This window comes from Salmo salar, chromosome ssa05 (genome assembly GCF_905237065.1).
Source record: "Salmo salar chromosome ssa05, Ssal_v3.1, whole genome shotgun sequence".
NCBI lineage: Eukaryota > Metazoa > Chordata > Actinopteri > Salmoniformes > Salmonidae > Salmo > Salmo salar.
Window position 1 is genome coordinate 23,169,987 of NC_059446.1, and position 144,179 is coordinate 23,314,165.

Genomic DNA, 144,179 nt, shown 5'->3' on the forward strand with positions numbered 1-144,179 from the left:
AATAAAGGCATTTACCACCTCGCTCTTTCTTACCTGATGGTACGGCCACTCATACAGTGGCCACTCACAGGAGTACAGGATACTTCTCCCAGTTTGGTTCAGTGCTATTGACATGTTTGTGTAACCTGGGAAAAAGTCACACACAGCTGTAATTATAGGTTTTCGGGTGTAACCAATCAATCATTCTCTATTCAATTCATGAAACATAATTTCATCTGAAAGAGACTTATGAGCTGTTGAATTAGTAGTTTTGTAGCATGACATTTAATATATAAATCACCTTCCCCCAGTAAAGTCCACTTCATGTAGCACCCATCAAATTTGAGCAGATCCACACCCCAATCAGCAAAGGTCTGAGCGTCGATGTCGTAGTATCCCAGGCTCCCTGGAAAGCCTCCACATGTAAAGGTTCCCAAATCAGCATAGATCCCCAACTTGAGACCCTTGGAATGAACCTGTATAACCAATCACAAATAACAATCTTACAATAGATAGGCTTTTAGAAAAGGTTTGTCCTGTAGGCCAAAATCCATGAACAAAGTGGACCCTTACAGTTGAAACCAGTAGATGGTGATGTTGTATTACTAAACCACATTTTCATGGCTCTTCAGAGGGTTTTGAAACCTTTGGTAGTTTAGCACCATGGTAACAGCAATATTCCCTTTCTGTTTGCTCATAGTTATGTGTCACTCTTAGCAAGGTGGATGATCTAATTAGTAAAACACATAACCTTACAGTCCCATTGGGTAGGTTATCACTCGAGGAAGGACATGTTTCTGTTTGTTGTGTTAAAGTGACAGAGTGTGTGATAGACAAGCACTGGGAACTAGAAAACATTGGAGTTGGAGCTGACATAAGCAGTGCACCAACTGTATGTGGATAATATAAGTTGTCCCTCAACAACTGGTTCATGTTCAGTAGACACAAAACCAAATAAAATGGGCCAAAAATAAATTGTTTTAATTTTCCATTGCAAAACGTTTTTCTAAATGTGTGCCCTAATGAGCACGACCTCTCTGTAGCCTATACACTCACATAGTCGGCCAGTTTCTTGATGCCTCTGGGGAACCGCTTCGGGTCTGCCTGAAGGCGTCCCTTGGCGTCACGTTGGTGGCTGGGCCAACAGTCATCGATGCAGACATACTCGTAGCCAGCCTCCTTCCAGCCTTCCGTCACCATCACATCTGCCATCTGCATGTAGAGATTCTCACTAGCAGCACAGAGATCAGGGACAGAGGAAACTATTAGCCAGTTCATATTGTCATATTAACTATGCTTCAATGTGTCAATGAAGTAACAGTGAACGTGTGAGGCCATTTATACCTGATGAATGTAGAACCATCCCACTAACATTCATGTTACCGCCTACAGTTACTCTACTTCCTGCTATGAGTTTGAACTGAGCCGTCATCAAAATGGTCTAAGCTAGTTTAGTGGTGTCAATTTGGTGGGTATAATTTGTGGAACATTCCAACAGGAATCTGTTGCAGAAACGTCGTAAATAACAAGGCTGCCAACAAACAACGCATACAGAGTTGTATAGCGGCAGAATAAGATACCGGGTAGGGCGTGGGCTATTTAAATTAAGTTTTTCACTCCCAACGTTTATTCCGAAAAATGTCTGTCCTCACTCTGGTAGCCTATGGACAAACATTAAGAAAAAGCTACGTGGTGAGTTGATGCCTATTCGGCAGCTAGTTAGCTAGGTGGATTGATCATGCTACTTTGTATGCATTTGTTTGTTGGCATCCATCGAACGTTACTTTACGAAGTGTTTGGAACAGATTCCTGTTGGAACGTGCCACACAATTATACCCATCCGGTCAGTTGTTTCCCTTGTCTTCAATGTTTGATTGAGTCTGGAACATTTAAATGTACGTGTAGAGTTGAGGGTGAAGCCAGATGTCATACCTGATGCAATTATTGGGGTCCGTGTCACAGTCGACATTGCACATGAATCTCTCCCAATGCAGCCAACCCATTGTAGGCTTGAGCGCGAGACCATTGTCCAGAGATCGAACTGGACTGATAAAAGCACCGATTGTAAATAGCACCAGAACTACAGCAGACATTTTAGTTATTGGTTTCAGTTGACTAACGAATAATCTTCATCAACAATGTGTGAATTGAAAGCACATCTATTTCCTGATAGTGACACAAACCGGGCCCGCCTTACTGGAAGATTGACAGCAACATGGACCAGTAATATCATGGTGCGCTGGAAACTAGCCAATCACGTTGCACCCGTGTCTGGATATAAACAAGGAAGCGCACCTGTGTCAAGTGTTTGCTTGATGACATGGATTGTAATTCTTTTTTTCTTCTTCTGTAACTTGTGATGTGCACCTGGCCATAACTTCATAATCCCTTTTGCTAGGTTTGAAAAATAATGGGCTACAGGTCCGGCTTCTTTTGGGCCCTAAGCGGGCAACACATTTTAGTGGCACCCCTCTTGATGGCAAAGAGAAAAATGCACTTTTCACATTTTAGTCATTTAGCAGAAGCTCTTATCCAGAGCGACTTACAGTTAGTGCATTCATCTTAAATCGCTAGGTGAAACAACCACATAACACAGTTATAGTGAGTACAGTTTTCCTCAATAAAGTAGCTATCAGCAAAGTCAGAGCTAGTAAGGGGGAAAAAAGTCAAGTGCGAGTGTTAATTCACAAAAGGCATATACTGTATACAGTATATTGAACAGTGTTAGTTCAATATTTATTTATTTTATTATTGGGGGACTGCGGTGGGATTATTTAAGATACTCTTTGAAGAGGTGGGGTTTCAGAAGATAGGCCTGGACTCTACTGTCCTAGCATCAGGGGGAAGCTGGTTCCATCATTGGGGTGCCAGGACAGAGAAGAGCTTGGACTGGACTGAGCGGGAGCTGCCCTCCTGTAGTGGTGGGAGGGCCAAGAGAACAGAGGTTAATTTTCCTGCAATTAATTTCCTACAACTCTACACATTTTCCATGGGGTGAGGAGAAAATGTTGCAGTTTTATAACAAATTTCATGCAATTCTACTTATTTTGCCCAGGGGTGGAGTTAATTTTTTTCCATTTTAAAGCTAATTTCCTGCATTTCTACATATGCCCTGCGTGCCTGGTAGTTGTTCTGCCATGGTAACTACAAGTTTAGATAGCTGGCTAGACTAATTTACCAATCTGAAAATTGTTAGCTGACATGGCTAATTGAGTGACTGTCAGAGACTGACATAAAAATACAAAAATTGTTGATGCACAACCAAATTTTAAACTTCCAACTTGTGTATTCTACTATGTTAACTGTCAACAGACAGTTGAGACCCCGACTGAGTCGCCCCCCCCCCCAAAAAAAAGGAGGCTTGGGGCCCTAAGCGACCACTTATACCTGGAGCCGGTGTTGTGCCGAAAATCTCCTCCTGACAGAATTCGTGGCAAGAAAATGGCCTTGCCGAAATCCTCCCCCCCTTCTAATTTCTTAAATTTTGTCACTAGAGTCAAATACTTTCTGTGGCACACATCAGAGTCAAATACTTTCTATAGAACAAACTTCACGTCAGGATAGGCAACCGAAATGAATAATGAATTTATGTGTGTTATATTAAACAGAGGAGGGAGTCAAATGTAGGCAAGCAATAAACATTTCAGAACAACTACTAGTCGAATAAGACATGGGAGAGATGACAAATTTTGGCAAAGAGATTTATTTATAGACTAATACACTGAAACAAATAGCCAAACGAAAACTGCAGACATAAATGCTCTCTGCTACTAAGATCAGGGGGTGGGGGGACAATTCTGGCAGGGGGGAGATTTTCGGCACAATACTTTTAACTGTGTTAAAACTGGTTAAAACAGTCTACAGTAAGTGTGTATTTTGCATTTGTGAATTTATTTTTATGTGGTATGAACTTACATTTCTAGAACCGTACTGCATTTGAGAATCAATTCACATTTAGATGGAGAATTTGACTGTTCTGGCTTCCAGAGCCAATTTGCCTTTAAACAGAACATGTAAGGTCCTTGGACTATAAGGAGTGACGCTAGGTTTCTTTAGTCCATTATTGGGCTAGTGAACATCCAGCCTACACTGTAAACAAGCAAGGTAGAATTATTGAGATGACATAACCCGACTATCATAATAATCCCTGTCGCTGTGCTGTCATGGGTCTAGAAAGCGAGCATCATAAAATGAACACAAAACCTGACCTTTGTGCAAATGTTAAGGGTGTGTATTTCAGCCCTGAACATCAGAGGCCTCACCAAGAGGGACAGGCCTGATACAAACAATCTGTATTTCCTATCAGAGAGCCTGGGCAAAGAAGTGGAGGCTATAAATGACTCGTCCCACCTGAGCGATTGACCATCGACTTACTTGGTTACAAACTTACTTGGTTTCCTCACTATAAAAAGGATCTCGCTCCCAGCCACAGCAGTGATAGATTCTCAAATTTTTCCCAAACTTAACTCGCGGTCATGTGTTTCCAGGCGATGTGTTTCCACTCCTCAATTGTCCAGCGTTGGTGATCGGGCGGCCCACTAGAGCTGCTGCTTCTTGTTTTCAGCTGATAAGAGTGGAACCTGATGTGGTCATCTGCTGCAATATCCCATCCGTAACAAGGATCGACGAGTTGTGCGTTGCACCTCACTGTTGTACTGCACCGCTATTTGTCTGTTTGTGGCCTGCCTGTTAGCTTGCATGATTCTTGCCGTTCTCCTTCGACCTCTCTGAACAACAAGCTATTTTAGCCTGCAGGACTGCCGCTGACTGGTTGTTTTTTTGTTTCTCACCATTCTCTGTAAACCCTAGACACAGATGTGCGTGAAAAGCCCAGGAGGGCAGCTGCTTCTGAGATACTGGATGCAGCGCGCCTGGCACCGACGATCAATACACGCTTAAAGTCGCTTAGGTCACTCCTTTTGCCTATTCTAATGTTTAATCGAACAGTAACATGATATAGCAAGCCGCGTGACTGACTGTCTGTAGGAGCTATCCATTTTCGTGAACAGCCTGGTGTACCTAATAAACTGTCCAGTGAGTGTACTCTGCCCACCTGATAAGCCCCCTGCCTCCAAGACTAAACATACACTGAACATACAAAAGCACGTGGACACCCCTTCAAATTAGTGGATTTTACTATTTTATCCACAAACGTTGCTGACAGGTGTATAAACTCGAGCACACAGCATGCAATCTCCATAGACAAACATTGGCAGTAGAATGGCCTTACTGAAGAGTTCAGTGACTTTCAACGTGGCACCGTCATAGGATACCACCTTTCCAACAAGTCAGTTCGTCACATTTCACAAAAATCGTCTGTCCTCAGTTGCAAAACTCAATACCGAGTTCCAAATTGCTTCTGGAAGCAACATCTTGCCAAGAACTGTTTGCCGGGAGCTTCATGAAATGGGTTTCCATGGCCGAGCAGCCGCACACAAGGCCAAGATCATCACGCGCAAAGCCAAGCGTCGGCTGGAGTGGTGTAAGCTCACCGCCATTGGACTCTGGAGCAGTGGAAACGCGTTCTCTGGAGTGATGAATCATGCTTCACCATCTGACAGTCTGACGGACAAATCTGGGATTGGCGGATGCCAGGAAAATGCTACCTGGTTCAATGCATAGTGCCAACTGTAAAGTTTGGTGGAGGAGGAATGATGGTCTGGGGCTGTTTTTTCATGGTTCGGGCTAGACCCCTTAGTTCCAGTGAAGGGAAATATTTACGCTAAAGCATACAATGACATTTTAGATGATTCTGTGCTTCCAAGTTTGTGACTACAGTTTGGGGACGGCCCTTTCCTGTTTTAGCATGACAAAAAGATGGGTCCATACAGAAATGGTTTATCCAGATCGGTGTGGAAGAACTTGACTGGCTTGCACAGAGCCCTGACCTCAACTCCATCTAACACCTTTGGGATGAATTGGAATGCCAACTGCGAGCCAGGCCTAATCCCCCAACATCAGTGCCCGACCTCACTAATGCTCTTGTGGCTGAATGGAAGCAAGTCCCCGCAGCAGTGTTCCAACATCTAGTGGAAAGCCTTCCCAGAAGAGTGGAGGCTGTTATAGCAGCAAAGTAGAGACCAACTCCATATTAATAGCCATGATTTTGGAATAAGATGTTTGACAAGCAGGTGTACACCTACTTTTGGTAGTGTAGTGTATATCAATGACCTGTCAACATTTTACCTCATGAAGTATGGCAAATGTAGTCAGATTGCATCTTTATAAGCACTTTAAGGGCTTCAGTGTGTCAATTTAGTTAATGTTTTAAAAGGTGTAGTATACCATTCATCCCTTTCACATATAAACTCAACTCAACCCTTTTTCAGGACCCTGTCTTTCAAAGATAATTCGTAAAATCCAAATAACTTCACAGATCTTCATTGTAAAGGGTTTAAACACTGTTTCCCATGCTTGTTCAATGAACCATAAACAATTAATGAACATGCACCTGTGGAACGGTCGTTAAGACACTATCAGCTTACAGACGGTAGGCAATTAAGGTCACAGTTATGAAAACTAAGGACACTAAAGAGGCCTTTCTACTGACTCTGAAAAACACTAAAAGAAAGATGCCCAGGGTCCCTGCTCATCTGCATGAACGTGCTTTAGGCATGCTGCAAGGAGGCATGAGGACTGCAGGTGTGGCCAGGGCAATAAATTACAATGTCCGTACTGTGAGACACCTAAGACAGCGCTACAGGGAGACAGGACGGACAGCTGATCGCCCTCGCAGTGGCAGACCACGTGTAACAACACCTGCACAGGATCGGTACATCCGAACATCACACCTGCGGGACAGGTACAGGATGGCAACAACAACTGCCAGAGTTACACCAGGAATGCACAATCCCTCCATCAGTGCTCAGACTGTCCGCAATAGGCTGAGAGAGGCTGGACTGAGGGCTTGTAGGCCTGTTGTAAGGCAGGTCCTCACCCGACATCACCGGCAACAACGTAGCCTATGGGCACAAACCTACCGTCGCTGGACAGACAGGACTGGCAAAAAGTGCTCTTCACTGACAAGTCGCGGTTTTGTCTCACCAGGGGTGATGTTCGGATTCGCGTTTATCGTCGAAGGAATGAGTGTGACACCGAGGCCTGTACTCTGGAGCGGGATCGATTTGGAGGTGGAGGGTGCATCATGGTCTGGGGCGGTGTGTCACAGCATCATCGGACTGAGCTTGTTATCATTGCAGGCAATCTCAATGCTGTGCGTTACAGGGAAGACATCCTCCTCCCTCATGTGGTACCCACAATGCCACCAGCCATACTGCTTGTTGTGTGCGTGATTTCCTGCAAGACAGGAATGTCAGTGTTCTGCCATGGCAGCGAGGAGCCCGGATCTCATTCCCATTGAGCAATCCCATCTGGGACCTGTTGGATCGGAGGGTGAGGGCTAGGGCCATTCCCCCCAGAAATGTCCAGGAACTTGCAGGTGCCTTGGTGGAAGAGTGGGGCAAGAACTGGACAATCTGGTGCAGTCCATGAGGAGGAGATGCAGCTGGTGGCCACACCAGATACTGACTGTTACTTTTGATTTTGACCCCCCCCTTTGTTCAGGGACGCATTATTCCATTTCTGTTAGTCACATGTCTGTGGAACTTGTTCAGTTTATGTCTCAGTTGTTGAATCTTGTTATGTTCATACAAATATTTACACATGTTAAGTTTGATGAAAATAAACGCAGTTGACAGTGAGAGGACGTATCTTTTTTTTGCTGAGTTTATCTGTATATTGGTAAACAGCCACCAAAATACTTTAAAAACGATTTCTTCACTCTTATTTTCTTGTACATTTCTGGAGAGACCAGATTGTTATTAGTCCCACTTGATAAATGTTACCCAGTATGATGAATTGATGGACACTTTCTAGGCCCAGACACTCTGGTCCTTGTAGGTTGGAACACACACACACACACACATTGGCATTTCAATAGTTCTACTACTGAAAGCTCTGTTGAAACATCTATTTGCAAAACTTAAGCCCAAGCCCAGATAGTGAATCAAACAGTGGGGAGAGTAATACCGTGAAACGTATGCACCTAATTATCATTTTACATTGGTCGCTGTTATGAAAATGATTTTCAATAATGGCTTCCTCATGATTACAATCTATAATATTATTAATAATGATCTAGCAGAGCTACTATACCTCAATGACGACTTACAAGGCCTTGGTGAAGGGCCTTTCAGTATATTTGAAAAATAAAATTCTATTTTTATAGTGTAATCGATACATGATTCAGCTTGTAGTCCTTTAAAGAGTCTGAGAGTACACAAAGCCTGACCTTCGCTCTGACTATGATTACCGTTCGCAGCACTGTACTGCATACAAGGTTGCCATGACTAATCTCAACTTTGAGGAGCCTTGATGGGTCTCATGCCCCCTGTAATAATTAGATAGACCTGCATATTATTGCTTTATTGCTGGAGTAGGAGCTGGTAAATGAATAGCCACAGCAAAATGCCAAACAAAGAGTAGCGGCAGTATGTTTCCCACAGAAACAGGCTGCAGGCAGGCTGGTGGAGAGAGCAGCTCAAGGATCTTTGCAAACAGTCTTCCTGGTGTTTGTCTGAGTGCATTTTCTTCTCCAGCACAGTCACAAATCATCTGTCTGTCTGTGTAGGACTTGACTAGACAAGTAGATTCATGGGTACCAGTAACACTGGATTTTATAGTCCTAGACCTAGGCTTTTTCAGGGAGGTGGTATCTTTTACCTGGTGTGGCACAGAGGACATTGCCTTCAAATAATTCAACACGATTAGCAACTACCTGATACCAATTTATACTGTGTGGCGCTTGTTTTAGTGTTTCACAAATGAAACAAAATGAATTACTTGGCAGTAAATATAACATTTTATCAGATTATACCTTTGTAAAAAAACAGGTAAACCAGTGGTACACACATAATACATGAACTGTCCTTCACTTTTAAAGATAGCATATTTTTTATTCTTTTCACAGATAAAATAATGTGAAAGGGAACAAAAAAAAGTTGATTTGCTCCAGGAGGCTTTGATGAGAGTCTTTGATGGGTCCTCTGTGTCATCCAGCTACTGCCATGCTACTTTACACCACTGGTCCTTCACGCTGAGTAAGCTGCGTCAGCTGTACCTTTTGTGCTCGCTGATGAGGTAAATAATATCCTCAGGTGAATTTTGATTAGAGAATTATTATTGTGTTGCCTGACAGAGAGGAGACGGCGGTCACACTGTGTAATGCTCTGCCTCTCTATCACCTAACCTTGCAATATGGCACAAAGTAAGAGATTTTTACTAGAATAAAATGCCTTTTTTTACGGTTCACAGCACAGGTTGCTGCATCAGTGTGAGAGAGTACAGAAATTACCTTTTCATTCTGAGATAAAAACAGTGGTGTCCCCCAAAGGCTGGATGAGACATTAAGCCTAGTTTACACACCAAGCTCCAAGGCACTTGTAACTCCCGAGGAAAAACCAAACTTTTAGATTTCCTGATTTGTATAAAATCAGAAAGGAAAGTAATTTTACTTGCTCTGTGTTGCCAGGTTTGTTCCAACGATACAGTATTGGATTTGGGATTTTGTATACCACATTTGTGGTTTAAAAGAAGTCCAAAAATAATCTCAAATAATTTGTGCTGTTTCGCATTGAGCCATTGCTGCTGTAAAATGTGCTGAGATTTTCCTGGCATTATGACTGCACTGTTTCACCAACTATCAACCAGCAAATAGATTTCCTAGTATTGTGCAGCATTTCTTATTCTCCTTCCACTGAGATAGAAAATATGTCACGATTCACAAACACGGTTCTTCTAAATCTTATCTACTTCCTAAACTAAACACAATGTGCAATATGGCTCTATTTGACGAGAAAACAAATCTGATAAGACGATCGGGTTATCAAATGATTTCATCTGGCCACTTAGGACGGTAAGATGAGCCAAAGGCAAGGGTTTTGGAAGAGAACACATGGGATCTCAATCCTATCAGTTTGGTTAAAATACCTTTTTAAATTTGGCATTGTCTGTTGCAATAGCCTTTGTAAATCAACACACTGGTTGTAAACTTGATAAGCTAGTGGAGAAGGAGCGAGTACATAAGTTGTTTCCTTGTTACCATAGAATTATTTACAATAGAACACAATAAATGATTATCAACAAATATATCCACAGCCATATACACTGTATGTCTATAGACCTAGCTAAATGGCACTGGATATATCCATATACCGTGGATGTCTATAGGCCTAGCTAAATGGCACTGGGTATATCCATATACAGTGGATGTCTATAGGCCTAGCTATATAACACTGTGTATATCCATATACAATAGGGATCACTATAGAAACTAGACAAGGTAATATCCTTGAATCTATGTTCAGAGGATCCCATGGAAGAAGTGGGAGTGCTCCTCTGCCCAGGCATCGCTGACGCATGCCAGATCCTACAACGCCTGGAAAGGTATTTAACGTATCAGCTAACCACATCATATGCTATAGCAATCTGTCAGTCGATGACGTGGCACTCAACCATTGGTTGATGCATGCAACATCTGAGCAGAGGAACGCAACCAATATGTCCCCATGGCTGACATCAGAAAGATTTGGGGCGTGTTCATAGACTCATATCTCCCTCACTAGCTTTAAGCACCAGCTGTCAGAGCAGCTCACAGATCACTGCACCTGTACTTAGCCAATCTATAAATAGCCCATCTAACTACCTCATCAATTGTTACGTGAATTAAGTTATCAATGTTCTTAAACCGAACTTCAATTAAACTACTCAGTCTGCCCCCCAAAGGGTGTAAGATTCTGGTTGAATGAAGCAGACGGAGACCCAGCTTACAATGGTCAGAATGTTTATTTACGAGAGCTCTGCTTAAAAATGAGGACACAGTCGTTTTATATGTACACACACACACACAGACACAAATTAACTCACATCAGTAGAGAACTCCACCCCGCTTTAGGCAGCTGTATTTTCCCACAGTACACATACATTCTTTATCACACTTCTGCAACCTGTCTCCTAATCTTCTGCCTTCCTAGCCATTTTCGGGCAGTTGTTCCCCTCCCTAACTGAGGGAGGCCCCTTTTCCTGTTACTTTCACAAGGTCGTCTTATCAACTATGCCCTGCTCATTTTGAAATAGTAACAGTGTCCTAGTCTTAAAAAGTCTACTCACACACAGTATTGGATAATAGGCTTTAACAAATTATTATAGCCTTATAATTCTAATACATTTCACAAAGTTATATGGTTTCAGAGTGGAACACTTTAGTCAAAACCTTAAACAGATAAATTATTTTATCATCACCATATTGTTATTTATTTTGCTCCTTTGCACCCCAGTACTGCTACTTGCACACTCATCTTCTGCACATCTATCACCCCAGTGTTTAATTTGCCATACTGTAATCATTTCGCCACTATGGCCTATTTATTGCCTCACCCCCCTATCCTACCTCATTTGCACACACTGTATATAGACTTTTTCTATTGTATTATTGACTGTATGTTTGTTTATTCCATGTGTAACTCTGCGTTGTTGTTTGTGTCGCACTGCTTTGCTTTATCTTGGCCAGGTTGCAGTTGTAAATGAGAACTTGTTCTCAACTGGCCACCTGGTTAAATAAAGGTGAAATAAAAAAATGTAAAAAGTGTTCCTCTGCCCAGGCGTTACTGACACATGCCAGATCCTACAACGCCTGGATAGTTATTTTTATGTATCAGCTAACCACAGATGTTATAGCAATCTAGTGCCCAATGGCACAATCGACGACGTGGCACGCAACCATTGGTTGATTTATGCAATGTCTGAGCAGGGGAATGCAACCCAGATTTTCATTCTTGTGGCATCCAGACATTGTCTGGTCTGAAATTTACATCATGCTAAAACGGGAAGGTTCAACCCATTATCACCTCTTGTTGCACTTGACTGGCAAGCATGGCGACGTGGGAATCATGTGGCAAAGGCAACATTTTATTAAAATTAGTTTTCAACCCAGTCAAAAATAATATATTTCTCATGTGCATGAAGGTGTTATAATAGGAATGCAATTTTTTGGGGGAAATGGTTATTAGAGAAACTGACCCAAGTAGTGCTTAGTCCCTAGTAATCCCTCTGGCCTTTCGTTAAATACCTCCCATTGCCTGTTCAGTCTCTCTGTTACTGTCAGCAAAATGGGGATACTGTATGATGTTGAACACTGCCTCCATAATCCATATTACAACACCTTGTCTTTGAGTGGTAAAATATTATTTCCCAAGGGTTTTGTACAGTATGAAAACCTTTTCCGAAAACAGAACAAGATCTGATGTTGTAATACACTATTTCTTCTCTGTCCTTAGAGGGGAAAATAAAATAAGCTCCTAATCATTTGTACGAAGTGAGAGTGCCTCATCTTTTATGAGTTTTGTGTAAAGCGTCAAAAATGCTCAGGGGATTTTCAGCAGTATGAAACAAACAATACCAGTTTCATATTTGCAACCACCAGTAAACCAGTAAGTAACTCTTTCCCTGCGAGAAAATTAACAGGAAAATATATCAAACAATATGTAGCCCACAGGTTTTTGCTCCATCAATGAGCCTGGTAGCTAAAGCAGATAATCAATTTTCTCCACGTTTCTCATTAATGAAAATTCAAAGGCTGCCGCTTCAAGCCCTATCAACGATTGATTCAATCAAACAATGCTCTCAGGTACCTCTTGTTATTGTTGTCTATGAATACAAATATAAAAACATTCATAAATTATTAAATTACTTTAAGTTCAAGTACTAGAATATGTCCTTGAATGTAGAGAACAGTTTTATGTGTGTAACTCAGTCACACTTGCATTTTGTAGCCCATGCACATCCAAAATGAAAATATAGGTGATGCAGGGAAAAAGTGATAACTTTTCCAACTCAGGAGCAGGGTTGAGTGCTTGACAAATAGCATTCATGGACCCATTTTCTGTATCTGCAACACGTTTATTTGTTTAGATTATGAGCAATGGCAAGGCCCCAGACAAATTTGAGTTTGTACAGCACTTTTTATTTCCAGTAGTTAAGTTGACACATTGCGGTGGTGTGTAGCGGGGGATGACTGGACTGGATGGGCAACCAGCAGCATTCAGTGCTCAACGCAGAGGGCAGACAGTTAATAATGGAGCGTAGGAGCACCTCTAGAGCCTTGCCCTCCTGGGCCTCTTGCTCCACCAATTGGTGGGCCAGTCCGCCCCTACAACACTCCTTCACCTCCACCCAAACACTCCACACACGAGGAGCTGTGAAGCCAGGCTTCTCTCCTTCAACGCAGAGTTAATAAAGAGAGATGGGGATTTTTAGGATGGAGGCCCCAGCGGAGACAAATGGTGATGATGATGATATCGGGAGTTGGGGTCATCTAGGGGTGTGTGCATGTGGAGGGGGGGGGGGGGAATAAATGGTCCATGAGTTCAATTCAGCATGGTTCCAGTCACATCTTCTCCTCACCCCACAGCTCTTATGGGTTAGGTTGCCCTCCTCCTCCCACAGAATGACTTGCTCCCAGCTTCTCAGCAGGCCCTTGTTTCCAAGGCAACAAGATGTTGCTGTGTATCTGGGAGGTTGTTCTGGTCTAGACAAACATCATTATTTTGGTAGCCACACATAGGAGAAGCAAAGGCTTGATAGAGAAAACGTACGTTAAATTGTTAATCATAATAATAATAATAATAATAATAATAATAATAATAATAATTCATTTATAGAGCGCATTTCCCCATAATGTTAAACAATAAGAAGACATTTTACATTTCCAGCTCTTGCATCCGCTCTGACTCAAATCTCTTTTTGGGAGACATACACTATATATTCAAAAGGATGTGGACACCCCTTCAAATTAGTGGATTCAGCTATTTCAGCCACATCCGTTGCTGACCGGTGTATAAAATCGAGCACACAGCCATGCAACCCCCATAGACAAACATTGGCAGTAGAATGGCCTTACTGAAGAGCTCAGTGACTTTCAATGTGGCACTGTCATAGGATGGCATTTTTACAACAATTCAGTTCGTCAAATTTCTGCGCTGCTAGAGCTGGGCCGATCAGCTCACAGAACGGGACCGCTGAAGTGCGTAGCGCGTAAAAATCTGTCTGTCCTTGGTTGCAACACTCACTACCTAGTTCCAAACTGCCTCTGGAAGCAACGTCAGCATAAGAACTGTTATTCGGGAGATTCATAAAATGGGTTTCCATGGCCGACACAAGCTGGCCGTCATTGGACTCTGGAGCAGTGGAAACACGTTTTTTGGAGTGATGAATAATGCTTCACCATTTGGTAGTCCGACGGATGAATCTGGGTTTGGCGGCTGCCAGGAGAACGCTACCTGCACCAATGCATAGTGCCAACTGTAAAGTTTGGTGGAGGAGGAATGATGGTCTGGAGGTGTTTTTCATGGTTAACCCTAACCCTGCACAGAGAACTGACCTAAACCCCATCTAACACCTTTGGGATGAATTGGAATGCCGACTGTGAGCCAGGCCTAATCGCCCAACATCAGTGCCCGACCTCACTAATGCTCTTGTGGCTGAATGGAAGCAAGTCCCCGCAGCAATGTTCCAACATCCAGTGGAAAGCCTTCCCAGAAGAGTGGATGCTGTTATAGCAGCGAAGGGGGGACCAATTCCATATTAATGCCCATGATTTTGTAATGAGATGTTCGACGAGCAGGTGTCAACATACTTTTGGTCATGTAGTGTGTAAATAGCTGCAGTGTATATGAAGGAAAGAGGATCTTATCAATGCTCTTTGTCAATTAGTTTGACACTCAAAAAGAAAACCATCAACTCGTAGTTGGCAGGGAACTTCTCCAAACTTCCTTTAACAGAAAAACAAAGCAGCAGTTCAAATGAAAAAAATTGAAAAATAAATCAAAACAAACCATTAACTCCAAAAGGAGTCCAGGAGCTTTGTTCCTCTCCAACACCTTGACCTTGCAGCAGTATTATTATAGTTTTGTTGCTGACAAGAGCAGACAGTGTAGAAAGTGAGAAATGGTTTGGCTCGCCCAGACAGAAGGTAGTCTTCTAATTCCAGGACAGTGTGTTAAGAAAAATACCCCTCTAAGTTTGACTCTTTTACCTAAAATAACCCAGAATCACCCAAAGTTAGTCCAAGGCACAATTTAAGATCAGCTCTCTAGATGCAGTATTTGGGTGAGGAAACACTAATTTGACTGTATCTTACCTAGATTAATGTGTTTGTCGCCTTCCCAGTTAAACTTATTCAGAATCCTATCTCAAACAAATAAAAATGGTGTTATAAATTAGTTTCCACTGTGTTTGGGTGACATTTGTTAATTGTATTGATTAAATACCCCTGAACAAGACAGTTTACCCACTGTTCCTAGGCCGCCATTGAAAATAAGAATTTGTTCTTAACTGACTTGCCTAGGTAAATAAAGGTAAAATAAAATGAATAAATATAAAATGCGGCAAAGAGTAAAGAAATACCCTGAGACTAAACCCAGTGTGAGAGGATCCTCTTCCCTATTGCCTCGCCTATCACCTGTCCTTGGAAACAAGCATGAGGATGACGAGAACGGACAGGCTAACCTTAAGACGCTCATTATAATGCAGTGTGGCATTCGCAGGGATCCACATGATATTTAGCAGAGGGACTTTACCTCCCCACCCTACCCCCTCGCTAATTAGCATGGAGGAAGTTACCTTTTGATTCATTACAGACCTCTGCCGTTGTAGCCCTGGTGAGGTCCAGGCCACAGGGATGACACCTTGGCTGTGTTCATTATGCACCAAACAGAGGAAAACTGACTGAAACACACAGGGACTTACCAGGACCCGGACCTGTCCAATTACAAATGCTTCTGTTACAAAACATTTTAGAACGTTTTCTGATGCGTGCCTTTATTGAATACGTCCCTGTTCCCACAGAAACGTCTCCTGGCTACACACTCAGAATAGCGGGAGGCCAAGCTCTTTTATTCACAGAGAGCATGTGACGGGCCTCATTCACTGAGTGGGAGGTGTACAGTGGGCATATAAACTCAAGAAGGCTGGCTGGGTGGTTTAGAGTGAAACGTGCCCTTTTTGGTTTCCAAGTGTACAGTAATTCCTTGAGTGGCGTGGTATTGACAGGGGAGCAAGCGGAAGGGGGGTAAGTGGCTTTCCTCCATATTTCCTCTGCGGGGAGGCAAGGAGGCGTTTAGCTGTGTTACCTTAACCCTCCGATGTGTGTCTGAGCTTCAGGAACACTCACTCACTCACTCACTCACTCACTCACTCACTCACTCACTCACTCACTCACTCACTCACTCACTCACTCACTCACTCACTCACTCACTCACTCACTCACTCACTCACTCACTCACGCACGCACACACACACACACACCTCCCAGGGAGGGAAATAATTATTTCCCCTGTTCTCTTGTCTCTCTCCCGGGCCAAACCTACAGCACTGAATCAGTGTCAGAGTGTGGTGGAAACCGGTGCGGGGCTGTCTCACTCGCCCGTTCTCCTGGGCATTTACACCAGTGTGAGTGATTTCAGATGGGCAGAAAAAACAGGGGGGAGGAGAAGAAATCCTCTTGGAGATAGGGGTTAGACCTAAGAGTGGAGGTGGATGAGAGCTGAGTTGGAGACACTGTAGAGAGACAGTCAGGCAGAGGCAGCAGCATATGCACCGTACCTGCCTATCTCTTCCCCTCCCTTCAAAGCTGTCAAAGTCCCCAGGTCTAGCCTCCTACCTGCAGGCTGCTTAAATCAGCTCAGTTAATAATATAGCGCCTAGACAGATGGAGAGACTGAGAGGAGAGAGGGAATTAACCAAAAGGCGATGCGGTTGAGGGAAGGAGGAGGGGAGGGAGGGATTCCAGAGAGACGGTCCGTTTTGTGACTGCACGGGTCAGCGTGGATAGACCTCCAGAGATGTGTTATTACAAAAGAGAGGTTCTTTCTCTCTTTTTTAATATTGTATCAGTTTGTTACACATCTGCTCTTTTCAGATCCATGGGAGGGAAGTTTGGAGAGAGGGGAGATCTGCTGTGAATCTAATTGAGTTTGAGGTGAGATGAAGAAATTAAAGTCCTGATATTGCATGCTGTTGTACTTTGTGACCTGGGCGATTCCACACCAGCGAAGGCGTAAAATGTTTTTGGTATCTCAGATTGTTCACGGATTGTCATGGATCATAAGGTCTTACAGCAGGCAGTTGAAGTCAGAAATGTACATACACTTAGGTTGGAGTCATTAAAACTTGTTTTTCAACCACTCCAAAAATGTCTTGTTAACAAACTATAGTTTTGGCAAGTCGGTTAGGACATCTAAACATAATTGTTTATGTACAGATTATTTCACTTATCATTCACTGTATCACAATTCCAGTGGGTCAGAAGTTTACATACACTAAGTTGACTGTGCCTTTAAACAGCTTGTAAAATTCCAGAAAATGATGTCGTGGCTTTAGAAGCTTCTGATAGGCTAATTGACATAATTTGAGTCAATTGGAGGTGTACCTATGGATGTATTTCAAGGCCTACCTTCAAACTCAGTGCCTCTTTGCTTGACATCATGGGAAAATCAAAAGAAATCAGTCAAGACCTCAGGCAAAATGGCTTAAGGACAACAAAGTCAAAGTTTTGGAGTGGCCATCACAAAGCCCTGACCTCAATCCCATAGAAAATTTGTGGGCAGAACTGAAAAAGTTTGTGCGAGCAAAGAAGCCTACAAACTTGACTCAGTTACACCAGCTCTGTCAGGAGGAATGGGCCAAAATTCACCCAACTTATTGTGGAAGGCTACCCGACACGTTTGACCAAAGTGAAACAATTTAAAGGCAATGCTATCAAATACTAATTGAGTGTATGTAAACTTCTGACCCACTGGGAATGTGATGAAAGAAATAAAAGCTGAAATAAATCTTTCTGTCTATTATTATTCTGACATTTCACATTCTTAAAATAAAGTGGTGATCCTATCTGACCTAAGACAGGGAATTTTTACTAGGATTAAATGTCAGGATTTGTGAAAAACCGAGTTTAAATGTCTTTGGCTAAGGTGTATGTAAACTTCCGACTTCAACTGTATATGTCTAAAAAGGGCATAAAAGGGTCACTTTCATCATGATCTTCTCAAAAATGGTTTGTGATACAAATGTAAAAAGCATGCCAAACATCCTTCCTCCCAATAAAGTTTCTATGTGAGAACTGCCAGAACATTCCAACAATATTTCCCGCCTATGCTGGCATGGAATCACCCACCTATGAAATAAATTGGCCATAGCTGGTCATTCAGGTGTGTTTAACCTGTTATGGCTAGGGGGCAGTATTTTCACGGCTGGATAAAAAACCTACCCGATTTAATTTGGTTACTACTCCTGCCCAGTAACTAGAATATGCATATAATTATTGGTTTTGGATAGAAAACACTCCAAAGTTTCTAAAACTGTTTGAATGGTGTCTGTGAGTATAACAGAACTCATATGGCAGGCAAAAATCTGAGAAGATTTCATGCAGGAAGTGGCCTGTCTGACAAGGTGTCGTTCTTCTTGTCTCTGTTTATTGAAGAGTGAGGATCTTAGCTGTCCCGTGACACTTCCTACGGCTGCCATAGGGTCTCAGAAGGCGGTAAAAAGCTGAATCGTGGCTTTGCAGGCTCTGGCTGAAAAAAAGTAGCGCGTTTGGGTAGTGGCTGGTTACAGTACTGTGAGACTCAGGCTCGTGCCCGCGTCGACCGAAAGCTTTGTTTACTTTCCTCTGTTTAGCTAAATGGACATTCCCGGTCGGAATATTATCGCTTTTTTACGAGAAAAATGGCATAAAAATGGATTTTAAACAGCGGTTGACATGCTTCGAAGTACGGTAATGGAATATTTAGATTTTTTTGGTCACGAATTGCGCCATGCGCACGACCCTTATTTACCCTTTCAGATAGTGTCTGGAACGCACGAACAAAACGCCACAATTTGGATATAACGATGGATTATTTTGGACCAAACCAACATTTGTTATTGAAGTAGCAGTCCTGGGAGTGCATTCTGACGAAGACAACAAAAGGTAATCAAACTTTTATAATAGTAAATCTGATATTGGTGAGTGCTAAACTTGCCGGGTGTCTAAATAGCTAGCCCTGTGATGCCGGGCTATGTACTTAGAATATTGCAAAATGTGCTTTCACCAAAAAGCTATTTTAAAATCGGACATATCGAGTGCATAGAGGAGTTCTGTATCTATAATTCTTAAAATAATTGTTATGCGTTTTGTGAACGTTTATCGTGAGGAATTTAGTAAATTGTTAGCAAATTCCTCCGGAATCTAGTTCTGAACGTCACATGCTAATGTAAAAAGCTGTTTTTTGATATAAATATGAACTTGATTGAACAAAACATGCATGTATTCTATAACATAATGTCCTAGGTGTGTCATCTGATGAAGATCATCAAAGGTTAGTGCTGCATTTAGCTGTCTTCTGGGTTTTTGTGACATTATATGCTAGCTTGAAAAATGGGTGTCTGATTATTTCTGGCTTGGTACTCTGCTGACATAATCTAATGTTTTGCTTTCGCTGTAAAGCCTTTTTGAAATCGGACAGTGTGGTTAGATAAAGGAGAGTCTTGTCTTTAAAATGCTGTGAAATAGTCATATGTTTGAAAAATTGAAGTTTTTGTATTTTTGAGGAATTTGTAATTCGCGCCACGCCTATCATTGGATATTGGAGCAGGTGTTCCGCTAGCGGAACGTCTAGATGTAAGAGGTTAATATTGTAATGTTACGTTTCATATACAGTAGTATGTATTAATTTGTGGATGTCCATCATCCATTTCATATGATATGTTACAAATAACAATATGTTACGAATGTTCAAAATCTTATGTTACGAATTTGCAAAAAGTACAATATGTTACGAATTTGCAAAACATACTATATGTTACGAATTTGCAAAATGTTTGATATGTTACGAATTCTAGCTAGGTGAGCATCTGCTAAATGACTAAAATGTAAATATAAAATGTTTTACATTTAGGAGTTAGGTTAAAGTTATGGTTAGGGGAAAGAATAGCTAGCCTGATAAGTAGTTGCAAAGTAGCTAAAAATAAGTAAGTAGTTGTAAATTGGAAAAAATGCTAAAGTTATCCGTGATGAGATTCGAACTTGCTACCTTTGGGTTCACACTATACGCCCACCCACCCATCCACACCGACCGACCGACCAACCACCCTATTTTTGTTTTTGCCTTAAGTAACCATCAGTCTTATGTAACCATACCAAACGTAACATATCATACTCATTTCAGTGTCACGGATTTAAGCTTACTATGTTACATCTAGTCTATGTGACTAGACTGCTCTCCTTGACTTTAATCATGCAAGTGAAAAGATTTGGTTAGGAGGCTTGGCAGTCATTTCGGTGATTCTTTTCCACAACACTGAAGGATTTGCCAAAGTGCTATTTCTCTTTCTGTCATGTTCTCACATAAAGAGGAGAAGGGTAGTGGGAACACATGCCCGTAAACATTCCATATAAACCATGAAGCATATACAGTGGGGGGAAAAAAGTATTTGATCCCCTGCTGATTTTGTACGTTTGCCCACTTACAAAGAAATGATCAGTCTATAATTTTAATGGTAGGTTTATATGAACAGTGAGAGACAGAATAACAACAAAAAAATCCAGAAAAACGCATGTCAAAAATGTTATAAAATGGTTTCCATTTTAATGAGGGAAATAAGTATTTGACCCCTCTGCAAAACATGACTTAGTACTTGGTGGCAAAACCCTTGTTGGCAATCACAGAGGTCAGACGTTTCTTGTAGTTGGCCACCAGGTTTGCACACATCTCAGGAGGGATTATGTCCCACTCCTCTTTGCAGATCTTCTCCAAGTCATTAAGGTTTCGAGGCTGACGTTTGGCAACTTGAACCTTCAGCTCCCTCCACATATTTTCTATGGGATTAAGGTCTGGAGACTGGCTAGGCCACTCTAGGACCTTAATGTGCTTCTTCTTGAGCCACTCCTTTGTTACCTTGGTCGTGTGTTTTGGGTCATTGTCATGCTGGAATACCCATCCATGACCCATTTTCAATGCCCTGGCTAAGGGAAGGAGGTTCTCATCCAAGATTTGACAGTACATGGCCCCGTCAAATGATGTGGTGAAGTTGTCCTGTCCCCTTAGCAGAAAAACACCCCCAAAGCATAATGTTTCCACCTCCATGTTTGAGGGTGGAGATGGTGTTCTTGGGGTCATAGGTAGCATTCCTTCTCCTCAAACACAGCGAGTTGAGTTGATGCCAAAGAGCTCCATTTTGGTCTCATCTGACCACAACACTTTCATCAGTTGTCCTCTGAATCATTCAGATGTTCATTGGCAAACTTCAGACGGGCATGTATATGTATTCTTGAGCAGGGGGACCTTGTGGGCGCTGCAGGATTTCAGTCCTTCACGGCGTAGTGTGTTACCAATTGTTTTCTTGGTGACAATGGTCCCAGCTGCCTTGAGATCATTGACAAGATCCTCCCGTGTAGTTCTGGGCTGATTCCCCACCATTCTCATGATCATTGCAACCCCACGAGGTGAGATCTTGCATGGAGCCCCAGGCCGAGGGATATTGACAGTTCTTTTGTGTTTCTTCCATTTGCAAATAATCGCACCAAATGTTGTCACCTTCTCACCAAGCTTCTTGGCGATGGTCTTGTAGCCCATTCCAGCCTTGTGTAGGTCTACAATCTTGTCCCTGTTATCCTTGGAGAGCTCTTTGGTCTCGGCCATGGTGGAGAGTTTGGAATCTGATTGATTGATTGCTTCTGTGGACATATGTCTTTTTTACAGGTAACAAGCTGAGGTTAGGAGCACTCCCTTTAAGCGTGTGCTCCTAATCTCAGCTCGTTACTTGTATAAAAGACACCTGGGAGCTAGAAATCTTTCTGATTGAGAGGGGGTCAAATACTTATTTCCTTCATTAAAATGCAAATCAATTTATAAAATTTTTGACATGCGTTTTTCTGAATATTTTTGTTGTTATTCTGTCTCTCACTGTTCAAATAAACCTACCATTAAAATTATAGACTGATCCTTTCTTTATCAGTGGGCAAACATACAAAATCAGCAGGGGATCAAATACTTTTTTCCCCCACTGTAGGCTGAAAATGAATTTCTCTCAGATTACTGAATTAAAGAAATGCAGAAGCAGTGAGGGGGATTAGTGAAAAGGAAATCGTATGGATTTTCTATGTAGGCTGCTATAGCTAAGTGTGCAGAACAGTGAGCACCTAAATGCTTTTTTAAATGGATTTCCTTCCCACTCGGAGGACTCGTCACACTCTGGACTGTATCCTTGTCCTGTCACTCGGAGGACTGATCACACACTCACTGTATCCTTGTCTTCTCACTCGGAGGACTGATCACACACTGACTGTATCCTTGTCTTCTCACTCGGAGGACTGATCACACACTGGACTGTATCCTTGTCTTCTCACTCGGAAAGGTGGGGGAGGGGGGGTGTTCAGAAGGGCTTCAGCCGTAAATCTAGCGGAAGGTTTGAAACCTCTGCCACAGAGACAGGGAGCCTGGTTACAAATATTATCTAGTTACAAATATTATCTCTCTGTGACCTTAAGGCACCATCAATTATGGGGGCTTTTAACCTTGGTTTTGAGATTGACAGATGAGCTGCAGGATACCGGGGAAATGGTTTCCTCTGTATACTGCAGGTTTCCTCCAGATTTTCAGTAAACAGAGTCTCGAAATTGAGTTTCTGTCTCTGTAATGGTTGTGTGTTGTGGCATCTCTGCTGTTGCTCCCAGTGGACTTAACAGGCTTACTTGCACCTCAGACAACAGAAATGAGAAAATAAAAAATGAATCATGTTTGTGTATGGACGTGTCTCCTTTTATGTGATTACAGCTGATGTAGAATCTCTAGCTGGTTAATTGTGGTGCACCTTGGCTTTTCTGGGCCAGTGGTATTGATGGTGCTTTTTTAGTTGTGTTGGTGTGCAGAGGATTGTGTGTTTGCGCCGTGTTTCTCTGCACCGTGCAAGAGAGTCCCGAGTATTTTGTTTAATGTAGATGTGACGTTGTGGGGGAAACAGACATTGACATGAGCCTTTATAAGGTTGTCAGGGGAATTCTAAGGGAGAGGAACGGCTAAATAGGATCACTCCTCTCTCCTGGCCCCTACGTAAAGGGAGCTATTGAAGCGACCACATATGAAAGGTATATTCACCATGCACGGATATCTATATTTGAAGTGCCTGGTGACATTTTCAAGGTCTGCATTAAAAACCCTGCTTGGAGCAATTCCCTCTGTACAAACACTCTATCATATTTTATAGTGTACGAGTCTGAGGAAGGTAGTAGTTCGATAAGTGCATATTTGCTGTTGATAGCTGTGTTCCTTGGTGTCCTTGTCCCTTGTGGCGTCAGCTGGGTTCCTTGGTGTCCTTGTCCCTTGTAGCGTCAGCTGGGTTCCTTGGTGTCCTTGTCCCTTGTAGCGTCAGCTGGGTTCCTTGGTGTCCTTGTCCCTTGTAGCGTCAGCTGGGTTCCTTGGTGTCCTTGTCCCTTGTAGCGTCAGCTGGGTTCCTTGGTGTCCTTGTCCCTTGTAGCGTCAGCTGGGTTCCTTGGTGTCCTTGTCCCTTGTAGCGTCAGCTGGGTTCCTTGGTGTCAGTTCCCCTGTCTAGTTGTGTCAACAATCATTCTATTTGGTTTTTATTTGTTATTTTATGCACTTTGAGAAAAGTGCTTTACAAATGTAATCAATTATTATTATATTCATGTGTTTCTGTGCTTGTGAGTGAGAAATGGTACTGAAAAACAGAAAAGGCTTTCATCCAAAAGGACAACAGTATTGATTACAACAGTCCTAGGATGCTCTGTGGTGGCTTACACATCAGTTTTTACCTGTGGCTTCCATTGACATGCTATTCCGAGGAAGTGGCAAAAGCATGTTGATTATCCCCAAGGGGGAGGCAAGGACATGCCCTTGACATAGCGGACCAACGCATCCATCAAACCAACACGTCTGTCCTCTGTTCACCTGTGTTGTTGAATGCTCATGGACAACCAGAAAATGATAAAGCCTGCCATAAAGAAATGGAACAAACACACAGACCATATCCTTTTCTCCAGTGCCTGGTTGGGCCAAATTCCCTTTCTTAGACACAAAAACATGCCTCGCTACAGAAGTCATCGAAGTCGACTGATGTCACCTGTTGGGAATGACGCGGCATCGTCAAGTGGCTTTTACGGTCGAGTGAGTGAATAAATATTTCATATTCTCATTTGAAGCCATCATTCCGATGGAAAATGTGTTTATTGATTAGACCGTTAGAGGGCTCTGTGGTTCCGCCTTTACCTATGATGCCCATCAGGAGAAAACCTGGGGGCCACCTCGCCAAGATCAATCATGCTACTCTCACAGAGAGTGCAAGAGAGCGAGCGCGGTGTTTGTAAAAGTCCTCATGTTCCCGGGGATTAAGTGCGTAATGACAGTTAGCTTATGAAACCCGGTTGCTTGTCAAGAGGAAGGTCCGCGGAGTCATCTTACAGGGGCATCCGTGAGATTCCACTTTATTGGAATCCATTAGAGCCCCACCACCCCTCAATCTTCCCCCATTTCCCTGAGTGAAGAGACCCTGAGGATAGATGTTCCCTTCAGGAGGTGGGGATGAAGCAGGTGGGAGCAGGATGGAGCGTAGTGGGAGTGATGCGCCAGAAAGCACAGGGCCTATTTTGTGTGTCAGTCATGGATTGCAGATTTAAAAAAGCCTCTTAAACTGACACAAAAGCACAATTTTTCTCCACAAAATGAGACAATGCCTTCTCATGTTACAGAGCCATAATTCAAATAAATGGATACATTATTGCTGCAATGGTTGTTAAAGTAAATTACAGCAGTCTCCATTTCTGGAACTTTTCCTGTTGTACTCTCTCCCCCTTGGGTTGTGATCGCTGTGAAGAAAACGGGGGACAGACCCTCGCTGTTGACTACAAAATCCAATCTTTTTGACATTTGCCTATTGCCCTCAGATTTCCTTTTCAAAAATCTACTTAAGCTGTCAGAGGCGAGTATGCAGGGTTTAAGCGAATGTGTCAACCCACTATATTCGTTCTCATGTCCAGAATCCCTTCAACTCTCTGAGGCAATGTGCCTCACCTTCCCCCATTTCCGATGTTTCTTTTCATGTATTTATGTCTGGAAAAGGGGGTCATCATCAAACTTGATTTGAGACAACAGGAATCGAGCTCTCCGTAACTTGTCATAGTGAGGACAGTGTTTTATTATGGGCCTTCTAGGCCACCTTGGTTTAACTCTGCAGTGGGCATGTGGAAGAGTATACACGTAATTTCATAATCATAATGACAAGCTCCATCAGAGGGGAAAAATAGCCCCTTCAAAATCTGATTGTATGGAGATTGTATGCAACTATCCCCCAAGTAATGAGATCCCACTCCCTTTCAGTCTGATTGGTTTACGTGCTGGTTTTTGACAATAGGTCTGTCCGTATGCATCAATCAATCAAGTGTCCACAACCTCCTACCTTTAACCTTCCATGAACATAGACATCTAAAAGGCACAGATCACACCCCCACATCCACCCGCACATGGGAGCACAGCAAACAAGAGTTGATTAGGAATGCCTCGCCTCAGACAAGGGACAGTAAGCTGAAGTTGCTGGTCTGAATTCATTATCATTAGCAGTGAACAGCAAGTCCTTTTTAAACTCATTAGTTGATAAAACACCCTCTGATTTCCCATTAAAAAAACCTTAATCCTCCCTTGCTGGCAATGCCCTCTTTCTTTCCACGTCTCCACACGTCCATAGCCACACTGGGGACAGGAAAATGAATGGGAGCTTTCATACGTTTCACTCAAGGATTCTGGCAGTGACGCTTCTAATAGAAAAAAGTATAGGGGTGATGCATGTTTCTGCTAGTGACAATTAATGCCCTGGGGAAAAGCCTTCAAAAACTGTTGATGCTCACTGATGTTCTATTTGCTGGGAGGCAAAGTTGTAAAATTTCATGAAATAGTGGCAACACTTCTTGCACTTGCCTAATGGAATTTGGCCCACAGTTGCTGTACTCTAAGTAATACTGCCTGAGGGGGTGTAGTATATGACGAATTGACCACGGCTAAGGGGCTGGTTTTAGGATTACAGCCCTTAGCCATGGTATATTGCCCATATACCACAAACCCCCAAGGTGCCTTATTGCTATTATAAACTGCTTACCAATGCAATTAGAACAGTAAAAATGTATTTTTTTGTCATACCTGTGGTATTGTCTGATATACTGTACCATGGCTTTCAGCAAAATCAGCATTCAGGACTCCAACCACCCAGTTTATAATGGAAACTAATGGAAGACTATAACAGAAACCAATTGTCTATGATGCTGTAAATCTGTTGGGGAATTTCCTGACTGTTTTAAAAGTCAGTCTTGAATCTTCTGTGTATTACAGCTCTGCACTTCTGTGATGTGAGCAATTTCAATCTTCTGCCAACAATACATTTAGCGACAGAGGAGCAAAAGCAATTGCAATTTCCTGGCAGAATATCCCATTTATTCAAATGTTAGACAAAAGGAAATACACATTTGTGAGGTGTGCAATCGATGAACAACTCTGTTTATCTACAGTTTATACATTTGTGTGTGATACATATATAATCTCGTCATATGTAGTTAAAACAACATATCCCCACCCCATTAAATATCCAGAATATCAAAGACCCCAATCCCTCCCTCATTTGGCAATCTAAAGTTGTAAAAAAAGCCTTTTTATTGTTATTTTTTAAAAACATTCATTCAAAGATGCATTGAGTTAAAATTCAAGTCAGCATTATCCATCCAGCTACAATCAATATTCACTTTGGAATATGGCTAAAGGCAAAGACCACGACTTCAGAGTTCAGGCAGAAGTTCAAAGACTAGCATTGTTATGTCTCTAGTCTAGCGTCTGTAGCATCTGTTGTAATCCAGTCAAAACAAGAGTAAGATAAAAGAGAACGCAAAAAACAAACTGCAATCTAACACCAGTTTGAATCCATATCTTCACTTCGTTCTCTGCTCACATGCTCTCGCTCTGAGATCCTGAAGGCCTACCTGAGCAGAGTTTTAGGATCAATGGTTATGAAGCATATGCCTCAAACACTTCATCCTCCTTTTTTAATGTATATCTTGCAGGCAGTTTTGGTTGAAAGAAGAAAAACTGTAGCATGAAACAATGAGGAAGTTGTGGGGATTAGAGCAGAGAGCGTATTACAAGTTTGCATGGATGTCTTCGTGTCGCAGCACTTTGTAGGTGATCCAGTAGAAAATGTTGAAGAAGAGGAAGCTCAGAGGGAAGACGGCCCTGGATATTGTGTCGATGCGCTTGGCCCGGTCCACGAAGCGCTTGCGGACCGCTTCACCATCATAAACAGTAGACACCGCTGGGGGTGGCGGGGTGAAGACCGTTGCCCCCTCCACAGTTGTTCCATCCTTGGTCTGTAGGCAGTGACCCAGTCCGTAGCCGCGGAAGTAAAACCCACGGCTGTCTCTCGCCAGTTCCTCTTCCTGGGGAATCAAAAGGAAAACACAGATTGGCTTCACACTGTCAACAGCTCATATTTCTTCCCAGTGGATAATTCTCAGACGCAGTCATTTGGGGTGTATCGTAGCAAAAGGTCTATAGGGTGAAGGCACGACATAAAAAGAAACAAAAAAACATCAAGCATGCCTGAAAATATAACTTAAAGGGAGCTGTATTTCCAGCTTAGTGTTGTACTTTTGCCTCGTGTGATGGATTCTTTATGAGAGATGATGTTTATAAAGAGCTTTATAAATACATTTGTTTGATTGATTGATTAATTAATCAAGCCAGCGACCTAAGATCACTTTTGTTCAATCATCTGCCTTTCCGGAGTGTCTCTACACAGAGGGAGGGTAGAAGGAGAGGAACAGCATCATTAAAGCGAAGGGGAAATTTTAATTATCAGTATAACAAAAATTACCTCCATTTCTCTTTGTAGGCTAAGGACACTTTTCCCCCTAAATTTCTGAAATAATGGATCTCTCAAGGTGCCTGAGTGAAAAGTCAGGGTCCGACAAAAAACTCACAATGGGCATTACCATGTGATGGATGGCACCCTTTCCACGCAGAGTGAGACGCCCTGTTCCCTTTCTTTGTGGAGAATATTAATAGACATGTAGCTTAACGCTGACAGTCCTTTGACACCTTGAAAGATGCCATTTGGCAGGGGGAAAGTGGAGATGTAGGATCTAAATTGGGTGATTAATAGTCAGTGTGAAAGCAGTGAGTCAATTGACCCCCCCCTCGAGTGTCTCTCTCCCTGACCCTTGATGCCCTTAGTGAAGGGCAGTTACCAATATGTCCCCATTTATAGCCCAACTTCAGCTCCGCCATGTTCCTTTCTTCAATAATGAGCATTGGCTTCCCTCTCCGACTTGCCTGCCTTGTTCCTTGGCTGTAAGTGAACTTGGTAGAAACTAACCATTTATCTGTTACACAATGACAAATTACACCTTACAACAGAAGGATGAGGAGATCTTCTTGCACTTAATTATCTCTTCTACTTCCACCTAAACTACAGTAGATCATGTGCTGAGGTCTAATGATGCGTTTCACTAAAGATAATAGGTACTCATCATCGTTGGCCCGTGCTCATGGCCCCAGTCAGGTATCTTCGGTACACATTTTGTGATTTGTTGAAGAGGAGTGGCGTTCTCACCACTGGGATCAACAGCATGCAGTGTCCTGACTCTGCAAAGCAGAGGCGGACAAGGACCAGAAATTGGCCAGGGCATTTCTGACACAACCGGCCCTGGGTTGGTACATTTTGGGCCAGCGTCTGGTTAATTGGACAGCAGTCAATTAGCCAAATGGTGATCATTCTGAGCAAAAATCATAACATTTGCATGCCCATGCATGGGCTGCGCCCGCGTTGCGTCCTAAAGATGGACCAGCCCACCGAGCATTTTCCCGAACTGCCCTATTGCCAGTCCGTTTCTGCTACAGAGTGTAAACTGAGTGTATGTGGAAAGGTTTGTGTTAAAAATGGAGTTGCACTTCTGGTGACTTTCCTTTTACCCGACTGCTAGAAATTCACACCAACGTTTTACATTATCGACTTTGGCTTGGGGGTCAGAGCAGCAAGTAGTTGTCGCCACTTTGAAATCAAACAGGTAAGTATATTTCAAGGGGTATGTATACTTTCTGAAGGCAATGTGAAACCCAACCCCCCCCACAAAGTGATGACAGACGAGGGAGAGAACACACCTGGAGCCGCAGACATAGAAAGACATCGGACTTCAAATCAATGTTTATAATTAGGACGGAGTGAAGGTCAGGAGCCAAACCAGGGGAAGGAGAGTGAGAAGGGGCTTGTTTTAGGGCGACACATGGTGGAGCAGAACACATTCAGTTTGGGGATCAGAAGTGGCGGAAGACATTCGGTTTGGGGTCAGACGTGACACGGGTTGGTTTTACCCTGGCACAGGCGCTGCAGTGCTGATTCAGGTTCCCGTGGTAGCTGGTGCTGGTAGTGCTGTTGCTATGCAGGTCGTTCACTTTCCTCAGTGACTCGACACTCCCCGGTTGATTGGCCAAGGCCATGGCCTCCGTAGGGAAAGGAGCAAGTACACAGATTGGAATAATGCCATTTGAAACCATGCTATTCTCTCAATACCAGTCAGAAACCATGCTTTTCTCTCTTTTAAAACCAGTTAGAAACCAGTTGCACATTGGACTGTGTACTTATTTGCTCAGCTTTTATTATATTACAAGGGTCCCGAGAGAAAGATTCGCTTAGTTCCTCAAACTTCATTCCACAGAAATGCTAATCTGCTTTTTGCTGAGTGCAGGAAATGTTCTCTGCTTCATTCCAAATTCAGCTAAAGCACTAGCTTTGAGACAAAACATGTGATAAAAGAAGTGGACATAAAATGTGGAAATAAACAGAAAACAAGCTATGCTATTTAGTCTGTAAGTCAGAAGTGCTCAAGGAAAACGTTGAAAGTACAATTCATCATCCATAGCTGTTACCAAAGGAATTACTGTGGCTCAGGAGGCTGAGGAAAATATCCTGAAGGAACTAGAGTAGGCTCGGCAAACACCCTACAATATAACACATTTTAATTCCTGTATGATGTAAGCTGTAGTGTATACAGTAGAGGTACATGGGTGCTTGGGACTCAGGGTCTAACTGCTCTCTCTGGTTTTTCAAAGCTGAAGACCATGGAGGTACAATAGGTATTGATGAACCCTGGTCAGTCGGTGGCAGTAGCTAGGTGTGCTCCATCAGACCAAGGCTTTGCTTCAATACCACCCTAGATGGATAATTCAGAAGCCAAATTTCACGACAGGAGTAATTGCCCAACTGATGTGGAGAGGAGGAGTCATAGGGAAGTAGGGGTGCTGAAGGACCCCCTGAAAAATAGGAATTAAAAAACAATATTAATATTTCCTCACAAAAGTAATGTACTGGCCCTTTACTAGTCCTGTGTTAGCGGACCGATATAGCCGCTATGGGAGGAGTTACTTCTTGCTCTCATGGACAATCATTTTCTCCCCTGTTATTGATTTGGGTCCAGTAGACGGTTCATTAAATCTGTGGGATTTGTCTGCCCTGGACAGTGGAAGCTTTACTACAAGTCTGGGAAAGCAGCCCAGCCATTTTGGAGCACAGCTTAATGTGATTCTTTCGGACTCTTGTCTCTGCTCTTGAGATTTAATTCTGTTTCGCTAAAGGGTCTTCCATTTGATCATATGCTCTCAGTAGCACTACCGCTCTACACTCTCTACAAGTGGGTACATGGTGGATAGGTTGTTTGCCTGGAAAGTAATACTTCAGATCAGCAATTTAAGTCGTAAGCTCTTGTTCATCCTTTAAAACCCCCTGTATTACTTTCCCAGAGTTCCAGTGATGTGAGGCTGGAAAACAGCCTGTTAACCCAGCAGGGGAATGGTGTGCCGGGGGGAGCAGGGAGCACACAAACCTCTATGCAAGTTAGTGCTCACCATGGAAATGAGCTGAGCCTGAAATGAGCTGATCTTTCTCATGTAATGTGACGGCCAGCTGTAGTTTGTTGCCGTTGTCAGTTTCTGAATAAACATAGGCGCACCATAACATGGGGCAAAAGTCAGTGTGATAGGAGATGACAGGTGTGTGTGTGTGTGGGGTGGTTTACACTCACTATTCTCTGCCGCCGCTGCTTCTTCCTCAGTCTGATGAACTCCTTGTGTTGCCGTGAGACAAAGTTGACTGCTGCGTACTCGAGCAGTGCGGCGAACACGAACAGCAAGCACACGGCCATCCAGATGTCAATGGCCTTCACGTAGGACACCTGGAGACGCAGGGAAGGAACACACAAGGTCACCGGGTCATCAATAGCCAATCAATTGAGGTGTTGGTGTGCATAATGACGGCGGTGTGGTGCAAGGACTTTCAACCCATCCCTCAACCAGGCAGACTAAGGAGCCATGTCCTCAGAATGGCTCAGAATTCCAATGGGAGTCAATAAGATACAGGCAGACATCATCCTTGAGAGGTCAGAGTAAGACCCAGGGAAAGTCAACTCCGCTCTATTCATGAACACGCCAAGGTCAAAACAGGTCCAACTCAAATTGGAAATTCAATAGTCTGCCGGCTACCTGTCTAGACATGGCCTAGTTATTGTGATATGTGCTTATCCAGTCTAACCTAGCTATTGTGATATTTCCTTATCCAGTCTAACCTAGCTATTGTGATATTTTCTTAACCCGTCGAACCTAGAGGCCTAGCGTGAGGCAGCAGTTACTTATCCAGGTACTGCCACATGTGCGTCATGGCAAGCATTGCAGATGCTGGAAGTATTGGTTATGAACTGGACTGTTACATTGCGTTCTGTTGATCTGTCAGGTGATGATAACCAGGTGTAACATCAGATTGATCTTAGCTTCATACCTCGAAAATTGGCATGGTCTACTTTGAACCAGCCTGCTAAAGTGACATCTGAAATAGCCAATCAGCATTGGGAGAGGAGTCATTTGATTGAACTGAAACAATTTGAAAGATTCAGATACATAGCCACCAAATCTAGTGGTTCCTACAAGCTCTGCATTGACAGCGACGCATCTGGTGTATAGTGTTTACGCGCCTTAGCACTGCTAGCACTTACTATACTCGCCATCCATCATCCCACTTACTTGCCTTACTTTTTAACCTGTTTGGGATAGGGGGCAGTATTTTCACAGTCGGATGAAAAAAACGTACCCGATTTAAACTGGTTACTACTCTTTCCCAGAAATGAGAATATGCATATAATTAGTAGATTTGGATAGAAAACACTGAAGTTTCTAAAACTGTTTGAATGGTGTCTGAGTATAACAGAACTCATATGGCAGGCAAAAACCGGAGAAGATTCCAAGCAGGAAGTGGCCTGTGAGAATTTGTAGTTCTTCTTTTGGTTCTCTATCGAAACTACAGTATCTGAGATGTTACGTAGCACTTTCTAAGGCTTCCATTGGCTCTCTAAAGCCTTCAGAAAGCGGATTGAGGCGTCTCCTGTCTCTGGGCAGAGTAAGGTAGCTCAGTTTGTCAGTGGTCTGCCTGGTGACAGAGAGATTGGATATGCGCGGTCCCACGACCATGCTGTTTTTTCTTTTCCTCTTTGAATGAATACACTATTGTCCGGTTGGAATATTATCGGGGGTTTTTTACGAGAAAAATACCATTAAAATTGATTTTAAACAGCGTTTGACATGCTTCCAAGTACGGTAAAGGAACATTTTTAATTTTTTGTCTCGTTTTGTTTGTGCGTTCAGGTCACTATCCAAATAGTGACCTGAACGCACGAACAAAACAGAGGTATTTGGACAGAACTATGGATTATTTGGAACAAAAACAACATTTATTGTGGAAGTAGCAGTCCTGGGAGTGCATTCTGACAAAGATCAGCAGAGGTAATACAATTTTTCTAATAGTAATTCTGAGTTAAGTGAGCCCCGAACTTGGCGGGTGTCAAAATAGCTAGCCGTGATGGCTGAGCTATGTACTCAGATTATTGCAAAATGTGCTTTCGCCAAAAAGCTATTTTAAAATCTGACATAGCGATTGCATAAAGGAGTTCTGTATCTATAATGCTTAAAATAATTGTTATGTATTTTGTCAACGTTTATGATGAGTAATTTAGTAAATTAACCGGAAGTTTTGGGTGGGAATGCATGTTCTGAACATCACATGCTAATGTAAAAAGCGGTGTTTTTTAATATAAATATGAACTTGATTGAACAAAACATGCATGTATTGAATAACATAATGTCCTAGGAGTGTCATCTGATGAAGATCATCAAAGGTTAGTGCTTCATTTAGCTGTGTTTTGGGTTTATGTGACATATATGCTTGCTTGGAAAATGGCTGTGTGATTGTTTTTGGCTATGTACTCTCCTAACATAATCCAGTGTTTTGCTTTCGCTGTAAAGCCTTTTTGAAATCGGACAATGTGGTTAGATTAACGAGAGTCTTGTCTTTAAAATAGTCGTATGTTTGAAAAATTGAAATTATTGCATTTCTGAGGATTTTGTATTTCGCGCCACGCTCTACCATTGGATATTGGCGAGGCGTTCCGCTAGCGGAACGTCTGTCCTCAACGCACTACATCCCTGATGTTGCTAGACCGTTATCTCTGCTGACCTTGGGTAGAGAGGCACGGGACCCGGAGCTCTGGGTGGTCATAGTGAGCACGGTGGTGATGCCTAGGCCCACTCTAGCCGGGGCAGCATCCATGTTGATCCAGAAGGAGACCCAGGACAGGATGACAATGAGCAGGCTGGGGATGTACATCTGGATCAGGTAATAGCCCATCTGTCTCTCCAGGTGGAACTTAACCTCGATGCAGGTGAATTTACCTGCCACCGGAAACAATAGAAATGGCAAGTATGTGTGTCAGTCTTTCTGGCATATTCAGAATAATTTATGTAGTTTAAATGTGTAGGTGGGAAAAGTTGCCACTGGTCCATGTTGAGAAGGAAGTTGTTGCTACTCCATTGAGCACTTAATTATATATATATTTTTCAGTTAAACTAAGTGAGCAGAAGGCACTGTCTTTATGCTCTGAACTTTTCTTAAACTTGGATTCAATCCCCAAACCTCTATACTGTCATTTATATTTCTACCAGAAGAACAATGGAAGTGAAGTAACACCAAAGGTCCCACCTGTGTTGTAGTGCTTGGTGCAGTAGCCTAGATCCTGCTCATCTTTCAGCACAAACTGTGGGAGCGTCAGATCATCAGCCACCTGCACCGGGTTCTTGGCCAACCACTCGAAGATCAGATCATTCATGGTATACCCAACTACAGAGAACGAGAAAGTGGGGGGAGGGGTGGGAGAGATTGAGAAACAGAGGTGCAAAGGGAAAGATATAAGGGTTGGGCGGTTTCCAGATTTTTGTATCGTCATTCTGGGATTTACAATATTACATGCTTAATACACAAGGGGGTGCCAAACAAACGCAAAAAAAACGACCATTGGGAATCTATTTCCAGAATGCAAACAAAAGTAGCGCAAGTAATAGCGAATTTCCATGGAGTCTGCTAGCTAAATATGCTAACAAACACACACGAAAATAACAAATTGCAAAGACAGGCAATCCAGCTCATAAAGTTATAAATATATGTAGGAGCTACCGAATGTCACTTTTGGTGAGTTTGGACATTTACAAGCGAATGTGAATGAGACATTGCGCAAATGAACACTGTTTTGATCCATGCTTGTCTGCTCTGAAGCAGCATGTGTACACAATGTCTGTCCGGAGTCGCTAGGGCAAGGGGCCTGCCTGCTCTGCTCTGAGAAGATGTGGAAAGTGCAGACGAAGAGGAGCAGACAGGCAGAGGAGAAAAATGCAAGGAAATCAAAAAGATAGCATTGGCAGCTGTACAGATAACTCATCCAAAGGGCTTTGACTTCTTTGACACGGCAGAAAGCTAAGACATTATGATGCCCCGTCACCTTATTAATTCAGTATCTTACTTAGATAACTAGCCACCCTTACAAAAAAAGTGCAGTAACTGCAGTCGACTGTGGTATTTTGGACACAGTAATTGCAGAATAACTGCAGTGTACTGCAATATAATTAAGCAATAAGGTACGAGGGTGTGTGGTATATGGCCAATGTGCCACGGCTAAGGGATGTTCTTATGCGCAACGCGGAGTGCCTTGATACAGCCCTTAGCCGTGATATATTGGCCATATACCACAAACCCCCGAGCGTTCCTTATTGCTATTATAAACTGGTTACCAATGTAATTAGAGGAGTAAAAATAAATGTTCTCTCATACCTGTGGTATACGGTCTGATATACCATGGCTGTCAGCCAAATCAGCATTCAGGGCTCGAACCACCCAGTTTATAACTGCAGTTATACTGCACTGTAACTGCAGTTACACTGCAAAATTACTGTAGTAAAAAAAAGTATTTGCAGCATAGTGCACTTTAACTGCAGTTATACTGTATTGTACCTCGGTTATACTGCACTCTGACTGAATTTTTCATGCAGGAAAAAAAAAGATAATATGCGTAAGAAATCTGATTCTGCGTTTTGTAAAGAAGATCTAAAATGCTTATTTTTGTAATTTCTGCTGGGCCTCACACACATTTTGTGCTTCAGTTGCACCTCTCCACTCATGAGAATTCAAGAACGGGCATTCTATCAGCAGACAGCGCTTTGACTGATGTGTAGCTACTTTTCTCTGGTACTTTTCTTGGTATAGCCAACCTACTTTTCTCTGGTAAAATGCAAGATGAACTTCAAGAAAAACATGATAAACGTTAGAAATATGATGGCCATGCATAATTTTTGCAAAAACCTTGTATGGCTGCCAGCCGAATAGCGTTGCACTTCTGTTCATGAAAATTAACCCATTTTCTGCCGAATGTGTTGCACTAACGTATTTCTGACAGAAATCTATAGTTACACGTCCCTGATCACTCGATTGAAACCAAAAACATTCAATATGAAACGCGACCCGTCAATACACAGCTGAATACACAGCTGGACTCACCTGCTCTGGCTTTCTCTCTTTGTGCTATTTACACATGACTGGCTCAACTGTTCTGGTGAACTATAAGCTTCATAATGTAAAATAATATGTAATAACCTGCTTTAACTCCTAACGCATTGCACAAGTTGACTGCAGGTATTTACTTAAAAAGTAGCTACAATGTATTGAAAAACTTAAAAGAAAGTTTCAAATGGTATTGAAAAACCATCCCGTGGTCATTTCCAAATAACCTGGTATACGGTATACCGCCCAAGCTTAAATGATAGACATATGGAGAGAGGGATAGAGTTGAGAATGGGAGAGATGGAGGGTTGGACAGAGATAGACTGGGGTGTAAAGAGAGAGAGGTGTGGGGTATAAAGGGTGATGTCCCTCAGTCCAGCTGCCATTCTGTTCACATCTCCCTCTCCGCCTGTTTGTCATGATAAAGGTCATACACCATAGTGGCAGACCGGTTGCTTGAAGGTTGTATGCGAAGGGTGAACGTGAGATGCATGCCTCCCCGACAGCGGGAGCTAATGGCTTAATGGATGCAGGGTTGCCCTTGCATTCGCTTACACGTGTTTGTGCCGCTGAAGACCCACAAAGCCTGTCAGTTTGGCGAGGTTACAGTGTAAGCAAACATACATCACACTCGACCAAGCACCCATACGTAACCACTCAAGACGAGACTGTAATTGCTTTGCACCCCCCCATTAGAGCACAGCATACAGGAGTTGATTAGAAGTGCCTCGCCTCAGACAAAGGACAGTAAGCTGAGGCTGCCGTGGAATACTTGACACATCTGAATAATACTACTGATGTCCATCTGGGGTCCCTTGGGGCCTGAGTAACAAAGACATCAATTATTCAAGATATTATCCCCCGATCCTTACCAGCAGACTGAAAACAACGGCACCACTAAAACACACGTATTTCTCCCCTGTTGACTTCTGAGTCATTCACACAACCTTCATTAACGAGCAAGGAGAATATCAAGGTTTTCATAATGGTGATGAAATGTTCTCTGGACTGTCTGGATGTGTTTGACAAGGTTACCTAGTAGAGAATATGGTTTTGTATTGATGTGGTCTGGTGTATTTTTGATGTTTATGGGCCTTGTCCCTGTAAAAAACACATTTAGATGGTGCTCTGAATTAGTCCAGTCTAACTCTGTCCTGTGGATTTACACTTTATCCATTTACTTACTAGCTTAATGATACCAAATTGGGTCACAAGAACACATTATGATTAAAAAGATTGTTTGAATTATGAAATAGCTACATGATCTGTCAGAATAAGGCACACATTAAAAATGTAAATGTTTACTAGAGTTCAAGGCATCAAGATTACAGCTAACAAACAGCACTGGAATCCTCAGACCACTCCCTCTTACCCTCCCCCCTCCCTCCCTCTCAATGTGGCAGCGTTGGCAGTTGGCACATCGCGTGGCAGTTAAACCTGCAACTGTGTCCTCGCCCTGTCCTCCCGGGCAGACAAGGTGATCACACCCTTGGGCGGTGTAGTAACACTTGTCAAAACAGAGCTGGCCGGCCCCTTTAGAGCCACGGAGAGGAGGGCTTCCTTTAATCAGAAATGATTAGGACTCCTGTAATGGCCCTGTCAGGTAGTAAACCTGCTGGCTGGCACGTTCTCCGCTGTTGGACAAGATCTCTCCACACTTTAGGAGGGTTTAACTGCAGACAACGGAGGGGGGGGGATGACGACGACAGTGGTATCGGGTTACTCTGTAGGGCAATGCTGAGAATAGTGAACCTCACAGATGTAGGATTTTAATTTGATCATTCTTTTGTTGCTGAGAATTTTCCTGAACCACGCTTCCAAATTTGCATAAATTCACAGAAAACCAACATGGTTACATTAACAGTTTAGCACTTTTCATGTAGCCTAATTGTGGCCAACTTATAGCCTATCCACAATCAAGCAAAGTTATGAACTAAACTTTCAAATCCTATTGCTGCAGGATTATTTTGTTGTGACAATATAGGTCAAATTAAGATCCTACATCTGTACATGCATTGATTCCCACAAATATATTTATTAATCTTTATCATATTTGGCATTGAAATACACTGAGTATACAAAAGACTGGCCAAGCGAATCCAGATGAAAGCTATGATCCCTTATTGTTCTCACTTGTTAAATCCACTTCAAATCAGTATAGATGAAGGGAAAGAGACAGGTTAAAGAAGGATTTTTAAGCCTTGAGACAATTGAGACACGGACTGTGTATGTGTGCCATTCAGAAGGTGAAAGGGCAAGACAAAAGATTTAAGTGGCTTTGAACAGGGTACGGTAGTAGGTGCCAGGCACACCGGTTTGTGTCAAGAACTGCGACGCTACTGGGTTTTTCCATGCTCAGCAGTTTCCCATGTTTATCAAGAATGGTCCACCACCCAAAGGACATCCAGCCAACTTGATACAACCGTGGGAAGCATTGGAGTCAACACGGGCCAGCATCCGGCATGGACACCTAGCAGTGTCCATTCCCCGACATATAGAACCCCACAGTGGAGGTTTCATAATACCCATAAAACCTAGTGGTCAAACAGGTAAATGGTTCCAATGGAAAAACAATTGGAACCATTTCCCTGTTTGACCACTAGGTTTTATGGGTATTATGACTCATACTGTGGGACACTCTAGAGGCTGTTCTAGGGCAAAAAGGGGGGTGGTGCAACTCAATATTAGGAAGGTGTTCCTAATGAAGACTGAATAGGAGAAAAAACAAGCAACAAACAAAGAAGATAGGCTTTTGAAAAATAACTATTTTTCATAAAATTGTAGTTATCTTAGCAAGCTGAATTGTTTACCAGTTGCTAAGCAGTTGCTAGGGACTCTTTTGGAAGAAGCTAGCTAGCTAACGAAGAACAACAAAGAATATCTAGTTAACAGAAGAAAAGAAAGAGAAAATCAGGACAGAAGAAAAAGGATATCAAAGTGAAACAGTTCTCTAAAGACACAGGAGACAATAATACAAGAAACAACACTTCTGTAGCTTGTCAACTATGTGTCTGTCTATCCCTGTTCTCTCCTCTCTGCACAGGCCATACAAACGCTTCACACCGCGTGGCCGCTGCCACTCTAACCTGGTGGTCCCAGCGCGCACGACCCACGTGGAGTTCCAGGTCTCCGGCAGCCTCTGGAACTGCCGGTCTGCAGCCAACAAGGCTGAGTTCATCTCAGCCTATGCTACCCTCCAGTCCCTAGACTTCCTGGCGCTGACGGAAACATGGATTACCACAGATAACACTGCTACTCCTACTGCTCTCTCTTCGTCTGCCCACGTGTTCTCGCATACCCCTAGAGCATCGAGCCAGCGGGGTGGTGGCACTGGAATCCTCATCTCTCCCAAGTGGACATTCTCTCTTTCTCCCCTGACCCATCTGTCTATCTCCTCATTTGAATTCCATGCTGTCACAGTTACCAGCCCTTTCAAGCTTAACATCCTTATCATTTATCGCCCTCCAGGTTCCCTTGGAGAGTTCATCAATGAGCTTGACGCCTTGATAAGTTCCTTTCCTGAGGATGGCTCACCTCTCACAGTTCTGGGTGACTTTAACCTCCCCACGTCTACCTTTGACTCATTCCTCTCTGCCTCCTTCTTTCCACTCCTCTCCTCTTTTGACCTCACCCTCTCACCTTCCCCCCCTACTCACAAGGCAGGCAATACGCTTGACCTCATCTTTACTAGATGCTGTTCTTCCACTAATCTCATTGCAACTCCCCTCCAAATCTCCGACCACTACCTTGTATCCTTTTCCCTCTTGCTCTCATCCAACACTTCTCAATCTGCCCCTACTCGGATGGTATTGCGCCGTCCCAACCTTCGCTCTCTCTCTCCCGCTACTCTCTCCTCTTCCATCCTATCATCTCTTCCCTCTGCTCAAACCTTCTCCAACCTATCTCCTGATTCTGCCTCCTCAACCCTCCTCTCCTCCCTTTCTGCATCCTTTGATTTTCTCTGTCCCCTATCCTCCAGGCCGGCTCGGTCCTCCCCTCCTGCTCCGTGGCTCGACGACTCACTACGAGCTCACAGAACAAGGCTCCGGGCAGCCGAGCGGAAATGGAGGAAAACTCGCCTCCCTGCGGACCTGGCATCCTTTCACTCACTCCTCTCTACATTCTCCTCTTCTGTCTCTGCTGCTAAAGCCACTTTCTACCACTCTAAATTCCAAGCATCTGCCTCTAACCCTAGGAAGCTCTTTGCTATCTTCTCCTCCCTCCTGAATCCTCCTCCCTCTCTGCGGATGACTTCGTCAACCATTTTGAAAAGAAGGTTGACGATATCCGATCCTCGTTTGCTAAGTCAAACGACACCGCTGGTCCTGCTCACACTGCCCTACCCTGTGCTTTGACCTCTTTCTCCCCTCTCTCTCCAGATGAAATCTCGCGTCTTGTGACGGCCGGCCGCCCAACAACCTGCCCACTTGACCCTATCCCCTCCTCTCTTCTCCAGACCATTTCCGGAGACCTTCTCCCCTTCCTCACCTCGCTCATCAACTCATCCTTGACCGCTGGCTACGTCCCTTCCGTCTTCAAGAGAGCGAGAGTTGCACCCCTTCTGAAAAAACCTACACTCGATCCCTCCGATGTCAACAACTACAGACCAGTATCCCTTCTTTCTTTTCTCTCCAAAACTCTTGAACGTGCCGTCCTTGGCCAGCTCTCCTGCTATCTCTCTCAGAATGACCTTCTTGATCCTAATCAGTCAGGTTTCAAGACTGGGCATTCAACTGAGACTGCTCTTCTCTGTGTCACGGAGGCTCTCCGCACTGCTAAAGCTAACTCTCTCTCCTCTGCTCTCATCCTTCTAGACCTATCTGCTGCCTTTGATACTGTGAACCATCAGATCCTCCTCTCCACCCTCTCCGAGTTGGGCATCTCCGGCGCGGCCCACGCTTGGATTGCGTCCTACCTGACAGGTCGCTCCTACCAGGTGGCGTGGCGAGAATCTGTCTCCGCACCATGCGCTCTCACCACTGGTGTCCCCCAGGGCTCTGTTCTAGGCCCTCTCCTATTCTCGCTATACACCAAGTCACTTGGCTCTGTCATATCCTCACATGGTCTCTCCTATCATTGCTATGCAGACGACACACAATTAATGTTCTCCTTTCCCCCTTCTGATAACCAGGCGGCGAATCGCATCTCTGCATGTCTGTCAGACATATCAGTGTGGATGACGGATCACCAGCTCAAGCTGAACCTCGGCAAGACGGGGCTGCTCTTCCTCCCGGGGAAGGACTGCCCGTTCCATGATCTCGCCATCACGGTTGACAACTCCCTTGTGTCCTCCTCCCAGAGTGCTAAGAACCTTGGCGTGATCCTGGACAACACCCTGTCGTTCTCCACTAACATCAAGGCGGTGACTCGATCCTGTAGGTTCATGCTCTACAACATTCGCAGAGTACGACCCTGCCTCACACAGGAAGCGGCGCAGGTCCTAATCCAGGCACTTGTCATCTCCCGTCTGGATTACTGCAACTCGCTGTTGGCTGGGCTCCCTGCCTGTGCCATTAAACCCCTACAACTCATCCAGAACGCCGCAGCCTGTCTGGTGTTCAACCTTCCCAAGTTCTCTCACGTCACCCCGCTCCTCCGCTCTCTCCACTGGCTTCCAGTTGAAGCTCGCATCCGCTACAAGACCATGGTGATTGCCTACGGAGCTGTGAAGGGAACGGCACCTCCATACCTTCAGGCTCTGATCAGGCCCTACACCCAAACAAGGGCACTGCGTTCATCCACCTCTGGCCTGCTGGCCCCCCTACCTCTGAGGAAGCACAGTTCCCGCTCAGCCCAGTCAAAACTGTTCGCTGCTCTGGCACCCCAATGGTGGAACAAGCTCCCTCACGACGCCAGGACAGCGGAGTCAATCACCACCTTCCGGAGACACCTGAAACCCCACCTCTTTAAGGAATACCTAGGATAGGATAAAGTAATCCTTCTAACCCCCCCCTTAAAAGATTTAGATGTACTATTGTAAAGTGGTTGTTCCACTGGATATCATAAGGTGAATGCACCATTTTGTAAGTCGCTCTGGATAAGAGCGTCTGCTAAATGACTTAAATGTAAATGTAATGTTTGGTATACTCTGTGTATATGCTCCAAGCAAGTTCCTACACTAGTAAAGATCTTCCAATTGAAACAGAGGGGCAAAGCAATAGGAATATTAACTAGACTTAAGTTATTTTGTCTGGCCTTGTGGAGGGCACCAGGGGTGGGTCATATAATAAAAGGGAACATAAAATGAAGGTTTCATTATTGATATCCTGGAAATTGGATTTGTGGGGGGGCAGATGCCATCAGTGCTGGGGGCAAGGGGGTAGCGAATTGACTTCTTTTTTTCTTGACCTTTTATCTAGGTAATAAGGAAGGACATGCTATATCCAGGATTTATCCACTGACTTTGTTCTATTTATATTTTTTATGAAGAGATTCCTACATGTTTGATACACCGCACATTAATTTCATTACCCTTAAGGGATATCACTGTCAAAGGGGTGGCAGGTAGCCTAGTGGTTAGAGCGTTGGACTTGTAACCGAAAGGTTGCAAGATCGAATCCTCAAGCTGACAAGGTAAAAATCTGTTGTTCTGCTCCTGAACAAGGCAGTTAACCCACTGTTCCTAGGCCGTCATTGAAAATAATAATTTGTTCTTAACTGACTTGCCTAGTTAAATAAAGGTAAAATAAAAAGCGTGTAATTTGTCACTGACTACACAAGTCGGTGTCAGAAAGTCCATATTTTATTTTATGCACGCGTAACCGTCATCAGAGGATGTTTGATAAAAGCAGCAACTCAAAACCTAGCCGGTCACATTCAGGCTTTGAATATAACCTCAATCAATGTCACCCCTTTGTGATGATAATATCTCTTAAGATTTTCACAACTTAAATTGCTCCATCTATAAGCTAATAGCCAGTGTGAAAAGGGGAGGAGGAGTTGAAAAGGAAAACGAAGAAGAGGAAGGAGATAGAGGGAGACTCACAGCTTTCAAGCTGCATGGTACAGGTCTGAATATCCATGGGGAAATTCTTCAAGTCCATAGGGCAGGACAGGATGAGAGTCAGCCTGAGATAGAAAGAGAGAAGGGCAGCTTTAGGTTAAGGTAAAGGGCAAAGGAGAGCGTGAAAGAAGAGAATTATAACATACAGAGAGAAATGAAGACAGAGGCCAGGAGGACAGCTGCAAAGGTCACTAAAGGTGCTTCACAGGGCAGACATTTGATTAAAACTCACCTAATGCTTTGACGGTGGACAGTTTTACGACCTATCCCAAGATTAACTCTGTACTATACATTACGGCATGAATTGTGAGCTTTTTTCTGCATTATCAAAAAAGGCAAATTGCAAAGGATGCCGTGAGTTACAATGCCATTTGGTTACAATAGCAAACTAATTGGTAGACACATCCTTCCCTTTATTTATTGAGGCACTGATGCATTGAGCCTTCAAGGAGCCGCGGGGAAGAGAAGTAACTATTAAGGAGTTTGAGTTAAGAGAAGCCGTGTAATTACCTGCTGTAATGCATTGCCCAGAGGACAGACGAGAGGCACCAGCGCTACACTGCTCGCAGCAGGAGCCCCATCGCTATTGTGCTGCGATGATGTGAAATTCCAGGCTCAAAAATATCCCCCACAAATGAGCCTTCGAAGTTTCTTTGTGTCCTCGGTTTCAGAGGTAGCTACTAAAATGCCTTTTGGACTACTGTGTAATTGTTAGCGAATAAATCTGCTGTTGTAACCAATATGGTATGGCTAACTGCATGTTTTTGAATTCCTTTCATGGGGTCATGAATGTTGATGAAGGAGATATCGATCAACTCACAGCAGTGTTTGGTTTTGATTGTGGGGCTAATATATTGGTATCAAAGTTAATGTGATGAATAACTCACTAGGTCCCCCTGTGGCCACAGACAGAAGCATCTTGAGTAACTCACTTGCTCCCCCTGTGGCCACAGACTGAACTGTTTCTGCTCACCTGATGCTATATAGTACACTCCCATCTTGGAAGATCCGCAGCAGTTTGTTGTCGGTGGTGACCTCGTGAAAGTTAGCCCCCTTCTCGTTAGCGAAGAAAAGGTCAGGCTTCCAGATGGAGTCCAACATGGAAGGATCCAGGTCCAAGGAGTCGTCTGGGTACTCCTGGTAAGCCAAACGGGGATCGTTCCACTTTTGCCGTAGGAACACATTGAGCCTGTAGTCCTGTGGATTGACCAATAAATTTAGTAATCGTCTCTTTCTCAATGAATCTTTCCTCGATTCCTCGCATTCCCTTTCTTCGCCGCCTCCTCCTCCTCCTCAAAAACACACTGGAAAAAAGGTCAGGGGATGGATTTGGAACTTCTCCTGGAATGCGGTTGAGAAGGAGGCGTGGAGGTAGGACGTCAGGAATCGTGGAAGATGAATCGAGATTGAGACATAGTAGTTCGAGACAGTGCGTCATACCTTGTCACACACAATAGGAGGCAATTAATGAAGTGATACCATTGCCAGGTTTCAAATCTTCAATTAGGTTGTTCGGTTCATGATCGTCTGTCTCTGATGTAAAGTAGGAAGTCTGATTAAATTAATAACCTTTACTGTTGTTAATTATAGCCAAGACAATGCAACATTTTAATTAGTTCTTTCAAAAGTAGTGTGAATCTATGTAGTTTAGGGTTACGCTAAAGGAATTAGGAGTCATGCAGGAGTAATTTACATTTTGTCCATTTGTAAAGGGGGAAATCACAGACAATAACCTAGAATACTACCAGATTCTGGGTTAATCTAAGTTCTGTTCAGTGCCTGTTGAAATGACAAAAATATGCTTTGTGGGAAGCAAAATCAATGAATGACTACTTTGAAATTTGGTTAATTCCACAAAAAGTTCACATCCTCATTTAGTCACAGGAGTTATTCAAGTGAATCTTTAAGTAAATGCTCATGGTATTGAAAGACTCAACTGTGTCGGTCTTCTCTGGCAGTTCATAACGGTCTGTCTCTGTTCCCATGAGGCACCACAAATAAACTAAGGGCAGCACAACACATTAATCACAATAAACACTAGGCCTTTACCACATCGTCCAGTGACATCACTAGTGTCCTCTGTCCACACTGACCTAACCTGGGGTCCAGCCCTCTGTGCCAAAAGAACCTTTAACAACTACAATCTACTGACAAAGCACTTTCCCTCTTGTATTGGACAGGCTTACAGGGAGAGATTCTTTCGCACTTCTCCCATTTCACTCTTTTTTTCCTCCAATTTTTCATTTTAATTGCAGAGCGGACAGTTCATTATCAGAACATCACTGACCCACTGGTCTCTGAAGGTTGCTCTGATAGACTCCAGGAAATAAAGGGAGAGAGGTGAGGGAATTGGTCCAATACTGAGCAGGCCAAAGGGTAGGAATTAACAGGGTATTGTATTAGCTGGAGGAGATCATTTAGATTTCTCTTTCTTCAATTCAGGGATTTAGCTAGAGTATACCTGCTCAAATATGCTCCTTATCACGGTCATTCATGATTACAAAGCAATGAGACTGCCTTAGGTTTATCATGCTACCTGGATAATTATGGTATTTTGTATAAAGCGCATATTCATTTACATTTTTTTTTTCACCTTTATAGAGGTTTGTCTCTCTGAGACCCGTTCAAGATGGCAGCAGTCAGCAACACATTAAATTATTAGCTTAAAACAGTTTCTAATTCCAGGATGTTAATTTACTGTGGAAATTCAAGTTGGTCAGTTGACTCACCATAGTAGTTTCCGTGATGGACCCAAAGCTGTTGATGAAAATATTGCAGGTGACATTCACAGGCGGACCTGAAGAAATTATAAAAAGACAATCCATCACTCCTTATATGGAAGAATCCTTTCAACTGTTTGACCTGCTGGGTAAAAGTTTGTTAAAGATCATTTTGAAATCTTTGAATGACACTGAGGGTTATTGTATGTACAGGAAGTAGTGAGTGTCTTGCTGTCAACTCTGATGTGGAGCAAGTATGAAATAGCCACTCATTGGCCAGTTTATTAGGTACACTGTCCCTAGCCGCATCCTCTGAGCATGCGCAGACCAGCTGGCTGGTGTGTTTATGGAAAATTCAATCGCTCCCTATCCCAGTCTGTTGTCCCCACATCCTGAGGACTTCAGGAAACAGCAGAGGGAGCACCCCTCTATCCACATCGAAGGGACAGCAGTGGAGAAGGTGGAAAGTTTTAAGTTCCTAGGCGTACACGTCACAGACAAACTGAAATGGTCCACCCACACAGAAAGTGTGGTGAAGGCGCAATAGCGCCTCTTCAACCTCAGGAGGCTGAAGAAATCTGGCTTGTCACCCAAAACCCTGACAAACTTTTACAGATGCACAATCGAGAGCATCCTGTCGGGCTGTATCACAGCCTGGTACAGCAACTGCACTGCCCTGAATAACCACCCGAGCCACTGCCTGTTCACACCGCTACCATCCAGAAGACAAGGTCAGTACAGGTGCATCAAAGCTGAGACCAAGAGACTGAAAACAGCTTCTATCTCAAGGCCATCAGACTGCTAATCACTAACTCAGAGAGACTGCTGCCTACATTGAGACACAATCACTGGCCACTTTAATAAATGGATCACTAGTCACTTTATATAATGCCACTTTAAATAATTCCACTTGAATAATGTTTACATATCTTACATTACTCATATCATATGTATATACTGTATTTTCTACCATCTATTGCACCTTGCCTATGCCGCTCGGCCATCGCTCATCCATATATTTATACGTACATATTCTCATTCACCTCTTTAGATTTGTGTGTATTAGGTAGCTGTTGGGGAATTGTTAGATTACTTGTTAGATATTATTGCACTGTCGGAACTAGAAGCACAAGCATTTCGCTACACTCGCATTAACATCTGCTAACCATGTGTATGTGACAATTTTTGGGGGATTTACCCCACCCCATTCATGAAATGGTTTGCTATAGAAAGTAGGCAGACCGGAATTGAGGCATTCAGTTACAGTTTGATTGAACGTTAGCATGGGCAAATGAGTTCACTTTCCTTGCTTTGTCTAACACTATGAATCTGAATCTAGCAAAGAAGTTGTATTTAGTTTCATAGCACAAACGTTTGTTACAATGTTTCTTACACTGGCTTTAGCCACGGAGGGAGCAGGCCTGCCCAGGCAAGTGCAGGGGGTTGCCTAGCAACACGTGCCTCGGAGGGAGACCGTGTCTGCACAGCACAACGGATTCCCATGATTTGTGAATATGTTCAGACTGAACAGCAAGCGTGACAGCTAAAATGGCTTCGAAAAAATATGATTACAGCTATTAGGGAGAAGTATCTAACAAAATAATGACATTATGGCATTCAGTAATCAAAATATTTCATATAATAGAAATCTGGGTACATTTATGGACAAAATTCTAACTTATTCAGTCAAACTAAGTAAGCAGTTCTATGCTTCCTATACACTTCTACAGGCAAGTCCTATCTAGCTTTTTATTAAAAACAGTGGCTGTCCGCTTGCATTCATTCCGTGAAGTTTCAATGTTTTTTTTATGGGAGCTGTGGCCCACTTCTGAACATACTTAAGGTACCTTTGAAGTTGGGTCTGATGCGGGCGTCATAGCCAGACCTTTTCCCCATGAGCTTGTCCAGGAAGTCAGACGGGGACTGCGAGGAGGGGACTGTCCTACTAGAGGACTTTATCTCCTCCTTACAGGAGCCCGGTCTGAAGAAGAACAAAAACAAACACATAAAGAGAGGGAGAGAGAAGCAAGAGTTACAGAAACTTCACATTGGCATCAGTGGAATACATAATGAGAGAAAAACAACTTTTACACGGCCGCCTCCGAAAACCCATCTTTTGTCACGTGATGTTCAGTACATAGTGTTCAATAGACCCTAACTACAGTGAGGCGGTGAAAGGGGAAAGGTACATCCACATCCAACCCCAGCACTCCCTCTTTCAGTGTGTACTCCAGCCTGGCTTAGCAGCAGTGGGGCTTGACAGATTGATGGCTCAATTGAAATGCTGTGAATGTCACACCAGGGGAGGAAGGCTTTGATTCCAGCTCCAGCATGGCTCAGTCTGCCACTGACAGGCCCAACAGGCCAAGGAGAGAAAGAGAGCGATTGAGAGAGAGGGGGAGAGAGCAGTTCCGGAGCCCACGGGCCCTGGCTTGTGTGATGGATCTCTCCTGGCTGGCATGCCGCTGATTCTGCACGATGCTTTTGATGCAATTGTTAGCGGATCAATCACGATCCTGGCTCCCTCCTGTGAACTATGGACGACTATCCCACCCCAGGCCCCTCCCCCAGGCTCCCTGTGTGCTGTCTGCCCTTTGTAACCTGGTGCGCTGTGTAACCTGGGCTGTGAAGAGGCTCCCTGTGCCGTCTGCCCCGTGTAACCTGGTGCCCTGTGTAACCTGGGCTGTGAAGAGGTTCCTTGTGGGCCATCTGCCCTGTGTAACCTGGGCTGTGAAGAGGCTCTCTGTGCCAAATGCCCTGTGTGCCATCTGCCCTGTGTAACCTGGTGCCGTGTGTAACCTGGTGCCCTGTGTAACCTGGTGCCCTGTGTAACCTGGGTTGTGAAGAGGCTCCCTGTGTGCCGTCTGCCCTGTGTAACTTGGTGCCCAGTGTAACCTGGTCTTTGAAGAGGCTCCATGTGTGCAGTCTGCCCTGTGTAGCCTGGTGCCCCAGTGTAGCCTGGTGCCCCAGTGTAGCCTGGTGCCCCAGTGTAGCCTGGTGCCCCAGTGTAGCCTGGTGCCCCAGTGTAGTCTGGTGCCCCTGTGTAGTCTGGGTGGTGAAGGTTCCAGACAGATCACAAGGTTTCTGAACTGTACTCATCTGCTGAGTCCCATAGACTCTTGTTTGAACCCCGGCCTCCTACATGCCAAGACTGTGTTAGGCTAATGAGCTAAAGCCAAGGCATTTTCTTGAGAAACTAGCACACAAGTCTTCAGGTCTCAGGCAAGGTTACTTATCCAAATAACAAGGTTCAACGAACCACCACCTCCATTTCAGAAGCACTGGCGCTTTTGATATGTGTATAGAGTTGGGTATGAGAAAAAGAATGAAACCCAACATGCGTTGGCCAGCTACACAGGCAAACACCTCGACAAGCCACAACACTGACTCCATTCAATCCTGGAAGAGCCCCCAAATCTGATGAAACCGGGTAGCAAACTTAGCTACATAGATACGATTGTCATTTTTTTTTTACATGATTGGGATGCTCTGGTGTTTCTGATGACTAAAATTAAAACAGGATATAAAATGGTTTAAAAGCCTTGAATAGTATCACACATTACTCACTCAAACTTTGCTGTGATGTGTTTAATAAGATGATGCCTGCACCAAAAAAACATGCATTTTTAATGATGAGAGTAAAACCTTAGGATTTGATTTGCGGTCTCCTTGGATGTCTGACTAACGTTCACTTTCTCAACCCTCCATTGAAAATCAGTCATCAACTATAAACCCCTGAGGAATCTACTGAGCTACATCTCAGTCTCTCTTACTGCGGGAAAGTTCCTGAATTCCCCCTAGTCTTTGGTTCATCTGCTGTTGAATGAAGTTTACAGTTGATGCTACTGCATTGATGCACCTTCCATCTCTTTTACTCTCGGTAATGGCCACAGAGGCACACACACACAACGTTGTATGGGTAACCTGAATAGAATTCTATCCAGTAAATATAGGAATGAAACATATCTGCTGTGAGACCAAGCTCCAAATTAAATTTCCAAAGACAAAAGCAATCGGATTTTCTTGACAAGTTTGAAATAGCGATTTCCTCTGAGCTGCAGATTTGTGACTCGATCTCGCCTCGAGCGGTAAAAATCTAAATAGCTGTGACAGTTCTCTTCAGACTTCAAGAAATATTGACACATGAGAAACTGGTCTCCTTAAATACAATTGCGAAGGTGTTGGCATGGATTTCTGGGTGATTGTGACAGGCCGGCGGGAAGGTGACAGAGGACAATTACCTGCGAAAATCGAACAAATCTCCATAGGGTGTCCATTTTATGACGCCCATGTCAGTTAAGCCGCAAAAGGGTTCAGTGGAGTTGGGGAAACTTTTTTATTCACATTCTCGCTCAAGACGGAGTGAGCCGAGAGCATAAGCCAACCTACTTCTCTCCCATATACTGTATCAGCGAGGCAATCCTCTGGAAACAAAGCTATTAGGGAAGACATACTTTTGACAGAATGAGTGAATTTCAGCCTAGAATCGTGGAGCAGTCTTTAGGTGACTCATTATGTGCCTGGTAATACTAATAAACTGAGGACAGTTCAGTTTGAGATGTCTCCTCTGATGGCTCTCAACTACCTCCTACCCCTGCATATCGACTCGGTACTGGCACCCCATGTATAAAGCAAAGTTATCAGTACTCATTGTGAATCTATTATTATGTGATTTACTTTATTATTTCTCTCTCTCTGCATTGTTGGGAGGCTCCCATAAGTAAGCATTTCACTGTTAGTCTACATCTATTGTTTACAAAGCATGTGACAAATACAATTGAAATGTTATTGTTTTTAAAGCTGTTACTTTAATAAGCAGTTAGAATTTTGACTTGGGGACTGAGAATATATTTATTTGGACCATCCAACCCACCCGTTACATACTGACTTCTGCTATAATAAGCTAACTTTCAAAGACATAAAAAAGAGTGGTCCTCGAGTTTGGATCCTTCCCAACATTATATAGGCTTCCTTCAGTCCACAACAGTTCAGCAGTTCTTAGGTCCTGTTTGTAATGGTCTGCAGCCCTCTCTCATGTGAATCTTGAATCTTGACCCATGTGCCCTTGAAAGCTGTGGGATTCCTATGCATCCCCTTAGGGTTGATGGAGAGTTGATGTACTGTAAAGCCTAACGCATTTCTAATCTGAGTCTTGCCTACACTGTCCTGCGTCATCAAGGGTAAAGAATTATTGCCATTAAGCCAGTGAAACCTGCCGACCACAACAATTACGCAGCCCAAAAAACAACACCACATTGAGGTCAGAGGTTTTTTCTTACAATTGACTAAATCCTAATATGGACACCATATTACCCGACGTTGAATGTAAATTGTGCAACTTTATCTGACAGAGGTTGTGGCCTCCATCAAGTCTGTATTGCTTGCATCTTTAGGTCAGCGGTGATGGCTCGACAGAGCAACAGGAACCTGTTAAATAAAACCGAGGGCCTCTTCCTAAATCACTGAGATGCAAGTTGGGGACATTGAATTTACCTTTTCAGGCCTTCTCTACATCTTGTCTGATCTCTACATCCACATCGGAGCATGTCCAAGAATATCTAACAACTCTGTTTTCCTTATCTCTCCCTCTCCCAGCTCACAGAAAGCTTGTATTTTCTGTGTATCAGATTCCTGTAATGTGGTTAGTTTATTATTGACTTCCAGACAAATAACACATTTGGTCAACAATGTGTTTTGAAACAGAGGTTAAATTGTTGCCATATTTCTTGAAATTATAAACAAAGAGAGACACAGGGACTTGTAACTGCTCCGCCGTTGGAGAGGAGAAAAAAAAAGATATATTTCTGCCATAGATCAAATGCAATTGGAAACCTCAAAGCTGTGGGATTGGGCAAACCTTGAACAGTGCTGTTACCAAATACAACAGGAGAATTGCATAATAACTCAACAGCTGTTCAGAATGCATTTTGGAGAGGGAAAAAAAATCCTGGAAAACATCCTCGTCACTGAATTTTACGTGCAGAAATTTAGCATGAATCGTTAGTTTCGCATTTTTACATCCCTCTTTGAGCAACAACCGAGACAGATGAACGCATAGCGAGAACGTCATTTCCTCAAGATGGCTTGTGCCAAGTGTATTCAACTCCCTGTCTTGTATGTCAGTTTTTGTTTAGCATCAAAAGATGGAACTGCATAGTATTAATTCAGAATGAATGCGATATTTAACTTTGGCAGAACACCACAGGACCAATATTTCCCATTTCATTAAGGGAGGTGAGTGTGTACATCTTCATCTTGTGTTGATTGTGTCGACCCAGTGTAATATGCTGACAGTCTGGTTTGAGAAGGAAGTACTGTGTCGATTTCCGTCAGCCCTGTCAGGAGCAGTGAGTCTACGGTCAGCACAGCAACAGCATTTGACAGTCCTGTAACTATTGGAAACATCTTTGGAGGCCTCCCTTTGCTGCTTTTCAAGCTTTCGTCACTTCTTGATTTGACAGATGATACAATATTAGTACATTTCTTATGTCAGTCGTTAAAGGCTTACAATAAAAGATTTTGCTAATGGGCGTAGGGAGTTTATTTTAGGTACCACAGCTTGTTCTGAGTTTGAAGTGACCATGTTCACCGTCTTTGTTGTTCTGTTGACTATGCAAGTCATATGGGGCTGGAGCTTTCTGCTAATTTGGGGAGTTTATCTCCAGTGAGTTTCTGCAGCCAATATCTTACAATGCTTCCAAGACAGTCCAGCCTTCTGCCTGAGCCTCACTTAGCTAAAGGTTTTCTGACATTTGGAGCGCCATTGAACAGCGTTATACAGTAGCATGTCTTCTACCCCCATACATAATGCACTGTTTTCTCTTTCTCCCATCAACTCCAAGCTTGGATTTATGAGGCTATAATCTTCATGAGGAGTTGAGGCAACCAGTAAGGCTGAGGTAAAGCAAGAGAGACAGCTAACAACGCTATATATCATGTGAACATTCACTACAATGCAGGGACAATGAGAAGATGCAACTGAAAGTGAAAGAAAACAGAACTGAGACAAGTCAGGAGTTGTAGAACAACAACAACTGTCTGACTGCATTGAACTGCATTGTATTAAATATATTTAAACTGGAGGAAGGGTGTCCGGGTCAGTGTTTAGGGCACCAACTCTTCTCTCCACAGGCATCATTGGACCCCTAGGAGTCTATTAAGCACACTTCTTTACTTCCTCTTTCACCACATTAAAGCTATAGCCGACACTGTTAGCGTGGACAGTCTTAAATAATACATCCTCGCCTCTTGACCTACCTTAATGCAAGTCTCAAACTATTTTACTCAATGTTACTTTTACTCTGTTATTCAAAAAAGGAACTGGCACATTTGACCTTTGTTGCAGGTGCATGGTAACAATTGAATAACATGAGAAAAAGAAGAAACCCGCTCTTCTTCTTGGAGTCGAGGAAAAATCATACAACGTATAACATTCTGAATTTCATAAATATTAGAATAAAGTGTGTACTAAGTCTATTAAAACACGTCTAAAAACACTATTAGAATATTTACAAAATACATTGTTATATTTGGTAACACGTACATTTTTCCTTGACCCCAACCCCATTCGATGCATTGAATGGAGCAATGTCTACATAAGGGTGCAAAACCCCCCCCCAAAAACTATCAAAAGCTCTGACGAAGGTCTTAAGGCCGATTCATAAAGCTTAATAAAGAACGGTGATACTAGCAAGAGCAGAGTGCGGGCTTCTCTTCTCTCATGTTACTCAAGCACTGTTGAAATACTTTTGCCTGACAACAAGAAGCAAATTGGCAGCGCCTCTATGTAGAATTCACCGAATTAGATTAATTTTAATTAGACCGAGCCCATATTCAGCTCATGAATTGCAAACATATGCTGCCAATTGCTTTTTATTCGTGAGCCCAGTGATCAGAAAGCATATCAATTTGGAATAGTGGCCCCGCCGCTCCTCGGATTTAGCACGCGTCACGGGAAATCAGAGTCATTTAGACAGCCATGCATTTTGTGTTATTAGTATAATGGGAGATGGAACAAAATAGGTATGTGCGAACGGGAAAAATTATTTACGAGCACAGTGTGCGAGTAATTGACAGGTGACAGTTTATTTACTCACTACTTAACAGATAAAGCGGGAAAAAGTGTGAAAATCAATGTATTCGTTGCTCAATAGAACAATTTGAGGATAAGGAGGGAAATGCAGTGGAGAAGTCTTTTATAAAAATGTTTATGGGAGACAGACAAATGGCCAGACATTTCATTGTGTGTTGGTGTGTGTGTCTGTGTGTGAGTCTGTGTGTGAGTGTTATTTATGTTAAAGGAAATTAAACTGAAGGGGAATCTGAAAGGCTTCACAGACCTCACCAATCCCCAGCTGAAGTAGCAGATGGAGTGTCCATCAACATCGGCGTGGTGGATGATCTCAAAGCCAAGTTTGGTGGTTTGCTGAAGGATGAGGGTGTCCAGAACCCAGTGGAGTCATTCAGAGTGCTAAACCCTGACACGTGGCCAGAAGACTAGGCCAGCCTTCTCACCTTTGGCGATGATGGTGTGGCAGAACTGATGAGGCATTTCAAGGAGCCTCTAGAGAGGTAAGAATTTATTTGACACTGCATTGCCATATGAGAAAATGTTATGTTTGCATATTTGCAAACTCACTTGCTCTGTTCAATCCTGCAGATTGGGGTGCAACATGGCTGCAAACCACTACGAGTGGCAGGGGCTGAAAATCCTGGTCAGCCACAATTTGAAGGACAAGTCCTACAGTGGCCTGTGGGAGACCATGTTGACAAAGGACCCCTACAGACACGATTACAAGGTAGACTAACAGTCCTGAGTGGTTATGTAAGGTATCCTTCTATGGTTGGTTTTGATAAGTTAAATGGTAAGAATTAAATTGAAAGATATCTTGGTGCTGCCCATTTCAGCCGCCCAGTGTGAGCGAGGCTTCTCTGCGCAGCACCAGATTAAGAATTCGACAAGAAGCTGCCTTGGGGTCTCTACCGCCGAAGACCTGATGAGGATCAGCCTGGAGGGGCCTTCTGTCGAGGAGTTGGATCCCACTCCTGCCGGGGACCGCTCGCTGACCTCTAAGCCTGCCAACATACAAAAGCATCTGGACAACTGATATCCTTTGCGTCTAGTAGGCATGGGTCAATGTGTGATTGGTGGTATGTGCTGTTGCACAGATGTGTGTCCCTTAGTACACACACACACAGTGTAAATATGTATGGAATACATTGTTTGTTAATAAACTCTGTTACTTGAACATTTTATTCTGTGCTCCTGAATTTCTTTGTGTGCTCCTACATTTTTTCATTTAGGAGCACATGTACTCCTTGGGGAAAAAGTTAGCGTAGAACCCTGATTCATCATCCTCATCAACCAGACCAGATCATGTTAGTACATCTGTCTTTGATCAGCAAAAAAGACACTCTTTGTAACAACTGGGTTACATTGCAAAGTACAACGATGCGGTGCACAATTGACTGCACATCTGATACAAATCACACGCTAAAACATTTAAAGTATGTGAATATATATATTTTTTTACAATAAAACCAAATGAATTGAACCTTGTACACAGAGTGTTGACAAGCCCTATTTCATGTTACATATCCACTGACCTTTATATGGTAATATATCAACATGTCATTTTGTGTCCTGAATGACCCATGTGGACCTTCTCGCTCTATGGCCTGTAACAGAAGCCCTTCGCTATTGATCAATAGCCTCATTGGGGAATGGGATTTGGAGAACATTGCAATTTACCCCTGCACATTCGTCTTCACTGCCACTGCACTATGGTGAACAGTGATGGTGCTCTATACAGTAGCAGGCTTCAGCAACTCCCAGTCGAACACAACAAAAGGGATCGCATCAACAGCTGGACAAAATACTTCAAAATGAACAAGATGGACTAATATGCACTTGAAGCACTAAGCACTTTGACATGCAAATACAGGCCCAGCACGACAGACATTTTAAGACCTTTGCACTATCCTGCCAACCTTTTTGAAAATATTCGGTAAATATCTGTAGCTTTTCTCTGTTGTGTTTCACATATGAATATGTAGCTTGTCTGTATGTACTTTGACTGATGCAAAATGTTTCCTGAATCTGAAAATGCTCTGCCCGAGAAATTGTGAGAAACTGGCATGGGTCAGATGTAAAGGCCAGATCTATCCTTTGTGAGCAGGGGGCGAAACCCCACAAGACAGCAAACTGGAATACAGTGCAAAGGGAAGGGATCATTGCCGCTACCTTACTTTCCAACCAAGGTGCCTGAATTAAGGAGCAAAGAAGAGGTCAGAAATACACCTGGGAGGAGAAACATGTTTTTGTTGGGTCGTGACTGGGTCGTGAAAGAGAAGTTAAGTCATAAATGGTGATAGGGGAGTTCCTGGTTCAATTTACAGTAGAGGCTCTTTGCAAGACACATAACTCCAATATGTTTCACTGCTGGGCTGTTACTGTCATGGGGAGAAAGTTACAAATGTATAACTTTAGAGCTCTACCCGTTATGTAAATCAACATTTTGTAAATCAACATTGCAGTTAGTGTTGAACATCCCAAAATATTCTAATAGGCCTACTATGTTATGTTTTATTCAAGACACCTATCTTAAGAATGAGGAATTGTATTTCCTGTTTACCATTGAAGTCTGAAGGAAGAGAACATAGGATCACATTTGACTCCACTTCGCTGCCTTATCATTTGTCTATGGAGCTCTGAGAATTCATTATCCTTCAACAATTGTTTTTCAGAGTACAGTTGAGAATTGGAGGTATAGAGTGGGTGGGGAAATACTGTACAGGGCTACAAGAGACACAGGAGCAGGCAGTAGAGTAAAAATAGTCCCGGGACATAAATTGACCTTGGGAGTTGTGTGGCTGGGTTGGAATCTATCCAGTCTCATTTCTTCAAAGATAGCATATGATTTTGTTCTTTCTTATTGGTCTCTCTTCCATCTCCACCTCATCACTGAACTATTAATATTCACTACTGTGTTTATGCTAAGTATTTTTTAAATTACAAAATATAATTTGTTTAGTGCGCAACGCAACAAATTGCTAAATTAGCTTTATGGAAACGCTGTACATTTAGCCGTCTGATTGCAAGCCCTGGGGTATAATGATTTAAACTAATCCATGCTGCTAACCCACTAAGAAATCAATCGCCACTTCCGACGCTCATGCACTCTAATTTGTAATGCAATCTTCAATCTTGAGGGAGTGAGTCTTGATATCTCTAGGGGCCCAACCGAAACGATGTCTCCAAGCTTAGCCTTGTCTCCAGACTGACCGGGATACAATAGGCCTCCACTCGAGGGTAGAGCTACGTCCGGTCTGAGGGTAGAGCTACGTCCGGTCTAAGGGTAGAGCTACGTCTGGTCTGATGTCCCATTTAACTCCATTCCAGTTTTAGCTGATCTACTCCTCTAGTTTCAGTCTTGCAACTTCCATATTTCTTCACACTGAAACCTTCAAACTATTCATATTGACTGTTCCCTCTAATGTGATGCTGCTATCAGCTAGGTGTCTGGATGTTACACGATTAGAAGTGAGAGAAGCTTTTTCTATCACGTTGGGTTTCTTCAACTCTTAATTACTACATCTGCTGTCATTTTCAACCGTCTCACTGAGTGCCGACTCGCAAAAACCCAGCAGTTGATTATTCTATTATTAAATTATCATGGCAGCTGTTTTTGTCTCTTTTCAACATTCGTCTAAGTAACTAACTGATTAGGTAGAATCCAGTTTAATATGCGCATACATACTCAAAAGGTCACCCACTAATTATGCCTAATGTAAGGATTTACATACGGAGAAATTCACACATTAATGAGCCCAATATATTTGTTTTTCTCAGGTATGTTGTCAAAGCTTTGGTATAAGGTCTTTAGAACTGCCTTTGAGTACTTCAGTCTAGTAACAGCTATTTTCAAATTGCTAGACTTAATGCTACTGAAGGCCTACTGTACAGTGAATGGCATTGTTCTGCTCAGCACCTGAAGGACTTGATGAATCCTGTTAACACCTGCAATACTTCAACATCCTCCTTGTTGTCTTAAAAACAGCAATTACTCATAAAAATGTTGACAAGCGGATTGAACTCTACGCTGTTGATCCCACTGCTACCCTACAGCAGGGTTTAAGGGCTTCTAGCAGGTGTGCTTCCCAAATGGCACCATACTATTCCATATACAGTGCACTACTTTTGACCAGAGCCCTATGGGATTAGGCTTCTATTTGGGACACACGCCTGGTATACAGTCAGCTCTGCTGAGCCTTCAGTCCAGATATCTCCTGTCTCTCCCATCCTCCCTGTATTCAACACACCTTCCCACACGTCCAAGATCTGATATCAGCACGGATTGCCTCCGGTCAGTCTCACTGCAACACTGCTAGCATGGATCTCTGATAGAGACAGTGACTGTACAGGCTGTGAAAGAGGTCTTTGTGTCTGTTTAGGGCTGGAGATACGGCAGGAGTACAACGGTTGATGTGTCTGTTTAGGGCTGGAGATATGGCAGGAGCAGCTCTATAGACACTAGGCCTGTCCCCGACAAAAAAAATATTGGTCGACCAAGAGCCATCTGTTGTTGCACCAATCGATTGGTCAAAATTGTTTAAACGTGTATTTTTCCATATATTGACACTCCAAGTGTTTTAATCAAATCCACTATATTCACTGAGCTTGTCTGATGCTTTAAGCACACGGTTTGATTAACTAATTAAGACACACAAATTACTAGAGGGAGTCCGACCAGCAATTGATTTGATTGTGCCGGGCCCAGACTTACTGCACTGTGTAAAAATAAAATAAATACAAAAGAATACTGAGTGACTGATACTAGAACCTGTTTTCTCTCTCTCTCTCCTCCCTGCTGCAGCAACCACCACAGAACATAAGCATATATCGCGCTGTCCATGTTGCAACATAATTACAGCCATTTCTGACTGAAAAGTTCTGTAACCGAAATCCCTCATTTGTTTAGGAAAAAACATTCCCTATTCCCTCGACCCTTGCCCTCTTTACCTGGCACATGTATCCATCGCATGCACGTGACCAAATACTTATTGGCATGGGACTAGTATTACTATAGAATGTTGTTTATGTAATTATTACTCCAGAATGTCCGTTATTCCAGAGGACGATTCGGACAGGAAAAGTTTCATTCTTTATTTTCTTCCAATAAATTGACAGTTATGACGGAAACCTGGAGGTTTATAATCACGTTATATCTACCGTAGCTTTGATTGGACTGAGCATGTCAACATCATACTTTCAAAATCTTCTCAAGTAAGCAGTCATTATGAATCAAGTCAACAATCTACTGGCAAATCCTTTTCAAGGATTTTCAAATGAAGAGAAATGATAGATAAAACGTATTGGTGCTGATCGGCCATTTGACATCAACATTACACAACAAGTTGGAAATCACAAAATCAACAATGAGTGGTTTGGAAGGAAATCAGTGGCTAACTGCAAGCATTACAAAGCAATCACGAGCATGCTATTCAGTGGAGTGGGTGTGTGGTTCATGTCTGGGTTTAAGGGTCTCTTTTCCTATCTTAAAAGGATAAACATTCACATGCAATATCATAGGCCAGAAAAGGTAGAATACACTGGCCATGCTGTCAATCCAGCATGACTTCTGCCACATTCAAAACAGCTGGAAAAATGGTTCAGAACATTAACCATGTGTTGCTCTCGTTTTGTACTATTCTGTAGTTTTAACCCGATGATTCGTCTGACAAAGAACTTTGCGTCCTGCAAGCCCAGGCATGGATCCAAGCTGGCGAGTCATTCAATGTCATCTTCACAGACGAATCAACCGTGGCCCTTGAGCAATTTGCTCAAAATTTCTACTAAAAAAAAGGAAGAAGGTCAAGCAAGCAGAGTCCCAAGCATCCCCTCGAACTCCATGTGTGGGGGGCAATTTCTCGCCAGAGACCAGGCCCATATTTGATTTTTGTTGGTAAGTTTGGCTTTTTACAAATCAAAAAAAGGTACATCAAATATTGTAGCCTACACCTCACGGACTGCTATGTGTTCCACAATAATTCACTGTTGCCTCCATTTTCAGGTATCACGGCTCGAGATTTCTTTGAGGAAGAAATCATCAAGAGTTATGCTGGACCCTATGATTAAGTAGACCTTTATGTAGTAAAATAAAAGGTTAAATAAAAATAAATAAAAAAGATCTACAACACCTACGGTAGGCCTACCGTATATCTAAAAAAGTTTTTTTAATCTCTACATGCATCGACTGAAAACATTAATCCGGAACTCTGCCAAACCTACAAGCAAAGGTGAACTGGTCAAGGCCATCAAGATGTTTTGGCTAGAGAAACTGACGATACTACAATGCAACAAATACATTGATCATCTCAGCAAGGTTTTACTTGTGGTCGTGGAAGTAGGTGGCTGTGCAACTAAAATGTAGTTTAAACAACCATCTGCATTTATGTATTTTTTCTAGTTATTTTAACGAAAGCATAAAGATGTTGAAGAAATACTGTACTGCTGTTTTGAGTTAGAAATGTAACACTTCAGAGTACTTATGCATCGAATACATTGCAGGTAGGGGGATGTTCACACCTACAGTAGCCAGGCTATAAAGAGTATTGTCCTGCGAAATCGGGCTACAAGTGTTTGAAAACCTATTTTCAAAATGCCACCAGCTGTCCATCATTACTGTAAATAAAAACACAGCATCTTGTTTACATTCTTTATTGTAACCACAATGTCACAAATAATTTGTATCTACCTTTCCACTTACTTCTAGAGTTTGGGATTAATTTGATAAATATTATGTTTTTATTCCAAGAAAAATTAAAAACCCTCTGGGTTTCCGTTAGGATGGAACGAAAAAAAATGGCGCTGTATAACGTGACGGTCGAGACCGGGGTTCAAATCCCCGATGGGGAGGAAGGAGTAGGCTGTCCTTGTAAATAAGAATTTGTTCTGACTTGCCTAGTTAAATAAAAGGTTACACTAAGAGTATAACATTTCTAAACCATAATTGTAGTCTAACCAACACACAAACGGAGATTGTCAAAATAAAAGTCTCATTGATTTATCAAGATCAATCCCTATGCTCGTCTCAGAGCAGCCCAAAACAGTGCTAGGCTATTGCTTCAAATCCTTTTGCTTCTAACTTCTATATGCTCTTTAAATAAATAAGACCTACACCACTTTTAACAGCACATTACTCAACACTAGTGAGACTCATGTCGCCCATGGTAGGCCTACAGTATATCGAAAAATATGACATGACTCTCTGCCGATAATTACATATGGAGGATATTTCTGTAATTCAGTGACATTTATTCCTATAGTAATTCGTTATGGATCCATAACTAAATAAACATGGCTTTTGAAAGAGTATTTTTATCATTATTTTATTAATGAAATCTGAAAGATGCCACTATTAGTTACATTGTTTTAGTTTAAACGTGCAGACTGGCACTAAGAACAGAACAGCGGGAACGTTTCCCTAGTCTGCGCAATTATTAGTGCAATGACCCTTACAGTGTTGGCAGTGTGGGGGGGGGGGCTGTTCGGGAGTGGCCTACAGTACTACAGTAAGAGCAAAATAATCCTAACAAAATAAAAATAAAAACCTTACTGTAACAACAGTTTTAGTAAGTAATACTGAAGTTGTGCACAATTAATTATCTGTTTCTATTTAGGTTTATGTCCCCCATTCATTGTCAGAGACACAGTAGACCCAAAAGCATAATCAGTGCTCTAACTCCCCCTTGTGCTGGTCTGGAGCAATGAAGTGGTGACGCAGGGTACCGTACTAAACCACAAATTACATCTAAGTCCTGCAGCATCATCGCAAAACTTTTAGTGGAGCAACCACTGTATTTTTCAGCCGTTGAAAATATTTGTTTTTATTATTAGACACCTATGTTTGGACAAAGTCAAGGGCGGTCTGGGCCGCACCAGAAAAAGACATCGAAAGGGCGTCGGTCCATGCTTACTGAGGTGTCCATCTCGTTACATTTTATCTCCTGCCTGTAGCTACATAAAAAGGCCACATACTCTTTCTACCATATCTGCTACATGATACATGTGAGATATTTTTTTGGACTGAACGCTGCAGAGATGCGTCTCTCCAACAGCACCCTGGAGAGGCGTGCTGGGAATCGATAAGCAACATATCTTGCCCCCCTCCGCCTTTGACAAAGTGGGCACTGCTTATCACAGGGCGGCATCAGCGCTCACCCAAAAAGCCCATATGCCATTGGTTGAGAGCAATTGTAATTATATGAGGTTTTATGTGTTGTTGTTGTTGTTGGTGCGTCTTGGTCAGTTTAGAAAATGTCACATTCGTCAATCTGCCGCCACAGGCGGCCGCCTAATCCTGCCTAATGACTGGGCAGGCAGTGCCTATAGCATATCATAATCACATCAATAAATTGGTTATAACAAACTCTGAACACGTAACAGCAAAATGGATGCAGAGGTCATGACAAACTCGAAATGGGGGAACATTTACAGGTTGCGCAGGAGTTAAAGAGAAAAAGTCAGATGTGTGAAATAAATGTCACTAGTTGTGGAAAATATTGGAGATCATGCAAGGTAAGGCGCAAGCATATTGTTTGTGCCAAACAGGTGCTATATAGATTACAATATAATTATTATGACTGTTTGGAAATAAATAAAGTTTATGAATACTAGAATCTGTTGTAAAGTTTTTTTGCTAATCCTTTATTACAGCAAACACTAACAACTGTTTCCCGAGATGGAGCAGTTTCTTTATTGTTTAAGCTAATTATTCAAGGCTTGCTTTATTTTATTTTAAAAATAAAATGCGAAATTGAATTTCAAATCATGAATGACTTGTATGCTGTGTGATGACATGAACAAATCAATGATTGATTGATACAGTAGCCTATAGAAGTATTGAAATATTGGCCTAAGTAAGTTACAGCATTAAGACTAAACAGGACGTGCTCTTAGACCTGCTGTTTCCTGAAGTCCACGATCATCTCTTTTGTTTTGTTGACATTGAGTGCAAGGTTATTTTCCTGACACCACACTCCGAGGGCCCTCACCTCCTCACTGTAGGCCGTCTCGTCGTTGTTGGTAATCAAGCCTACCACTGTAGTGTCGTCTGCAAACTTGATGAGTGAGTTGGATGCGTGCATGGCCACGCAGTCGTGGGTGAACAGGGAGTACAGAAGAGGGCTGAGAACGCACCCTTGTGGGGACCCAGTGTTGAGGATCAGCGGGGTGGAGATGTTGTTACCTACCCTCACCACCTGGGGGCGGCCCGTCAGGAAGTCCAGGGCGGGGGGAGGGACTTATATGCGTCGCGCAAGTTAGAATAACCATGATCCAGGGTTTTACCTGCCCTGGTAGCACAACCGATATGCTGATAGAATTTGGGGAGCCTTGTTTTCAGATTAGCCTTGTTAAAATCCCCGGCTACAATAAATGCAGCCTCAGGATATGTGGTTTCCAGTTTACATAGAGTCCAATGAAGTCCTTTCAGGGCCGTCAAGGCTGCTATACTAAGCCTGCTAATGACACTACTTATTAATAACAATAAGGAACTCAAGAAAAAGGAGCGTTATTGTTATATTATTTAGTGTAAACACTAATTATAAATAATACGAGAGACTTTTCTAACTAAAATAAGTGTAAAGCTTTTATTGCAGCAAAGCAAATATCAAAACGGCCGAATTTGTGAAATTGTTTACTTGACATGTCGTTGCATGAGGCTTGGTGCTCACGGAATCAGTAGGCTATTAAACAAACACTCAAACAGGCAACAGAAGCAGGATCTGTCATATTTCTGTACATATAGAGTTGAAGAAAGAAGTTTACATACACCTCAGCCAAAGACATTTAAACTCAGTTTTTCACAATTCCTGACATTTAATCCTAGTAAAAATCTCCCGTCTTAGGTCAGTTAGGATCACCACTTTATTTTAAGAATGTGAAATGTCAGAATAATAGTAGAGAAGAGAATGATTTATTTCAGCTTTTATTTCTTTCATCACATTCCCAGTGGGTCAGAAGTTTACATACACTCAATTAGTATTTGGTAGCATTGCCTTTGAATTGTTTCACTTGGGTCAAACGTTTTGGGTAGCCTTCCACAAGCTTCCCACAATAAGTTGGGTGGATTTTGGCCCATTCCTCCTGACAGAGCTGGTGTAACTGAGTCAGGTTTGTAGACCTCCTTGCTCACACATGCTTTTTCAGTTCTGCCCACACATTTTATATAGGATTGAGGTCAGGGCTTTGTGATGGCCACTCCAATACCTTGACTTTGTTGTCCTTAAGCCATTTTTCCACAACTTTGGAAGTATGCTTGGGGTCAGTGTCAATTTGGAAGACCCATTTGCGACCAAGCTTTAACTTCCTGACTGATGTCTTGAGATGTTGCTTCAATATATCCACATAATTTTCCTTCCTCAATATGCCATCTATTTTGTGAAGTGCACCAGTCCCTCCTGCAGCACAGCACCCCCACAACATGATGCTGCCACCCCCGTGCTTCACGGTTGGGATGGTGTTCTTTGTCTTGCAAGCATCCCCCTTTTTCATCCAAACATAACGATGGTCATTATGGCCAAACAGTTCTATTTTTGTTTCATCAGACCAGAGGACATTTCTCCAAAAAGTACGATCTTTGTCCCCATGTGCAGTTGCAAACCGTAGTCTGGCTTTTTTATGGCGGTTTTGGAGCGGTGGCTTCTTCCTTGCTGAGCAGCCTTTCAGGTTATGTTGAGATAGGACTCGTTTTACTGTGAATATAGATACTTTTGTGCCTGTTTCCTCTAGCATCTTCACAAGGTCCTTTGTTGTTGTTCTGGGATTGACTTGCACGTTTCGCACCAAAGTACATTCATCTCTTGGAGACAGAACGTGTCTCCTTCCTGAGCGGTATGACGGCTGAGTGGTCCCATGGTGTTTATACTTGCGTACTATTGTTTGTACAGATGAACGTAGTACCTTCAGGTGTTTGGAAATTTCTCCCAAGGATGAACCAGACTTGTGGAGGTCTACAATTTTTTTTCTGAGGTCTTGGCTGATTTCTTTTGATTTTCCCATGATGTCAAACAAAGAGTCACTGAGTTTGAAGGTAGGCCTTGAAATACATCCACAGGTATACCTCCAATTTACTCAAATGATGTCACTTAGCCTATCAGAAGCTTCTAAAGCCATGACATCATTTTCTGGAATTTTCCAAGCTGTTTAAAGGCACAGTCAACTTAGTGTATGTAAACTTCTGACCCACAGGAATTGTGATACAGATTGACTTCATTCACTGTCTGTAAACAATTGTTGGAAAAATTACTTGTGTCATGCACAAAGTAATGTCCTAACCGACTTGCCAAAACTATAGTTTGTTAAACAAGAAATGTGTGAAGTGGTTGAAAAACGAGTTTTAATGACCCCAACCTAAGTGTATGCATGTAAACTTCCGACTTCAACTGTATTGATGATTTAAAAAGCCAGGCACATTTAACAGTTAGGCTATTGATTATAGACCTAATTAAGCTTGGGTTTCCTCTCTCACTTTTCTTAGACAATACGGCAAGGGCTGTTTTCTTATCTCCTCATTCTGCTGCTGCCTCTGGGGCATTGTTCTTAACACCAGTATGCTGGTTAACTTTGCTATTATGCACATAACATGGTCTAGGAAAAAGGTGGCAATTCAACAGTGCACTGATGTGTTTCAGAACCGTGGACCGAAACCACAATCCAAAGAGGGACAAAGTGCATGTTATAAAATCATATTGTATTAGTATTGTTCTTATGTAATATAACAATATACAATTTCATTAGCACGTCTTACACTGTGTCATCCCCACGGCCTCCACAATGGATCAGGCCACTCAGACAGGTGTCTTGTACACCATGATATTTTCTTTTGCTACTGCTCGACTAAGAAATCTCGGTCGGCCAACAGCCTATCGACCAAACAATCGACTAAATGTGGTCGGCCCTAATAGACACACTATAGTCAACTAGTAGTCGGATACAAAGCCTAGACATCACACACACACACACACCTTAGTCCTGGTATATTTATGGTGCTGCTGTATACTCAATACTAACTTAGTGATCTTGTGCTTTGTGTCCGCCCTGAGATTTTAAGGTTGGGGTTTTGATCCCCAGTCCAGTCATACTAAAGACTGTAAAAATGGGCAGAGCAAAAACCAAGCAATGAGGTCGAAGGAATTGTCCGTAGAGAGACAGGATTATGTTGAGGTACAGATCTGGGGAAGGGTACCAAAAAATGTCTGCAGCATTGAAGGTCCCCAAGAAGTGGCTTCCATCATTCTTAAATGGAAGAAGTTTGGAACCACCAAAAGCTGGCCACCCGGCCAAACTGAGCAATCGGGGGAGAAGGGCCTTGGTCAAGGAGGTGACCAAGAACCTGATGGTCACTCTGACAGAGCTCCTCTGTGGAGATGGGAGAACCTTTCAGAAGGATAATCATATCTGCAGCCCTCCACCAATCAGGCCTTTATGGTAGAGTGGCCAGACGGAAGCCACTCCTCAGTAAAAGGCACATGACAGCCCGCTTGGAGTTTGCCAAAAGGCACCTAAAGACTCTCAGACCATGAGAAACAAGATTCTCTGGTCTAATGAAACCAAGATCGCACTCTTTGGCCTGAATGCCAAGCGTCACGTCCGAAGAAAACCTGGCATCATCCCTACTTTGAAACATGGTGGCAGCATCATGCTGTGGGGATGTTTTTCAGCGGCAGGAACTGGGAGACTAGTCAAGATCGAGACAAAGATGAATGGAGCAATTTACAGAGAGATCCTTGATGAAAACCTGCTCGATAGCGCTCAGGACCGCAGACTGGGGCGAAGGTTCACCTTCCAACAGGACCACCCTAAGCACACAGCAAGTGGCCTCAGGACAAGTCTCAATGTCCTTCAAGGGCCCAGCCAGAGCCCGGACTTGAACCCGATTGAACATCTGTTGAGGCATGAAAATAGCTGTGCAGAAACGGTCTCCATACAACCTGACAGAGCTTGAATGGGCGAAACTCCCCAAATACAGGTGTGCCAAGCTTGTAGCGTCATACCCAAGAAGATTCGAGGCTGTAAATCGCTGCCAAAAGTACTTCAACAAAGTACTGAGTAAAGGGTCTGAATACTTATGTAAATTTGATATTTCAGTTTTGTATTTTTGTGAAATTAGCAAACATTTCCAAAGATCAGTTTTTGCTTTGTCATTATGGAGTATTGTATGTAGATTGATGAGATAAAAAAAATACATTTTAGAATAAGGCTGTAACCTATAACATGGAATAAGTCAATGGGTCTGAATACTTTCCGAAGGCACTGTACTTGTACATCAAGCTGCCTCACGCTACAGAAACGGGAGATGGGCTCCTGCCCTATGGCCAGTTCTGGCTGGGACAAAGCTTAGGGTTACCATCAGCGTTCAACACCATAGTGCCCTCAAAGTGCATCAATAAGCTAAGGACCCTGGGACTAAACACCTCCCTCTGCAACTGGATCCTGGACTTCCAGACGGGCCGCCCCCAGGTGGCAAGGGTAGGTAACAACACATCCGCCACGTTGATCCTCAACACAGGGGCCCCTCAGGGGTGTGTGCTCAGCCCCCTCCTGTACTCCCTGTTCACTCATGACTGCACGGCCCGGCACGACTTCAACATCATTACATTTCCCAATGACACAACAGTGTTAGGCCTGATCACTAACAATGAGACAGCCTATAGGGAGGAGGTCAAAGACCTGGCCATGTGGTGCCAGGACAACAACCTCTCCCTCAACATGACCAAGACAAAGGAGATGATTGTGGACTACAGGAAAAGGAGGACCGAGCACGCCCCCATTCTCATCGATGGGGCTGTAGTGGAGCAGGTTGAGAGTTAAGTTCCTTGGTGTCCACATCACCAACAAACTAACATGGTCCAAGCACACCATGACAGTCGTGAAGAGCGCACGACAAAACCTATTTCCCCTCAAGAGACTGAAAAGATTTGGCATGGGTCCTCAGATCCTCAAAAGGTTCTACATCTGCACCAGCGAGAGCATCCTGACTGGTTGCATCACTGTCTGGTATGGCAATTGCTCGGCCTCCGACTGCAAGGCACTACAGAGGGTAGTACGAACTGCCCAGTACATCACTGGGGCCAAGCTTCCTGGCATCCAGGACCTCTATTCCAGGCAGAAGGCCCTAAAAATTGTCAAAGACTCCAGCCACCCTAGTCATAGACTGTTCTCTCTGCTACCGCATGGCTAGCAGTACTGGAGTGCCAAGTCTAGGTCCAAGAGGCTTCTAAACAGCTTCTACCCCCAAGCCATAAGACTCCTGAACATCTAGTCAAATGGCTACCCAGACTATTTGCATTCCCCTCCTCTCCACACCACTGCCACTCTGTTGTCATCTATACATAGTCACTTTAAATTTGCTCTACCTACATGTTCATACTATCTCAACTAACCGGTGCCTCCGCTCATAGACTGTACCGGCATCCCCCTGTATATATTGCTATTTTTTACTGCTCTTTAATTACTTTTTACTTTTCTCTTATTCTTATCTGTATTTTTTTAAACTGCATTGTTGGTTAGGGGCTCGTAATTAAGCATTCCACTGTAAGGTCTACACTTGTTGTATTCGGCACATGTGACTAATAAAATTTGATTTGAATACTACTAGATTATCTCCTGTACTATTCTGTTTTCTCATCCACAGTGCATTAGATTGGACCTGATCATTTAATAATTGATTAAGCAAGTAGGCGAGATGTACGCATCTTGGCTCGTTAGGGTAACATGCTTACGGTTGCTCACTGTGTGTGTGTTGCTCTTTACACACAACATTTACAGCAGATGTTTGCTGACAGTGGGTTGATGTAATTTACACCTGTCAATAACCTTTTCACTAACCTTGCCTTATACAAAGCGGGTGTGTTCAAATGTAGTCAGTATAATCTCCCTGATCAGAGACCCAGGGGGCTTCATGTTCTTGATCTAGTCAAGGCCATGAAATGCAGTGATTTGAGAGGAGTACGATTGGATTTTAGATCCGAGCTAACTGGATTGGTAATTGGGTTAGATAATGAAGTGTGGGTGTGTGTTGGTGTGTGCCTTTCCCCCTTCCCACCACCTCTGTTTCAAATCCCATTGGGATTTCTCACCAGATGGAATCACACAATCCCATGGGAGGAGTCTACACACAGTATCTTACTGTATATTCAGAACCTGCAGTGTGCTTCTTAAATGGAACCCTAGTGCAACACATTGGTAAAAGTATTCCATTGTATAGGGAATAGGATGCCATTTGGGATGCAAATCAGTCTGCTTGAGTGAGATGATAAAATGTCTTCCACTTGCCACTGAGCCAGCATGAATATGAATGGAGGTGTCAGCTCATCAGTCGAAATGGTAATCACTTGAATATGGATGGAGGTGTCAGCTCATCAGTCGAAATGGTAATCACTTGAATATGGATGGAGGTGTCAGCTCATCAGTCGAAATGGTAATCACTTGAATATGGATGGAGGTGTCAGCTCATCAGTCGAAATGGTAATCACTTGAATATGGATGGAGGTGTCAGCTCATCAGTCGAAATGGTAATCACTTGAATATGGATGGAGGTGTCAGCTCATTAATCTCACTCAGTGGCGGTCGGTGCCATTTAAAATGAGGGAGGACAAATGTTTTCATGAGCATGGCCTCATTTCTGTTACAGCATATTTGATGTCTGTCATTCATATTACATTCACCCAGCTCCATGTAACATCGATATGTTTAGGCTACTTACTACATGATACTCAAATTTTCCCTATACCCATCATGAGGTTACTACAACCTAGCCTATGAATGAAAGTTTACAGGTCGAAAGAAATTTGAGTAATCAAGGTGGCAGACAGTGACACATTCAATACCGCCTTCCACAAACTTACCTGAATCTAGCTGATCTATGTTGTACTCATTACTCCAACAGTTGCAAACGAGTTTCTATTGGACAAATCCAGGTATGTTTATCCCCATTTTGTTCCGTTTCTTTGGTTTAAGAAAAGTTTTCAGAATCGGCGGAATGAATACACCCCTGATCACACGCAAACACGGTTCACTTCTATAGCAGCCAGATCATTGAATACCTTCTCGCATCTATGCGCTCTCCTCCTCTCACCTTTTCTCTTCACTTGTGGACTTCAGTGAACAAAATCAGCTGCCTGTGACCAGGCAAAAAAATAAAAAATAAAACAACTTTCCAAGCCAACCCATATCATAACCGCTAACTGCTACACCCAGCCTACGTCGTTGTCACCATATTAGCTAATGTCAAGTTAACATAGTAACTACCGTAGAACTAATGCGTTAGTAAATCCACTACAATCATGCAGTACAGTTAGCAAGCAGTTTAGTAGTTACACCAATGGGCCCCGGTGGCAATAAATTAATAACTTGAGCCCGTCAGAGATTGTGTGTGTGCGCGCATGCGTGCATGCCTGCATGCATCCATGTTTGTTTGTGTATGTCGGCTGGGGTTTTCAATCATGCTCGTGAAAGACGCAAGAGAAAGTAAGGCTCGTCAAATTGGTTGTTTTCCATATCAGCCATGCAGTTAATGATGCATTTGACTGTGTACAAACCCTGGGAGGAGGTTCCTCTTCTGAAACCTGACAGATGCACAGCACCAGATAAGACGGCATGTGAACCCTCTCCACTGTAAGTACGAACAAAAGTCATGTTTTATTCTCTGAGGCTATCAGCAAACATGTTCACACTAAAAATATTGAGCTGCTTTTTCAGCAAAAATCTTTACCAACAACAGCAATTCATTATTCAAAAATCAGTTCTAAATGAGAAACAGCATTTCAGTGTTAGAGGCGTCACTACAGACCCTGGTTTGATTCCAGGCTGTATCACAACCGGCTGTGATTGGGAGTCCCATAGGGCTGCTCACAATTGGCCCAGCGTCGTCCAGGTTAGGGTTTGGCCGGGGTAGGCCGTCATTTTAAATAAGAATGTTTTTACCTGACTTGCCTAATAAATAAAGGTTAAATAAACATTTAAAAATAGACTCATGCACTGAGTGTAGACTGACCAGGTGAAAGCTATGATTCCTTATTGGACATCCAGCCAACTTGACACAACTGTGGGAAGCATTGGAGTCAACATGGGCCATCTCAATATTAGGAAGGTGTTCTTAATTTTTTCGTACACTCAGTTTGTGTCTGATTCACACAAAAAAGGCCCAAATTGAGCTCTACTGGGCTGTCCTGGTTACACATACACCATAACTACTGCAGGAAAGGACTACATTAAAGTTATATATCCGAGCCAGTACGAGTCGGCGCTATAGTGTGAATCGGCCAACTGAGTGGATAGACTTTGGCTCCCCTCCTGAACAGTATAATCCTCACTCACTAGCTGGTCTAACTCCAGCAGAGCTCTTGCCCACTCGTATGGTAGTCCAGAGGATGAGTCCTCTTTTGTGTGGAGTGCCTTCTATTTGCAAACTGGCACCAACTCCACAGTGTGTTGGACACACACAACCACTGCAGCATTGCCATGCCACAGTCCACTTGATTCCTCTGTTGTTCTGGGCATGATGCATGCTGAAAGAGATGTGGACACGCATTTCCATTTTAGCCATTTAAGGACAGACAAGAGCAGTAAAGTATAGGACAGTGACATATAGCTAATCCCATTGGGAGTATGTACGTGGGTTTTCCTCATGACCCATTACAACTTGTGTTTGGCCAGGAGACTTTTAGAAGTCTGTATGTTGAGTGTGACCGAGACAGCTCTCTCCCAGATATCCTCACTAATAGTTATGTGCCCTACACTGCCGGAAGACAAATTCACTTTGTGTAGACAGACATCTCCAGAGATTGTTGCAGTAAAATAAGTACCCACCATATAGTGCCATCAGTTAACGTCTACAACAGGTTTATTCAGCGATCCAATGATATGTCCCCTTATTGAAAGGCAAACGACCCTCCAGCCAATAGGCAGTCAGCGATTTGGCCTTGTCCCCACAGCATAATGATGTGGGTGACTGGGTGTTTTACGGGGGCCAGACAGATTAATGGGAAGAGCCAGTGGTCAAGCATTAAGGTGAGAGCAAAAACAAGAGTTATGTCCGAAAGGGCATCCTATATAGTGCACTACTTTTGACCAGAGCCCTATGGGACAACCTATAGGGCTCTGGTCAAAAGTAGTGCACTATATAGGGAATAGGATGCCATTTGGGATGCACCCAAGGATGAACGTCAGGAGCCTAATCGGTGTATGTTTGCCCGATAAACGAGATACAGCGCCAGTCATGTAATGATGTGGAGGAGGCTGTGGGCCTGGCCATGCCTAATACAGTCAGGTATACCGGTACCACAGCACCTAGCAGGAGAGAAGACTGGGAAGGTTGGGCAGGGTTGTGTTCATTATGCACAAAAACAGAAGAAAACGGACTGAAACAGGGAGGGTCCACCAGGTCTTGTCCAATAATAAAACGCTCAGTTTACAACATTTCTGTTGCGTGGCCTACTGAACTCAACCCTGCTCTGTGCACATACAGTATGGACACACGCTCAATGTTCAAACCCATAAATACTGTGTTCCCATTATGATGGATGGTGTCCCGTGTGTCGGCACTGGGTTAGTTAGTGTACTGAATATATTGCTACACATGTCCTAATCACTTCTTTTAAAAGGACTGAACTCCCACTCTTTTCGAATTTTTGACATTTATTGGACAAGGTTGTGAGATAGAGAAAAACAAAGAAGGACAGAGAGAGAAGTAGGTCAGATTCAAACCCATGCAGTGGAACAAAGATATTACACGTGACCAAGGCAGACCACTGGACCACCCCAGGCCTGAAACCCCAATAGTGTAACAACTTGTACTACAAATCCCGACCGCGCCTCACTTAAGGACAGCTAGTCAATCTCATTAATGGTGTGTAGCTGGGTATCTGGGACTGGACCGGAGGACACAGTATAGGGGGCTTATGACCACAGATAGCCTCAGCTGTTTCACGCTTGAGAAAGCACCTCCATCAGTTTCTCTGTAAAATATCTACTAAAACCTGTACTAATGCAGAACAAGTATCAAAGCGCAATGGAGAACGACACTGAACTAATCAATAAATTACAATTGTTATTGCAACAGATTATTGGAGGAGGTTTCCAAGGGTCTCGGCCAGTACAGTGGCGGATGCAGAACGTCGATAAAGTTAGTTAGTACACACTTCCTGTGTAGTAGCTAGCTTAAGTAGCGAGGTCAGTGCACAAGTCAGCCTTTGCTACTCGGCGGTGGCACGGTTGTGATTAGTGTTGTTGGATTTAATGTGCTCTTGCAGTAGCAGGCTGGATGGAGTCAAAGGGTTACGGAGATCTGCTCTGACACCAGCCCTGCTAATTTAGGCAGTGCTGCGAGGAATTAAACGTCTCACGTGTGCACCGGCAACAGCTTGCTCTCATTTCATGCTCTTGGAGAGGAGCGGGGTCCGCCACGCGCTACCATTGTGTTATCTGACGAGCACAGTTGTAATCCCCCCCTTCTCAGGACTGCGTCGCCAGCCATGTGTGACATGGGCTTAAAAAAAAAAGAAAAAAAAAGAGATGGGGTGAATGGGGTAAGCGAGAGAAGGACAGAGAAAGATGTGTTTTGTTATTTGGGGTCTTATCGAGATGCTTGTTTAAAGTCTGTACTTTGTAAGAGTGACCTCAATACCACCCTATATGCTACCTCTGATAGCATCACCCATACGGACAAGCTACAAAGTGAATCCCTAATGGACACCGCTTTGCCTTTGCAGCTACTTTCTCTGCATTTTAGAATGGATATCACTTGCATTATATGGCCTTAAGAATCTTAGGTAGGCATTGTCATAGACCTACATAAAAGCAGACAGTACTAAGCAGTGCCAATAACCTAGATTTAAGTGTAGTTATGTGCGATCAAACTTTATTCATATAGCCCCGTTTAAAACCACTTGTCACAAAGTGCTTTACAGTAACCTGGCTTGGACCACCTAAGAGGACACAGCAGCACAGTGTCAAGGAAAAACTACCTTGAAGAAAGAGATCTTTATAGGAACCAGACCTTCTTTTCCTCCTCTGACTGTACCGGGTAGAAGTCTGAAGTGCATAATATGCTCATCTAGTCAAGACAGGTGTTCATTTAGGCAGTGCAAAAAGGGCAGTCTCATCAATCATTTCCTGACCAACCTTTAACAGTTCTTCTGAATTCTGAATTCTCTCGTCTATTTTGACAGACCAATGCAAGGTTAAACTGAAATGTTGACCTCATGACTTCTCATTTGGTCCAAATTCCTTTAGCTGTCAACTCCGTTCCACCCATTTGCTCCCACGCTGTTTCATCTTAGCTGAGGATATCTCCTCGGAAGGATTCTACCTGACACAATTCCATGCTATCAGACCTCGGCTAAATTACAGTATCCATCTTTCAAAATCAAATTCTGTAACCACACCATTACAAACCAGGCTCACACTTAGCATATGGAATTTTATTTTGGTTGTTGCTAGAACTCATTACACCGTTGCCTAATAAATTACTACAATGTTATGGCACTCCCTTAAATTGCACTAATTTGTAAGAGTTTGGTCAGTTTAGTTCTATATAAATGGAATCATTGCTTTATCTGCTGTTTCCATAAACAGCGAAGGACATTACATACCAGCTTCGATAGTAATTATGCAGTAATCACATGCATAAGCGTTACATAATGGAGGCCAAATTGGTAATCCATTGACGAGGTCGAGAGGTGTCAGTCAGTCTCAAGCTATATAGTGTGGGCTTAATGATATGATGAAGGGCTTTGTAATGGGCCACTACATGTCCCTAATCGCAGTGAACATGATGACTTGCAGCAATGGTCTCAGGAGCCATTGGCTGGAGTGCTACTCAGCCAATTAAAGGCCATTTTCTTTATTGGGAGCAAGAGAGAACAGATTCCATGGATTCCCTCAGGTAGCCATAGACAATACACCAGTATAGGGTTTGGTATAAAACAGGGCAGCCATACTCAAAAGGCTGACCGGATCCAGAATGGGGTCATTACGGTCCGCGGGTCCCGACAAAAACAAACCCCACACCCGGTCAAAAGTTTGGGGTCACTTAGAAATGTCCTTGTTTTTGAAAGAAAAGTACATTTTTTGTCCATTAAAATAACATCAACTTGATCAGAAATACAGTGTAGACATAGTTAATGTTGTAAATGACTACTGTAGCTGGAAACGGCAGATTTTTTATGGAATATCTACGTAGGCGTACAGAGGCCCATTATCAGCAACCATCACTCCTGTGTTCCAATGGCACGTTGTGTTAGCTAATCCAAGTTTATCATTTTAAATGGCTAATTGATCATTAGAAAACCCTTTTGCAATTATGTTAGCACAGCTGAAAACTGTTGTCCTGATTAAAGAAGGAATAAAAAAAACTGGCCTTTAGACTAGTTAAGTATCTGGAGCATCAGCATTTGTGGGTTTGATTACAGGCTCAAAATGGCCAGAAACAAAGAACTTTCTTCTGAAACTCGTCAGTATATTCTTGTTCTGAGAAATGAAGGTTATTCCATGCGAGAAATTGCCAAGAAACGGAATATCTCGTACAACGCTGTGTACTACTTCCATCACAGAACAGCGCAAACTGGCTCTAACCAGAAGAGAAACAGGAGTGGGAGGCCCCAGTGCACAACTGAGCAAGAGGACAAGTACATTAGAGTGTTTAGTTTGAGAAACAGACACCTCACAAGTCCTTAACTGGCAGCTTCATTAAATAGTACCTGCAAAACACCAGTCTCAACATCAACAGTGAAGAGGCGACTCCGGGATGCTGGCCTTCTAGGCAGAGTTCCTCTGTCCAGTGTGTCTGTTATTTTGCTCATCTTAATCTTTTCTTTTTTTTGGCCAGTCTGAGATATTTCTTTGCAACTCTGACTAGAAGGCCAGCATCCCAGAGTCGCCTCTTCACTGTTGATGATGAGACTGGTTCAGTCTGCTTTCCAAAAATCTACATTTAAAGCTAAGTAAAGGTTACCTTGATTGACCAAGGCATCTTCTCAGCTTTTTACAAAGCACTTTACAAGTAAGACTTGAGAACTGTGCACCATTGGCATTTCTCCCTTTAGTTGTTCACATTACTGTAATACATTTCAATAAAATGTGTAATATGTTGTGTAATTAAAAGTACAACATTCAGTTTGAAAATGAACATCAAAACATCTGAATAAGCTAAATATGAGGAACAATATCATATAAATCAAAACTTCAACTACAGAAAAGGATGCTGGTAATATATGCACATTTTTCTGCACATGCATTTTGAAAGGAGACTTAAAATATATTTTGTACAAATTTAAGTATACTTAAAAAAAATGTATATTTAAGTACATTTTCTTGAGATATGAAATGATTGTTAACTTCTCCATTTTTGCAAATCTTATAATAAAGTTGTTTGAATAAGCTACAGTCCGTCTTCCTTTTGGTTAGAATTTCCACGACAAGTTACAAACTGGGATTAATAGCTTTACACACCTGGATTGTGCAATATTAGCCCTTTATTCTTTTCATAATTCTTCAAGCTCTGTCAAGATGTTGGGGATCATGGCTACACAGCAATTTTCAAAATCTTGCCATAGATTTTCAAGAATATTTAAGTCAAAACTGTAACTTGGGCCCTCAGGAAAATGTTCTTGCTTCTTGGTAAGCAACAGTGTAGATTTGGCCTTGTGTTGTAGGTTATTGTTCTGCTGAAAAGGTGAATTCCTCTCCCAGTGTCTGTTGTAAAGCAGGTTTTGCCTGTTCTTAGCTCCATAATGTTTCTTTTCATCCGGTAAAACTCCACAGTATTTGCCAATGTCAAGCATACCCATACAATGATGCAGCCACCACCATGCTTGAAAACAAGCTAACAGTTACTCAGTGATGTAGTGGGGGAAAAAGTATTTGTACGTTTGCCCACTTACAAAGAAATGATCAGTCTATAATTTTAATGGTAGGTTTATATGAACAGTGAGAGACAGAATAACAACAAAAAAATCCAGAAAAACGCATGTCAAAAATGTTATAAAACTATTTGCATTTTAATGAGGGAAATAAGTATTTGACCCCTCTGCAAAAGATGACTTTGTACTTGGTGGCAAAACCCTTGTTGGCAATCACAGAGGTCAGATGTTTCTTGTAGTTGGCCACCAGGTTTGCACACATCTCAGGAGGGATTTTGTCCCACTCCTCTTTGCAGATCTTCTCCAAGTCATTAAGGTTTCGAGGCTGACGCTTGGCAACTCGAACCTTCAGCTCCCTCCACAGATTTTCTATGGGATTAAGGTCTGGAGACTGGCTAGGCCACTCCAAGACCTTAATGTGCTTCTTCTTGAGCCACTCCTTTGTTGCCTTGGCTGTGTGTTTTGGGTCATTGTCATGCTGGAATACCCATCCACGACCCATTTTCAATGCCCTGGCTGAGGGAAGGAGGTTCTCACCCAAGATTTGACGGTACATGGCCCCGTCCATCGTCCCTTTGATGCGGTGAAGTTGTCCTGTCCCCTTAGCAGAAAAACACCCCCAAAGCATAATGTTTCCACCTCCATGTTTGACGGTGGAGATGGTGTTCTTGGGGTCATAGGCAGCATTCCTCCTCCTCCAAACACAGCGAGTTGAGTTGATGTCAAAGAGCTCCATTTTGGTCTCATCTGACAACAACACTTTCACCCAGTTGTCCTCTGAGTCATTCAGATGTTCATTGGCAAACTTCAGATGGGCATGTATATGTATTCTTGAGCAGGGGGACCTTGCGGGCGCTGCAGGATTTCAGTCCTTCACGGCGTAGTGTGTTACCAATTGTTTTCTTGGTGACTATGGTCCCAGCTGCCTTGAGATCATTGACAAGATCCTCCCGTGTAGTTCTGGGCTGATTCCTCACCGTTCTCATGATCATTGCAACTCCACGAGGTGAGATCTTGCATGGAGCCCCAGGCCGAGGGAGATTGACAGTTCTTTTGTGTTTCTTCCATTTGCGAATAATCACACCAAATGTTGTCACTTTCTCACCAAGCTGCTTGCCGATGGTGTTGTAGCCCATTCCAGCCTTGTGTAGGTCTACAATCTTGTCCCTGACATCCTTGGAGAGCTCTTTGGTCTTGCCCATGGTGGAGCGTTTGGAATCTGATTGATTGCTTCTGTGGACAGGTGTCTTTTTTACAGGTAACAAGCTGCGGTTAGGAGCACTCTCTTTAAGAGTGTGCTCCTAATCTCAGCTTGTTACCTGTATAAAAAGACACATGGGAGCCAGAAATCCTTCTGATTGAGAGGGGGTCAAATACTTATTTCCCTCATTAAAATGCAAATCAATTTATAACATTTCTGACATGCGTTTTTCTGGATATTTTTGTTGTTATTCTGTCTCTCACTGTTCAAATAAACCTACCATTAAAATTATAGAGTGATCCTTTCTTTGTCAGTGGGCAAATGTACAAAAGCAGCAGGGGATCAAATACTTTTTTCCCCCCACTGTATTGTGTTGGATTTGCCCCAAACATAAGGCTTTGCATTTAGGTCAGTTTTTTTGCAGTATTACTTTAGTGCATGTTTTCAAATATTTGTATTCTGTGTATTTGTATTATTATTTTCACTCTGTCATATAAATCATTATTGTGTAGTCACTAAAGTGTTGTTGATTCATCCTCAGTTCTCCCTTCACAACCACAACTCTGTAGCGGTTTTAAAAATCACCAATGGCCTCATGGTAACATCCCTGAGCAGTTTCATTCCTGTCCTGCAGCTCAGTTTAGAAGAACGACTGTATCTTCGATATTTTTTTTTTATTAACTTGACCATGCTTATAGATATTTTCAATGTCTGATTTGATATCGTTACCAATCACTGCCCTGTAATGTTTATGTCAGTAATTTCCGCTTTGACAACAGCTTATCAATTAGACATGGGGATGCGCTACCGAAATCAATGAAAAGCGGGAAACGACGGAATCACGCATAACGCATTCGCAGTATGCCAAAAAATAATGTTTAATAGTGTGCGACACTTCGAAAATCGAGGATGGTTTAAATGCCAGGATACACAAATTTTCATCTCTTCATCTAATTGAATTCGATGCACACTTTTACAGTGCATTGGAAGAGGTAAGCTGCGAGTGATGGGCCGTAGCTCTCGTCAAGTAGCAAACAAAGCTAGGCTGCTTAATTGGGAAGATGCCGAAGCTTCTGCGGTGGTGTTCAAATGTATGCTAAGTAGTTTGTTCTCCTTAATATGATCACGAGTATTGCATTGTAGGTTATCTTTGAAAAACAAAAGTATTTTTTTATTTATTGGATTTATTAGATGAAGTGGATTTCTATTTCCTCATTGAAGTGTTACATGTTTTTCCGCTTGGCCTTCGTCAGAGCTTATTTCTGAATGTGTCAGCACCAGGGACTCAGGAGGTGGCGGTGTTATTGATGTCATGTTAATCAGGACTTTTGATTTTAACATATGGATTGTTTTAGTTTTGTAGGCTCGGCTACCCATTTAAATTATACAATTTATGGATCAAGCCTGTGCAATAGCCTTTTGATTTGCACATTTGAAAGGTTTTGGTGTGTGTACTAGGCTATTTGATATACACTGTGCACAAAACATTAAGAACACCTTCCTAATATTGAGTTGCACCCCTTACTTTCACCCTCGGAACATGGACTCTAAGGTGTCGGAAGTGTTCCACAGGGATGCTGGCCCATGTTGACCACAGTTGTGTCAAGTTGGCTAGATGTCCTTTTGGTGGTGGACCATTCTTCATACACATGGGAAACTGTTGAGCATGAAAAACACAGCAGTGTTGCAGTGCTTGACACAAACCGGTGCGCTTGGCACCTACTACCATACCCCACTCAAATCCTTTGTCGTGCTGATTTACCCTCAATGGCGCACACACAGTCCCGTTCAAAAGTTTGGGGTCACTTAGAAATGCCCATGTTTTCCATGAAAACATACATGAAATTAGTTGCTAAATGAATAGGAAATATAGTCAAGAAGTTGACAAGGTTATAAATGATTTTTTTATTGAAATAATAATTGTGTCCTTCAAACTTTGCTTTCATCAAAGGATCCTCCATTTTCAGAAATTACAGCCTTGCAGACCTTTGGCATTCTAGTTGTCAATTTGTAGAGGTAATCTGAAGAGATTTCACCCCATGCTTCCTGAAGCACCTCCCACAAGTTGGATTGGCACTTCTTACGTACCATACGGTCAAGCTGCTCCCACAACAGCTCAATAGGGTTGAGATCCAGTGACTGTGCTGGCCACTCCATTATAGTCAGAATACCAGCTTCTTCCCGAAACAGTTCAATAGTTTGGAGCTGTGCTTTGGGTCATTGTCCTGATGTAGGAGGAAATTGGCTCCAATTAAGCGGCATCCACAGGGTATGGCATGCATTGCAAAATGGAGTGATAGCCTTCCTTCTTCAAGATCCCTTTGACCCTGTACAAATCTCCCACTTTACCACCACCAAAGCACCCCCAGACCATCACAGATGTCGTCAAGCAATCCTCCTGAATCTTTTAATTTCTTCTGCGTCTCACTAATGTTCTTCTTTGTGATCCGAACACCTCCAACTTAGATTCATCTGTCCATAACACGTTTTCCAATCTTCCTCTGTCCAGTGTGTGTTCTTTTGCCCATCTTAATCTTTTCTTCTTATTGGCCAGTCTGAGATATGTATTTTTCTTTGCAACTGACTAGGCCAGCATCCTGAGTTGCCTCTTCACTGTTGACGTTGAGACTGGTGTTTTGCGGGTACTATTTAATGAAGCTGCCAGTTGAGGACTTGTGAGGTGTCTGTTTCTCAAACTAGACACTAATGTACTTGTCCTCTTTCTCAGTTGTGCACCGGGGCCTCCCACTCCTCTTTCTATTCTGGTTAGAGCCAGTTTGCGCTGTTCTGTGCAAACTCGTACACAGCGTTGTACGAGATCTTCAGTTTCTAGACTGACCAGGTGAATCCAGGTGAAAGCTGTCATGAAAAGAGCAGGTGTTCCTAATGTTTTGTGCACTCAGTGTATGTTGCAGCATTTGGTTTCATCAATAAATATGTTGAAATATAACTAAATTATCTGTTGAAATATAACTAAATTATCTGTTTCGGTCTTAAGCCCTTTTTAAAATAGGATAGATGGGCTATGATATAGGTCAAATGTGATAGTCTGCCTATAACCAGCCTGAGTAGGCCTATAACTCCATTCCTGTTCAGAGTAATTCATTTAAATGGTAAATTAGCTACTATCAGGCTGGTTAATGTGAAGCATGTCTGTTGAATTTGGAAAAATCCAACTGCACTCAGCCCCACCCCACCTACTCAGCCAATCAGGAGTCGCTACTGTGTTGCAGACGTAGCATACTGTATACCTTTTACTAAGTATGCAACAATGAGTACATAGTATGCAGTACGCTAGTATTGGTATTCGGACACGGCCAGTATGGAATGGTATGTGGTTATACGAGACGGTTGTAATGACTCCTATGTTAGTACAAGGAGAGGCTGTGACTGTCTGTTGATATTGGGTTGTACTGATAGAAGTTTGTGTCATATGGCAGGGTTTAGGAAACACTGCGAGCGGAACACCAGTCATCTTACATATGCACTTTAAAGTTTGCGTCTCTCTCCAACCCAGACCAGCGGGCGACTTTGCATACTGATGACTTCTAGCCGACTGCTGTCTGCGTCTGAAATGGCACCCTATTCCCTTTACTGTGCACTATTTTGGACTAGAACCTATAGTAGTGCGCTATAGGGAATAGATTCCATTTGGGATGCAGACTTAATCATTAGGGGGACTTGTAAGGAGGGAGAGATTAAAAGTAGACATGGGGCTCCCATCATCCGCATCAGTTACATTCCATGATGGGCGCTTTATTTAGTGACTCTGGGTTTGGTGGCTGGCAGTGGAGAAATGTCACTGTCAACTTTGCCACACAAGTCTGGGGACATAGTGGGTAAGGGTTACAGAGTAAAAATTAAGTGTCCTTCCTCTCTCCGGGAAAAAAAATTGGGTGAAAAAAATACTAATTTAGGTTACTGTGCATGTGAGGTGATATGCTTGACAAGGAGATATGACATAATTGGCCCCTTTCCCTGTGTTGCAAATTGAAAACGGAATACTCATTTTCACTTCACTGAGTCAGTCTGGGCCTGCTTCAACAGAGGGACACTTAGAATTGGCTAAATTATAGCAGGTCAGATCAGTCTTCACAGTGACTGCAAAACCCACCTCATTCCAGACACAGACTGTGGCCTTGTCTGAATACCCATACTAGTGTACTGCATACTATTTACTCATTGTCGCAGACTGTTTAGCACGTACCGTTTAGTAAAAAGTATGCAGTATGCCATGGTTGCAACGCAGTAGCGGCTCTTGACTGGCTGAGTAGGTGCGGTAGGACCGAGCGCAGATGGATTTTTCCAAATTCAACAGACATGCATCGCATTAACCAGCCTGATGATAGCTCATTTAAAGTTTGATGAATTTCTCAAAACTCTGAATAGAATAGGAGTGGAGTTATAGACGTACTCAGGCTGGTTTTAGGCAAACTAAGCCATTCAACCTTTACCATAGTAGCCCATCTATCCTATTTAAAAAAGACTGAAGACAGAAACAGAGAATTTGGTTGAATTTCAATATGTTTACTAGTGAAACCAAAGTGCTGTAACATATATAAATTAAATCAAATAGCCTAGTACATACACCAAAACTTTTTAAATGTTCAAATCAAAAGGCTATTGCACAGAAAAACGTGGACAGTCGGGTGCATCACGAATTCAGAATTGCTGGTAGGACGATGGATAGGGCTGCCGTGCTTCAAGCTCTTAAGAAACTTCGCAATATTTAGATTTTTTTATGTGTTATTCTTATATTATTAGCCCAGGAAATTTTTGGTGTTATTACATACAGCCGGAAGAACTTTTGGATATCAGCGCGGCGGTAACTCACCAGCATTACGACCAGGAATACGACTTTCCCGAACCAGATCCTTTGTTCGTACCCCCCAGGGCAATTGAACTGATACCAGAGGCTGTTCCAAAACTCCGCCAGCGGAAAAGAGGTAATCGGAGAGGACTTTTAGTCCAACTCAGGAGGCGAGCACACCACCCACCGCTTCCGAGAATATTACTCGCTAATGTTGAGTCTGGATAACAAATTTGACAATGATTCTCTTACAGAGAGACATCAGGGATTGTAACATACTCCGTTTCATGGAAACATGGCTCTCTCGGGATATACTGTCAGAGTCCGTTCAGCCAGTTGGGTTCTCAGTTCATCGCAGGAATAAATATCTCTCCGGGAAGAAGAAGGGCGGGGGTGTACGTTGCATGATTAACTACTCATGGTGTGATTGTGATAACATTCAGAAACTCAAGTTCTTTTGTTCACCAAACCTAGAATACCTCAATCAAATGCCGACAGTATTACCTCCCAAGAGAAATCTCTTCGGTTATAGTCACAGCCGTGTATATTCCCCCTCAAGCCAATACCACAACGGCCCTCAAATAACTACACTGGACTTTATGCAAACTGGAAACCATATATCCTGAAGCTGCATTTATTGTAGCTGGGGATTTTAACAAAGCAAATTTGAAAAGGTGTTCTATAGTACTCGCACTGCTAAAACAAACGACCACTGCTACTCCAACTTCCGGGATGCTTAAAAGGCCCTCCCCCGCCCTCCCGTCGGCAAATCTGATTACAACTCCATTTTGTTCCTCCCTTCCTATAGGCAGAAACTCAAACAGGAAGTACCCATGCTAAGGACTATTCAACGCTGGTCTAACCAATTGGAATCCACGGTTCAGGATTGTTTTGATCATACGGACTGGGATATGTTCTGGGTAGCCTCTGAGAACAACGTATACAAATACACTGACACGGTGACTGAGTTTTATCAGGAAGTGTATAGGAAATATTGTACCAACTGACTATTAAAACGTATCCTAACCAGAAACCATGGATAAATGACAGCATTTGCGCAAAACTGAAAGCGCAAACCATCGCATTTAACCATGGCAAGGTGACTGGGAATATGGACGAATACAAACAGTGTAGTTATACACTCAATAAGGTAATCAAAACAGGCAAAACGGCAGTACAGAGACAAAGTGGAGTCGCAATTCAACGGATCAGACACGAGACAACTACGGACTACAAAAGGAAAGCCAGCCACGTCGCGGACACCGACATGTTGCTTCCGGACAAGCTAAACACCTTATTCGCCCGCTTTGAGGATAACACAGTGCCACCAATGCGGCCCGCTACCAAGGACTGTGGGCTCTCCTCCTCCATGGCTGACGTGAGTAAGACATTTAAGCGTGTTAACCCTCGCAAGGCTGCCGGCCCAGACGGCATCCCTAGCCACTCCTCAGAGCATGCGCAGACCAGCTGGCTGGAATGTTTACGGACATATTCAATCTCTCCCTATCCCAGTCTGTTGTGCCCACATGCTTCAAGATGCCCACCATTGTTCCTGTACCCAAGAAAGCAAAAGTAACTGAACTAAATCACTACTGCCCCATAGAGCTCACCTCTGTCATCATGAAGTGCTTTGAGAGGCTAGTTAAGGATCATTTCACCTTTACCTTACACCCTAGACCCACTTTAATTTGCTTACCGCCCCAATAGAGCCACAGACAATGCAATCGCCATTATACTGCACACAGCCCTATCCCATCTGGACATGAGGAATACTTGTGTAAGAATGCTGTACATTGAATGCTGAGCTATTGTCAACACCATAGTACCCTCCAAGTTCATCATTAAGCTCGAGGCCCTGAGTCTGAACCCCGCACTGTACAACTGGGTCCTGTACTTCCTGACGGGATGCTCCCAGGTGAAGCTAGGAAACACCACCTCTACTTCACTGATCCTCAACACAGGGGCCCCACAAGGATGGGTGCTCAGCCCCCTCCAGTACTCCCTGTTAACCCATGACTGCGTGGTATGCACGCCTCCAACTCAAATCAATCATATTTATTTATAAAGCACTTTTTACATCCGCAGATGTATTTGGGTTTGGCACCTAAAGATTTTACAGATGCACAATTGAGAGCATCCTGTCAGGCTACATCACCGCCTGGTATGGCAACTGCACCGCCCGCAACCGCATGGCTCTTTAGAGGGTGGTGCGGTCTGCCCAATGCAACACAGGGGGCAAACTACCTGCCTTCCAGGACACCTACAGCACCCGATGTCACAGGAAAGCCAAAAAGATCATCAAGGATAACAACCAGCTGAGCAACTGCCTGTTCACCCTGCAACCATCCAGAAGGCGAGGTCAGTACAGGTGCATCAAAGCTGAGACCGAGAGACTGAAAAACAGCTTCCATTTCAAGGCCATCAGACTGTTAAATAGCCATCACTAGCACATTAGAGGCTGCTGCCCTATATACATAGACTTGAAATCACTGGCCACTTTAATAAATTGGAACACTAGTCACTTTAATGTTTACATATTTTGCATTACTCATCATATGTATATACTGTATTCTATCCTACTGTATCTTAGTCTATGCCGCTCTGACATTGCTCATCCAAATATTTATATATTCTTAATTCCATTCCTTTACTTTAGATTGTGTGTATTTTGATATTACTGCACTGTTGGAACTAGAAACACAAGCATTTCGCTACACCCGCAATAACATCTGCTAAACATGTGTACTGTATGTGATAAATAAAATTAGGATAGCAACATAATAAACTAAAGCACTGATCATTGGGAACGAGATCAGAATGACTGCTAAGGCTTGAAACATATATTAAATAATTCAATAGGTAGCCTAGCCGACAAAACTAAAACAAAATCAGATAAAAAGGCCTGATTAACATGACATCATTAATGTCCCCGGTGCAGACACATTCAGAAATCTAAAGAGGGTTTAGTATTTTGTTTAAAAGCTCTGACGAAGGACGAGAACAATAAACACTTTTCAGTGAGAAAATAGAAACCCACTTTGTGTAAAAATAAAATGGAAAAAACAACTTCTCAAAAGATGTAGCCTACGATGCAATACTCGTGATCATTTTATGGATAACAAAAACTACTTAGCATACATTTCAACACCACCGCAGAAGCATCTGCCATTTTCCCAATTAAATAGCTTAGTTTTATGGTTGGTTACTTGAAGAGAACTAGGGCCTATCACTCGCAGCCCACCTCTTGCAATGCAGTGTGGAAAAGTGTGCATCAAATTCTATTAAATGAAGAGTTGAAATGAGTATAACATCCTGGAAATGTCACATACTATTAAACATTCTATTTTTGCTTACTGAGAATGCGCCATTACGTTGTTTCCCGCTAATTGTTGATTGCGGTAGCGCATTCCCATATCGAATTAATCAGCTGTTGTCAAAGACAAAACGAGTATGACATCCGGGCATTTAAAGTGTCCTCGATTTTCCAAATTTTGCATAGTATTAAAACGTAACTATTTTTTTCCTCACATACTTAAAAACGGCCTACTATTTAGGACGCAAGGGTATTTGGACACGGCCAGAGTGATATTCAGTGTGGATCCCAGGCTACTGTACCTCTCAGCCCTACATACTCGGTTTTCGCCAATCCCTTATCTTTCAGTTGTGTACAAAAGGAGGTTGTTCTGCACATTCCATCTCATGGTAGAGACATGTTTCAGGTCAAGCGAGGTGCCGGGTGAAATGGGCTGAGAACCATCTGTTTCTTCTCTCCCGGCCCAAGGTGTCAACCTCTGTCACCAACACACTGGAGAGATCATCAGTAAATTGTAACCTCCACATTTTTTAAAATCAGGTAAGTCCCATTGAGACAGGAATCTGGCAAAGAGAAAGCTGCAATGCATGCTTGAATGTATGCCTTGGGTTTGTGTGCTCATTTCCTGTTTGCTGAAAGCTGCCCAGGCGACAAGACAAATATTGATAGTAGGGGAAAATTTGGTTTGCTCTGTACAAAATGAGTGTGGCTGGACGGAGGGCTATTGAGCTCATATAAGCTGCTGGTAAACAGCCTCAGACAACTATGTGCACAGGGGATGAATGGTAAAACAGTACGTCTATCCAAAGGAAAATTAGCATTTTTGTCTGGCTGAAATCAGAAGTGTATTCTGATGGTGTTGCTATTCCAAAGCTGTCAGGTAGTGCTCTGGCCATGGATGAAATGCATTAAGAATGCGTTATGCATCGGTTTAACTCAATGCATATTTTGATTCAAAAAAAGACAGAACAACGGATGCTGTCCAACGTCCCTGTTGTCCGTCACGTATGATGAGCCCCGTAGACAAACATTGTCTTAATACGGTTGACAGAGGTGACATTTCTATGTGGCTGGGTCCATATTCAAAGCTTTTGGTGGTTCTCTAACAAGAATGATATGATTTGGCTACTTTTTCAGTCACTCATTTGTATCCATTCTCTTTGAGTATTACTTGTCTTGTTTGACTGGATCCTCATAGCGCATTCCTTCAAGGTAGAGATGACAGGCAGAGGAGAACAGTCCCTTTTCGCCACCCACCATCTAACTTGGCCCTCATTTTCTACCATTAACCCACATGTACATCCCATCTGCCCTTCCTATTTCTTCCCCCAAAAACATCTCATTAGTCTACTCTTATGGTAGTTATTCACAGTCATCGGCTGAGACAGAGAAATTTAAGATAATGAAAAGATACTCCAGCACATTGGAGATCTTAATGCTCCTCAGATTCAATGAATATAATACCAATGTCTCAGTCTCAAAAAAACTGACAAATGTAAGAAAAGTGTCCCCACGTACGCTTTATTATTAAGACATTTCTTCATTTGTATGAACCACTGTACCCCAACATTCTTTGAGCAACAGGACTGTGATTCATTCAAAATCAAGGCTCTCTCCTTTGTTGACTAGCCCCGAGTCTTGCTCCGTTGATGCTTTCATACTAGAGAAAACAGCAGTCAGAATTTTATTAAAGCAGTAATAGCAAGTTCATGTCATTTCTGGAGGACTTTTTTTTTTTTTTTTTTCAAAGTCTGTTGTATCAATTAGTAGTTAAAAGCATGCCCCGAATCCAAAGCTTCCCCAAAGGCAAGTTTGTTTTGATGCGTGTTGTGTGAATTTGAAAAGGAATCGTTCCTTCAGTCGACAGTTCCTTGACACAAGTTGTCATGTTCCCTACTATCATTGTGGATGTCACTGCTAAATAGCATCTATTATTCTACGTATCAGATGCTTTTATCCAAAGCTACCAACAGTCATGTGTGCATGCATTTTACATTTGGGCGGTCCTGACAATATGTCCAGAATATTTTACATGGTTGGTCCAAATCCTTACCAATCATCTCTGTCCCATGAGGGTTATTACTTCCCTATTGGTGCAATTCCAATATGATCAAGCTATCTTAAAACCTACCCAGTCCTCCTTGGCCCATTAAGGGAAGACAGGAAGGGCCTAGAATAGGAGCAAATGATCTGAACTGGAACCAGGACTCCCCTCATAAACAAGATCGCTGGGCACTCTCAGATATCCCTTTGTGTGTTGTCTTATGCATTCCACCTAGGGCTGTTACAGTGACCGTATTACCGCCAGTCAAGGGCCATGACCACAGTCAAATTCCATGTGACTCAGTCACGGTAACTAGGCTTGTCCAAAACGGCGCTCTGATGACTACCGACCCGTAGCACTCACGTCTGTAGCCATGAAGTGCTTTGAAAGGCTGGTCATGGCTCATATCAACACCATCATCCCAGAAACCCTAGACCCACTCCAATTTGCATACCACCCTAACAGATGATGCAATCTCTATTGCACTCCACACTGCCCTTTCACACGTGGACAAAAGGAACACCTATGTGAGAATGCTATTCATTGACTACAGCTCAGTGTTCAACACCATAGTGCTCTCAAAGCTCATCAATAAGCAAAGGACCCTGGGACTAAACACCTCTCTCTGCAACTGGATCCTAGACTTCCTGACGGGCCACCCCCAGGTGGTAAGGGTAGGTAACAGCACATGCGCCACGCTGATCCTCAACACAGGAGCCCCTCAGGCATGAGTGCTCAGTCACCTCCTGTACTTCCTGTTCACTCATGATTGCATGGCCAGGCACGACTCCAACACCATCATCAAGTTTGCACGATGACACAACAGTGGTAGGCCTGATCACCGATGAGGCAGCCTATAGGGAGGAGGTCAGAGACATGGCCGTGTGTTACCAGGACAACAACCTCTCCCTCAACGTGATCAAGACAAAGGAAATGATTGTGGACTACAGGAAAAGGAGGACCGAGCACGCCCCCATTCTCATCGATGGGGCTGTAGTGGAGCAGGTAGAGAGCTTCAAGTTCCTTGGTGTCTACATCACAAACAAACGAACATAATCCAAGCACACCAAGACAGTCGTGAGGAGGGCATGACAACGCCTATTCCCCCTCAGGAGACTGAAAAGATTTGGCATGGGTCCTCAGATCCTCAAAAAGGTTCTACAGCTACACCATCGAGAGCATCTTGACTGGTTGCATCACTGCCTGGTATGGCAATTGCTCGGTCTCCGACCGCAAGGTACTACAAAAGGTAGTGCGTACGGCCCAGTACATCAATGGGGCCAAGCTTCTTGCCATCCAGGACCTCTATACCAGGCGGTGTCAGAGGAAGCCACCCTAGTCAAAGACTGTTCTCTCTGCTACCGCACGGCAAGCGGTACCAGAGCGCCAAGTCTAGGTCCAGAGGCTTCTAAACAGCTTCTACCCCCAAGCAATAAGACTCCTGAACATTTAATCAAATGGCTACCCAGACTATTTGCATCCCCCCCTTTTACGCTGCTGCTACTCTGTTTATTATCTATGCATAGTCACTTTAATAACTCTACCTAAATGTACATATTACCTTGACTAACCGGTGCCCCCCACATTGACTCTAAACGGTACCCCCTGTATATAGCCTCACTATTGTTATTTTACTGCTGCTCTTTAATTAGTTTGTTACTTCATTTTTGGTATTTTTCTTAAAACTGCATTGTTGGTTAAGGGCTTGTAAGTAAGCACTTCACTCTAAGGTCCTGTTGTATTCGGTGCATTTGACAAATAAAATTAGATTTTATCATTAGTAGCCTACCAAACTTGCTAACGACCAGTCGCTAATGGCTGGTACTTAGCGCTCTATTGTCCCTCTAATCACTCTGACATCAATGCAAAGGAAATCAAAAATAAAATCAAACACTTCATGAGAGTGGATTATTGCACAGCGAGATCCAGCTCCTCATAGCTGGTTGATGCATAGAATGAAATAAGAGTTCCTATAAGCCCATGTTGCACAACAATTCTATAGGCTATGCTATCGTGTGGGAAAACAGAGTTTTGATGACTATTAAAAAGAGGATCCCATTAGCTTTCTATAGCTTAGGCCTACTATATTTATTTCTCAACTTTCCTAATATTAAGCACATCGCTTCGCTTTACAACAGGAGCAGCCTACCTGGCTGTCGGTAAAGTGTCCTTCATTAGCTGTTCAAGCGATTAATAACATGACACTGATCCGTTCTAAGTCTATATTAAATTCACACATCTATTGTTTAGTATATGTAAAGGCTAAATTAAATTGACAATATCCTGATGGGTGAGAATAGTATCACTTGTGAATGATGCCCAGGGTGTGCAGTCTACTAAAGAAATGTTTTGCCTACTTTTTCAAATCAGTCGCATGCATCATGTATTCTAGCCCATAGGCCTATATATGTTTTGATAAAGTGTGTGTCACAATTTAAGTGGCCAAATAACTGAAAGTACAGGATCCTATAGGCCTAGGATCCTGGAACATGGGTGGAGAGCCCATAGTCTACAGAGCTTAGTGAAACGTGTTCTTATAAGCCCAGTCATACTGCAATCACGTTTGAAAACAGTTTTGACTGGCCACTTTAAAAAGACGATCCCAGTTCTCTCGTGCTGCTATATTTATTGCTCAAATCTTTAAATTAAGCACATTCACTTGCTTTACAAAACGGTGTAGCCTACCTGGCATATTAAATAGAGGTCGACCGATTATGATTTTTCAACGCCGATACCGATTATTGGAGGACCCTAAAAGGCCGATACCGATTAAATTGACCGATTTTACATTTTTATTTGTAATAATGACAATTACAACAATACTGAATGAACACTTATTTTAACTTAATAAAATACATCAATAAAATCTATTTAGCCTCAAATAAATAATGAAACATGTTCAGTTTGGTTTAAATAATGCAAAAACAAAGTGTTGGAGAAGAAAAGTCCAAGCGCAATATGTGCCATGTAAAAAAGCGAACATTTAAGTTCGTTGCTCAGAACATGAGAACATATGAAAGCTGGTGGTTCCTTTTAACATGAGTCGGCAGTATTCCCAGGTAAGAAGTTTTAGGTTGTAGTTATTATAGGACTCTCTCTCTCTATACGATTTGTATATCATATACCTTTGACTATTGGATGTTCTTATAGGCACTTTAGTATTGCCAGTGTAACAGTATAGCTTCCGTCTCTCTCCTCGCTCCTACCTGGGCTCGAACCAGGAACACATCGACAACAGCCACCCTCGAAGCAGCGTTACCCATGCAGAGCAAGGGGACAACTACTCCAAGTCTCAGCGTTTCAAACGTCATTCGCTCTATTAGCGCGCACCCCGCTAACTAGTTAGCCATTTCACATCGGTTACACCAGCCTAATCTCGGGAGTTGATAGGCTTGAAGTCATAAACAGCACAATGCTTGAAGCATTGCATAGAGCTGCTGGCAAACGCACGAAAGTGCTGTTTGAATGAATGCTTAAGAGCCTGCTGGTGCCTACCACCGCTCAGTCAGACTGCTCTATCAAATCATAGACTTAATTATAATATAATAACACACAGAAATACGAGCCTTTGGTCATTAAAATGGTCGAATCCGGAAACTATCATTTTGAAAACAAAACGTTTATTCTTTCAGTGAAATACGGAACCGTTCCGTATTTTATCTAACGGATGGCATCCCTAAGTCTAAATATTGCTGTTACATTGTACAACCTTCAATGTTATGTCATAATTAATTACGGCCTTTGTTAGGAATAAATGGACTTCACACAGTTCGCAATGAGCCAGGCGGCCCAAACTGCTGTATATACCCTGACTGCTTGCACGGAACGCAAGAGAAGTGACACAATTTCCCTAGTTATAAGAAATTCATGTTAGCAGGCAATATTAACTAAATATGCAGGTTTAAAATATATATACTTGTGTATTGATTTTAAAGAAATGCATTGATGTTTATGGTTAGGTACATTGGTGCAACGACAGTGCTTTTTTCGCAAATGCGCTTGTTAAATCATCACCCGTTTGTCGAAGTAGGCTGTGATTCAATGAGAAATTAACAGGCACCGCATCGATTATATGCAACGCAGGACACGCTAGATAAACTAGTAGTATCATCAACCATGTGTAGTTAACAATCACTAGTTAAGATTGATTGTTTTTTATAAGATAAGTTTAATGCTAGCTAGCAACTTACCTTGGCTTCTTGCTGCCCTCGCGTAACAGGTAGTCAGCCTACCACGCAGGCTCCTCGTGGAGTGCAATGTAAGGCAGGTGGTTAGAGCGTTGGACTAGTAACCGGAAGGTTGCAAAAACGAATCCCCGAGCTGACAAGGTAAAAATTTGTCGTTCTGCCCCTGAACAAGACAGTTAAACCCACCGTTCCTAGGCCGTCATTGAAAATAAGAATGTGTTCTTAACCGACTTGCCTAGTTAAATAAAGGTGTATAAAAAAATAAAAAAATGAAAATAAATTAAATTCTGCAAATCGGTGTCCTAAAATACCGATTGTTATGAAAACTTGAAATCGGCCCCAATTATTCGGCCATTCCGATTAATCGGTCGACCTTTAATATTAAAAACGTAACCGCACAATCTCCATTTGCTATTCAAGTGCAGGCCATTTTGTGGGCCATTCTTAACCTCTATGGGCTAGGTGGGACGCTAGCGTGCCACCCGTGGTGCACTCCATCAACAGCAGGTGCATTTCAAGAGCGGCAAATTTGAATCCAAATAAATGTCAAAATTCAAATTTTTCAAACATACAACTACTTTACACCCTTTGAAAGATAAACATCTCCTTAATCTAACCACGTTTTACGATTTCAAAAAGGTTTTACGGCGAAAGCATAAATTTAGAGTATGTTAGGACAGTACATTTACAAGAGTTGTGTGTAATGTTTTGTCAATTCAAAGACCGGGTCACCAAAACCATAAAACCAGCTAAAATGATGCACTAACCTTTTACAATCTCCATCAGATGACACTCCTAGGACATTATGTTAGACAATGCATGCATTTTTAGTTCTATCAAGTTCATATTTATATCCAAAAACAGCGTTTTACTATGGCATTGATGTTGAGGAAATCGTTTCCCTCCAATAACCGGCAGTCAAGTCAGCGTCACAAATTAAATAATTAAAATTAGAAAACATTGGTAAAATATTATATTGTCATTTAAAGAATTATAGATTTACATCTCTTGAACGCAATCAACTTGCCAGATTTAAAAATAACCTTACTGGGAAATCACACTTTGCAATAATCTGAGCACTGCGCCCAGAAAAATACGCGCGTGCGATACAGACTAGACGTCATGTTGGGGAGATCTAAAATCGAAAATACTATGTAAATAATCCATTACCTTTGATTCTCTTCATCAGATGTCACTTCCAGGTATCACAGGTCCATAACGAATGTAGTTTTGTTCAAAAAAGCTCATCATTTATGTCCAAAAATCTCCGTCTTGTTAGCACATGATCTAAGCCAGTCGGACTTCTCGTCATGAACGAGGGGAAAAAATATATTTCCGTTCGTTCAAACATGTCAAACGTTGTATAGCATAAATCATTAGGGCCTTTTTTAACCAGAACATGAATAATATTCAAGGTGGACGAATGCATACTCTTTTATAACGTATTGGAACGAGGGTACCCAACATGAACTCGCGCGCCAGGTGTCTAATGGGACATCATCGTTCCATGGCTCTTGTTCGGTCAGATCTCCCTCCAGAAGACTCAAAACACTTTGTAAAGGCTGGTGACATCTAGTGGAAGCAATAGGAAGTGCCAAAATATTCCTCAGCCCCTGTGTTTTTCAATGGGATAGGTTTAAAGGTAATAGAACACATCAGGTATCCACTTCCTGTCAGAAAATGTCTCAGGGTTTTGCCTGCCAAATGAGTTCTGTTATACTCACAGACACCATTCAAACAGTTTTAGAAACTTTAGAGTGTTTTCTATCCATATATAATAAGTATATGCATATTCTAGTTACTGGGTAGGATTAGTAACCAGATTAAATCGGGTACATTTTTTTATCCAGACGTGCAAATGCTGCCCCCTAGCCCTAACAGGTTAATAAAAATAACCATTCCACACATATGTTAGTAGGCCATATGTAAACACCAGATTAAATTGAGAATAGTCTGATGGGTAAGAATATTATCAAGTGCTTGTCAAATGGTGAATGAGAGATTGATTAAGTGTGTGCAGCATGAGCAAGAAACAGAGTAGAGCGCTTACCTTTCATGCAACTTTTTTCAAATAATACTTTAGTTGCATCAAGCAGCCTTAAATTGCATTAGAAATCAAAACATATAACCTAACATTTGTATCACAACTAAAGTTGCATAAATAACTCAGAGAACCCGTTTCTTTGCTAATCGCTCAACACAATAGCCACATGTGCGTACTCCCTTGGAAATCATTTGTGGAAAATATACTTTCTATTTTATTCAGTTAAATTCTATTGTTCCTACTATAAAATAATGCCACAGGAATTATAAGTAAATCTTGCCTGCTAAATGAACTAATGTAGCCCACAGACATATGGCATAGCAAGATCAGGAGGACTCAAAATATGCTATTCTGTTCCTCTGAAATTGGCTACAATTACTCCTCATCATAATGTTTCTTTAGACCTGCCTAAAATAAATAATGGATTTATTTTGATGGTGTATGCTACAGGATTTGGCGCTTGTCTGAGTGAGGGAAATGCTGTAAATCGAGAGTCGTCGGTGTGTTCTGAAAGATGAGACGTTGGGGATTATAATAAAATACCCCATTGATGTCATACAAGCTAGGCTTGGGTGGTGCACTATATTTGGAAATAGCCACAGGATGGTATTACAATACCGTCAATAGAAACAATTTCTTAGATATTTTTTTTAATACATTTGAATATTTGTTGGTACTTAAGTAAATACCTGCAGTCCACTTGTGCAAGATGTTAGGAGATATGTAAGATAGTGTTCTTCATTTTACCCATCGCATAATTTTTCCATTATGAAGCTTACCGGTAGTACTCAGTGACATGGTTTATGTTTACAAGCACACAATGACGAGAGACTAGCCTCGTATGATCCATCCTGATCTTGTGAGCTCACATTGTGTATCCGTATAATGAAACAGAATGTGAGCTCGCCAGATCAGGATGATTCGTACGAGGCTAACGAAAGACCGAAGCCTTGGGAGTCACTCACTGTTGTACAGCACACACACCAGATGATCTAGTTACAATACGCAATTCACAACTAAATGTTTGCCAGCTAGATATCTTATAACTATTAAGTGCTAAAAATGCTATGCAGTTGTGAATTTGGTTTGCTAATTAAATAGCTAACTAGCTAAGTGTTTAGCTTCTTCAATATCAAGCTTCACTTGCCGGTAACAGAGAACTCCCTCCTGGATCAAGAGCCTTGCTGTTTAATATTTGTTTTGCAACAAACTGTGAGTAGCATTTTTTATTGACTTGTATAAACTTTATGAGCTGGCATGTCTGTCCTGAAAACAGTTTAAGTCAGAAACTGTATAAAAATGTTTGCTCGTGCTCGTTAGCATTCTCTATAGGATTATGTTAATTAGCGGTCAATTACCGTGAGGCCGGAAGTTATTTGCATGACAATCACCGGCTAATATTTCATGACCGCCACATCCCTAGTTCCACCCACTCGACCACGTTCAACCCAATTCCTTGCTTATTTACAGAATTATGACCACTAACCCATTTTCAGAAGAAAACGCTACAATCTCGAAGTTCACTATCCAGTGTTGAGTACATATTTAATAAATTAAAGTGCTCGTTCATGTTCCCTGTCGTCCCTCCCTGGGGCATATGATGAGATGGGTCAGTTCAGCATGGAAGACAGACACTGGGATATTGTAGTGTCTGAGTAGGCCAGAGCAGACTCGCATTTAGCGTGACTGCTAATCACACCCCTGCAGGCCCGGCTACACAGCAGTTATTGATGGGGAGGTGCTCTGAGATCAGGGTCATGTTCACGCATGTTTGATGATGCATAATGAACACCAACCAGCTCAGCTCTGACTCAGTCTGGGTCCCTTCACTAACCAAATAGCACTGGGAGCAGGGTCTGCCATTTTACGGCTGTAGATGCCGGTGTCTGTCTTTATCCACACGTTGGGTTAGCAGTGTAGTGAACACACACAAATGTAAATTACACACACACACACACACACAGAGTCTCCACTACAATGACTGATTACAAAGCGTGTAATTTACTGAGCCCTGCTCGATGTCCTGGATTGTTAGTCCCTAAGAAACAAACCATGTTACCCAGCCACAGGTCACTCCTTCCCCATCCCCACAGGGGACTGCGTTTTTCCCTCTCCCTCCCTCTTATTTCTTGCCATATTTTGCCCCCTCCCGTCCACCAAACCAGATGTCCCCTCTTCCTAGTCTACCTCTATCCTACACCCCATTCTCTTTCTACGTCTCTCTATTCCTCCCATCCCCGCCACACCCTCTGTCTAACCACTTCTAGGCCCTGCGCTCTCCTCTTCACTCTCTCCCTGCCTGGTTGGAGGGCTGATTTCTCTGAGGTGGTGCTGTCAGTTCCCCTGCTCCCCAAGGCTAAAGGGCTGCTCTCTCCAGCCCCAAGGTTCACCGACTGTTGAACCTGGCGGTGGGATTATGCAGATCTTAATTCCCTCTCCTGCTCACACCTGGGTTTGACAGGGCATGAAATAGGGAAAGCGTTCACTGCAAAAGTTTCCACTACGCAGGGTGAGAGATACAGCAAAAAGAGAAGAGGGAGGAGAGGTGTATATGATATATATAAAGAGAGCGAAAGAGGCACACACACTCTACTCATTCAAATTCTTAATTTGTTTTACATTGTAGAATAATAGTGAAGACATCAAAACGAATAAATAACATACGGACTCATGTAAACTCACCAAAAAAATAAACATCCCTTTTTCAGGACACTGTCTTTCAAAGATAATTAGTAAAAATCCAAATAACTTCAGATCTTCATTGTAAAGGGTTTAAGCACTGTTCCCCATGCTTGTCCAATGAACCATAAACAATTAATGAACATGCACCTGTGGAACGGTCGTTAAGACACTAACAGCTTAGACGGTAGGCAATTAAGGTCACAGTTATGAAAACTAAGGACACAAAAGAGGCCTTTCTACTGACTCTGAAAAACACCAATTGAAAGATGCCCAGGGTCCCTGCTCATCTGTGTGAACGTGCCTTAGGCATGCTGCAAGGAGGCATGAGGACTGCAGATGTGGCCAGGGCAATAAATTGCAATGTCCGTACTGTGAGACGACTAAGACAGCGCTACAGGAAGACAGGAAGGACAGCTGATCGTCCTCGCAGTGGCAGACCACGTGTAACAACACCTGCACAGGATCGGTACATCCGAACATCACACCTGCGGGACAGGTACAGGATGGCAACAACAACTGGCCGAGTTACACCAGGAACGCACAATCCCTCCATCAGTGCTCAGACTGTCCACAATAGGCTGAGAGAGGCTGGAGTGAGGGCTTGTAGGCCTGTTGTAAGGCAGGTCCTCACCAGACATCACCGGCAACAATGTCGCCTATGCGCGCAAACCCACCGTCGCCGGACCAGACAGGACTGGCAAAAAGTGCTCTTCACTGACAAGTCGCGGTTTTGTCTCACCAGGGGTGAAGGACGGACAAGAGTTTATCGTCGAAGGAATGAGCGTTACACCGAGGCCTGTCCTCTGGAGCGGGATCGATTTGGAGGTAGAGGGTCCGTCATGGTCTGGGGCAGTGTGTCACGTCGTGTCTTTGGCTATGCCGGATTAAGTGATATGACATGCTATTCTATAAAATCCTTTCTCTGTAATTAATATTACCTGATTGAGCTAATCATGTAAAATGTAATTAACTAGAAAGTCGGGGCACCACGAAAGAGTGTTTATAGACCTGTTATCTTCTGAATAAACTCTTAAAGACCTAGTAATATTTTACATCAATAGCAGTCAATATTAATCATCACCTTATGTCAGTCTCATCTGAAAGTTGTAAATTCTTGGTTATCTTCATGAATCCTGGCTAACAAGTTGAATCAGCAATACAAAATTGGGTTTAATTATTTATTTACTAAATACCTAACTAATCACACAGAATTACATATACACAGAACGCAAATTATGTCATACAGAAAACGTCCCTGGGGGACAGAACCTGTATGACGGCTGGTTACACAAAGAGAGGGTGTTGGGCTTGAATGAAAGAGCGAGAAGACTGAGGAACAAAGGGAGAAGCTAAGCTTTTGTAAATACAGTATCTTATGCATTCTAAATTACCGCCCATTTGGAAAAGGAAAATGCAATAAATATTTACTCTGAGCTGCGCTTCGGTAGGTTGGTCGTAGATGCTGGCCAACAGATCTTCCTGTCCTCGGAAGAATGTCTCTGGTGGTAAATTGGATACGTTGTAGTATCTTCGTTGTGTGTTAGACTGGATACGTCGTCCGTCCTTTCGTAGCCCACGTTTACAGCTGCTGTTGCTAACTCAACGGCTAGGAGGTCTCACTTCTTTAGTGAATAAGAGTTCAAAGTTCATACCATTCACAACCAAAGCTCACGCTGAGGTTGGCTTAGTTCTGTAGTTGACATGTTAGTCCTTTTTAATGGACTAACATGGATCGTATGGATCGTCGTCCTATCGTCCTCAGAACAGAAGGTTACATTTTCGTCAAGGGCTTATATAGTGGAGGGAGAGAAGGGTGCGTTTCATAGTTTATAACCCATGTCTCTTCACAGGGGCGGGCCACTGATTGAGCAGGGCTCTAACCTTATGAAAACCCAATTATCTCATTTGGAAGCTAAAATGACATTTAATCTTTTCACAAATAGCATCATATTCAAACATTTAAATTGCACAACAATTCCATGTGAATCTGATAACAACAATGTGTAGACTTTCCAAGAAATACAGTTTATGTCGTCCTGTCATCAGTCATAATGTCTCAGATGACCACCGAACTGACATCATATTCATTAAGTACCAACGCATATTTTCAACTGGTTCTATTACCGAAATATGGTTCCTTTCCCCCCCCCCCCCCACTTGTTTGATGTTCCCAGACTCTCTATGTTTAACAAAGGCTATTCAAGAGTCCTTCAGTAGAGTCAGAGAGAGAGGGAAGGGAGAAAGGTATTTATGGGGGGGGGGGTCATAAACCTTACCCACAGGCCAACGTCATGACACACAGCATCATCGGACTGAGCTTGTTGTAATTGCAGGCAATCGCAAAGCTGTGCATTCCAGGGAAGACATCCTCCTCCCTCATGTGGTGCCCTTCCTGAGGGCTCATCCTGACATGACCCTCCAGCATGACAATGCCACCAGCCATACTGCTTGTTCTGTGCGTGATTTCCAGCAAGACAGGAATGTCAGTGTTCTGCCATGGCCAGCGAAGAGCCCAGATCTCAATCCCATTGAGCACGTCTGGGACCTGCTGGATCAGAGGGTGAGGGCTAGGGCCATTCCCCCCAGAAATGTCCGGGAACTTGCAGATGCCTTGGTGGCAGTGTGGGATAACACCTCACAGCAAGAACTGGCAAATCTGGTGTAGTCCATGAGGAGGCGATGCACTGCAGTACTTAATGCAGCTGGTGGCCACACCAGATACTGACTGTTACTTTTGATTTTGACCCCACCTTTGTTCAGGGACACATTATTCCATTTCTGTTAGTCACAGCTGTGGAACTTGTTCAGTTTATGTCTGTTGCTGAATCTTATGTTCATACAAATATTTACACATTAAGTTTGCTGAAAATAAACACTGTTGACAGTGAGAGGACGGAGTGGTGTGGAGGGGGGGCAATGTGAATAGTCTGGGTAGCCATTTGACTAGATGCTCAGGAGTCTTATGGGTTGGTGGTAGAAGCGGTTTAGAAGCCTCTTAGACCTAGACTTGGCGCTCCGGTACCGCTTGCCGTGCGGTAGCAGAGAGAACAGTCTATGACTTGGGTGACTGGAGTCTGACAATTTTTAGGGCCTTCTGCCTGGTATAGAGGTCCTGGATAGCCGGAAGCTTGGCCCCAGTGATGTACTGGGCCGTTCACACTACCCTCTGGAGTGCCTTGTGGTCGGAGGCCGAGCAGTTGCCATATCAGGCAGTGATGCAACCAGTCAGGATGCTCTCGATGGTGCAGCTGTAGAACCTTTTGAGGATCTGAAGACCCATACCAAATCGTTTCAGTCTCATGAGGGGGAATAGGTTTTATGCCCGCTTCACTACTGTCATGGTATGCTTGGCCCATGTTAGTTTGTTGGTGATGTGGACACCAAGGAACTTGAAGCTCTCAACCTGCTTCACTGCAGCCCCATCGATGAGAATGGGGCGTGCTCGGTCCTCTTTTTCCTGTAGTCCACAATCATCTCCTTTGTCTTGACCACGTTGAGGGAGAGGTTGTTGTCCTGGCACCACACGGCCAGATCTCTGACCTCCTCCCTATAGGCCGTCCTGTCGTTGATCAGGGCTACCACTGTTATGTCATTGGCAAATTTAATGGTGTTGGAGTCGTGCCTGGCAGTGCAGTCATGAGTGAACAGGGAGTACAGGAGGGGGCTGAGCACACACCCGAGGGGCCCTTGTGTTGAGGATCAGCGTGGCGCATGTGTTGTTACCCACCCTTACCACCTGGGGGCGGCACATCAGGAAGTCCAGGATCCAGTTGCAGAGGGAGGTGTTTAGTCCAGGGTACTTAGCTTATTGATGAGCTTTGAGGGCACTATGGTGTTGAACGCTGAGTTGTAGTTAATGAAAAGCATTCTCACATAGGTGTTCCTTTTGTCCAGGTGGGAAAGGCAATAGAGCAATAGAGACTGCTTCATCTGTGGATCTGTTGGTGCGGTAAGCAAATTGGAGTGGGTCTAGGGTTTCTGGGATGTTGATGTAAGCCATGACCAGCCTTTCAAAGCACTTCATGGCTACAGACGTGAGTGCTACGGGTCGGTAGTCATTTAGGCAGGTTACCTAAGTGTTTTTGGGAACAGGGACTACAGTGGTCTGCTTAAAACATGTTGGTATTACAGACTCGGACCGGGAGCGGTTAAAAATGTCAGTGAAGACACTTGCTAGTTGGTCAGCGCATGCTCGCAGTACACGTCCTGGTAATCCGTCTGGCTCTGCGGCCTTGTGAATGTTGACCTGTCTAAAAGGTCTTACATCGACTGCGGAGAGAGTGATCACACAGTCGTCCGGTACAGCTGGTGCTCTCATGCATGTTTCAGTATTGCCTCGACGCAAGCATAGAAGTAGTTTAGCTTGTCCGGTAAGCTCGTGTCACTGGGCAGCTTTCGGCTGTGTTTCCCTTTGTAGTCTAATGGTTTGCAGGCCCTGCCACATCCAACGAGTGTCAGAGCTGGTGTAGTACGATTTGATCTCAGTCCTGTATTGACACTTTGCCTGCTTGATGGTTCGTCGGAGGGCATAGCGGATTTCTTATAAGCTTCCGGGTTAGAGTCCCGCTTCTTGAAAGCGGCAGCTCTAGCCTTTAGCTCAGTGTGGATGCTGCCTGTAATCCATGGCTTCTGGTATGGTCACTGTGGGGACAACGTCATTGATGCACTTATTGATGAAGCCAATGACAGATGTGGTGTACTCCTCAATGCCATTGGAGGAATCCCAGAACATCTTCCAGTCTGTGCTAGCAAAACAGTCCTGTAGCTTAGCATCTGCTTCATCTGACCACTTTTTATTGATCTAGTAACTTTGTTTGCTTGTAAGCAGGAATCAGGAGGATGGAATTGTGGTGAGATTTGCCAAATGGGAGGGCGAGAGAGAGCTGTGTATGCATCTCTGTGTGTGGAGTATATGGGATCCAGAGTTCTTTCCCCTCTGGTGCACATTTAACATGCTGATAGAAATTTGGTAAAAAAACTGATTTAAGTTTCTCTGCATTCAAGTCCCCGGCTACTGAGAGTGCCGCCTCTGGGTGAGCGTTTACTTGTTTGTTTATGGCGGAATACAGCTCATTCAATGCCATCTTTGTGCCAGCCTCAGTCTGTGGTGGTCTGTAAACAGCTACAAAGAATATAGATGAAAAGTTTCGGTAGAAAACTTTTGACCGGTAGAGTGTGTGTGTGCGCACACACACACACACACACACACACACACACACACACACACACACACACACACACACACACACACACACACACACACACACACTACTGTGGTAGCCATGCTGGTTAAGCATGCCTTAAATAAATCATAGACTGTGTTATGGTGCTTTGCTGGTGACACTTCCTCCTCCATGCTTTACGTTGGGAATTAAACATGTGGAGATCCGTTCACCCACACTGCGTCACAAAGACATGGCCGTTGGAACCAAAAATCTCAGATTTGGACTCCAGACAAAGGACACATTTCCACCAGTCTAATGTCCATTGCTTGTGTTTCTTGGCTCAAGCAAGTCTTCTTATTGGGGTCCTTTAGTAGTGGTTTCTTTGCAGCAATTCGACCATAAAGGCCTGATTCACACTCTGAACAGTTGATGTTGAGATGTGTCTGTTACTTGAACTTTGTGAAGCATTTATTTGGGCTGCTATTTCTGAGGCTGGTAACTCTAATGAACTTATCCTCTGCATCAGAGGTAACTCTGGGTCTTCCATTCCTGTAGGAGCCAGTTTCATCATAGCGCTTGATGATTTTTGCGACTGAAATTGAAGAAACTTTCAATGTTTCTTCAATTGACTGACCTTCATGTCTTAAAGTAATGATGAACTGTCGTTTTTTTGAGCTGTTCTTGCCCTAGTATGGACTTGGTATTTTACGAAATAGGGCAATCTTCTGTATACCCCCCCTACCTTATCACAACACAACTGATTGGCTCAAATGCATTAAGAAAGAAATTCCACAAATTAACCTTTAACAAGGCACACCTGTTAATTGAAATGCATTCCAGGTGACTACCTCATGAAGCTAGTTGAGAGAATGCCAAGAATATGTAAAGCTGTCATCAAGGCAAAGGGTGGCTATTTGAAAAAAACGAAAATATATTTGTTTAACACTTTTGGTTACTACATAATTCCATATGTGTTATTTCATCATTTTGATGTCTTCATTATTATTCTACAATGTAGAAAATAGTAAAAATAAAGAAATACTCGAATGAGTAGCGGTTCTAAAACTTTTGACCGGTAGTGAGTAATATACTGCTCAAAAAAATAAAGGGAACACTTAAACAACACATCCTAGATCTGAATGAAAGAAATAATCTTATTAAATACTTTTTTCTTTACATAGTTGAATGTGCTGACAACAAAATCACACAAAAATAATCAATGGAAATCCAATTTATCAACCCATGGAGGTCTGGATTTGGAGTCACACTCAAAATTAAAGTGGAAAACCACACTACAGGCTTATCCAACTTTGATGTAATGTCCTTAAAACAAGTCAAAATTAGGCTCAGTAGTGTGTGTGGCCTCCACGTACCTGTATGACCTCCCTACAACGCCTGGGCATGCTCCTGATGAGGTGGCGGATGGTCTCCTGAGGGATCTCCTCCCAGACCTGGACTAAAGCATCCGCCAACTCCTGGACAGTCTGTCGTGCAACGTGGCGTTGGTGGATGGAGCGAGACATGATGTCCCAGGTGTGCTCAATTGGATTCAGGTCTGGGGAACGGGCGGGCCAGTCCGTAGCATCAATGCCTTCCTCTTGCAGGAACTGCTGACACACTCCAGCCACATGAGGTCTAGCATTGTCTTGCATTAGGAGGAACCCAGGACCAACCGCACCAGCATATGGTGTCACAAGGGGTCTGAGGATCTCATCTCGGTACCTAATGGCAGTCAGGCTACCTCTGGCGAGCACATGGAGGGCTGTGCGGCCCCCCAAAGAAATACCACCACACACCATGACTGACCCACCGCCAAACCGGTCATGCTGGAGGATGTTGCAGGCAGCAGAACGTTCTCCACGGCGTCTCCAGACTCTGTCACGTCTGTCACATGTGCTCAGTGTGAACCTGCTTTCATCTGTGAAGAGCACAGGGCACCAGTGGCGAATTTGCCAATCTTGGTGTTCTCTGGCAAATGCCAAACGTCCTGCACGGTGTTGGGCTGTAAGCACAACCCCCACCTGTGGACGTCGGGCCCTCATACCACCCTCATGGAGTCTGTTTCTGACCGTTTGAGCAGACACATGCACATTTGTGGCCTGCTGGAGGTCATTTTGCAGGGCTCTGGCAGTGCTTCTCCTGCTCCTCCTTGCACAAAGGCGGAGGTAGCGGTCCTGCTGCTGGGTTGTTGCCCTCCTACGGCCTCCTCCACGTCTCCTGATGTACTGGCCTGTCTCCTGGTAGCGCCTCCATGCTCTGGACACTACACTGACAGACACAGCAAACCTTCTTGCCACAGCTCGCATTGATGTGCCATCCTGGATGAGCTGCACTACCTGAGCCACTTGTGTGGGTTGTAGACTCCGTCTCATGCTACCACTAGAGTGAAAGCACCGCCAGCATTCAAAAGTGACCAAAACATCAGCCAGGAAGCATAGGAATTGAGAAGTGGTCTGTGGTCACCACCTGCAGAACCACTCCTTTATTGGGGGTGTCTTGCTAATTGCCTATAATTTCCACCTGTTGTCTATTCCATTTGCACAACAGCATGTGAAATGTATTGTCAATCAGTGTTGCTTCCTAAGTGGACAGTTTGATTGACTTGGAGTTACATTGTGTTGTTTAAGTGTTCCCTTTATTTTTTTGAGCAGTATATATTTTTTTTTTTAAACACACACACACACACACGTTGAAGTCAGAAGTTTACATCCACCTTAGCCAAATACATTTAAACTCATTTATTTACTCATACATTTAAAGTTTCACAATTCTTTACATTTAATCCTAGTAAAAATTCCCTGTCTTAGGTCAGTTAGGATCACCACTGTATTAAGAATGTGACAAGTCAGAATAATAGTAGAGAGAATTATTTATTTCAGCTTTTATTTCTTTCATCACATTCCCAGGGGGTCACAAGTTTACATACACTCAATTCGTATTTGGTAGCATTGCCTTTAAATTGTTTCACTTGGGTCCAACGTTTGGGGAGACTTCCACAAGCTTCCCACAATAAGTTGGGTGGATTTTGGCCCATTCCTCCTGACAGAGCTGTTGTAATTGAGTCAGGTTTGTAGGCCTCCTTGCTCGCACAAGCTTTTTCAGTTCTGCCCACACATTTTCTATAGGATTGAGGTCAGGGCTTTATTATGACCACTCCAATACCTTGACTTTGTCTTTAAGCCATTTTGCAACAACTTTGGAAGTATGCTTGGGGTCTTTGTCCATTTGGAAGACCCATTTGCCACCAAGCTTTAACTTCCTGACTGATGTCTTGAGATGTTGCTTCAATATATCCACATAATTTTCCTTCCTCATGTTGCCATCTATTTTATGAAGTGCACCAGTCCCTCCAGCAGCAAAGCACACCCACAACATGAGGCTGCCACCCCCGTGCTTCACGGTTGGGATGGTGTTCTTTGTCTTGCAAGCATCCCCCTTTTTCATCCAAACATAACGATGGTCATTATGGCCAAACAGTTCTATTTTTGTTTCATCAGACCAGAGGACATTTCTCCAAAAAGTTCAAACTTTTTTCCCATGTGCAGTTTCAAACCGTAGTTGGGCTTTTTTATGGCGGTTTTGGAGCAGTGGCTTCTTCCTTGCTGAGCGGCCTTTCAGGTTATGTCGATATAGGACTCGTTTTACTGTGGATATAGATACTTTTGTATCTGTTTCCTCCAGCATTTTCACAAGGTCCTTTGCTGTTTTTCTGGGATTGATTTACACATTTCGCACCAAAGTACATTCATCTCTAGGACACAGAACGCATCTCCTTCCTGAGTGGTATGACTGCTGCATGGTCCCATGGTGTTTATACTTGCGTACTATTGTTTGTACAGATGAACATGGTACCTTCAGACATTTGTAAATTGCTCCCAAGGATGAACCAGACTTGTGGAGGTCTACCAATTTTTTCTGAAGTCTTGGCTGATTTCTTTTGATTTTCCCATGATGTCAAGCAAAGAGTCACTGAGTTTGAAGGTAGGCCTTGAAATACATCCACAGGTACACCTCCAATTGACTCAAATGATGTCACTTAGCCTATCAGAAGCTTCTAAAGCCATGACATTTTCTGGAATTTTCCAAGCTGTTTAAAGGCACAGTCAACTTAGTGTATTTAAACTTCTGACTCACGGGAATTGTGATACAGCGAATTATAAGTAAAATAATCCATCTGTAAACAATTGTTGGAAAATGTACTTGTGTCATGCACACAAAGTACATGTCCTAACCGACTTGCCAAAACTATAGTTTGTTAACAAGAAATTTGTGGTGTGGTTGAAAAACAAGTTCATGACTCCAACCTAAGTGAGTGTAAACTTCCGACTTCAGGTGTATGTATAGATGTATAGATAGAGGGGAGAGGAGAGAGAGAAAGACTGAGCAAGAGAGAGTGAGTGAGAAAGGAAGCAAAAAATGTATATACAGAAAGCAGGGATGAGGGAGAGATAGTGGGATCGAGAGAGAAATAGAGTGAGCGTCTCTCTCGTGTCTGTCAACCCAGACACCGTGTCTAAACAGAAATGAGACCGCAGCATTCAACTGTTTTTTTATGATAATTAAATCAAGCATTGTACACCTGTCAGGTACACAATTCATCCCTCCATTTCTGAAATCGTATCAGGACAGATTTTTCAAAAGAAGGCATTTGTTCTAAAAAAAAAAAAATGGTTTAGTAGGTAGAGTTTATGGTGAGGTTACCAGGTTATGGCGACTGTTATATAGTGGTTACAATATACATGTAGCCACTACTTATAATACAAGTTCAGCTGGATGCTCTACAGGTAGTTTAAATCAATACAGGTTATCTTCTCTCTCTCTTCTGTTTAGGTGTGGGTGAGATAGAGGTCTTTTGCATCATATTGTGTTAATACAAGGTTAACATGCCAGGTAGAATCACACAAACCTGTTACTTGCACATAAGGAGACAGTGCTGTGAATAATCCATTGTTTGCATGTCTCTTTTGTTGCTAGTTATTTACCCGCCGTTATAATTCGATTGTTAGTGGTCAACATCTTGCCTCTATTTTTCACTGAGCTGTCAAGATAACTTTGAATGCATTTTTAAACAAAGGATCTAGGGCTCAAATATTCTATATTTGAATGTGTTTGCCAATGTCCAAATATACAAAAGTCTGGTAGCAATCAATGTCCGGTTAGTCTCAAAATCAATTGATCATAACTTCACCTTTTATTCCTCTGCATACTCAAAGCAAAATTTAACCACAATAATCAGATAGATAGTGATATAATCTCAGTGAGGGATTATATGAAATGTAGAAAAAAAACAGTTTTAAATCCACTCTGTTGCCCAGTGAAGGATAACCCACAAGCAATGCAATACTGTCTTTCTTACCTGATAAAGCCTCCTTGAAAAAAGCAAAAAGACAAGACATATAGAATCCTTATGACCCGTGGGAGCATTCTCTGGCTCAGTCTCTCAATCCCTCCCGTTGGAATAATTTGCAGAAAATAATCTGAGCGGCAATCAAATCCACTGAGCGGTTTTTGAGACTAGGCAAAAGAAAGGCATCGTCTCTGTGAGTCTGCAAATCTAATACAACAGTTTGGCTTTGGGGAAAGAAACTTCTTCCCCCCAACCACTAAATCCAGAGGACTGTACGAATCCACTCGGTCTCTTCTTTTACACTTGTGTTTGTGTTTGTCAGTGTATGTTTTAGCGGGAGTGTGCTTTTCTCCTTCTTTCTCGCTCTTTTTTTTTTTTAATGGCAAACTGCTTACTCCAGGAATAATACGGGGGAGGATTTAAAGGGACAGTAGCCTCTTTTTTGATATTGGTCAGATAGATAGATGGCTATAGAGCTCGCCAGGTTGCAGTCCTAAAACCCCTCAAAAAATAACATCTGGTTAGTTCAGCCACCCCTATGGATAAAAAAATGGGAAAGAATAGAGTTTTTGAATAAACCCCGCAAATAAATTCTGAGGTTAACACAGGCTCTTATATTTTGTGCTACGAGATAATAGCAGTTGGTTAACATGAACTTTATGAATGATGAAGCCTTTATGATTTATGTATTTTTATTATTACATACATTCTTCAAAATTCACAAAAAGTGGCTTTAGCTGATGAAGATTATCTCATAGGACAAAACGTATAAGATCTCCTAAACCTGTGTTTACCACAGACCTTATTTTGGGCGTTCATCCCAAAACTTTTTTTTTTTTTTTTTCATTTTCCTCATAGGCTTTGTCCAACAAACCATGGCGGAGTTAGTGCCTACAAAAAGACGCCATTACTATTTCTCTCTTTTGCAATTAGCTCTATGTGTGGGAGATCAAATCACATTTTATTTGTCACATGCTCTGTAAACAAAAGGTGTAGACTTACTTACTGGTCCTTCCCAACAATGCAGAGAGAAAAATTATGGAAATATAATAACACGAAGAATAAATACAAAATGAGTAATGATAACTTGGCTATATACACGGGGTACTAGTACAGAGTGGATGTGCAGGGGTGGTAAAAACTTTCCGGTTTCCAGCCGGAGATGGTTTTCCTCTTCGTTTCAATACGGGGAGAAGATTTTTTGGGGACGGTCGAGTGGAAAAAGGCTACAGAGACAAGTGGGAACCACAGGAACTTCTGTTATGAGTGTGGGGATTTACTGCCTCTACCTAAACTGTAGGACACAGTCTTCTGTTTCAGCTGTAAGGAAGGGAAGATGAAAAAGAGGAAGGCATTGACGAGAATGAGGAATGCAGAGGTTGAGGTTGAATTTGATGAAGATGGTGATAGAAAGAGGGACGGGGGGCGAAGAAGAGTGAGCAGTGCTCCAGGTTGAGTGATGGAGGTGAAATGGAATTGATTGAGGGCGAGTTATGTGAAGTGGAACATGTGGTGAAGAGCTTGGAGCCTAAGCCTTTCATCAATGGACATAAAGAAGAATCTGGTCCAGTAGGAGTGACATTTTGGGAGAAAGTGGATCCTTGCCATTTAGCAGATCCATTTGTGATTTCAGGGTGGGTGGGAAAGGAGTTGGGTGCAGTTGAGTCAGTGAAGGAAACCTGTAGTGGGCTTGCGATATTTGCATGTTTCTTCCATCCAAAAGGGAGTGGGCGCTCCGTGTCACACAACTCGGGGCAAGATCAGTTTCTTGCTTTGCTCTTAGTAACAGGGTACCATTGAAAGGAGTGATTACTGGGCTAGCGGTAAATGTAAAGGTGGCCAAGCGTCGGTTGGAGTGATGTAAATTTCGCCGCCATTGGACTCTGGAGCAGTAGAAATGCGTTCTCTGGAGTGACGAATCACACTTCACCATCTGGCAGTCCGACGGATGAATCTGGGTTAGGCGGATGACAGGAGAATGCTACCTGCCTGAATGCATAGTGCCAACTGTAAAGTTTGGTGGAGGGGGAATAATGGTCTGGGACTGTTGTTCATGGTTCGGGCTAGGCGCCTTAGTTCCAGTGAAGGGAAATATTAACGCTACAGCATACAATGACATTCTAGACGATTCTATGCATCCAACTTTGTGGCAACAGTTTGGGGAAGGCCTTTCTGGTTTCAGCATGACAATGTCCCGTACAGCGAGGTCCATACAGAAATGGTTTGTCAAGATCAGGGTGGAAGAACTTGACTGGCCTGCACAGAGCCCTTACCTCAACCCCATCGAACGCCTTTGGGACGAATTGGAACGCCAACTGCGAGCCATGCCTAATTGGCCAATATCAGTGCCCTACCTCACTAATGCTCTTGTGGCTGAATGGAAGCAAATCCCCGCAGCAATGTTCCAACTTCTAGTGGAAAGCCTTCCCAGAAGAGTGGAGGCTATTATTGCAGGAAAGGGGAGACCAACTTCATATTAATGTCCAGGATTTTGGAATGAGATGTTTGAGTAGCTGTCCACATACTTTGGTCATGTAGTATAACACTTAACTAGTTGCCTTGAACTCAGCTCCCTAGCAACTCAACAAGCACCAGCTGCTAATAATTGCCAATCAGCCTCCACTGCCATTTGCAACACTTAACTAGTTGCCTTGAATGTAGCTCCTCAAACAAGCTCCAGCTGCTACTAAATCAAATCAAATTTTATTTGTCACATACACATGGTTAGCAGATGTTAATGCGAGTGTAGCGAAATGCTTGTGCTTCTAGTTCCGACCATGCAGTAATATCTAAGAAGTAATTTAACAATTTCACAACAACTACTTTTACACACAAGTGTAAAGGAATGAATAAGAATATGTACATAGAAATATATGGATGAGCGATGGCCGAACGCAATAGGCAAGATGCAGTAGATGGTATAGAGTACAGTATATACATATGAAGTGAGTAATGTAGGGTATGTAAACATTATATAAAGTGGCATTGTTTAAAGTGACTAGTGATACATTTATTACATCCAATTCTTTATTATTAAAGTGGCTAGAGATTTGAGTCAGTATGTTGGCAGCAGCCACTCATTGTTAGTGATGGCTGTTTAACAGTCTGATGTCTTTGAGATAGAAGCTGTTTTTCAGTCTCGGTCCCAGCTTTGATGCACCTGTACTGACCTCGCCTTCTGGATGATAGCGGGGTGAACAGGCAGTGGCTCGGGTGGTTGTTGTCCTTGATGATCTTTTTGGCCTTCCTGTGACATCGGGTGGTGTAGGTGTCCTGGAGGGCAGGTAGTTTGCCCCCAGTGACGCGTTGTGCAGACCTCACTACCCTCTGGAGAGCCATACGGTTGTGGGCGGAGCAGTTGCCGTACCAGGCGGTGATACAGCCCGACAGGATGCTCTCGATTTTGCATCTGTAAAGGTTTGTGAGTGTTTTTGGTGACAAGCCAAATTTCTTCAGCCTCCTGAGGTTGAAGAGGCGCTGTTGTGCCTTCTTCACAACGCTGTCTGTGTGTGTGGACCATTTCAGTTTGTCCGTGATGTGTATGCCGAGGAACTTAAAACTTTCCACCTTCTCCACTACTGTCCCTTCGATGTGGATGGGGGGTTGCTCCCTCTAATGTTTCCACGATCATCTCTTTTGCTTTGTGGACGTTGAGTGTGAGGTTATTTTCCTGACACCACACTCCGAGGGCCCTCACCCCCTCCCTGTAGGCCGTCTCGTCGTTGTTGGTAATCAAGCCTACCACTGTAGTGTTGTCTGCAAACTTGATGATTGAGTTGGAGGCGTGCATGGCCACGCAGTCATGGGTGAACAGGGAGTACAGGAGAGGGCTGAGAACGCACCTTTGTGGGGCCCCAGTATTGAGGATCAGCGGGGTGGAGAGCTTGTTTCCTACCCTCACCACCTGGGGGCGTCCCGTCAGAAAGTCCAGGACGCAGTTGCACAGGGCGGGGTCGAGACCCAGGGTCTCGAGCTTAATGACGAGTTTGGAGGGTACTATGGTGTTAAATGCTGAGCTGTAGTCGATGAACAGCATTCTTACATAGGTATTCCTCTTGTCCAGATGGGTTAGGGCAGTGTGCAGTGTGATTGCGATTGAGTCGTCTGTAGACCTATTGGGGCGGTAAGCAAATTGGAGTGGGTCTAGGGTGTCAGGTAGGGTGGAGGTGATATGATCCTTGACTAGTCTCTCAAAGCACTTCATGATGACGGAAGTGAGTGCTACAGGGCGATAGTTGTTTAGCTCAGTTACCTTGGCTTTCTTGGGAACAGGAACAATGGTGGCCCTCTTGAAGCATGTGGGAACAGCAGACTGGGATAGGGATTGATTGAATATGTCCGGAAACACACCAGCCAGCTGGTCTGCGCATGCTCTGAGGACGCAGCTAGGGATGCCGTCTGGGCCAGCAGCCTTGCGAGGGTTAACACGTTTAAATGTTTTACTCACGTTGGCTGCGGTGAAGGAGAACCCGCAGGTTTTGGTAGCGGGCCGTGTTGGTGGCACTGTATTGTCCTCAAAACGAGCAAAGAAGTTGTTTAGTTTGTCTGGGAACAAGACATCAGGGTCCGCGACGGGGCTGGTTTTCTTTTTGTAGTCCGTGATTGACTGTAGACCCTGCCACATACCTCTCGTGTCTGAGCCGTTGAATTGGAACTTTACTTTGTCTCTATACTGATAAGCATCAGTATAGAGACAAAGTAAAGTTCCAATTCAACAAGGTTGTTTGATTGCCTTGCGGAGAGAATAGCTACACTGTTTGTATTTGGTCATGTTTCCAGTCGCCTTGCCCTGATTAAAAGCAGTGGTTCGCGCTTTCAGTTTTGCACGAATGCTGCCATCAATCCACGGTTTCTGGTTCAGGAAGGTTTTAATTGTCGCCGTGGGTACAACATCACTGATGCACTTGCTAATAAACTTGCTCACAGAATCAGCGTATACATCAATGTTGTTGTTCGACGCTATCCAGAACATATCCCAGTTCACGTGATTGAAGCAATCTTGAAGCATGGAATCAGATTGGTCAGACCAGTGTTGAACAGACCTGAGCACGGGCGTTTCCTGTTTTAGTTTAGGTCTATAGGCTGGGAGCAACAAAATGGAGTCGTGGTCAGATTTGCCGAAAGGAGGCCGAGGGAGGGCTTTGTATGCGTTGCGGAAGTTAGTTAGTAACAATGATCCAGAATTTTGCCAGGCCGGGTCGCACATTCGATATGCTGATAAAATTTAGGGAGCCTTGTTTTCAGATTAGCCTTGTTAAAATCCCCAGCTACAGTAAATGCAGCCTCAGGATATGTGGTTTCCAGTTTACATAGAGTCCAATGAAGTTCTTTCAGGGCCGTCGAGGTGTCTGCTTGGGGGGGATATACACGACTGTGATTATAATTGAAGAGAATTCTCTTGGTAGATAATGCGGTCGGCATTTGATTGTAATGTATTCTTGGTCAGGTGATTAAATGGACTTGAGTTCCTGTATTTTATTATGATCACACCACAACTCGTTAATCATAAGGCATACACCCCCGCCCTTCTTCTTACCAGAGAGATGTTTGTTTCTGTCGGCGCGATCCGTGACAAAACCAGGTGGCTGTACTGACTCTGATAACGTATCCCGAGTGAGCCATATTTCCGTGAAACAGAGAATGTTACAATCTCTGATGTCTCTCTGGAAGGCAACCCTTGCTCGGATTTTGTCTACCTTGTTGTCAAGAGACTGGACATTGGCGAGTAGTATACTTGGGAGCGGTGGGAGATGTGCCCGTCTACGGAGCCTGACCAGAAGACGGCTCTGTCTGCCCCTTCTGTGGCATCGTTGTTTTGGGTCACCTGCTGGGATCCGATCCATTGTCCTGGTTGGTGGACCAAACAGAGGATCCGCTTCGGGAAAGTCGTATTCCTGGTCATAATGTTGGTAAGTTGACATTGTTCTTATATCCAATAGTTCCTCCCGGCTGTATGTAATAAGACTTAAGATTTCCTGTGGTAACAGTGTAAGAAATAATACATAAAAAAACAATATACTGCATAGTTTCCTAAGAACGCGAAGCAAGGCGGCCATCTCTGTCGGCGCCGGAAGTACTAAGTGCTAATCAGCCTCAACACCTGTTCTCACTCTCCTTAATCACCACTACCATCCTACTTAAACCTCACCAAACAGTCATTCTTTTTTTGCTTCTCATGCAAGACACTGTGTGTGAAAAACCTTTATCGTAAGGTCTACTCAAGTTAGATAACTTACTTAGATTACAATGGAGATTGATCTCACTGCCTTGTATTCTGAGATGTTTTCAGACTAAGTTCCAGACTCTCCATTATCGGGGACGCACCACCTCTAACTAGACAGCTGTGTTGTCTCAGTACCCCAACACCGTTCCAAGCCTCACAAAGAACCGAAATGCTTTGGCCAGCCTTCAGGCTGATCTCCCCACCGCCTTGCCCGCCGGAGCTCACCACCCTTCCTTCTCCGCATGCGGGGAAGGCTCGACCCCCACCATCCCACCCTTCTACAGAACCCTTCCCCTCTGCTCCCGCATCCACTTCTGAGTCATCCAAATCAGAGCCTCCAATGCTGTCAGCCTGGACTGTTTTTAGTCTACAGAAGAAGCTCCAATTACTTGGCATCTCCCCCCTGCACTAAATGTCAGCTGCTTTCACTGCTGGGTCACCTGAGTTATGCTATCAGGATCATCCCTCAAGGCAGCTCCTTCCCATCTTCTCTCCTGGCTTCCTCTGTGACTTCCCTGCTTCACACTGTGGTGTTTTGATCCCTCGGAGCTCAGGCTTTGCCACCTCCAGAGTCAATTGAATAGTATCACCGATTACTCTTCTCCTGAAGACTTACAGCTGTTCACTGATGCAGCCCCTTCCATCAGGTACAGGGGTTTCTACAGTGGTTGTCTTGCTGCTGCATGGCCTCCTGAATTTGCCTCCTCCCCTGCGTCCCCCCCCCCCCCACCGCCCTATTTGAGTTGTACCCAATTGTCGTAGCCACCTCTCCGCGGACACGAATGGTCCAGAAGGGCCATACTTATCCATTCTGACCAACCTTCTGTGGTACACCTTAACAATGGCCATTCTGACTCCCTCCGTATCATGAGTTTCCTAAGACGTCTAGCCTGGCAATCTGTTAACCAATCGCTTCGTTCTTAGAGCTGTACATGTACCCGGCTAATGTAACTCAATCGCGATTCAGGTGCTTGGCCCCGTATACAGAACCCCTACCAACCCCTGTCCCTCCTTATACATCTATCACATGCCTTTTTCTCCAATGACTTGGTCATTATGTCTGCCTTCGTTACAAATGCCAGCTCATCCCTCTCCATGCGGACATCTTCCATCCAAACTTTCTCAATTTTCTTACTGGGTCTCCATGTTCATCCTCTCACCCGAATGTCTCCCTTCTCCTCAAGGTCCTCCAATGCACCTAATTTTTTTCCTTGCCACCGTCGCTTCTGCTAGCTCTCCTGGGATCTACGGTTGGTTCACTGTGGACATCTCGTCCGTATGCCTGTACTACCTCAACTATATTGCCAACCATTCAGCAGCTACAGTCCAGAACCTCTAACTTCCTCTCCAGGGTCTGACTAACTTGGAGTTCTCTTTTTGTGGATTGCCTTAACCACAACAATCTAACTATCCCGGCCTGACAGTAATGTCTATGGGAGACTCCAAGCCAAACCCTACAGAGTCCCCCCCCCCAGATCCTTCATCTGCAGATCTTGGCTTCATCCAGTCCATTCTCATTCCCCTTATGAAACTTATTCTCCGATCCATCTCCTCAAATATTCTAAACCCGTTTCATGTCTGGTCCTCAACTTGTGAACTGTCAAAGTGAAAAGACTGTTTTAACCATAACCCTTGATTTACATTATCAACCGACAAGCATATACCTGTCAGTGGCGATTTTTGCAAACCCCCCCAATTTTTTTAGATACATGCCAGCAAAGCCACTATACAATACATGAATTGCACTATAACTGTGACAAACGGTGCCCACAAACTGTTAGAGCCGACATAAAGCTGTCCCAACAACAGAGCTTTCTTTTCAGCAAAATGGAATTGATCCTTACCACTGCTACAGCTGGCTATCAGCAGAGCCTTGTCTGAGAGTGAAACAGTGCCTTCAGACTCATTTTTTTTTAAACGTAGCTGATATGGCTGACTTGCTTAAACAAATGTGGTTTCTACTGACAATTGAGATGTACAAACTATGGCATAAGGGAATGATGGGCAGATAAGAGGCAATCTGTAATTTCAATTAAGACATTATTGAGAGACCTAAGACGGACATAGTCAACTTTTTGTTCAGCACCTTTGAAATTTACAGCAACAGAATTCAGAATATGGGCCATTCTTAATGTTCTCCCTGTACACCAAGTCAGAACCGTAGGATAAATAAAGGGAGCATATAAGCAGACAATGAAAGCTCTTACAGTATTCAGTGGTGACATTTCTCTAAAACAGGCTATAGGCTACATGTGCACCACCAAGTCAGAACAGTAGGCTAAGTTATGAGTGGGAAAGGGACCAAATTATTAGGGCGAGGCACATGGTCTACTAACACAACTTACACTTTCTTAGCTACAGTATACATCTCTCCCTGGCATATTACATAACTTATGCAGCAGCATACAATACATTTTTGGACTCCCCTTGTTGTGCTGTGCTAACTTGAACAGGAGTTGCTGCGATGGTCCTTGTGGGAAAATGTTGTCATCAACATTTGGAATTCTGTGGATTTATGGTGCTTTCAAGACAACTGGAAACTCTGGGACAAAAAAACAAGGTTGATTCATGACGTCAGTGAACTTCCGAGTCGAGCTCTAGAAAGAGGCCTGAGTTCCCGACTTGGAATTCCGAGTTAGTTGACTGTTCAAAACGTATTTTCCCAATCGGAGCTCGTTTTTTTTTCTTCAGAATTCCTACTTGTTTTGAACTGAGCTTTTCCAGTTCTGAGTTTCCAGCTGTTTTGAATGCGGCAGAAGTCATGCTGGATTGACAGCATGGCCAATGTATTCAACCTTTTCTGGCCTATGATATTGCATGTGAATGTTTATCCTTTTAAGATAGGAAAAGAGACCCTTTAACCCAGACATGGACCACACACCCTCTCAACTGAATAGCAAGCTAATGATTGCTTTGCAACGCTTGCAGTTAGCCTTTGATTCCTTCCAAACCACTCATTGTTGAATTTGTGATTTCCTATTTGTTTTGTAATGTTTATGTCCAATGTCCGATGAACACCAATATGTTTTATCTATTATTTCTCTTCATATGAAAATCCTTGAAAAGGATTTGCCAGTAGATTGTTGACTTGATTCATAATGATGACTGCTTGTCTAGCTTGCTAGCTACGATTTTGAAAGTATGATGTTGACATCAGTCCAATCAAAGCTACGGTAGATATAACGTGATTGTCACATCCTGAACTTAGAGAGTCTGTTTTATTCTCTATTTGGTTAGGTCAGGGTGTGACATGGGTGGGCAAATCTATGTTTATATTTCTTTGTTGGCCTAGTATGGTTCCCAATCAGAGGCAGCTGTTTATTGTTGTCTCTGATTGGGGATCATACTCAGGCAGCCCTTTTTCCCACCTGAGATTGTGGGATCTTGTTTTTGCATTGTGCTGTCTAGCCCTGCAGAACGTTACGTTCGGTTTTGTATTTTGTTGTTTTGTTGGTGTTCATCAAATAAAGTAAGATGTACGCTTACCACGCTGCACCTTGGTCTCCTCATTCAAACGACGAGTGTAACAGTGATTTGATGTCATTTTATCTGTGGCCAATGACCTTAAGCCTTCTTGGATGGGAACTTCTAATGTAAATCTATGGCAGCACCCAAGGGGCTTGAATTTCGAGCTCTCCCTGTATATTTTGAGATGATGTAGTGTCCCCATGATTGACAGAACACTGAGCCAATCACGGCCAACTAGATAACATTACCAACCCCTACGCTCTGGCTGCACCACCACAAAAAGCTATAAAGGCTTTAACACCTGCGTTTTGGCGCTTCCTTACTCAAGAAAGCAATAAAGAGACCATGTTTGTATGCGGCTTTATTGACTCAATTAACTCATTTCTTTTACATTGTTTACAAACTGATATGTGACACATTAATGCCAACACCTTTTTAGTTTCTCGCTTAACAGATGGGGCTCAAAACAGGTGGGGCTCTGCTCTGAATGACAGGTCGCCATTGATACATGCCACATTTTATCGAGTTGTAAAGCATAGGGGAGGTAAAGGGTGCATAAAACGCGACACACAAAGTAGTGTGTCCTGGGGGGTTAAATCTATTTTATGCGCAAGACACCCAACTGGGGATATAGCCTTTTAAAGAACACCAATGCACTTTGGCTGCGTTTACACAGGCAGCCCAATTCTGATTTTTTTCCCACTAATTGGTCTTTTGACCTATCCGATCTATTCTCATCAGATCTTTTTCAGAGCTGATCTGATTGGCCAAAGGACCAATTAGTGAAAAAAATGTTTTGGTTGACTGTGTAAACGCACTTTTTGTAAGGCAAGTAATTTTCTCTACATTCTCGTTTATCCACTAGTTTCTTTTGATGCCACCACGCTGAGCCCTCAATCACCAATCTGAATAGGAATGTCTCGTGAGGCACTTTTCTGAAGAAAAACACAAAGTAAGGAGTGATAACGGAATTCATTTAACGGGTTTGTAAACTGGGAGATCAAAGGGTGGGAGCACAACATGAGAAATCACTCTCGGGTCCTAACCATCAATTTTCCTCCATTCTGTTTAAGTCATTCATCTTCCTTGCGGATTTTGCCATATGCCCCTGACGCTACCTAAAGAGATAAAGGTCTTGTATTTTTTTAATCTATTCGTGGGGAGAAAACACGCCCGATTAAACTCATCCTTTTTTGTGAGTGGGACAATTATCTGCCTGTTCCTTCTGCACTGAAGCCAGCTTATTAAAAATGCATTTGATTCTGATGCTATGATTGCCAGCTTCACATTTTCCCAATCACAAGATTTTGCACTCTTTTGTTCTTTCTCTCTCTTCCTCTCTCTTCACTTTGAAATAAAAAGCTCTTATTTTATCGTTGCTTTTACTGGGAGTTTTTCTGGCTGCTAAAGCGCTTCTCCCTGGGGTGCCATGATTCAGCAGACAGAGTAGAAGCCAGAAAAGATTTGCAAAATTGACTGTAAAAATGGCTTGCTACACCTGCCACTGTTAGGTTCCCTGGTAGCTGGCGTCGTGGCTTTGTGTGTTTTGACACAATTGTATATTTCTCTTTATTTTTTGCTTTCTCTCTCTCCTCCCTCCCATCATGTCTTGTAGACAACCACTCCATGGTAACAACCTGCAATGGAGGAGGAATGGAAGCGAGTGATAATGAGGGAAGTGGAATAGTGTTGAGACGAAAGTTGTGGAATGGGGTGAGAAGTGATGGCGGAGAGAGAAGAAGTGATGGTGGAGGGAGAAAGGAAGAAGATAGGGGGAAGAAGAATGGTGTTTGTTGGCAGCAGCACTTATCAAACACTATTCTGACACCATCATTTTCCCTGAGCATGGAGCTACACACCTAGGCTTGGTTGGCTGACATGACCCCCCTAACGGGAGTGCTGACATCTGGGGCCGGGGATACATCTGTCACCCACCTCGACAACGTGACAGGGAGAGCGCAGCTCTGACCAAATATAGGCGAATATTAATGGTGCGTGACCATTGTCTTGGGGACAGCTTGCTCGGCCACAAATCAAGTTGTGAATTTTCCCCTCTTTTGGGAGATTTGGAGCACAGGAGCTGTCACTGTCACTTCTGCTGTTTGCCTTAGTGTGTTTGTGTGTATGTACTCTGGTGGGTCTACAAGTGAGCAATGGTGAGCGTTTTCATAGTCATAACAGAGACAAAACTTTACATGAGAAGTACCAAACAGTCAATACCCATTAAAAAGACGGTCTTATTGATTAGGCAGTAAACGGAATAAAAAGTACTGAAACGTTTTGATATAGTGTACTCTTATGAATATAGGAAAAAAGGTCTGTGCTACAATTCAACGCTAACATAGACACTACAGATTAAAGTATGTACAGTATACTTAAGAACACCTTACAGGGGCGAAAACAGACAGCTACAACAGACAAACCCCACACAATGGATGCTGCTATAAAATAATACCCACCCAGTTATTCCAATCCATCTCATGCTGCGCAACCTCTAACATCATTCTATTCCCTGCCTTCTACTTATGGGAGCTAGCCACGAAAGGTATGACTCCAGCTGTGGCAGTCAGTCAGACCATGTCTCTTTCATGTTCCTTTCACTCATACAACCCCAATAGAACATCCTCTCCCAGCAACCTTAATATAACCAAACACATACCTCTCAGCAACCCTAATATAGCCAAACATGCATGTACTTAGCCAAAGTCTTGATCTTAATGCAGCTGCTTTCATCCCTGTCACATACAGTACACAAATGTAGTTTTACTTTTGTCTAACTTCCCAGCAACCTTAATTTAACCAAACTTGTCCCTTTTACCTATACAACCTTAATATAACCAAACACGCAGGTAGGGCTTCTTAGGTCTTGTACTTCGCTGCTTTCATCCCTGTCACATACCTGTATCACCGTCTAAATCACAGAGAATTTAAAATATTAATGTACACCCGACATGCCCACATTTCAACAACAACAGAACGTATTTACAGCAAAGGTTGTCAAGGTTGAGTTCCTAAGTGAATGCAACAGAAAAAACCGAAGCATTTATTATTATTATAAGGCTAGGTAGTACCTCCCTGTTTCAGTCAGTATTCTTCTGCTAGGTGCCTAACGATCACTAATACATTCCCCAACAAGAAACCAAAAAGAAAGGGAACTAACAAAGAGTCACTAACAACAACCAAAATGAATCAGGTGTGGTTTTAGGAGAGGTTCTCAGACACACTGAAAGTTGACTAGCAACAAGAAACGGGGTCCTAAAAGACACCAACCATGAGTCCAACTAAATTTTCCCAAGAAAAGGCAAATTAAAATAAAAACCGACACCAACTTGTAATATGGAGTAAATAGTAAGTGGCGCTAACTAAAGATAACACACGATAAAAGGCTTTGTTTTTCACAAACTCAATGAGGAAGAGTCAAGGTCTTCCAACATCTCTTATGCCCACGGGGCCAGCCGCTCTTACATATCATCTGTGCCAGCACAGGTGAAACTAATGACTGACTAACGAGGTGACAGGTGCAACACATCCTGACCAACTAGGATGATTCTAATCAGGGCAAGCCACACCCAAACAGAACCAACCTTGAAATCGAAAACGAAATTGAGCAAAGCCCCAAAGCCTATAACATCACAATCCGGTCTTTCCAGGCCTTCAGCTCTCTATTATGTTGTTGATGTGAGTTGCAATCCAACAGAAAGTGGCCATAAAGCAGGCTTAGGGGTTACCTTCCAAGGGGTGTTGACCCTACACTTCCCTCTGAAATTGGTAAGCACGTGCACAAACACATCCCTGAGGCGCACAATCCCCCCAGTCTGAAGTCCCCAAGGAGGGATTGACCTGTGGCTGTAAAGCTCTGTTTGTAGCTAACCTCGCCTTCCACTGATCCTCCATAGCACAGCAGCAGACTAAACACCAAAGACCCTGGTTCAGTGGAATACTACAGGGTTTGTCTTGGAGATAGAAATTAGTCCAGCTAAATCTTTGGTCCCTCCTCTTAGATCAGGAGAAGCATCTTTTAAGGTTAGAGAACATCAATTAGTCAAAAAGAGAGGTTAGACAACCAAAACCTTGAGAAAGAATGATATAGTCAAAAACAGAGAGTAGACAACCAGGTCGTTTCAAATCAAGCTGGTGGACAGTGAGACATAAAATAAATGGAAGGTTTAAGATAATGGAGTTGGGGCGTGGAGTTAGATTCACAAATCACTTTATTCTAAGGTGAACAATAGAGTAAGATAAGTACACTCCCAATCACAACATTAAAGGATCTGTTCAGCATTTCCAATGGTGGGCTTTTAGAAATACACAACATCTACTTAGAATATACACATGGTGCAAAGACAACAAAACCAATTCTATGAGAAAGTTATTTAAAAGGTATGCAGATAAGCCTATTCAAAGATAGAGGACCCATATGCAACAAAGAATATGCCTGTTCATTTTAAAGCGCCCCATACATAAAGATGTCATTCCTCCCTTTAAATCTAATCCTCGTGGTCTTTCTCAATTTGCCGGTTCACATTTTTATCTCCAAAAAACCTGGTTTGAGGCAACTTTCGAAAGCACAAAAATGCTTTCTAAATATAATATTTATATCATTTGATTACGTGTGTGGCGCGCCAGAAAGGAACGTTCCCGAAAGCAGATGTAAATCCAGAGGGATGGCGTTCGCTTGCTCTTTCTCCCTGTTGACAGCAAGGCTTTATTCAATGGGACAGACTCTAGCATGAGTTAGCAGGCCTAAAGCGTTCGTACAATATCCAAGGCAGCCAAAGTAGACAGCCCATCCACATGAATGGCAACAGGCACTGACAGAATGAAAGGGCTGACATCGAGCAGATGACTACCCATATCCAGATATGATGTAAGATCATAGTGGTGATATAAGGAGAGTTAAATGGGGAATTCCACCCAGAAGTTGAAATTTGACATTTTGTTCTTGACCTTTCTTTAATGTTTATCTGATATGTTTACCATGTGCCAGGGTGCCAGGAAATTCAAATCCTGACATCAGCTGTCGGTGCTGTGGTGAGTGCCAATTTTCTATTTATTTAACCTTTAATTTAACAGCGAGTCATGCTGAGACCAAGTTCTCTTTAAAAGATGAGCCCTGTTCTCCAAACAAGGGAAGACAAACAATTCTCTTACTTCCCAAGGTGTTTTCTAAGCAGTCAAAAGTATTCTGTCTCAAAGTACGTGGGTAACAAAGATGCCAAAAAAGATTTTCATTAACAATGCAACATTTGGGTAAGATGTCTCTGGGCAAAAATAGGGTGTTTTTGTGATTTGAAAACTTGCCCCGGTGCTAAGACGAGAGTCGTCTAAACTAAATTCCAATGTTTAACACAGACTCATTAAGGAATCTTCATAAGGTTTTCTGAGAATTTCCCCCACGACTTTCAAAGAAGTATTTATATCTTTTTGACAGCATTGTGCTTTGTGAAAAGTCAGAGTCCAAATTGTCATTTTCTGGTTGCAAACAGTTTTTTTTATTGAGGAATCATAATATAACCTGTTTTCAACCAATTGGTTGCAATTTAGTAAAGACGTCGTTTTCATGATGACATTAAGACATCATGAGAAAGACGTCCTATTTCGCTTAATATCTGTTCAGATAACCAGATTACAACCGGATAAAAACGTCTGTTTGCGAAAAGACGTTAAGAAAATGTTGTTATACAACCTGAACATGACGTTTATAACCTAACCAGTTTTGCCTGCCGGGTAGTGTTCCAAGTCTGAATCAGTCCCCGATTAAAGAATAATGAAAATCAGCAGGACTTTTGGCCTCAAGGTCCAGTTTTGAGAAAAAGGGATCTAAATGATGACCCAGGTCATGAGTTGTCCTCCAGACATGCAGCACCAATTTAAAGGATGTAATAATAATAATAATAGTAATAATAACAATAATAATTTGGTGGGTGCTTATATTTATCCTATTTCATATAGAAGTGTGTATTATGGGCATGTGTGAATTGGAAATGTGTTTTTTCACATATCCCAACTCTCCCCGAGACACCCTCTGAGAGTTTGTCCTAAGTATTTAAAGGATGTATGACTTTGGTATCAGAAGTGGGACAGAATGTACTGTGATGAGTTATTTTCCATACACTACTACTCAAGGTCCTCCAGCCTATCCATTATGTCCTTAACACCAACATTGCTATAGCTTCTGATATATGTGAAAGTGGTCAGAACTCAGAAGTAATGATATGACAGAACATAAATAAACCTGCTTCGAGAAGATTACAGAAAAAAAGCTAACATCTGCCATCGAATTCACCCGCCCGGCTTCAAGTCGAGCTCCCGGATCGCTTGGGCCATTAATGCAGTGAAAGGTGCCTGATTGACACATAACTACAAAGGAATCTCTGTGAACTCAGCGGGAGACGGCGATCTCCACAACAGCAACATCAACCCCTTTTAGATTAGACATGAACAATGCCTGGAGGAAGAAGTGGAAAAGGTAATGGGGAATGATATGGATGTCATACCCCTGTGGATTTGCTGGCCTCATTTTCTCTCTCTGTCTCCCCTGGATAGGGCCAGCTAGGATGTCTCCTCTGGATAGGGCCGGCTAGGATGTCTCCTCTGGATAGGGCCGGCTAGGATGTCAACAAACAGCTGTGGTGAGACTCAAGGAGAGAGCAGTCTTGTATCGAGAGCAATGAGCGTGAGCATAAATACCCAGAGCAGTTAAATGAGAGGAAAAGGTTTAATGAAAGGAAAATGCTTTAATGACAGACCATGGCTATGCAGGTTAGTCAGGTCACCTCTGTTGGATTATTGGGATGCCTTCCTGCCTGCTCATAGGGCATCCGTATGGTTTCCTTTTATTTTACTTACGAACGGTATGGTTTCCTTTTATTTATGGCCTTACATGGACACTTTGACTGTATAGTTTTATTGGGGGAGGATCTCCAGATACCTCATTCAAAGTGGTCCCCTTACATCTAAAAATACATTTCAGACAGGAAATGCCACGTATTAGTCTAACTATTTGTTAGAAAAGATTACCGTACTGGATACATTGTCTTGGCGTTAGGCTCTGCTCCTTTGGGGTAACTCACAGCCAGAGCGTGTATAATGTTAAGATAATAATTATAATTACAGGCAGTGAGCAATGTACGCTGTAACAATCTCCAAAACAGAAAAACCGCTGGCAGACAAACTGTGTATGGAAGAAGCGTGCCATTTTAGAGCTTTAATTCAGCAATGCTATCTGCATGACACTATGTGTAGCATGATTGTGAAACTACGCTACTTCCACCTTGAATGGAATTTTCTCCGTGATTGGTGTGTGCACCGAACGCACAGACTCTGCCGTGCTGGCATAGTACTCCTGAGAATAATCCTACTAGCTAGCTAAAGCCGGCTTTGACGAATAACAGTAAAGCAGGTAAATTGATTCATCTGAAGCGGAGAAAATTTGGAGCTTCATGTGATGACATTTTTTTTTATTTCATCAATATAAAAGGTCCTTTTGCTATACTTTACTCAGTGGGCCCACATCAATACTTTTCTCCCTCACAGAGACCTTGACAGGCAGACACTTTCCCCCCTCACAGAGACCATGACAGCCAGACACTTTACCCCCTCACAGAGACCACGACAGCCAGACACTTTTACCCTCTCACAGAGACCTTGACAGCCAGACACTTTTCCCCCTCACAGGGACCATGACAGCCAGACACTTTTCACCCTCACAGAGACCATGACAGCCAGACACTTTGCCCCCTCACAGAGACCATGACAGCCAGACACTTTCACCCCTCACAGAGACCATGACAGCCAGACACTTTGCCCCCTCACAGGGACAAGCCAAACACTTTTCCCCCTCACAGAGACCATGACAGCCAGACACTTTTCCCCTCTCACAGAGACCTTGACAGCCAGACACTTTTCCCCCTCACAGACACCTTCACCGATAGACCAACTACTCTTCCTACTTCCAGATAAGCACCAGAAACCCAAAGTGGAACCGTTGCTGGTCTTTCAATCGGTAACGTCCATTCACCACCTTTTCACACTCTCTCTCCGGCTTATGTCCTACTGCTTAGCTAGAGTGTCTCTGTCTCCGACTCTCCGATAACGCTCCTTTTCAACCATGTGGGGAAGGCCCAAATGACGATTCGAGACCTTGTCTGCCCCTTCCTACTTCATTTGCATTCCTACCGTCTCGGCCATGTCGTTCATTTGGAAGTTAAAGAAGTAGAGGAAGGATTGTGTGGTGCGGAGAAATAACCTGGGACTCTTCAGTGGTTCAGGGCTTGTGCCTCTCAACGCCTCAGTCCAGTGGCTGACTTCAGAGAAGCCACTGTTCAACCTGGTCCAGCTGCCTTATGCTGTGTTTTCAATTATAGACACATATGCAAGACAGTACATGCACAAGCACACACGAGAGTGTGTGCATATGCACACACACACACACGCACATGTATTCATTGAAATGTGTATTTGGCCTGAAAAGCATGCAATGATTTTATTTGCGATAATTTAGAAAATGACTGACATCTCTCTCTCTCTCTCTCTCTCTCTCTCTCTCACACGCACACCTTCCATTCTCCATATATCAAATGCCATGATTTGTGCGTCAAGCACATTTGTTCATTAACAGGACATGTTGGGAATGTTAGATATGTTACAGTGTATTTTAATTGTAAAGCCTTTTTATGACATGGCAAGTGGTTGTACAGAGCGATTGTAACAATGAAATACAGATCTAATTGTGTTGGCTTGAGTGTGTACAATTGTATGAGACTGAAACATATTGTGGACGTAAATCATCTGAAGTGCTGACTAACACTTGCTTGTTGCTACTGAACATTCTACTCTGCTCCCTGTCCTCATTTCAGACCTCAAAGCACTTCCTATTAATTCTTTACAGTCTAAGACGTTGGAGGAGAGAGGGGTGCTAAACTGACATATGGAATTGTTTAAACATGGTTATACTATGGCTCATTTAGCTATTTGATTTTGAATTGTAGGACTCCTTTAGGTATAAAAATATATACAGCAACAGTCAAAAGTTTGGACACACCTACACATTCAAGGGTTTTTCTTTATTTGTACTATTTTCTACACTGTAGAAAAGTAGTGAAGACATAAACTATAAAATAACACATATGGAATCATGTAGTAAGCAAAAAAGTGTTAAACAAATAAAAATAAACTCAGCAAAAAAAGAAACATCCCTTTTTCAGGACCCTGTCTTTCAAAGATAATTTGTAAAAATCCAAATAACTTCACAGATCTTCATTGTAAAGGTTTCCCATGCTTGGTCAATGAACCATAAACAATTAATGAACATGCACCTGTGGAACAGTCATTAAGACACAAACAGCTTACAGACGGTAGGCAATTAAGGTCACAATTATGAAAGCTTAGGACACTAAAGAGGCCTTTCTACTGACTCTGAAAAACACCAAAAGAAAGATGCCCAGGTTCCCGGCTCATCTGCGTAAACGTGCCTTAGGCATGCTGCAAGGAGGCATGAGGACTGAAGATGTGGCCAGGGAAATAAATTGCAATGTCCGTACTGTGAGACGACTAAAACAGCGCTACAGGGAGACAGCTGATCGTCCTCGCAGTGGCAGACCACGTGTAACAACACCTGCACAGGATCGGTACATCTGAACATCACACCTGCGGGACAGGTCCAGGATGGAAACAATAACTGCCCGAGTCACCACAATCCCTCCATCAGTGCTCAGACTGTCCGCAATAGGCTGAGAGAGGCTGGACTGAGGGCTTGTAGGCCTGTTGGAAGGCAGGTCCTCACCAGACATCACCGGCAACAACATCGCCTATGGGCACAAACCCACCATCGCTGGTGCAGACAGGACTGGCAAAAAGTGCTCTTCACTGACAAGTCGCGGTTTTGTCTCAGCAGGGGTGAAGGTTGGATTCGCGTTTATCGTCGAAGGAATGAGCGTTACACCGAGGCCTGTACTCTGGAGCGGGATTGATTTGGAGGTGGAGGGTCCGTCATGGTCTGGGATGCTGTGTCACAGCATCATCGGACTGAGCTGGTTGTCATTGCAGGCAATCTCAACGCTGTGCGTTCCAGGGAAGACATCCTCCTCCCTCATGTGGTACCCTTCTTGCAGGCTCCTCCTGACATGACCGAGGGTGAGGGCTAGGGCCATTTCCCCCCAGAAATGTCCGGGAACTTGAAGGTACCTTGGTGGAAGAGTGGGATAACACCTCACAGCAAGAACTGGCAAATCTGGTGCAGTCCAAGAGGAGGAGATACACTGCAGTATTTAATGCAGCTGGTGGCCACACCAGATACTGACTGTTACTTTTGATTTTGACCCCCACTTTGTTCAGGGACACATTATTACATTTCTGTTAGTCACATGTCTGTGGAACTTGTTCAGTTTATGTCTCAGTTGTTGAATCTTGTTATGTTCATACAAATATTTACACGTTAAGTTTGCTGAAAATAAATGCAGTTGACAGTGAGAGGACGTTTCTTTTTTTGCTGAGTTTATATTCTATATTTTAGATTCTTTAAAGTAGCCACCCTTTGCCTTGACGACAGCTTTCCAAACTCTTGGCATTCTCTCAACCAGCTTCACCTGGAATGCTTTTCCAACAGTCTTGAAGGAGTTCCCACATATGCTGAGCACTTGTCGGCTGCTTTTTCTTCACTCTGCAGTCCAAATCATCCCAAACCATCTCAATTGGGTTGAGGTCGGGTGATTGTGGAGGCCAGGTCATCTGATGCAGCACTCCATCACTCTCCTTCTTGGTCAAATAACCCTTACACAGCCTGGGAGATGTGTTGGGTCATGGTCCTTTTGAAAAACAAATGATATTCCCACTAAGCGCAAACCAGATGGGATGGGGTATCGCTGCAGAATGCTGTGGTAGCCATGCTGGTTAAATGTGCCTTGAATTATAAATAAATCACTGAACAAACAAGTCTCTTCTTCTTATTGGTGTTCTTTAGTAGTGGTTTCTTTGCAGCAATTCAAGGCCTGATTCATGCAGCCTCCTCTGAACAGTTGATGTCGAGATGTGTCTGTTACTTGAACTCCGTGAAGCATTTATTTGGGCTGCAATTTCTGAGGCTGGTAACTCTAACTAACTTACCTTTAGAGGTAACTCTGGATCTTCCTTTCCTGTGGCGGTCCTCATGAGAGCCAGTTTCATCATATGGTTTTTGCGACTGCACTTGAAGAAACGTTCAAAGTTCTTGAAATGTTCCGCATTGACTGACCTTCATGTGTTACATTAATGATGGACTGACGTTTCTCTTTGCTTATTTGAGCTGTTCTTGCCATAATATGGACAAGGTCTTTTATCAAATAGGGCTATCTTTTGTACACCACCCCTACCATGTCACAACACAACTGATTGGCTCAAACGCATTAAGAAGGAAAGAAATTCCACAAATTAACTTTCACCCTTGATTGAGTAAATACTGTATATATATTTTTTGGTAAAATATTGATTTTGGCCATGACTATTAATGCCCAGAGAAACGCATTGAATAACACATTCATAAATGGCAAAAAGGACAGTCAAAAATTAACTCATAATAAACAAGGTTTTGAAGTGTGTCCTAAATCTAGGAAATATATAAAAACTCAGAATATATATATATATATATATATATATATTAATCATTTTTTTCTGAGTTTTTACACACATAGATCTAGGACACACTTCAAAACCTTTCATATTATGATTTATTTTTTGACTGTCCTTTTTGTTCTTTATGAATGTGTTATTCAGTTTTTTGGGTAGACACAAAACTACCTTAATACTTCCATTTGCTTTTTAAACCGGTACTGGTTACTTCCAGACGAGTCCCGTGACACTTGGGGGTGGAGGTCATAAAGCAACACGGTGAACACCATTGTGTCTGTGAGAATCTCCCCTTTTCACAATGGGGTCTCATTAGCTTGTAGCCCAAACTGTTCGGACACTACCAAACAGAAGTTGGTAGTTGGCACAACAGCACCAACTTCAGACGAGTCTCCTGACACTTGTGGGGGTAGAGCAAAACTGAGAACACCATTGTGTTTGTGAGAGTCTCCCCTTTCCATAGAGTGGTCATTGTAGAGTGGTCAAACTGTTCGGATGCTACAGACGTTAACGTGAGAAGAGCGATTTTCGGGATGTCTCATGGTTGTTGTGTAATCAAACTTGTCTGTACGTGAGTAAAATAATTACTTATGGTGTATCTTTATGAATGCATTTATTTCAAATTTAACGTTGCTTCACATTACAAGCCACATGAGAGATTTTTTCCTCATGAACCCCTACATTCCCACAGGCCCTCATTAGCATATGACTAATCAGGATGCAATATGCAAATAACACCACAATGATCTGACAAACACCGCTCTAGCTCTGCCGCCTTTCACCGTAGATGCGGAATTGCGACACAGGCTGATGCGGTGGATTGAGACACGTCCAATGAATTATTTTTTTAACGGATTTTGATGGGGATTTTTGTATTATGTAACTTAGATTGACGCACCGGTGTGTCAATTGACTCTAGTGGGTTAAAGAAAAAGAAAATGCTAAGTTTTTGTTACCCCTAGCTCACAAAACCAACCCTTACAAGTAGAAGTGCAGTAACTGTAGTTGACTGTGGTATTTCGGACGCAGTAATTGCAGAATAACTGCAGTATACTGCAGTTGAACTGCAGTTATAATGCACTGTAACGGCAGTTACCCTGCAAAATTACAGTAGTAAAAAAACTGTTATTTTGGACGCAGTATTTGCAGCTTACTGCAGTTATACTGCAATGTACTGCAATCTTTTTTCGTAAGGGAAAGGACTATCTTGTCGTAAATTGTAGAGGTGGCCCTTTTGACAGTACAGGGAAAAAAAAAAAGGATGGATTGAAATGTATGCATTCACTACTGTAAGTCGCTCTGGATAAGAGCGTCTGCTAAATAACTAAAATTTGATTTTCATTTGATTTGATTTGAGCAGCATCAATATGAGTCAGATTCGTAACAATGGGATGTGAAGGAGTGTTTAACGTGGGCTGTCCCATTTTCCTCAGCTATGTGTGGTGTGCTCATGGGGCTGGAGATGGGACGATGTGGAAAATGCAACAATACAGTGCCCTGGGGCTCCTATGTAGCTGCAGTGCTGAATACATAATGGAGAAAAATGAATGCAACACAGGCATTAAAGGTAATTAGCAAACAGTAGTGTGGCTGCTGAATCACTTGGTCATTGGAGAATTGTATGAACTCCCATCCACTGCTGTTTTTACGTTTGCATATGTCTTGCTTACCTGGAATTTGTGATTTATTTTTTATTGGACTCCAGAACATGATACATTCCCCTGTGGAAAGCAGGGATACATTACATGAAAATGTTTTCAACTTTAACCTCAGTAGAAAGGCAGTCTTGACACAAAATTTTGAACAGAATTGCAATGCAATTGTTCACTGGATTAGTCTAAAACTTTGCACATACACTGCTGCCAAAATCTAAATTGCGCCTGGGCTGGAATAATACATTATGGCCTTTCTCTTGCATTTCAAATATGAATACAAAAAAACACATGCTTTTTCTTTGTATTATCTTTTACCAGATCTAATGTGTTATATTCTCCTACATTAATTTAGCATTTCCATAAACTTCAAAGGGTTTCCTTTCAAATGGTATCAAGAATATGCATATCCTTCCGTCAGGTTTTGAGCTACAGGCAGTTAGATTTGGGTATGTCATTTTAGGTGAAAATTGGAAAAAAGGGTGCAATCCTTAAAATGTTATTAAGTATCAAAGCGCACAGTGTTTCCAAAGTCTAAGAAAATCATCTCCACATCAAGTCATGTGACTGTTTGAATTTCCTTTAGTGTTCACCTTTATGATGTTATATATCAATTGTGTAATCTGGGACCTGGACTGATGGAAGAGCTGTCTTGACCAGGGACTAGGAACCCGTCATGTTAGTACATGAGTGATGCTCCCTCTTCACCATGTAAACCTCTCTCTGATAAGCCCTCTGCTAGGCTAGCATCAGACGTCTGACTGAGAAAATGCACCTACAATTAGTTTAGCCTTGTCTACTCCGCAGGAAGTGCCTTAAAATGAAGCGCAATGATGTGAGTGCCCCTACTGAACCATCTTATTAACTGGTATGAGACGATTACCGCAGATCAACAGGGCATTTGAAATACATGCGTCTGTGAGGTTATTAGAAATTAATATGTATTCATGATGGAGTTGTTTGATTTTCACATTACCCATAGTTCAAATTGAAAGAATGAATCGATAAAAAAAAATGAAAAAATGGCGTCCCTAAGCCACAACATGAATCAAGTTTGAACTTAGTGGTTGAGAATTTGGCTCCAATTACCATTGTGTCTATTGACACCCCTGGTTGGTCTGAATCCTATTCGCTGGCATGAGTTAATTCGTTTTTCTCTGATTGTTATTGATGTCCAGAGCTGCTGTGGAATGGAAATGTTTCTCAGAGCCAGAGTTAATGGTCTAAGTGGGAATTGAGCTTCTCTACATAACACTGACCAGACAGAAAGCTTTCCTCGACCGTTAAAACTGTTTGTCAGGAAGAAGAGAGGTGGTTACTGAGTCCAACATGAAAGGGCTTTTTGTTTTTGACCCATGATGAAATCTGAAGTAAGCTCAGGTTCTATTTTTTGACTGCAAAAGGTAGAAACTGTAATCCTCCAAATATAGCAGACAGTTAATGTCAACTAATATAAAATGATAACTACAATTACGCTGATCTTAACAGACCCTTCCCCTGCTGTATGACAAGCGCACCAGCATTTTTCATGTGAAACAGACGTTTAAGCACTTCAAAGCACAGCTTGCTAATTGATGTAGTCAACTTTAGATGAGTCAGTGGCAAGAGGAAGGACCATAACTATCATTATAACATTAGTACTTGCTGCATGACAGCACATTGTGGGATGATAAAGCAGCATTTCCTAGATGATTGATTGTTGTGCTCTGGTAGCATGCTGGTGTTGGCACAGGGTGAGCTAGGCCTTTACTAAAGTTTGAGGGTGTTTTGAGGGATTTACTTTAGGCTACACAAAGCCTGGCCACAAAGGCTGTGTTGACATTGCAGTGATTATAGATGTCACGTCCTGACCATAGTAAGATGTTATTTTCTATGGTAGAGTAGGTCAGGGCATGACAGGGGGTGTTTTGTGTTTGTCTATATCTATGTTCAGGTTCTAGTTTTTCTATTTCTATGTTTTTTTGGGGGGGACGATCTCCAATTAGAGGCAGCTGGTCCTCGTTGTCTCTAATTGGAGATCATACTTAAGTAGTTTTTTTTCCCCACCTGTGTTTGTGGGTAGTTGTCTTCTGTACCTGACAGAACTGTTGGCCATTTGTTTGTTATTTTGTCTTTAGTGTTCTGAGTTAAAATAAATATTCATCATGAGCACTCGACACGCTGCACATTGGTCTACTCCTTACGACGAGCGTTACAATAGACAAGTTTTTCCTGAATTTGTGGGGCAAAAACATTCAAGATGTTGAACATTTAGGTGAAAGTATATAGTCCTGTGATAAAGCTCATAGAGAGGTTTGTGTTTAGCTTTGTACTGTTGGCCCACCTTTTACTCTTTAGCCTCCTCTGTACACTTTTATTTTCAGGAGGCCACCCACCACACCATCAATGTCCTAGTTGAGCGGTAGTCTGCCTCACCACGCTGAGAGAGCAAAGTATGGGGGCTACTGTAATAAAAAAAAATGGTGCTAATGTCAATCTAGATGCAGGAGGGTCTGGGGGCTAGATGCAGGAGGGTCTGGGGGCTAGATGCAGGAGGGTCTGGGGTCGGTTTTCTCAGATGAGTACAGAATGAAACTTCCAGGTGTCCCAGTAATGACTATTTAATGAGTTGGGAAGGGAGGGATAGTTAGAAAAGAGGAGAGAGAGTCAATTTTCTCAAGTCTGAACACCACCCAGAGCCACGTTTGCTTGAGCTTCAGTTTGCTGTCTCGACTGGTTATTCCGTCAATGTGTATGGTACACAACCCTTTTAATAAGTGATATTCACCTGGATTCAAATAAAGAAATCATGAGTAATTTCTTTATTTTAATCCAGGTGATTATTGCTTATTAATGGGTTGTGTAACGTACACACATAAAATATAGCACTGAAAACAAAGTGATGTTGGGGAATTAAGTTTGTTGAATGGCTGGAGACCAGAACTAGTGACAAAATATATATAATCTTAAGTAGCCTTATATAAATCATTATGAAAGAAATGTGTACTTGTGTTTGAAATAAAAACATTGTATTCTTTCTGTACGTCTTGCAGGCTAAAGGAACATTTTGTCTAATAACCTCAGGCCATCTGATAAGATTACCTTCCTCTGTCTAGGCAAAAAAAAAAGAAATTCTCAGCCTGGCTTCAAAATAAGCCCCTAGCTAGAAAAACCACCAGAGATGCAACAAAATGGCAAACAATCCAAGCATGGGGTCTTCCTTCTTCCTTGACCTTTGCCATCAGAACAAACAAGAAGGAAGACGTTGCAGCAGGAGGAACACACTCTTCTCAAACTTTGGCCAGGTGCCAAGTTTGTTTTGAGAACGTTGCTTCCTCATAGGCCCTCCCTGGTCTCCCTGCTCATGAATGTTTTATTCTGTGCAGCAGAACCAGATTAAGCAGCCCAAAACGCCTGTGAGAAAGAGCTGTGAGATGCTTCTTCCGGTCATGAGCAGGGTATTATCGCTTAACGCACCTGCTCTAAAGGCCAGACGTCTCATGTCCTAATCAATCCCTGACGGCACCAGCTAACAGAAAAATTTTGAAAAATGTCAGAATTCAGAGCTCTGGTGCAGAATGTTAGAGTACTAGATGAACATCCCAGCATTCCGTTGATAAACGTCCTCTGTGACTACTTTGTGTTTTGGCTAAAGCTCCTCTGAGAGATTTCTCAAACTCAGTCTCGGTTGATTTTAGTCAACTGGGCACAGAATTCATTTCAGTGTCTATTTTTGATTTACATTTGGTTGAGCAGTCAACTAACCTGAATTCAATGTGAAATCAACAAAAAATGTCAATCTGTCATTGGATTATGTTAAAATTCGGGTGACAAAAATACGAAATTCCCTAACACTGATTACTTTTTGCAAATCCAATCAATTTTCCACATTGATTGAACATTATCACATAGATTTTATTTTGTTGAAGTGACATGGAACAACGTTGATTCAAACAGTTTTGCCCAGTGGGAGACAGCTTGATGTGCTGAAACTACTCCACCATACAGGGCTCAGCAGGACTGTCTATGATCTATTATAAATGCATTTGATGTCTCGCCTCTCACTTTGGACTAGAAACTCATATTCTGGTCAAATCAGAGAAGGAGCAGAGATTCCTGAGCGGATATCTAAAAACATGAACGACTTTCTGAGGTGTCATCATGTTCAACGTGCCCCCTCATTTTGATAAATTTTGAAGATAAATATTGACAAGGTATACAAAGAATAAAAGCAAATACATTGAATTCAATGCCCCCCCATCAGTGACCCATAAAACATATAGTTGCACGATCACACTGTTTTAGATTATACTCCTATTGGGGCCTTCCGAGTGGCACAGCGGTCTAAGACGCAAGAGGTGGCGCACAATTGGCCCAGTGTCGTATGGGTTAGGGGGGAGGTTTGGCCCATCGCGCTCTAGTGACTCCTGTGGCGGGCCTGGCGCGTGCACGCTGACACGGTCGCCGGTTGTGCAGTATTTCCTCTAACACATTGTTGCGGCTGGTGAAGCAGATGGTGAAGCAAGCAGTGTGTCAAAAAGCAGTGCCGCTTGGCAGGGTCGTGTTTCGGGGGACGAATGACTCTCTACCTTCGACTCTCCTAAGTCCGTACGGGAGTAGCAGCGATGGGACAAGACTGTAACTACCAATTTAGATATCACGAAATTGTGGAGAAATAGGGGTAAAAAAAAAAATATATATTATTCTCCTGTTACATGTAACATGCTTGTTACAGTGTTCACTTCTAGATGAACACTGTTATTTTCTTTACAGCAACACTTCTACTGTCCACACAACAAAGCTGCCCAAGGAGACCAACGTTGCACTCAATGCTCTGTCCAAGCTGGCAACAGCTCGAACTCACTATTAGAGCACCCGTTATAGCTCTCTTCACAGAGTACACAGAGGCTACGTCCCCATTCTCCACCCTACAGGGGCTACGTCCCCATTCTCCACCCTACAGGGGCTACGTCCCCATTATCCACCCTACAGGGGCAACGTCCCCATTCTCCACCCTACAGGGGCTACGTCTCCATTCTCCACCCTACAAGGGCTACCTCCCCATTCTCCACCCTAGAGGGGCTACGTCCCCATTCTCCACCCTTCTCCAGAAATATGCACTTGCACATTCCATATCATGGATTTGAAAGCGTAGGATTGGTGTAAGCATTGGCAGGAGTAACTTTCCACAATTGCTAAATCCATTCAAGTAGGTACGCACTTGAGGAGAAGGGTGAAGATTTGGGATGCAGCCTTTGACAGCAGCTCCCACACTCTCCAGTTTGATGTAGGTTAATTGCTTCACGCACTGGCTAGGAAATTAATTAAACACTTTGCCGTGGCTCCGAACAGACAAAACTCCCCTTGCTTCCCAGAGCACCTAAATTTTGCCCCCAGTGTTTTTGTCAGAGCTGCTCTAGCTGAAGAGGATGCCGCCCCTTCTGACACTCTGCTGCTCTACCTGGGACAGCTTGGCTGGTGAAGGGGCAAGGATGGTCATTTGTTTGTATACTGGCTGAGTCGAGAGCAGGGAGTCGAACAGCAAACTGCTAATTGCAACGCTATCTGCCTGAGTCAAATTTAAATAATTCAATTAATTCAATTACTGTAAGTTGATGATTTGTTTGGTTAAAGGTTCCCTAGATGTGATGGAGAACAGGAGGGGGTGGATGGAATGAGAGGAGAGGGGGTACGAGGAATGAGCAGAGGATTCTCATTGACTGAACCAGTCCAGTAATTACATACACTACAGATGGAGACTTGAGATGTGTCCCAGATGACATGATATTCCCTATGGGCCCTGGTCAAAAATAGTGCACTATATAGGGAATAGGGTGTCATTTGGGACGCACTTTGGATATACAGTGCATTCAGAAAGTATTCAGACCCCTTGACTTTTTCCACATTTTGTTATGTTACAGCCTTATTCTAAAATATATTAAATTGTTGTTTTCCCCCCTCATCAATCTACACACAATACCGCATAATGAAAAAGCAAAAACAGGTTTAGAAATTTTAGAAAATTGATTAAAAAAAACAACGAAATATCGCATTTACATGCGATTACAATCTTGAGTCTTGGGTATGATGCTACAAGCTTGGCACACCTGTATTTGGGGAGTTTCTCCCATTCTTCTCTGCAGATCCTCTCAAGCTCTGTCAGGTTGGATGGAGAGCATCGCTGCACAGCTATTTTCACGTCTCTCCAGAGATGTTCGATCAGGTTCAAGTCCGGGATCTGGCTGGGCCACTCAAGGACTTTCAGAGATTTGTCCTGAAGCCACTCCTGGTTGTCTTGGCTGTGCGCTTACGGTCGTTGTCTTGTTGGAAGGTGATCCTTTTCTCCAGTCTGAGGTCCTGAGCGCTCTGGAGCAGGTTTTCATCAAGGATCTCTCTGTACTTTGCTCCATTCGTCTTTCCCTTAAGCCTGACTAGTCCTCCAGTTCCTGACGCTGAAAAACATACCAACAGCATGATGCTGCCACCACCATGCTTCACTGTAGGGATGGTGCCAGGTTTCCTCCAGATGTGACGCTTGGTTTCATCAGACCAGAGAATCTTGTTTCTCATGGTCTGAGTCCTTTACGTGTTTTCAGCAAACTCCAAGCGAGCTGTCATATGCCTTTTACTGAGGAGCGGCTTCCGTCTGGCCACTCTACCATAAATGCCTGATTGGTGGAGTGGTGCAGAGATGGTTGTCCGTCTGGAAGGTTCCCCCATCTCCACAGAGGAACTCTGGAGGACCATTGGGTTCTTGGTCACCTCCCGGACCAAGGTCCTTCTACCCCGATTGCTCAGTTTGGCTGGGAAGCCAGCTCTAGAAAGAGTCTTGGTGGTTCCAAAAGTCTTCCAATTAAGAATGATGGAGGCCACTGTACTATTGTGGACCTTCAATGCTGCAGAAATGTGTTGGTACCCTTTCCCAGATCTGTGCTTCGACACAATCCTGGACAATTACTTTGACATCATGGCTTGGTTTTTGCTCTGAAATGCACACCTTATATAGACAGGTGTGTGTCTTTCCAAATCATGTCCAATGAATTGAATTTACCATTGGTGGACTCCAAGTTGTAGAAACATCTCAAGGATGATGAATGGAAACAGGATGCACCTGAGCTCAATTTCGAGTCTTAGAGCAAAGGGTCTGAATAGTTATGTAAATAAGGTATTTCTGTTTTTTATTTTTAATACATTTGCAAAAAAATCTAAAAACCTGTTTTTGCTTTGTCATTATGGGGAATTGTGTGTAGATTGAGGATTAAAAAAAAATCTATTTTAGAATAAGATTGTAATGAAACAAAATGTGGAAAGAGTCAAGGGGTCTGAATACTTTCCGAATGCACTGTACAAACATACAATGTGTTTGTTTCCCTCTTGACTGATGGTCAAGTCATACAGCAGCACTGGTAATAATTGTGCAACTAGCCGACAGCATATTTTGCAAATGAGATGCCGCATTTCTAGTCATTGGGAGCACAATATATGCAGTCTCCACATTATGAATACTCACTTCATTTTCCTCTATTTTCAATGCATGCATCCCTTGTCCCTCCATACAATGTGAGACAGCATGTAGTCATTGGGGAAACATATTTTTTGTCCCATAGAAATGAACTGTATGAATCATACACATCTCAAGTTGGTGCATGAGCATTTAGGTCACAGATGCGTCTTTGGTTAAATCAGATTTGGCCGCCTGCAGCAACAAGTGTCTCTATTCTATTGTGGGATACAACACCCACTCTGGGGGGACTGCAAAATGTGGAGATTTCTTGTTGTGTGACACACGAACACACACATTTTCATAACATAAACAGATGCAAACAGCTTATAGTAACACATTTGCCTTGGCACATCCACATCTTCTGTAATGAACAATGATCACCTCCTGCCTATAGGTGATTTTCATCACAACCATCACCATCTACACCGTCATCCTTCTTGTTCTTCTCAAATCTCTGGATTTCATACCTCAAACGACCCACCGTGTTTTGATTACATCAATGGTACCCACCACCTGGTGCTGCTGTCTTAAGGCAGACACCTTCAAATACCAAATACCCAAAACAACCAGCCATCTTCCGTCCCTGTGTCTATATTTGTATTTAATGATGTGGTTGCCGAGGCTTGGAAGATTTGCATTTGAAAAATACGTCAGTGAACCCCTTTCTTTGCTGCATTTTTTTTTTACTTGAAGTTTTCATCTTAGCTCACTTTAAGATGGGTGACTCAGAGATAGTTACACCTTCCTCTCTTTCCCCCTCCTCCCTCCCTCCTCCCCACGCCTAGAACTTCAATAGGCCTTGGAGCGAAGTCTGTGTGTAGAGCTACTTGCAGGGCTCTCTGCTTGAGGAAGCCTTTGAGCTCTACTTCATACTGCTGCCGAGACCCTGTAGTGCATTTCTCCTCTTTTTCTCTTTTTTGCAAGCAGTCATGTCCGCTTGCGATATTACGACCACGAAGTTACTGCAAACAACGAACACTGTTTTTTTCCCCTCGGACATCATTGCACGTGAGATAGAAGAAAACAATATGGGATGGCTGCCGTTTTACGGGCTCCTAACCAACTATTCTATTTTGTTAGTTTTTTCGCATTGTTTGTAACTTATTTTTTAACTTATTTTGTACCAAATGTTGCTTCTACCGTCTCTTATGACCGAAATAACTTCTGGACAACAGAACAGCGATTTTTCACCTCGAACTGGGCAAAGATTTTTTTTTTAACTAGTCCAACGTGATCCACCTAAACAGGTTAGGTGGATCCCAAACAATGCAACTGCTTGGTATTTCATCCTTGTTTCTCTCCATTCTTTGAGAGACAGAGTGTCACACATTGAAATGGTAATGCTAGGATATTTTTTTAGCAGATCTATGCTTTGTCCAGGATACTTGCTGCTCCGCATGGCATTGTTTCTGGTACACATTGACTTGCCTATAGTCTCCATAATAAATACAAACTGCGGCGCACAATTGAATAAAACAGTAGCAATGTAGACTCCAATCCAATAAGCGGGAATAAATGGAGCTTTTGTACGAGGCCAGGTGAGTGTATCTAATCCCCTTAATGAGACAGAAACATCCACATACTTTTCTTTTCTGCAAAGAAATGTAGGCCACCCAAATGTCTCTGTGTCCTAATCAGATCAAATTAACAAAATGTTTATGAATGTCTGTCTGTTGTTTAAAGCTGCTTTGTGTGTGGGGACTGGGGGCAGGATGATACAGGTTTTCAGAGAATATGTCCCAAATGGCACCCTATTCCCTATGAATACCATAGGGCTCTGATCAAAAGTAGTGCACTATGTAGGGAATAGGGTGCCATTTGGGACATAAGCAGGGGCTTTAATTACTGAATCTCTTGTTAAATGCACGACATTTGGAATTACATAGGAAATAAAAGGATCGCCTGCAGATATTAGCATCTGTCTAATTCTGTCTTGAACAAAATAGTATTCATTTATTTGGCTCTCTTTTTTGGTATTGAGCTACTTAAAGGGCAATCTGGGATCACCTCTTTATAACTTATTTAAAAGTAAAAAAATATACCAATCCCAGATTGCCCTTTAAGGAAATGATAACTAACTTGATGTGGTTGAGATATTTTGATTGCTCTATCACCGCCACAATGTGCATCTAGTACTTTTTCTATTTCTGTATTTTTGTGGGAAAGAAATTAATTTGTAGGACAGTGATGACAATCTAACTAAATCTAACTCTGGAACAGCTGTGCCTACCCACCTCAGGAACACACAATTTAGAAATGTGAATTATAGAAGATACAATTTTTGTGTGTTGGCTGTTCCCATTACTTCTCAACAAATTTAGATTAACGACATGACTGCAAAGCCCACCAGGAGCCATAATATTGGGCCTCTTGTCTCGTGAGTTAGAAATAGCATAATTAAATATGGTTAGTAGGAAAATGAGGCAGAGGACCTCGATAACCAAAGAATGTATGACGAAGATGTGTTCAAGACGTAAAAACACTACAAGTTTAGAATAATTCAGCAGATTCATGAGGGTCGTCTGTTACCGTGTTGCTTGCTAGCTGGCTCCGTACACACACAGTTTGCACAACTGATGTACAACACAATTGACACAACTGTTTTGATACAGAGTATGTCTGCACAAAAATGTTTACACAATGATTGTCGAGACACAGACCGCACAATAGTTGTGTAATAACTTTTGTGCAGACAAACTCTCTGTTGTATCACAAAAATATCTGTTGTATCCCAATTGTTGTGTCAAATGTGTTGTACATCAGTTGTACAACCTGAGTTTATACGGGGCCTGGTTATTTTCCAGCAGGGAGATAGGAGGGAGGAAGGGAACGTATTGGAACAATAACCAGGCAAACACTGGTGATGTCTCCCCCGGCACCCGTTCCAACCACCCAACCATTCTCTACCCTCTCGTCTCTATGGCAACCATCGTCTTTTAAAGGCTCCCAAACCCTGGATTTCATTTGTATCTGGCAGTTACATGGCTGCCGGTCCAACTGTGTGTAACCGAGTAAATGGGTCTTTCGATGCTTTGGTCTGTGAAGAAGTAGCAGCAACATTTGTAAAGTTGGACCCATTCCTCTTCTTCCAATTTTTTTTTAAAATCTCGTCTTCTGTAGTAATGATCATCATCTGACGCACTGAACCAGCCTGCATCAATTATTCATGTTAACCTCTGAGTAATACAAGGTTGCCCTCACGTTGAATCACAAACACAGAGGAGATTTAAACCTATGCATCCCAAATAGACCCTTATTCCCGATGTAGTGTAGTACTTTTGACCCATTTGGGATGCACCCTATTACTTTTCTGCACCCTGTGTTTGGAAGCAGATCTACATAGGATGGTGACTGTGGTTGACTGGATTTGCCTAACCCCAATGCGTTTTCAATAAAATCTATTGCAGTCAAATGATCAATTGCCAGTTATTGCTGTATCTCTTACAAGCTCTAGTTGAGTAGTGGAGTGGTGGGGTGTATACCATGTATCCCCATGCAAGCTTCTCTTCTTAGGATAGATATAAAGGGGAATGTTGGGCCTTATCGAGCAGCAGTTTGGAATCTGTGTTTTTGAAGTTTCTCTCGCTCTCTGTGAGAGCCAGCTGTTGAAGAAGAGATTGTGTAATTCTGCCCCGCTCGTTTTTGTCACGTCCTGACTATAGTAAGATGTTATTTTCTATGGTAGAGTAGGTCAGGGCGTGACAGGGGGTGTTTTTCTTTGTGTTGTATTTCTATGTTCATGTTCTAGTTTTGTATTTCTATGTTGGTTTTGTTTGGGATGATCTCCAATTAGAGGCAGCTGGTCCTCGTTGTCTCTAATTGGAGATCATACTTAAGTAGTTTTTTTCCCCCCACCTGGTGTTGTGGGATCTTGTTTTTGTATTGCTCAGTGAAGCCAGCAGAACGTGACGTTCGTGTTTCTTTGTTTATTGTTTTGTATAGTGTTCTGAGTATAATAATAAACATTTATCATGAGCACTCAACACGCTGCACCTTGGTCTACTCCTTCTGACGAGCGTCACAGTTCTGCTTCCACTCTGGCAGCCATGATGGAGCCACCCTAAGATCAATTTGACAACATACACTGAACTGTTGTAGCTTTGTCTCAATGACTTGGCCCGGGGTTGATCTATGTGCAGCTGCAGCATGTGTGTTGAGTCAATTTGGCATTGTCTGGATCTCACAGGTGAGAGTCATACCTTTGCCGTGGCAATCTCCAGGATGAGACGTTCCCACAGAAGTCCTGGGGTCACTGACGCCAGGAGAGGTGTGACAACTAATGAAAACTTCAATTGACTAAATTAATGTTACTGTGTGAATTCAATTAAATCATGTTTGGTTTGTTTCAAGAGCTAATAAAGAGCTGCACATTTGTATACTGTATATCTTATTGCATTGTATGTTTTCTGGTTGATGTATTATTAAAGTGAATGGATTTAAATTGTATGCTGGGTTGACTGGTTATCAGGCACATTCCACATTCAAATGAAGTTGATTAGATTAGAATCTGGGTGTGTTGTTCCAGCCTTATGTTCTCACTAGAAAAGTGCAAAGAGATGTTAATTCAGGTTCGGGGTGCGTTCCCGCTTGAATTTGGTTTAAAGGGTAGTGAATTCGCTCATACTTTGAGATCTTGCTTCCAAGCAAGATCTCAGTTGTCAGACACCGTTTTTTTCTCTCAGAGATTATTCTGAACTGAAGACACGTGTATCCACGTTAAGTCTTAGTTGATAGTCATTTACTCTGTGTATTCTGTAATGTATCATGTATTTCATGTACACTGGAATTGTTTGAGTGTCAATCATTTAGTGACATACTGTCAGGTGTGCGCTACTGGTAAGAAGTCAGGTGCAGGAGAGCGGAGAGTTGTGATCAGGCGCACACTTTAATTGACAGAAGTAACCACAGACGGACGCAACGTCAAAACCGCCAGCCAAATGGCAAAAGTGCAAAGCGCGACAACAGTCACAATAATGCATAAGTTAAACAATAAACACACTTGGGTACAACACAGTACCCGGGGAAAAACCAGCCTGGCGCGTAACACGAAACGTGTAACAAAAACAATTCCACACAGACATGGGGGGGAACAGAGGGAATATATATGTAGTGTGATTATGGAATGTAAACCAGGTGTGCAGGGAAACAAGACAAAACAAATGGAGCAATGAACAGTGGAGCGGCGAAGGCTAGAAGACCGGTGACGTCGACCGCCGAACGCAGCCCGAACAAGGAGAGGAGCCGACTTCGGCGGAAGTCGTGACACATACATTCTATTAGTTGAATTGAATAAATGCATTCCTTGTTTTACAGAGTCTTTCCTTGATTGACTATATGCCTATAATTTAGTAGGTCTATTGATAGTTGTTAATTACACTATACACATAGCACATGTTTAGGTACCAACTTGACATCCCTGAGCTGGGGATGTAGATGGCGCCGGACAAGATGGCTGCTGTTTTATGGGCTCCTAACCTATTGTGTGTGTGTTTTTCCGCATTATTTGTAACTTATTATGTACATAATGTTTCTGCCACCGTCTCTTTTGACCGAAAAGAGCTTTTGGATATCAGGACAGCGATTACTCACTTTGAACTGGATGAAGATTTATTCTTTAACGAGTTGGAGGTGAAGGATTTACTTCAGACACCCAACTAGGCCAACATCCCCGTCATTCGCATGAAGAAGAGACGACGATATCGGGGACGCAGTTTGGGGTGCCTTGTAAGGATCCGACGGCGAGTGAGTAATCCCCCTCTACCATCAGTCCTATTAGCCAACGTGCAATTATTGGATAACAAAATGGATGAGTTCCGATCAAGACTATCATTTCAATGGGACGTGATAAACTGTAATATCTAATGTTTCCAAGAGTCGTGGCTGAGTGACTGTCACGGGCTGGCTCGAGGAACAACAGGAGAGGTAGAGTCAGGCGCAGGAGACAGAGAGAGTTCGTGACCACACTTCTTTATTTGAAGCACTGTACGTGGTCGACAAGGTATAGGGGCGCAGCCCTGAAAGATTCTGCGGTGGTGTACACAAATAAAAGAAACCACTGGCAGAAGGAAAAAACTCAATACACGTTCTTTACGAACACACAAAACCCGGACAAGCAACACAATCACGTACAACCACATACATCCTACGCTAACCTAAATAACCCCCCCTTACTAATGACTAACCCAAAACAGGTGCGTGCCTACCTAGACCTAACCAAACGAAAGTGAAACAAAAAGGGATCGATGGTAGCTAGTAGGCCGGCGACGACGACCGCCGAGCTCCGCCCGGCCGAGGAGGGGCGCCACCATCCGTCACTGTCGTGACAGTGAC

The 144,179-nt window shown here is 42.9% G+C and overlaps 2 protein-coding genes across 3 annotated transcripts in view; both read right to left on the reverse strand.

The window, feature by feature from the left end:
* gla (galactosidase, alpha) overlaps positions 1 to 2,191 on the reverse strand; it is a 7,755-nt gene extending 5,564 nt beyond the window's left edge. The window contains exons 1-4 of one of the 2 annotated variants that reach the window (NM_001173665.1): positions 1,912 to 2,134; positions 1,036 to 1,210; positions 281 to 455; positions 34 to 125 (exon numbers count right to left, since the gene is read on the reverse strand). In NM_001173665.1, the coding sequence (NP_001167136.1) occupies positions 34 to 125; positions 281 to 455; positions 1,036 to 1,210; positions 1,912 to 2,072 (603 nt within the window). In that variant the 5' untranslated portion in view covers positions 2,073 to 2,134. Of the gene's footprint in view, positions 1 to 33; positions 126 to 280; positions 456 to 1,035; positions 1,211 to 1,911 lie in introns of both variants that reach the window. The other variant, XM_045717709.1, reaches the window with a different exon arrangement.
* A 24,291-nt stretch (positions 2,192 to 26,482) lies between these two features.
* glra4a (glycine receptor, alpha 4a) lies at positions 26,483 to 107,793 on the reverse strand. The gene is made up of 9 exons (XM_014199085.1): positions 107,432 to 107,793; positions 47,553 to 47,686; positions 45,715 to 45,782; positions 43,959 to 44,182; positions 42,968 to 43,050; positions 34,135 to 34,272; positions 33,613 to 33,827; positions 31,136 to 31,285; positions 26,483 to 27,496 (listed from the first exon to the last, which is right to left on the reverse strand). The coding sequence occupies exons 1-9, from the start codon at positions 107,497 to 107,499 to the stop codon at positions 27,200 to 27,202; spliced, it is 1,377 nt and encodes a 458-aa protein (XP_014054560.1). The 5' UTR covers positions 107,500 to 107,793; the 3' UTR covers positions 26,483 to 27,199.
* Positions 107,794 to 144,179: the final 36,386 nt, after the last annotated feature.

Coding starts and splice junctions, on each gene's coding strand:
- glra4a (XM_014199085.1), bottom strand. CDS start 107,499: ATGCTCCCACGGGTCATAAGGATTCTATATGTCTTGTCTTTTTGCTTT. Junction 44,183..45,714: donor CCATCACGGAAACTACTATG/GTGAGTCAACTG, acceptor GTCAATCCACAG/GACTACAGGCTCAATGTGTT. Junction 31,286..33,612: donor CCCGTGCCTCTCTACCCAAG/GTCAGCAGAGAT, acceptor CTGCGTCTCCAG/GTGTCCTACGTGAAGGCCAT.